A 121,896-nucleotide genomic window follows, 5' to 3' on the forward strand; every position below is an offset into this window, starting at 1 on the left:
GTCAGCAATCCACTGATAGTGGTTGGTAGCTTTTTCTTTGTTAAAAAAACAAAAATCAAGTGTGTTTTCATAATTTTCCATGAAAACATAATTTCAATGCAATTCCTTCACCTGCAATGTAATTTCAATTTCATTAACCCTGATTGGAAATAAAATTCCTACTTTGGTCCTTTACTGAAATTCTCCCTAAAAATACCCAATGGAACATACTCTCTCACAAATCGAGAGGGGAAAATTATAAAACACCCATTAAAGGAACTGTTAGAGCATCATCCATCTATAGAAATCAGTCCCCAGAAAAATAATCCTTCTAAATTGAGGAAAGAAAAGTCAAAACAACTGAAGAAGATGGAAAAGGAAAAGAATAATAATAAAAAAGATACATGGCTTGCTGGAATGGCATGAATGCTGATGATAGCATCACCTGCTGCTCCTCTACCTCCTCTTGGAAAGATCAAAGTAAATAACAAATCCTGCAATGCCTCTAAACCACTAGCACATCAAAACTGTAAGGATCAAATTTGATGCATGACCTCTGATTTCAGTAAGTGAATGCGCTTGCAGGGTAGTGAGGGGACACTAATCGCTGGTAACAGCATCTCAACCAGAGTTGTATCATAGGAAGTAATCAGGTGTTCTCCTGGTCACATCTGGCTCTCCCCTCCTGGGCGCCGGCTCAAACTGCATCAAAAATATTAATGAATTGAACATATGACGGCCTGCAGAATGCTATAAATGCTAAGCACCAGATAAAATGAACCGCTGGGCTACATCAATATATAAACCAACTGCAGCAGTTTCTGATATGATGATTGAGGGTGTTTGAAAGGGAAGCTCCACCTGAATGAATGTGTGTCCCTTGCAGTCATCGACTTCAAGAATGGATGCCATGTTCCCACAGCGGTAACAGTAATTAGGTGCACTAAATATGGTAACCACCTTTTGATCCTGCACAATGCACCATAACTCAGACGATACTACTCTTATGTGAAGATATCAACTGACTGAAAGTGAATGAGATCCAGTATTTACATGACCCCAGTTATATCCTTCCATAACCAGTTGGTGAGCTCTCGCAATAAGCTTCAAGTTATTGGTGTGGTTAAACTGCTCAGATATGTCCTATAAAAACAATAAAAATAACTGTCAATGAAAATGAATGATGCTAGGTGAACTGCAAAACTAGAGTGACAATGAACAGTAGACTATATTACCTGGCCAAAGGTATATCCGGCACCTCTAGGAGAGATACCCCAACCACAGCGATCATCCGGATCAGACCACAGAAGATCGCACATGGGTCCTTCGTGAGGAACTTCTTGTACTCGATCAAAATTACGAATGTTATCAAGGGTTTCAATTGACGGGGACAACCCACCGTGGAGACAAAATATTTCGGATTCAACCTGCAAAAAGAACAACATACTTTAACAGCATGAAATGATTAGTTAAAACGATGACATCATCAGAATTGATTCCTATGATCTCAATATTATATGACTCACTAGAAATTAAGAACGCGACAGAAAAACTGAATTATTTAATGCAAGCTTAAAGAGCAAAACAAGGCTTCAACATTGGGAGCATATTATGTACAAAAGAAGATAAGAAGGAGACACAGATTAACTCATGCAGCTCAAAATGAAGCCTACTAAATTGAATCAAACAAACATGCACAAACTCTGATCACAGCCAAGAACATATCCTCTGGTAATTCCATACATCATGTAATAATAATAGTATAAAAATTACTAACCAGTGCTGTCAAGGGGAAGTAGTCAAACAAATCTGTAAAGACCTTCCAAACATTGGCATTACCATACCTGGAGATCAAAGCGTGAAATTATTACCAATGTGGGTTTTGCATGTGAAAGGAAAATCAATATAACTTAAAGATGAGCAGATAGAGAACTCATATATCAAACATACCCTAGAACATGTCAAGAACAATTAAGAACCCAAATAGCAAATATTAAGAATTTCAAATCAACTTCCCACAAGCATAATTTTTGGTTTGTTGTGATTATCTGCTCCTTTATGATAGTGACATAAGATGCATATTTGTCAGCATTTTTATTAATAACATCTAGTTGGAGTCTGAAATTTTTTTGGCAAATTATATCGTTAAGCTGTGTCTAGGGTTATCTGAATATGCAAATACAAAGGAAAAAATGAAATTGGTTCCTCAAAAATAATACAATCAACAATATTGAACATGATTTCTGAGACAATATTAACAAAAATTTAAAAAGCATGTCTCAGTAACTTAAGGCTACTCAGTCCAGAAAATCCAAATAAACAGTCCACAAAACAGGATCTTGGACTATTCTTTCTTTCAATGTCTCACTCTTCTACGCAACATGCTTATCATTTAGACATAGCATCTACAAATCCACGTAAACCCAAAAAGAACTTGCGGTGGAATTGACAGGGGGAAAAAGAATAGAATAATGTGAACACTTGCACGACAGCAATTAATGCAAGAGCAGCCTATAGCTGAATAATTATAATGTCTCCATTCGATTTAACTTTCTTCCATCTTATATGCGCTCGTTAAACAATGAAAATTGAAAACGAAATACTGTTTTATCATATATGCTCGTACTACTCTACATAAGAGCACTATTAACAAGAGATACGTTCTTTCAATTTAGCACAAAGTTAAACACTTATAACTAAAAGAGCGTCTAAGACAGAACGACACATAAAAGATAATAAAAAGTTAACAAGAGGATTCAGGGGGGAAGAAATAAAAAGGATCAAGGGACAAGAAATACAACCAATGTAAAATTGATGAGTGCAATTATTTATATATAACAAAGGTCAAGTGCCAAACTATAATATCCTAAGAGTTAAAATTCTCTAGTACTCACTTTCGTAGGCACTCATCGTAAAACCCATAAACTTGAGTGATCTGTAGCAAAAAGAATAAGATTAGCCTATACATTCAAAGCTAACAAGGCATACAATTAAATAAACACTACCAGGGCAGAGAGTATATAATGAAGCATGTGTGTGTGTAAATCATTAATGATTAGACAAGTCACATGACAATACATAGAACACACCTGACGACTTTCATGATTTCCCCTCAGAATAGTAATGCGTTGAGGATAGCGCACTTTGAGTGCAACCAAAAGCTGCATAGTAAATAGTCAGTGACTCAGTGCAAAATATGTTCCCACTCAAAGAAACAACAAACTGAACTAAGCATCCTAGTACTATTAATATTGATTTGTAAAACAAAATTTACTCAAAATTTTGAAATCCACACACCACATCTCTATGCTATTATTGATTGCCCCAGGTGTAATTCTATGGCAATTCCTCATGCTGAAAATAGATTCTCTACACATATAGCATGGCCATACATACTATTTCTTTCTTTTTAGTTTAGCATAACCTCACATAATTAAATTATGCATTGGTGCTCAATAATTAAAATAACCCACAAACACACATAACAGGATATTATCTTCCATGAAGAAATGCAACCCTCTGCTCCACATATTTAGAGGCCAACAAACAACTTATAGTGAACTAACTAGTGTTCAACTCATCTAAGCCTTTAACGATTAATTATCAATAATTAATCCAAAAAATACATTTGAAGCGTAGCCACTAATAGTCTTGGACCTTCAAGGTATGTCCATAATATCCTTGTCCGGTCATCTCATAAGGATTCAGAATTCAAAAATACAAAAATGAATTATACAAATTCAGCTTGAACTAAAAAAATATGGTATAGCATAACAGCCCATACTTACTGTTACAGTTTCAACTGAATAATAGCCACGATCAACATAATCTCCCATGAACAAGTAATTTGTATCTGGACACTAATAAATAAAAAGCACAAAAAAAAAAGTGTAACCAGAAATGAGTACTCAGCCAACAAATTTTATATATCAATCAGTGCTACCATATTCAAAGCTCAACCAAGCAACAGATCTACAATGAACACACAGCACATAGTAGTCAAATTAAACATAAGATTAAATTATTAAATATATAAGGCTTTTAGCTGGCAGAATGCTTAACATGACAGACTAAGCAAATATATAGTAATAAGATTTGGGTACAATCTAAGCCTCTCTATGACCTAGAGCAGTTTTAAATGCAATCAGATCAAATGGTGTCTAGAGATATGAAGAAGACACAGAAATAAAGAGCAAAGCCCATTTAAAAAAAAAAAAAAAACTTACCAAATTATTTTCAAATTAACTCGTCACAATTCATTAACTCTGAAAAAAGAGCCCAAGTAAAAGTGAAAATCTTTTATTTTAAGCATATTCATGAAAATTTGAATTATCTCAAAGTTTTGCACAATAAAGGTAACGTATAGTATTAGCTTTCTATTCTCTCACACATAAACATTCCAAGTAAAAATTATTATTATAATGACATTATTCTATGGCTAGTTAGTAGATGGGTTACAATGCCATTTTAGCAGTTAAAATAAAGAAAGCTAGTTTTGTGAAACCAAGATTGAGATCAAATGCAGTTTTAACATACCTAAAACGAGGTGTATCTTAATTCTTGCCCCCCCCCCTAAAACTACAGTTTCCTCATCTGAAAACACATATAGTCTCCATAATTTCAGCAAAATTTATGTTGGAAAAAATTCACAATTCAGAATACAAACCTTGCCTCCAATGCGAAAAAGCTCAGCAAGATCATGGAATTGCCCATGAATATCACCGCAAATTGTAACAGGACTTTTTACAGGCTGCAATTATGGCCAAAAATAAACATTTAGCCCATCCTGGTGGCTACCATTCAAAATCATTATAACCTAAAGCCTACAGGATATGAGGATGAAGTTGGAAAGCATAAGTCAAGATAAAGAATCCCAAATAAAATGCCCAAAACAGCTGAGAAATAGGAAATGATCACCAATTGAGAGGATATAATAGGTTCTTAATGCAAACAATTCTTGTGGGAGATGACCCCAATGCATTAAATACATGTCATGATCAGCAATAACGCATGAAGCATGCTGTATTAATTAGAAAACTCGTTTAGTTATTTAATTCAATGCACACACACACCTGAACATTGCTCTCTACCATCAAAATCTCCTTTGCCTTGTCACACAAGACCCTCACCTGCAGAACAATGAGTTACACAAGTGAAATAAGAGCAATCATTGAAGAAATAAAATAACCAGTTTTCTATGAAACTCCAATCACAACTTTCAATGATTCTCGATCATATGATGCGGACAGCATTAACGTCTTAAGGATTCTTTGTTTATTACTAGGTGCTTCTCCAGGAACCAACAGGTTTGGACACCTCTCTGGCTTTTCAAGACCTTCCACGTTGATAGGGAAAAATATACTGCTGTCAATGACTGTCAGATTTAGCAGTACCACAAAGATGATTAAGCAACTAATCAGCAACCAATCACTATCGCCTCAGTTAAAGAGCATCATTTTGGATAAGTCCCAAGGTCTTCCAACTCCGTTGCCAGCAATCACAATAAATGGTCAATAAAGGTAATTAGTTTTTCCATAAACATAGATTAGGCAACAACGCATGCGTCAACATGTTTTAAACTAATCTGGCTGAGACTTAATTAAATGGCATCAAATCAAAAACGCGTTTTGAGGAACTTTTGTGCTCAATTCTAATTCTGATTGGATCTCATAGTGACATGCCTCCATCAACAAAATCAACACGCAAGCACGAACATATACACCTCTCATACATAAACGGTTGCTCTTTGCTTGGCAAAATCAATCCCACTCATAATCGTTATAAATTTCGCAAAATTGATGGAACATTTCAAAGAAGTGAAAGATGATCAGCCCACACGATCAAAACTAGAGTACTTTTTCTGATAGAAATCCATAGAGCCGTTAGGATTGAGTGGCACCCATGTTTCATACAAGACTACGAGATCTGATTTAGGAACTATAGGTAACCCAGAAACGATACAACGGGTACTGAATCCAGTAAAACGGTCGATGACCAAAAACCAACTCCAGCCAAACTTAGAGATCATGCCCATACAATTGAAGCGCGAAGAGCCATTGGCGGTCTCAAAAAAGTCCCAGAAACGGTCACATTTCCCGAGAATCAACGAGAATCCCTTCCCCTCTCTGAATAATCAAAAGAGGAAACATTTCGTAACTTGAATAGGATAATTCAAAAGGAAAACCAAAGTACCTCTTGCTCAGACAAGGGTTTGCACTGCATAAGCTGAGAAATCTGCTCATCGAGGTTTCCATGGGAATTCGAAGGGACCGAATCCATGCTTACCTTCTCCTCCTCCTCCTCCGATAACGAAACGGATCAATGCCCTCCCGAATTTTATCCAAACCCTAGATCTCACTAAGAAAACCCTTTCTTCTAGTTTCTTGTTCTTGCTTGAGAGCAGGAAAGAGAGAGCCAAGGGTGGTGGGGGAACCAAAGCTTCGAGAGCCTCACTGGGGCTTGTATTCGTTCGTTCGTTCGTTCTTTCACCACTCCTTTCCGGGACAAACCTGAATATAACATCAAAAGTGGGGCATCGGAATTCAGGATAATAGTATAAGTCAACTGCCAATCGCGGGACTGGAGCGTGGCATTCAGTCGCGTTCAGTTTCAATTCATTGGTTGGGAGGTGCCTTAGATTAGACACAGCACAGCCTAGTCATTGTTGCCAGGAAAAAGCTTGAGGTCATTTTGTTATTCTTCTTAAATTAAATTTAATGTCTCGATTCTCAGTTTCTTAATTTATTTTTTTAAGGGTTGATTAATTGATTTTATTTTTAAAAGAATTGTTTTAAAATCTACCTTGCAAACTAGAATGGAGACGGCAGCGTTGCATGAGATGCACTTTCTGGAGGTGCTGACTTTTGGACGATCCAACTTATATTAAATTGTTATTAGATTAGATTAGATAAAATCATATTAGATTGCATCTTTTAAATTTTTAAAGTTTAAAGAGAGGTAAGCTCCTTTAACTTCACATACAACATGCTTTCTGGAGGTGCTGATATGAAATATGCTACTTGCTAAAATGTACTTTCCAAGTGGCTTGATTTCATTTCAGAGATGAAAATGTTGTTTATAAGTAGCAATAAATAATTTAGTAAATACGATAAAATAATTACATTATGAGCCTTTATATAGCACAACATTTGGAACAGGTTATATTATGGGTTAATTTCTAAATTGTTTCATAACAAACACTAATTATCCTAAAGTATTTATTAGAGGCTAGAGCAATATCACAAGTGCAAAAATTGTTGTAATCCTTATCTTTGACTAGCAAATTTTGATGCTAACAATTAATTATATATGAACTTTTGGGTTAAAAAGCATTTTTAAGCTTAAAATATTTAGAAGAAATAACTAACACCATGAAGTTAAAAAAATATTGAACTAGTGATATATATATATATATATATATATGTTTTTTTGGCCCGAAACATATGACATCTTATTTAAGGTGTCACGTGACTTATTAACTAAGTATTTGAAAACAAATAAAATTATAAACTTAAATTAACAATCAACTAGCAATTTTGTCACAAGTTATATATTTTAATTTAATTTAATCTAATTTTAACTTGTTAATCAGGAACTTATAAATTAAGAAAATCCCAAAGCCTGTGTTAATGTCTTAATGATCAGTGTTAATGTCTTAATGATCAGTGTCAAGACATATCGCACGTATTCTGGCTAAAAGGGAGAAGGGATAGGTGTAGTTGACTTGCCGACTCAAATCTGTTGGTTAACAAAGAAAAATATTTGACAGCCCCCGCGGTCAACTAATCATGTTGTCATGTATAATATATTTATACTAGCAAACTATAAAACTAATAAACTTTTTTTTTAACTAACAAATTCTTATATAACCTATGACAAGGGTGATAATTTTTTCTTTTATAAATATCTAGTTTGCAAGTCATGCAACATCTTAAACACAATGCCATATGCCTCGATGAAAAATGAAAGCAGATTTTTAAACTTTATGTTACTAACTGCTTCTCCCTAATTCTTGTGCAAAAAATAATCTTGGAGGAGACTTGTAATTATACAAAGGTGCATGGTGGTTTTGGTTTTAAAGAGCTAAATAATAAAGGACAAAGTATTTTTGATTTCACTCTTGCCCCTGATTTCAAGATTATTAACACTTGTTTTAAGAAGAGGGATGAATATCTCATTGCTTACAAAAATGGGATATAGATTGATTTTTTTTTTTTCATAACAAATATGGATAGAAGACTATGTAGCAATTGTAAGGTGATTATTAGGTTGGCATAATAACACAACATAGGATCCTTATCCTTAATGTGCATATTAAGAGTGAAAATCAAAAGCGCCCACAAGTGTTAAATTCGAGAATTAGGTGGTATTAGTTAAAGGGTGAAAAGCAAGAAATTTTCAAGAAGCATCTTTTAGACAAAGGAATTTAGGTATCTCAAAAAAGTGTTAGCATCTTGTAAGAGGATATGGTTAAGAAAGTAAGAAATGTTGTAAAAAAAATTTAAGGAGAATCAAAAGATTTTGGCTAGAGGGATAAGAAGTCTTGGTAGTAGGATTAGAACATATAAGAGAAAATCAAATGTAAAAAAAATTATTTTAAAGCCATATATTTGTGCAATAATATTGAAAATTGGAAAAGATATGAGATGGCCACAAAGAAGACTAAGAAAGCTGTGAGTAAAACACGTTTTAAAGCATGTGAAGCATTTTACAAGAGTCTTAAAACAAAGGATAGTGAACAAAAAATTTATAAGATTGCAAAGAGAAGAGAAAGAAAATTAAGAGCTCTACAACAAGTAAATAGAGGACAAAAATGAGTCACCATTGTTGTTATGATTCCTTCTCTTCGTCGATCTATATCTAGTATCTAGGGAGGAAGGATCACAGATGCGATTGCTTTATGCAATGGATTTTTTTTTTTTGGTTAATGGCTGGAAGTATTTTAAAAAGAGCATCGGATACCCTTGCTTTTTAGTTTGAACAATTTTACCCTTAAAAAAGGGGCAATTTTGCCCTGCTGTTAGTGACACCATTTGTTGACCATCTCTCTAACTTTTTTTGGGCTAGGTGGTAGCCACCTAGCATTTTTAAAAAATAAAAAAAAACAAAATGATTCTGTTCGCTTCATTTCGTCTTCCATTAAATTTGATATGGGTATGGATTTGCTTCGCCAATTTCAAATTCCTACACTTTCTCAATATAAAAATGCATAGTTTCTCAGAAATGTTCATTACCATGCTCTCTTTAAAGATAGTAACCACCTCCTTTCTCATCATCCATACACCTTATGGCTAGCCTCTATAGCAGTGTCAATTTCTAGTCTCTCAAGACCTAAATTATTCATTGAATCATCATAGCTTACTCAACTTGTATTGAGCCAAATGGGAGGTAACACTTCTTTAAAAAAAATGAAATGCGAGTCACTAACACAAACTTTTTATTGAACGATGAGAAAACCTTCCTTAGGCAATGTAAACTTGCAACAATAAGTTAAAAGTTTGAATTTTGTTAGTTTGCTTGGAGTAACAAGCAAAGGAACAACGATGAGATAGCCCATAAAGTAACTTAAAAATAAAGAAAGAACAGAAATAGATGCATGAAGAAAATAGCTAAGATTAAGTTTAATGAAAGACAAAATAAAGGTTCAATGATGATGACGGCTAGATGAGAGGGTAGCAAAAAAAAGGGAACTTAGATCTGAATTGCCATTCTTGTTGCCATACCATTGTTCCATGGAATCCCCCATGCCACAAAGTATAGATCGCTACTCTAAAATTGCTGACAAGTGCAAGGCCTTAGTGGAGGCTAGGTTTTGTAGCTCTCAAGGCAAGCAATAGTGGGATCAGGCCAAGTTTCATGACCTTAACACTACCCTGCAACAATGACTCGGGTAGGTTAAAATGTGATAATATCCATGGCCTTTTTTCTTCTTCTTTGGCTTCATCTACACCCTTCTTCATTTTAAAGTTTAGAAGAAAAAAATTCCACCTTTCAAAACTTATTTACCACATAGCATTACAGCTATTTAGTCTTTAGGCAATTTTAGAAAATTGTTAGTTAACATCGATCAACCGTTGGAAAAGGATGGCATTGCCCTATTTTTAATATTTTAAGGAAAACATTGCTCTTATTAAAAGATAAGGATACTTACTGCTCCTTTCATAAAACTTTTGAGGCATTTTTTCCCCTTAATCCTTTTTTAATTTCTTAAAAAATGCTAGGTGGTTGAAATATCCTCTCCACTAACAACCATTAACAAATCCACGTCTATGGTAATTCAATAGTTACGTCATAATAGATTACCAAGTTGTGTTTTAAGAAAAGTAGGGATCCCAAGTTTTCACCAGTTAAAATAAGTCAAGACCAACATTAACTCTCTAATCAAAGTAAAAATAAGTTAGGAAAGCATAGGATACTGCAGAGAAGTGAAAGAGATTGAAAATAGATGAAAATCAACTTATTTGCTGAAATATAAGGCAATGCGCCAGGCTCTGCACCATGCGCTACAGCTCAGGCTTCAATAGCATTGGACAAACGAGGCTAGCATTTTTGTGGGTTAGGTTAGGCCAACTCGCTAGATAAAATGGGCTAAAAAACCCAACCCAATTCATTTTTTAACTAGCTAGCCAACCCGTGGGCTAAAAATTTATCAAAATTTTTTTAACAATTTAAAATTTATATAATATATTTATTTATTTTACATTTTAAATCAAATTAGCAACTAAAGAACTTGTGCATAAATAAAATAAATATAAAATTCAATCAAGCAAATTCATTTTGTTAGGTTTTTACTATCAATCATCTTCTCGCTTAAATGTGTTATCTTTCTCAATGAAAAAGAAAATTTGAATATAAACCCATATTATTTTTTTCAATGAATTTATATTTATAATTTCAATTAATAGATCTTATGAGATTAATAAATAATATATATTCAAAATATTTTTATAAAAACTAATAAATTATTGATTTACAAACTACAACAAAAATTTTATTTGCAAATTGTAAAAAGGATTTACACTATATTTCAAATGCAAAGAACATATTTGGAAGTCATATATTATATATTTGAGAAATATTATTATTATTATTATAGATTTATAAAAAAATATAATATGGTTAAAAAAGAAAAAATTATTTTTTAAAAAAATATGCTAACCCGTTTTAGCTCACTAGTTTTGTGGGTTAGACTAACTTAGCTCATTTTAAAAAACAGGCTAATTTATTTAATCCAAACTATTAAATTTTGCGAGTTAAGCGGGCTAGCTCGTGGGCTCAACCTGTTTGCCCAGCTCTAGGCACCAATATGCCATGATGTATTGTACATTTTTTATAGCAGAATTGGGCAACTTCTAATGTAACACCCTAATTTTACTAACTAAAAACTTAACCAAATATCATGATAATAAAAAAAATTTAAACTAATAAACAAAATAATTACCATGGTATAAAGATTTAAAGTCAATTATCAAATTTAACACCCTACTATGGTAGGAAAAAAATCTACCATGATAGATAGAAAACAACTTAAAATAAATAAATATTTCATTCAACAAAAGTCTAAACTTATTAAAGCCTGAAGACATGCATGTCACATCTTATCATAAATACTCAAATATCTATTTCAATAAATGTCTTGACACTTAAAATTTTATATTTAAAATATTTATCCCAAATAGATCCATTAAGAAACTTTTATGTTATACCCCAACTAACAATACCCTTTTCAGTCATTAATAAATAATAAATAATAAATAATTCCAAAACTCAACCTAAATGATAAATGAGTTCTATACTAGCAAATGATTATTTAACAAACTAAAATGGGGCTTAAAGCTTACTCAATCTAAGCCCCAAGCTCCCAAATGCTTCTCCTTTGCTCCGCTAAGCTTACATAAAATGTTGAAGAGAGGGGTGAACACTAATGTCTTAATAATCCAAAGTTTAACTATACATGCACAACCCACAACCACATAATTATATAACCAATATACAAGTGAGCTCATGAGAATCATTCAGTTATAACATAAGAATTTCATATGATATAACTCATAACAAGTCAAAATGCAATACCAATAATCCCCCTTATTACTCCGTCCATCCTTATTCCGCTGACTGAAACCATAGGCTTAAATACAGTCTGACCCACATGTTAGACTGACTAAGCTTCTCCGGTGCTTGAGAATATACTCGACCAAAGGTACAGAGCTCAAGCCCAGACTATGGCTCCCTTCCTTAAATAACCAAATCAGGAGATGTCACTGTCCCACGTTCCTCCTTTACAAACCTAGCTAAGTAAATATTGAAGAACAGGGCCCTGAAAAGAAAATGCCAACCACTATAAGTATAGTGGAGGCAAACCACATGGTCATTAAATCATATATACATCCACATCTTCTCCTGATCAACCCATCCCCAATGCATATATGCCACACATGTACAACATGTACATCACATACAATATATATTATTCAATCAACTCAAATTACAAGCATGCTTAAAAGAAATAAACTACACTTAAATAACATATAATTTCCATCAATTAAAATTATTGATCTGCATTCATAAGCATGTTTGAAAAGAATAAAAAAGGGAACACTAACAATTATATATAGCTAATATATGAGCATGCTTAACAAGATTCAAGTAACATCAAAATTTCCAATAAATAAATTTATAGTTATATGTGTTTGTTCACACAGAGTTTGCACACATATGAAAAAAAACTCTGAGTTACTATTTTTCTTGAGCTTATAAGTAGTCACATAATAATTGAAAGTATGATTATAGAAAGTTTCAAATAATCCTTAAATTATTTGATTATAGAACTTTGCCTCCCTCACACTCGCGCCCATATCTTATGTCTCTCATACTCTCATTGTCGTCGCTGGGAGAGGAATAATTTTTGAATGTGTGTTTTTTGGTGTGTCTAGGGTAGGTGATGCGTGTGTGTGTAATGTGTGTTTTTTGGTGTGTCTAGGGTAGGTGATGTGTGTGTGTGTGTGTGTGGGTGGGGGAACAATAGGTGTAGGCCATTTTTCTCATCACCTAGTTTGTTCCATTGACATATATTATCTCATATTGTAATTAATTAATTAATATATATTGTTAATCACCTGCATATTCTCTTTTTCTTATACACACACATATATCATTTTTATTCTCATTATTTTTTCTTTAAAATTAAACCCTCATAATTTATTCTATTTTAGCTAAATCTTCTTTTCTCAAATAATTATTATAAATTTTAATTACTATGAAATAATATCATTTATAGATGTCATAATCAATTAATTTTCTTTCTTAAATTATTTTATTTTTTTAACTTTAAATCTTCAATAAATGTTTAATAATCTCATGTGCCTCAAAATTCCTTCATATATCTCAAATTGTCTATAATTAATTTAGAGATAAAAATTTAGGATATTACATCCTTCCCTCCCTAACTTTTTTAAGGTAGTAGAGGTTGGCGGTTTAAATTTAAGGGGGTTTGAAAAGACCTCTGTGAAGGTGGGGTGAGGAATAACCCCAGTAGCATCTTAGAAAAAGCTGGCTTTCACTATTGAGAGGTGGATTAGCCCAGTCCAAAAAGACCCCCAGTGGGATAGGGTGAGGACTGTTACATTCAATGTGCCCCAAATCTCCATTCGATGTCTAAATGATATGATCTACATGTCTACAGAAAGCTCTTCTTATAAATTAGCTAATGGCATGAGTTTCACTTTCAAAACATATCACACCAAGAAGTTGGATATCCAAACTTATTTTTATCACTTTTCATAACTTTTCACAATAAAAGAGTGTTCAAAATTCAAAACAAGTGCCAGAAGTCATTCCTAACACCTAGACCATACTTATTAGACCTAAGACTACTAGTATAGCACATCACATCACATGTATACAATTATCAATATAGTATAAAATCACTCCTCAGCCTCTTTAATATCAAAAACAGAAGGGGAAAATTCATTACATTGCATTTAAAACCAAACATATCATCTTTAAAACAATATTTTTACACTTGCACTAGTAATTTGGTCTTATCAATATAATAAAATCATCATATATAACTACTCAATATCTAAAATATAATTCAGACATTTCAAACAACTTATGGTGCAAGTATGAACAAAATGCACACTAGAATTGACAATAATATTCTATTACATAAAATAAACATATACTATAGGTATACAATAGGAATATACTAATTCCTAAACCTCCTGAACTTTCTCCCTCTTAGCATTAAAGCTAGAGCCTGTAAAATGTTAAAGAAGTGAGATAAGTCTAGTCACTCAATAACAAAAGTAAAACCTACCCTATGCAGTTATATATCAATTGTAATAACCACAAAAGTATGGAAATAAATTTTATAAAACATGTACTATACTTAGTTCACATGCATCATGACATATACTTTCGTAATCAATTCATTTCCATTTTATCATTTCGTACATAGTCATAAGATACTCAGACATGTGACCATGACCCTCAATGTTGACCTGTCTTGCCTTAACCTAATAGTATGTCACACATCATATGATCACATATGCAATGATCAACCAATTTTATACTCTCCTTATTTCATCTGATTGAAATTGTGCACTATAATATTGAATAAGGTTTTATCTGTATGACTAAACTATTCAAGCTCACCAATTATGAGGTGTGACTCGGCCAAAGATCACATGACTCACTCTTAAAGCATGGCTTCCCCCACTCTTAAATTTCTAAGGTGTTGTATACCCTAAGCTAATCTCCTTGATAAACTGATGGAGATAACTAGGTTCTAATCCATCGACAAACTATGGGACAAGGCTATGCCCCTATTGTAACATCTTGAAAATTTAACCTTTAACAATTACGTAATTAAGCGTCATCAACAAGATTTACATGGTGTGTGGTCAGAAGAGACTAGAAAGTATTTTTAGTTAGAATTTTAGGTATAATTTAGGTATAAAGTAAAATTGGATCACTTGGGGATCAAAAAGTAGAGAAAAATAAGTAGAAAAACCTTTGTGCCACATGTTGTGGTGCATGCACAGTGCACCGCAGCGCACAGGGCCAAAAGGCGAGAGACTTTCTTCTTTATACCATATGACATGATGCATGGGGAAAAGCACCACGACACATGATACAAATTATGTAGAAATAAGTCATAAACTAATGCAAAAAAATAGAAGTTAAAGAAAGGAAAAATGAAGAAAATCATCCTTGCTCTGCTAAGGCACGATCTAGGAGAGGATTTGAGAAGGTTTGAAGCTTTAAATCATCTAAAATAAGATTCCTAAACCCTTTTCTCCCTTTCTCTTCCACTTTCTCAAACATTTAAGTTAAGGCTTGAATGAGGATGATAATTTTCAGTCCATATAAGTTATGGGTCTAAATCCATTGACTCAAATGGAGTTAATGGGAGTTATTTAGAGTATTTAAACCTAGTATTGATGATTTTAGTGGTTATTAGATGGTGAGTTCCATAAATGTCCAAAAATGGACATTAATTCTATAGTTATAATGGTTGTTAAGGTATTAATGATAATGTGGTATTCAATGAAGCTATATAATACTAAAGATAGTTAATAAACCTAATATAGAAGTGAGCATTGGGTAATATAGAAGTATAAAATGAGAGTTGATATATGTGTGTTTGAAAATGTTGATGAGTTAAAGAATTTATAATTGTAGATTGAGCTCTTGGTCACCAATTTGGCTTGAAAATTCAAGCTTAGAAGCAATACTTTTGAGAGGTAAACCTTTGAATTCTCAAAGGTTTAAGGTAACTGGAAGAACTCTACTTTGAATAGTTAGATGTTAATTGTATTATGGTATTAAATATGTGTTCTACATGTGAATTGTGATTAGAAAATGTGTGTATTATGTAATGAAAAGTTATGTTTATATACCTGCTTCAAGATGAATTGTCGATGTTATAAGGGTGATTTTTGAAATGAATGGCAATTGAAATAATATATGAAATTGAATAGTTGATAATGAATATGATATAGAGAAATGGTTGAATTTGAAAATAGTAGATTATGTGATAAATGTGAAAAGGAGTATTGATGCTCATTTAGACAGCGCACGATCGTAAGCCCAATGTGTTGTTTTTGATTAGGACTAAATGAGATTGTGAAAAATAAATTAGCATCGTGCATGGCACAATTAATGGGCGAGAGTTCGTCTAGGGATTAGGAGTAGAGAAAATCCATATGGTATATAGGCTGCCCTTCGATAGGGGTAAGCATTCGGTCGGCTCGGTTGATTTAGTTCCAATTTCTCTAAAACTGATTGACCGAATTATATAAAAAATTTGGATCTAATCAAATCACAATACATAATCAAACTGAATTATAATGGTTTGATTCAATCGATCTATTCAGTTCATGGGCTTTGATTTAGGTTTATGAAGTCTAATTGTTCATATATTCTTCTATCCAATTTTTTCCCTTGATATTAAAGATCCAACAAAAAAATAACAATCTTATACCATAATTCACGAGAAAATTAATAAGATTCAGTACTATTGCACTAAAAACTAAATTATAGAAATAAAAAATTAGAACATCACATTAAACAAAAAAAATACTACTACTGTAAGTAGTAGAAAGATGTTTTTACTCATCTAAATGAGTATTTATTTGCATTTTTAAAAATATGAAAAGAAAAATATGGATAATTTAATTGGTTCAGTTTGTTTGGTTTTAAAATTTTCAGACTGAATCGAATCGATCAACTGAAATTTTTCTTAAAAGAAAATCGAATAGGCTGAATCAAATAAACAAAATTCAATTCAGTTTGATTTTTGGTTTTGATTCAATTTTGCTCACCCCTACCCTTTAGTGCACGGAGTTATAGCCTTGTCTCACAGTTTGTCAAGAGACTATAACCTAGCTTTCTCCACTAGTTTATCGAGGAGAATAGCTTAAGATATACAACACCCTAAAGATTTGAGAGTGGGGGAAGCCGTAATTTGAGAGTGAGTCATGTAATCTTTGGCCAGGTCATACCTAACAATTGATAAGCTTGGGTAGTTTAATCACACAAATGAAGCTCCATTCAGTGTTATAGCCTACGATTTCAATCGAAGGAAGTAAGAAAGATATAAGGTTGGTTGATTATTGCCTATTTAAATTTATGACATGTCACATGATTGTGATGCGACAAGTCATGTGGATATCGAGTCATGGTCACATATCATTGTTTGTGGCACAGAAATAATCATTCCTTGTTTTCCTTCTCTTTTCGATTTTTAGGTGGTCTGACTTCACACTAGACCCATAATTAAGGCTAAAATACAATCAAATATGATCATTAGACCTTCCTAATTACACACCATTTTAATTAACTCAATTATCATAACTAAGCTCAGTTAATTCAGAGATTAAAATTCGGGATGTTACAATGGATGTCACCTGAAAAAATTAACAAATGATTTTAGTAATGGTCAACACTGCTAGCAAGGCTCCTTTTTTAAAAGTTTTGAGGCAAAATTACTCCAACTAAAAGGTAAGGATATTTAGTATTCTTTTTAGAAAACTTTCGAAGTATTTTTTACCTCTTAACCCTAAATATTACATTGACAGCATACAAAAAGAAGATTATCAAGTGAAAAGAGAATAGAAAATAGGGACAATCACTATCAAATCTCACCTAACAAATTCAATTACACTAAAGTCCCATGAAATGTCTAAATAACTATCAAATCCCAAATGCTTGTGCAATTATAAAAATACCTTTACATTAATTATTTTCAATATATATATATATATATATATAATATTAATCACCATCATTAGAGCTTTGGCCACTAGTGCTAGATTTCTGGCCAGCCTCCATTAGAGACCTTACAACCAGCCTCTACCAGTCAGTGGAGCGGTGGTGAGATTTTTGAAGGAAAGGGTGGTCTTAGGAAGATTAGAACCCAAGACCACATGGATCCTAAAAAACATATGAACCAATAGACCATTAAAGCTTTTGATATATGTGTGTATGCACGCACACGTTGATTACTAAATGTGTACATTCTCTATTGACAAGTCACCCAGTATGATTAACAAGTACCTCATATATCATTGATACTAAATTATATTTTACCAACTTTGTCTCCCCAAGTATATATATATATATATATATAAATATAATTTTTTGCTCACACATACATATATCAAATGGGTTCAATAGCTTGATGGTTTATATGTGTTTTGGTATCCATGTGGTCTTAGTTTCTTATCTTCCCAATAATTCCTTTCCTAAAAAACTTCCCACCATTACAGTGCCGATAAAAGTCGGCTGAAGATCTAGTGACTATGATGAATGAATTATATATTATTTGAAAATAAAAAAAATTAATCATTTGATATTTGTAATTTTGACCTAATTATAACTCAGTTCCTGAACCTTTGACTCATTGTAATTTAGTTTTTATAGTTTTAACACGATTGTAATTTAATCATTGAACTTTGTCTTTTGCAATTTAATCCTTATAGTTTCAACCACTTAAATAGTGGTCTCTATATTTTAAAAATATAATTATAAATATTAAATTTTTTTTAATATCTATAAAGATTAAAAGGGTTTAGTAATTTAAAATATTAGTAATAAATTTTAAAATAATTTTAATCTTCATAATTTTATTTTTAAGATATAATGACCAATATTTAAATGATTAAAAATACAATGACTAAGTTGCAAGAGTCAAAGTTTAAGAACTAAGTTACAACTGAGTTAAAACTTCATAAATTGAGTTATATCGAATCAAAGACTGAATTAGAATTGAGTCAAAATTACAATGATCAAATGATTAATTTTCCTTAAAATAATTAATTTAGGGTTATTTTTATAATTGCACAAGCATACATGATTTTGTAGTTATTTCAGCATTTGATGTGACTTTGGTGTAATTGAATTTGTTGGGTGAGAAATGATAGTGATTTTCTAAATAAAGTAATACCAACGAGCGTGGACCATAGTAAAAATTGTTATGGTTGCTTTGACACAAACTCTCAAGTTTGAGTCAATGTAAATACAAAAAAAAAACATTTTTAATAGAAAGCTCTTAGTTGGAGCTGTAATGTTTAAACATGTCATAATTAGATAATCATATCAAAAAATAACAAATCCTTTTTGACATCATAATTTGGATTCAGGCAATGAAGTACATGTGTTAGACCATGAAGAGTTTCGATGCACTACTCTTTCACTTTACCTTGACTTGGAATTAAAGAGATATTGATTCCCATGATGGCAATATTAGAATAAATAAATCACAACACACACCCAAAAGTGAAAAAAAATCAATAATAAGAAATAAAAATTATATAATTGAAAGGAAAAGAAGTTTGCATCAAAAATTAACAAAAGGCCACATGTGATGGAAAATTAAAAAATACACAGAAATTACATAAATAGATCAATATAAAAACATGAAAAGCTCCCACAAAAATCATCCACAAGCATTCCCATGATATTGAGCATATGAGACAAGAAATTCATAATACTAAAAAGCAAAGAAGTTGCGATGTTAAGCAACAAAATGCAAGATCTTGAGTTCATAAAATTGATAGTAAATGCATAATGATAGTAAACAAAGCTTGCACAATGTTCAAATGCAAGATTCCATATTTTCTTAAATTCAAAAAAAGACCTCCACTTTATGTATTGCAATGGAGAGACATAGATGTTTCAAAAATATATATAATAATAGAGATTTTTGTGACATTGAAAATGGAAACTTAAAAAAGACATCATCTTTATTAAAAGGGTAAAAGAGTAATATACCCCCTAAATTATTGATCAAATGGCCTCATAAATCCTAAACTTATATATTGTGCAATTTCTTCCCTTAACTTTTAAATTTGTAGTAGTTCACCCTCTAATGTTAAATATAAGAAAACGATTGTTAGGTTTTAAGTAGTGGGGCCCACTTACGTACTAGCATGGCATTTGTAGATGATAATTCTTGCCTCTTCTCTTTCCTTCCTTTCTCATTACTAGCATGGCATTCCTCTCTCTCCCTCTCCCTCTCGTCAATTCTCACTTCTCCTTTGCCTAACCTTTATGTCTCCCTTACTTCTCCTTCCTTACATATCCTTTTTCATCTCATCTTCTTTCCTTTAACCATGGACTCTGTAACATCCTGAAAATCCTAACCTCAATTAATCAAGCTAAAATAAGACAAAGTGAGTTAAGAAGGGTAAAGAAGCAAATTAATGTGGTGTGTGGTAAAAGAGAGCTCACAAGCCCATTAAGTTGTGATTGTAGCCTTAGGATGGGGTTTGAAGTGAAAATAGGCTACTTAGGCCATAAATAACGAATAAAATATGAGCAGTGAGCCCCTATACCACATGATGTAGCACAAAGACCAAATTTGTGATTGTAACTCTATGCCACCTATCATGGTGCATGGCCAAAAATTTAAACTTATCATACGCGAAACAAAAACAGCGATAGAAGGAAAATAGAGAAAGTTGAGTGTGAGGAATGAAGAGCTTGAAGTTTGCTCTACTATGGTTTACATCCTTGAAGGATTTGGGATGTTTTGGAGCTTGTTGTCAACTAGGGTAACCTTCCTAAGTCTCCTTTTCCCCTTCTCCCCTTCTCCTTATTTTCTCTAGAATTTGAGTTAAGGTTTACTTTAGGAAGATGATTTTCAATTTATAGAGATTATGTGTTCGAACCCATTGGCTTAAATGGAGTTAATGAGAGTTGTTTAGATTATTTAAACCTAATATTTAAGATTTTACCAATGTTAACTTGGTAGAGACCATTAATGGTAAAAAATGGGTCCTTAATAAGGTTGTTGGAGGAGTTTAAATGTCATTAATAGTAGTTTGAGAGCTTAATAGTGCTAGTGTAGGCTAAAGGAAGTTAGTAAACCTTATAGATATGCATATATGTGAGAAATTGAAAGTTTGAGAATTTTGGAAGCATTGAGTTAGATGTTGAAATTTATCCTAGTGAAGATATTAATAATTGTTGATCTGGTTAGATTATAGACTGATCATTCTTCGCATCATTCGAGTTAAGTAAATATTTGAAAGTATTTGTATTGAAGAGTAAAACCTTTGATTTCTTAAATGTTTGAGATAATCGGGGAGAAATTTTTTTCTACTTTTGTATGTTAATTAGTTATATAGTCTTATAAATTATTTTATAATGTGACAAAATTGTTCAATGTTAGTGTGGTATGTGATATGGGGTGATTTATTATGGTGTAATGAATAACTTATGGCCACGACAAACTAGTAAAAATGTGAAATGATGTGTGTGTGTGTGTGTGTGTTATAAATAATGGGAGAAATATTAAACTGAGGAGTTCCATGATAATATGATCATGTGTAATTATATGACAATGGGGGTTTCTGTAATAATTTACAATATGAAGTTTAATGATATACTGTGATATGAAAATGTGATGATTATAAAATGATGTGAAATATTACAAAGATAATGTTAAGCATGCCTATATTGTGAATACTTATGCATGCTATGAAATATTGCACTTGTGCATCAGATGATCATGTAAGGTGGCAATTTACCTAAAAAGAGGAGTATCAAGTTAAAAATCCATATGGTATGGTCGCCATTCGGAGCTTGATAGCTTGCCTTGATATATTTATATGATTTGTCTTACTTATTTAATAAAGGACTGTCTTATAATTTATCTAAGGATTTGAACTTAATTTAGTTTTTACTTGTTTGATTAGAAAGCTAGCTTAGAAAGAATGATACCCTACAATGTAAGATATGAGGAAAACTATGAATTACAAATGAGTTAAATAACCTTGGTCGAGTAGCTTCTTAAGTGTAAAAAGATAGGGCAGTCTCATCTTATGAATGAGCCCATTGTATAGTAGCCAATGACTTCATGTTAGAGGCATGAGGAGGATATAAGGGAGGTAGAGATCATGCATAATGTTTAAAAGGGCACATGGTTATCTTTATTATGACTCATATGATAAAATTATGTGAATCCATATGATTAGTAATGTGGAATGTAAAATGAATCCTAGTAAAGTATAAGTTGATAGGTATGTGAAAATGACATGCTACTTGCATTTTAATTAATTGACATGTATTATTATAGGTTAGATATACCTTAGTTACTTAGTAGTTGCACCTACATCTTTCTTTTCAATATTATAAGTGCTAGTTCATCAAGAAAAGATGAGGGAAATAGCCTGAGACTTAGGATTCTTATCCTAAATTTGTAGGCCTCATCCATTTTGAGAATTCATGTGTAAAATTTAGTATGATATTGCCAGCTAGAAGAATACATGTTTTGATTTACATGTACTATTTGATAATTGAACTAAGATAGGTTGATTGTTTGTTAAATGTGATATCCAGAAATGACAAATTTAGCACTTAGATTATAAATTAGGCATCCGAGTTGTGTTTTGATTGTAGAAGGAGTGAATTTAAAAATGGGTATCTAACTTTAGATTAAGAAATGATTTGCATGTAAAACTAGTGCCATTAGTTAGAGCTTAGAGCAAGTTTTCAATAGACTTTTAAATCACTTTAATCAAACATTGGATGGAGAATTGAGGCACGTCGAAAGTTCACCTTTGTCATTCTATGTAATGCACTATAGTGCATGGCATAGAGAGGGAATGCTGCAGTGCATGTTGGTATGTCATGACATACTCCTCTGTTCTTGATATCATATTATTTACCTAATTAAAATGTAATGCTTTTGTATACAAATTGGAATCTTATGCTTATGTACTTGTTTAAACTTTAATTTTGATTTATAAATGAGTTATTTGATTTACTTGAAATTTACAAAACTTGAGATCCTTCTTCTTATAAAGATTACAATTTCATTTTGAAGTATTATTATATGGTTTAACCATGGTTGCCCTCATTATCCTAATGATAATGGTTAAGCATTGGCAAAGTAAGGGTAACCTTACAGACTCTACATTCCTCTCTCCTCCCTTCTCCCACCCCCAACCCATCATCGATCAAATCATCCTTGCTTTTTGCCACCCTTTCCTCCTCTTCTACCACTCCTACTCCTCTTTTTTCATTCTTGATACCACTACTAATGTCTATACTATTATCCTTCCCTCTTGTTCCTGGCCTGACCATACTTCCCCTTAAAAGCACGTCTTTGTTCTCATTTGAGTCTTGGCCTCCCCCTCAATCACTTATGCCACCATCGCCTGACCATCCATTTCCTTCTTGACATCCCTACCTTGTTCATTGCCTTTTTTACTACTACCATGTACTAAAGGTTTCACCATATTTTCTTCAATGAAAGGTAAGAGCCTTGTGTGGAGGTGAAGGATGGCACCATATGCCTAATTTTTCTAGAGGAAATAGGGATAGAGAATAGGAAAATCTAGAGAGAACCAACGTGAGAGAGAGAGAGATAGGAGGGAGGAATGTACATGCATGAACAATATAGTGTAATAGTGATGAGAGAGAAATAAAAGAGAAGAGGATTGCATATCAGCATGTAAGTGGGCCCTATCACCTATAAAGTAACTACCGTTCTCTTATATTTAATGTTAGGGAGTCAATTGCTACAAATTTAAAAAGTTGAGAGAAGAAATTGTACAATATACGAGTTTAAAGTCTATGATACTATTCAACCAAAAATTTAAGCGGTATATTGCTATTAAGAAGCTTTTCTCATGCTAAAAAACTCATTCAAAAACAATTTTTTGCAATTTTTTAGACAAAATTAACTTTCACATGCCTTTAGTCAAAAACTAAACTTTAACCAAAATTCTTGTTTTTCATAGTTATATAGTATTTAAGGTTTGGCTAAAAAATTATATAATACTCCCTCTATTTCTAATTATAAAATACTCCTTTCGTCCTAAAAAGTTATATACTTTTGAGTATGGTTTGCAAAATTGAATCGAACCGGCTAATCAAATTGGCAAATCGGCCATACACCTGGTACGGTTTGATGATTTTTTTGTGCCTTGTTTAACTCAAGTAACCTGGGATTAACCTGCCCAACCCCACAAGTTAGGCAAGTTGGGCGGGTTATCTTTTTTATTTTTTGAAGATAATAAAATATATAGAAAAAACTAGTAGCCCTCATAGGTATCAGCTAGCAAGCCTTCCTTCCATTACCTTAGAGCTCAGACCTTCACTTCTTTATTCTTTCTCACATCTAGACTCTTGCCCTCAGCATTACCTCAATGTTCTCAGTGTTGCTTCTGCTTCATGCCTTCACCTTCATGAATTTATCACAAATAATCTAGCGCCACTCACTCTCTCTCACTCCATAGGTTGCTTACTTCCTTTTCTCACTTCAATACTCATAATGATGGTTTTTCAGGGCTCCATAGGCTGCTCTCTTTTTGAGCAATTTTAAATTTATTTTTATTCAAAACATGCCATAGCTTTGAACCTAAGCCTAAGGGCTCTTGTTACAATTTTTCTTAGGAGTGAAAGTGCAATTTTGCCCTCGTGTGATTTGAAAACACAGATCATGTATAACACGATGTCTATAGATGCACAACGTGATATTTATGAATTATCAACACAATATCCATGTATGTCCAGTTGATCTATAGGTTATTTAAAATAAAGTCATGTAGAGCATGTACAATACAATGTCTATAGATGCACAACACGATATTCGTGAATTATAAACATAATGTCTACACATGGACATTTAGTTGAGAATGCATGAAAATCGTGCTGTGCATCTATAGAAATATTGTTGTATATTGTCTGCGTTACTTGTGCATCTTCTTAAACTTACTGATCAATTAGACAGACATGGATATTGTGTTAAAAATTTATGAACATTGTGTTGTGCATGATGTGAGTTTTCAAATCACATAAGGGCAAACTTGTACTTTTGCTCTCAAGAATAAATGCATCAAGGGCCTTTGGACCTGCAGCACAATAGTAGGTTATATTAGGCTTGTAATGTAATTTTTTGCTCTTTTGAGGCCTATAATATGATTCCTCCTTTTTTCACTAATGCATGCCACTCTATATTTCTCTTGGGACAGGTTTTTTTATTGAACTTTTCGATGTTAATATTAGCACTGTTTAATCTAATAGCAGTTAAAAGTTTTTCAAGAAAATATCTAGCCATCCTTTTCCTCATCTTTGCCAATTCGATGATTAAAATTAAAATATTTTTTAATTTTCAGTCATGCCTTTTCTTATCTTTTGGTTTTTTTGGATTTTTTTATTTATTTTATTAATATTTTTAATTGTGTTTTATTAAATTATTTTATTTTATTATAATCGGTTTGACTCCGATTTGACCTCAAGTTCAACTCTAGTTGAACCTTTAACCCCTGATCCATGATCTCGATTGATTCAGTGATCGGTCTGATTTTTAATACCTTGCTTTTGAGAGATTTAGCATCCCAAAATATAACCCGTTGACAAAAATAATGTATTGATACTTTTTTAATATTACCCTCCTTATATACTCTTTCCTTAACATTATTTCACAAATAAAGTATTAAATGAGTGGTATTTTTAAAAGTTTAAATCTTTGTTTTGAAAAAATAAGGATATAAAATATATTTAATAAACTTTATTGATATACTCCCTTTGTTTCTATTTGTAGAAGAAAAAAAATTATATTACACAACTTAAGAAAATTGATTAACTATATATGTTAATTATGTCTGCAAAATAAAAAATTGGATTATAAAGCCTTTTATTAATTGTGTTACTCAAGCCTTTATTAATTGTTTCTTATAAGAATGAATGATAAAATCATGAGGGATAATTTAACAAGTTTGCAATAAATGCTTATTAGAAGATGTGATTTTGTTTTGATAAAAAAAAGTTAAAAGTAATAGTTTTTTTTATAAATAAAAATGAAGGTAGTATATAATTTTGTCTAAAAGTATTTTATTAATTGAGATAATGGGAGTAGTGTTTTAGGAGTTTTTGTTTTTGAATGTTGGAAAAAAAAAGAGTTTTTGAATGTGAATTAAAAATATGAAAAGTGAAAAAAAATCTCAATTACTCATATTTAATGTTACATTATATTTTAAATTGAATTACCTTCAATAAAAATATATGTATATAATTAAAAAAAATGAAAAGTAGACCGGCAGTATTGAGTTTAGATAACCGGTTCTGATGCAATTTGAAAAACTTGATGATGTGTCATATTCCGAACGCTCAGATCCACGCAACGGACGGAAATCAAAGCCGCTGAGGAACCGCAGAAGCACGCCGCGTCCATAATCTGGATCCCAAGGGGAGAGGAGGGGAAAGCGGAAGATATTTTTTTATCCCCCTTACGCGCGGTCTGTCGGCGAACCAAATTAGGGTTTCTTGATCTTCTACCATCCTTACTTTGTTTTGTCATCAATTTTTGGGTTTTAATCTCTACAATATATTTCAGGTGAATCTATCTCATATCCCTCATTTCTCGTTCTGCTGTGTTTCTTCCTTCGCGTATTGGTATCGCGCTCGGGAAGTGTTGGGTTTTCCCATTTGTCATTAAACAATTTACTCTCGTGAGTCGTGATCAGGATGTTTCCCCTTTCATTTATTTGAGGGTGGCTCATGTTATTTGGTAGAGTCAATTTAAGGGGAATGAAGCACGCTGGTTAGTTGTTTATCTAGGGTGGGTGACAAATGGGGTTTGATTTCATGTGCTGATTACGTTCTTCTCGTTCGTAATTTGGACATTGCCACTATCTTGCATTTTCTTATTTTTCTTCGGTGTTAATTTTATTTTATTTTATCTAAATAAACGAGATCGAGTTGTCCAGAGGATTGGAACAGTTCTCTCTGACCGCTAATAGGACTTCATTCAATTGCAGGGTTGAGTCTAACGATTTTTTTGTGCGATTGGAAGAAGTTTTCTGCTCTAACTGAGGGTTGCTTGCTGCTTAAAGTTAAAAATCTCATCCCTTATTTGAAAAAAGGAGGGATTTCCTGAGGAAAATTTGTTGAATTCTAGAATCTGAAACACATACAGTGATTGACTATGCGAACTTCATGGGCAGATTTGGCTGCGAGCTCTGCAGCTGAAAGTGCAGGTCCTGGCTCTTCTGCCAGCAATGTCGGAACTGGTAACACTTCAGCTCCTTCACGTCCAGTCTATGTCCCTCCACATCTTCGGAACCGCCCACCCTCTGCAGAAGCCCCTGTTCCAGCACATAGTGGCCGCACGCCTGGTTCTGGTTCTGGTACGGGTACTGGTAATGTTGGATCACGCTTCGCTATGCCCAGAAATGAGAATCGGTTTGGGTATGGTGGCAGCAGCCGTGCTGGATGGGGAAACAGGGTCAGTGGTTGGGATCGTGGCAGGGAGAGGGAGGCCAATCCCTTTGGTGATGAGGATAATGCGGAGGAGGCATTTGATGAGCAGGAGAATACAGGAATCAATTTTGATGCATATGAAGACATTCCTGTGGAGACCAGTGGTGCGAATGTGCCACCACCAGTGAATACATTTGCAGAGATTGACTTGGGTGAAGCACTTAATCAGAATATAAGAAGGTGCAAATATGTGAAGCCAACGCCTGTTCAAAGATATGCCATACCAATATCCCTTGCTGGACGAGATTTGATGGCTTGTGCCCAGACCGGTTCTGGAAAGACTGCTGCTTTCTGTTTTCCTATCATCAGTGGAATTATGAGGGGCCAACCTGTGCAGAGGCCTCCTCGTGGGGTGCGTACAGTGTATCCACTTGCTCTTGTTCTCTCGCCTACTAGGGAGCTATCAATGCAAGTGAGTCCATCACATTAACCATTCATTGTGCCATACTTTTAATTTGTAGTTTTGATGTGGGATATAATTTATTGGAAATGTCGTGCTTTGGATTCAGATACATGAAGAAGCCAGGAAGTTTTCTTACCAAACTGGGGTTAGGGTGGTTGTTGCTTATGGCGGTGCACCAATAAACCAGCAGGTTTGTGGTATATATACACGTGTGTGTGTGTCTGGCTACAAACTTGATTCTATTTATAGGTTGAAAATAATGTTTGTCATTATGCACTGTAGATGGTTAATCTTTCTTGAAAAGTAAAATACTCATGATTGACCCTGCAAAATTTAATAATCTAAATGATAATTTATTTGCTCCACTTTCCCAATCATGATAACTTACGAGAAGCATTCTAGTTTGTAGAAACCTTGTTCCATTCAATCTAGCATTATTGGATTTTCATGGGCTTGTTTGGACAGTCATAGAATAACATAGAGGGAGCTCCCCCTAAGGTTAAGGCTTTTGTTTAGAGTGACAGTACAGTCGAAACTGCTGTTTCAGGCATTAAAAAAAAACATCAAACTCATCAATGCATGTAACCTGAATTGCAGCTTGATGCCTGGTCATTGCAGCTTTTTAATAATTTCATCCTTGCTATTAAGTGACAATTGATACGATAAGCATACCATAAAAAAGGAAGTTTATAAGTTCTAGACTGTACCTCCTATGAACATTTTACTATAACCTTGTTTGGAGCTACCGTTATGGGGGAACTTGGAGGACTGGAACTGTTGGTACGTTCATCGTTTCTTTTGTGCAATCTTCTTACATTCTTTGCTTGGGAAATGAATGTATAGGCAAATAACTGGTTATGGTTTTTTTGGTTCCTTATCATAGTGGACTTGCATGCTGGTTTATGCTTTTAAGGGTGTACTGCACCTTGCTTAATGGATCTGAACACTTGCATTTGATCTTGCAGCGATGGCTTTTGAGCATTGCTTATTTCATACATTAGAATTGATAATTTGATTTGATATTCAAGATTTAAAAGGGTATTTGACGTTTTTCAAGGTGTAATACTCTGACAGCATAGTTTATAGTAGTGGTTAGTGGCTCAACGTGTAGCTTTATGCATGCTACATTCACATGTTTTATAGAATGTATATGGAGGACGATGAACTATTATTAATATATGTGAAAAATTAAGCTCACATATGAGGCAAGTCTTATAACAACTCAATAATGCTGTAAACCACAACATCAAGGGCTTCAATCTTCAGTTTGTGAATTTCAGCGAAGTTTTAAGACTTCAAACATCATCCTAAGAGATACGGCATGAATGTAAAGAAAATCATGATGAGAGTAAAACAATGCTGTGTTTGTTGGTTCTGACATAGCTTCAGTGAGGACTGCAATATAGAAATTAAATCAGGTGCAATGTAGGAACTGTATCAGGTGCTTAAATTAAGCATTCACAATGACAGAATGCTGCGTAAAACTAGCAAAGAGTGAAGATCCCCTGGGAAAGAAAAAAAAGCAGATTGTAATAAAAAGGGTCTTTCTTGAAAGGGTTTGAGTGTCAACCTTCTCACAATAAAAAGGACCAACAGTAAAGAAAGCAAGAAACAAGAAAATGGGAAGGGGCCCCTAAACAATGGATGAGGAGTGGGTAGTTTGCTCTTAGGCCCATCGAATATTTGTCTCTATTGCTATTTGCTTGTGTACAATGTACGCTATGTTCTTCTGAAGTCACAAGTTTGGTTCTCGAATGATCCATCAAAAACTTGCTTTTGATTGCCATTAAAGACTTAGATTTGGTGTGTTTGCCAACAAAAGTTAAATTTTCTGCAGCTGCGAGATCTTGAGAGAGGAGTTGACATTCTTGTGGCAACTCCTGGAAGATTGGTGGATTTGCTGGAGAGGGCTAGAGTTTCACTGCAGATGATAAGATATTTAGCCTTAGATGAAGCAGATCGGATGCTGGATATGGGTTTTGAGCCTCAAATAAGGAAGATTGTGGAGCAGATGGACATGCCTCCACCTGGTGCCAGACAGACTATGTTGTTCAGTGCCACATTTCCAAAAGAGATACAGGTCTGACTTCATCTTTAAATATCCTGCAAAAGTTGAATTGTATAAAACATGATGTGTTGTAGATTAAACTTGTGTTTCTTAATTTTTCTTGCTCATATGCTTTATTGGGGCTGCTGGACTTTTCTTTGCATCTTTATTTGCTCCTATCTTGAGGAATGAGTACAGACTCTTTACTTAATGATGTTTGGTGGAATCTCAAGAACATACGCTTGTATACATCAGGGAGAATTGCAATTGCCCTAAGATGCATTTACTTATTAAATTATGAGGGACATACTGCGCTCAGGAGGCTTTGGATCCTAAATCACACTCTCAACCTTCTCTAAATAGGAGTAACTGCATTTAGAACCAAATATTATTGGCAAATTTTCCTGATATGAATTAAGAATAAGATGATGAGTGTGCTGATATGTATAAATAATGCAGATGAATATTAATATTTCAAATATATCACTGCCATATTGAATTGATGTTATTTCTTATCTTCTTGTTTTTTTTGGCCAAAAATTGATGTTATTTCTTATCATTTCTGGCTGATGTGCAGAGATTGGCCTCAGATTTCCTTTCAAATTATGTTTTTCTGGCCGTTGGAAGAGTGGGTTCAAGTACAGATTTGATTGTCCAAAGAGTTGAATTTGTTCAAGAATCTGACAAGAGAAGTCACCTCATGGACCTTCTTCATGCTCAGAGGGCAAATGGTGTGCAAGGAAAGGTAGTATCAAACTCAATATGTTTTTCGCTTGCATAAAATTCGGCATGCATGTTTATTGAAAATCTTTGGGTAATGAGCATCCCTCAGCACACCCCATCCAAAGAGAGTTTAAACTGATAAGCTTGGACGGTTATTGGTTTGTGCCTTCTATCAATGCATATGTTATGTTGTCTTAAATATTTAGGTGTTTCTTCTCTTGCTTTATTTCGAGTTATCCCTTTTCTCTAACTCTTGTGCATATTCCTCTCTTTTGGACAGTTGATTCTAGTTTATTCGTCATCTTAGACTATGTAATGCATGGTTCTGATTTTTGCAGCAAGCTTTGACATTAGTTTTTGTGGAGACAAAGAAGGGAGCTGATTCTTTGGAACATTGGCTGTGCATTAATGGTTTTCCAGCTACCACTATTCACGGAGATAGGACACAACAGGTTGCTATGTTATGTTGTGAAGTTAGTTGCCGTAGTTATTATTTCTTTACTTTTATTGGATAACCAAGACAGTGTTACGTAATAATTCATGAAAGTAAGCATAAGTTTTAAGAGATTGTGTTTGGTTTATTCTGGAACAAGAGTGGGTTTAAATTTATTATTTGTTCTTTTTTTTGGGGGGGGGGTTGTTTGGATTATAATGTGAAGTTTTCAAGCCCAGACCTGATGTACTCCTCTCTCGCCCCTCAACCATGGCTCTCCTGCTTTACATTCAGTTAAATTGGTGCATGATGAGGATCAACTGGAATTATTTTTATACCTTAACACCAAAGTAAATCCGGAGAAAAAGTTGAGCATGTTGGTCAGTTATATCGATGTAACATTTACTACTACCTTTGCCTCCATTTCCTTCCAAACAAACAAGGAGAAAATTAATCCATTCCATACCCTCTCCTTTCATTCCATGTGCTCTTCTCCTAAATCACAGAATCGTCTTTTTATGCCAGCATTTATATCAGGAGTTCAAATTTAGATATAATTTGACCAATATCTTTCATTTTTTTTCATATTTCTCATTATTGCTTGGCTTAATATATTCATTCTTGCACATTTTTGTTGGTTCATTTGAAGCTGAATCTGGTGCTCATAATTCTGTAATTGGATTAAATGTAAATTTGAATCTAATACTTATAACCCAGCAACTGTTTGGTTTATGGTTTCCTACGGTGATTTTTAGTCATTGGTACTATAGGGTACTGCTTATAAATTATCCTTTCTTATTTGATGGTCTATTATCTGTCATTTGCTCCTTCTTCTGTTACTGGTGTTAGCTATTCATTGAATTTGTTGCTTGTGCGTGCCTGTTTGTATCTATGCGTTATTCATTGGCATACATGCAGGAGAGAGAAATGGCATTAAGGTCATTTAAAAGTGGCAACACCCCTATATTGGTTGCCACTGATGTGGCTGCACGTGGTCTTGATATTCCTCATGTTGCCCATGTGGTGAACTTCGATCTACCAAATGATATTGATGATTATGTACACCGAATTGGAAGGACGGGAAGAGCGGGAAAGAAAGGTCTTGCCACTGCATTCTTCAATGAAAACAACGCATCCCTTGCAAGGGCTTTAGCAGATCTGATGCAAGAAGCAAATCAAGAAGTGCCTGCTTGGCTCTCACGGTATGCTGCTCGATCATCTTTTGGTGGAAGGAGCCGTCGATCAGGTGGAGGTCGTTTTGGTGGCCGTGACTTCCGAAGAGAGAGCTTCAACAGCAGAGGTGGTTCCGATTATTACAGTGCAGGAAATAGCAGTGGCGGGTATGGGGCTTCTGGTGGGTATGCTGGAGGATATGGTCCTGGTGTCACGAGTGCGTGGGATTGACTTCAGCTTCAAATAGCAGCTTCATACTTAGGTAGTAGGTGCTGAAATACACCCATAGGATGGTCCCCCTTTTCCCCCTTTTTTCCTTTTTTAAAAGTCTTATTATTTTTTGCTGTCAATTTGCCCTGCCTAGTGTTTGGAGTCACATTTTGTACTGTTTGCATTGCTAATCATGGAGGGGACGGGGGAATGTGGTATTTTACCACTCTGATAGAGGTATATAATTTTAGGCAATGGGATATCGCTAGCGTATGAGTCATTTTTCTTGACCGCTTTATTTAGTCTTCGACGTTATCTGTTCATCCCTCAGTCTTTCTTCCTTTTTCTAATTTGGCCTCAAGCCGGGATGTATGTTGCCAATGCCATATCAAAATCCACCACTCTTGACACAGAGGTTTGTAACTTTTAATGGCGAAGAATAAATCCAAAATTTTTCTGTCAAAAACAGTTCTCATTCTCAAGAGGAGATCAAGCTTATTTGCTTTCATACTGATGGGAAGGAAACCAAATAATGGTACTCGAAGGTGTTGAAAATCCCTTTTATGTTATTGGCATGGTGCTATCTCAGTATTTGAATGCATGTTTCTTGAATCCGATCTGGACTCCGACAGAGGGAGAGAAAAAATGAACATTTGTTGATTACTGAAAGGTTGGTTTTCTATTTTTATTCCTTTCAAAGATGCGAAAGGCTACATTGAAACCCCTGATGTTTATGACTGGTTGGAACAAGAGCTAGATGTGTTAGGATTAAGCTGAGAATTTTTCATTGCTTAAAGCAAAGCGTAGCGAAGCTTGGGCTAATCTAAATCAACTGTGCTTTTGATGTTAATGTTATTTTCACGTTTGCTATGGTAATTTGTTTGTCAGAATAATGTGCCATTAATGGTGGTCTGCAGGCTACCATCAGTCATTGTGCGTTTGGATTTTATGGTCACCATCAGATATCTCCTTTATACTGTGATCTGTAAGCATTAAATTTGAGAAGGGAGAATTACAGAAAGGATTACTTAAAAACCTTATTCACCAATAAGCATTAATAACTTTCATTTAAAAAACAAGTACATCTCTTATTTTAATAGCAATTCATTCTGTATGGATCATTATTTGAGACTGAGTTTTTTAACTAATCCTTAAATATAATTCTTCTATTTAATTTAAGAAATGCTTCTGCTAATGATGTTAAGCAAGGTATCGATATTTTGTCCCTTCTGCCAAAAAAAAAAATAATAATAATACTGACTTTCTAATACTCTTGAGAGTTTTGCAGTTTTTTGGTATTTTAATTTTTAAGAACATTCTATAAATTTATGTAACTTTTGATCAGTTCCAAACTACTTCAACATCAGATTATGTTTGTCAATCATGATGGGTGATTATTTTTGCTCTAAATAAACCTAGCCTCTCTGAAGCATGACTTAACTAGATTGAATTACTTGCCCAATCTTAGCGAAGAATTTTGCTAGTCAGCTGAATACTAGTTTTGCGCTCCATTATTTTTTATGCTGTAAAACACAAATTAAGGTAATTTTTTTTTCTTTTTACCAATTATGAGTTGTAATTCCAAGAGTACAAAGTAAGAATAGAATAAAGCTTTTATTCTTGACAACTAAGACAATGTATAAAAATTAAAGAGTTCTATTAATATTATATACATATAAAAACTTTTAATTTATATATGTCAGTATTTATTTGATTGGTTTATTATTATTCAAATTAATAATTAACAATGCTCCTTAAACTATTATTACCAATACGCTTTTTTGGTAAAATCTTGTTACTATTCTATTTGATATTTGATTCTTTCTAGTATTTTTGGCAGTTGAAGAGAAGCAAATTGTGGTGGGAAAACGCAGGGAGGCAATTAATACTAGAGAATTGAAAATTTTCAGTCCACACTAAAACTAGAAGTTGTAAAGAACATGTCATTAAGTGAACAGTACTTTTTGTATATATTAAATTTGTTTTATGAAAACCCCAAAGAAAATCAGAAGTTGGTGAAGCTTTCAGGTCCAGCTGGAGAGAAGAACGGTTCAAGTAGAGGCTGGGAGGAGAGGTGCCTTCACGACTTTGTACCAATTCAACATTCGTCACTGGCAAAAAGTCCCATTTGTCTTTTAGCTTTCGCTCGCAGTTTCAGTTGTAAAAATACAAGCTTTTCGTTTCTCTTTGTCGGATCAGATTCAAAGAATTGAGGGTTAGGCTCTTGATCCGAACCCAGCATGCGTAATTTGCCTTGATATTCATTCGAGGCGACTCTATCATTTCACCCCCCAAACTCTGCTTTCGAGATGAACCAACTAGTTGAACACTCAGCAAATGCTCACAGGGCCCCCCGAGTTCAAGCTCCACTGGTCAGCATATTTGGCTCTAACATAATTTTATTTTCAATTGCATTTAAGTTTAGTTTTTTCCCAATTCGTGATATTTGAGATAAATCCTGATGAGTTATTGTTCAAATTTCTTAGTTTCAGCAGTTTATCTATATTGGGCATTGTCAATTAGCCAAGGATGTGCTTCACGTTTCTTCTTGCGTTTGCAATGGAAGCAAAGAATTTATTTGTTTTTACCGTCTCTTTTTCTTTTGAAGGCTCTGGTTTCTGACGACGTCTCTCTTGCACGCTTATCATTCATTTTAGTTGGCTTCCTCAGATTCCTGTGTAAATAAATCTGATATAATAAAGTACGAAGATGTATTCAACTGGAATTTTACATACAGGGAATGCCAACCACCGCATTTCAATATTGTGATAATTTGGTAATAAGCTCGTATGGTAGAAGGAGCATGGTAGTGATATTTCCCACTTCTTTCTTATTCTGGTCATAAGCTCATTGAAGCCATTATATCAATCTGTGTTTTCTGTAATGAATTTGCCGAGATAATGAGCACTTTCGTGATATTTTGTTTAGGATTTTGGTGAATTACTCATTTTCCTTTGATGCATATCTCTCCCTTAACACATTCTGAAACAAAGATATCGTTGTAAGGGTCCCTAGTTGTAGTGTTTATCCTTGGAATTTCTTATCTGAGTGCATATCTTTCAAGCTTGTGCTCCTGCTTTTTGTTTCGATCTTTCATTTCATTTTTTTTTAATCAAATATCAGGCCTACTATTTCTTTCTTCCTCTACCATATAGAGAAGGGATTTTGTTTGATTTACCTATTGCGTTTCTTTTTTACTTTGTCCGTGATTATCCATTAAATGCTACCAAGGATACCTATATGCATAAGTGCACAAAATTACCCACACACTCCACATACATCTTTCCTATGTTGTCTGTTCCAGCAAATTCTTCTACTCAACCATATCAATGCCAGCAGGTCCTGCTTAGTAAGTTTTGTATGCCTTTATGTTGTGAGCTATTTTCTTCTTTTTTCTTTTGTTTACACATGATCAGGCATCAATTCTTACATAAATTTCTGTTTAACCAACCTCTGCCTTTTTATAAAATCTCTGAATTTTATTATTGTTCTTGTTTTGTCTCCTCATTCTAACCTTTGTGATGTAACTAAAAATTTTTCTTTCTACATATCTTGACTAACCACTACCGTGGTCATCCTGGAATTTCAGTATAGCATTATACAAAAGAAAAAAAGAAATAGTAACGCAAGACTATCTTCAAAAACTAGTTCATAATTGTAAATATCAAATACTTATTTATGCAAATAAATCTGTGGGAGGGAAAAAATTCAGCGTCGTTTGTCTGGTTGGCTAGTCAAACATTGGCTAGTTCATAGATCCTTCCAACAAACCCTAACAATTCCTTCGCCTTCCCTATTTGAGATAGGAATTTTATTTTCTGATGCCTTTTGTTTTATAAATTGAGGAAAGGGTGGTGTTTCCATTAAGCCTTTTTGACTATCCCCATATATATGTTGGAATGAGGGTGTAAACATCGGATGAAGGCAATAACCCAACCTTCTGAGATCCTTAAGAAGTTCCTGTTTTTTGTGTTGCTTTCACTTAGGTATACTACTCAAGGGGTGTACATATATGCAACTTTCTCTTAATATTGTTTCTTCTGCTGTACAGCTTGAGCCAGAGCATTTCATTCGGATAGAAAAGGCTGTAATAGATTAGGAAATAGCAGTGGTGACTACAATGCATTCCAAGCTTCCTGAATCTCATCAAGGGCTTCCTTCCTGCAGTTTTTCCTGACTGATTCATTGATTTTATTAAGCTGAACCATTTTGCCTCCTTGCACCTCCTTCCTAACGTATTTCTGGCTTTTTCAGACAAAACATATCCACATCAATTGATCTATTGCTGCATTCACAGGGATATGTTTCACTTTTCACCCTGACGTGTCATTGAGTATTATCCACTCGATGCTAATGCTTTAAAAAAAAAAAAAAAACTAATTGTGTCTGAGGCTATTTGAACTATTTGTCTGAAGCCATGTTATGAACTAAACTTTTGGGTTTACTTAGTAATTTGAGTTGTTGCTGAAATGTCTGGTGCAAGTACCAATTCTACCTTTATTTTGTTACTTATAACTCCTCTAACAATGACTCTTGTCTTTTTGGAATGCTTTGGACTTGGGGTAATATCATTGCTAACTTGTGTTGCTAACATGATGCATATGATAGATCTTGGTTGCTTTTCGTCATTCTCAAAGTCCTAATGTCAGCAATGAAATTGTCATGTCTGCAAATGATGTAATGCTAATATTTAAATATAGACATTCTAGAAGAATAACAATCAAATTTGTGCTTGAAATAATTGAATTTTGCTTTTCAACAGGCCTTGGTTATTTTGGGACTTTGTAGGAACTATTGTTTTGGTATCAGAAGTTAGAAAGGAGATACTTTATGCTTGTGTACTTCAGCAGTTTGCTAATAGTCATAGACATCGATAGAATCTAAGATAGCACATAAAATTGTTGTAGATTCTTATTTGCCTTTTGTTTTCCATTATCTCTTTCGTGGAATATTTTGATGCTTTTAGAATCCTGACATGGAAAGCTTCGCAGGTTGACTCTGTTTCTTGCTACTGCAAAGTCGATTCAGGCCTGAAAACAGTTGCTGGGGCACGTAAATTTGTTCCTGGGTCAAAGATCTGTATCCAGCCTGACATAAATCCCAATGCGCACAAGAACAAAAATTCACGCCGAGAAAGGACACGAGTTCAGCCTCCTCTGCTACCTGGCCTTCCAGATGATCTTGCCATTGCTTGTTTGATTCGAGTGCCTCGGATTGAGCATAGGAAACTGCGGTTGGTTTGCAAGAGATGGTACCGCCTTCTTTCTGGAAACTACTTTTATTCGCAAAGGAAAAGTCTTGGAATGGCAGAAGAGTGGGTTTATGTCATCAAAAGAGACCGTGATGGGAGAATCTCATTGCATGCTTTCGATCCTATCTACCAACTCTGGCAGCCTCTTCCACCTGTTCCGGGGGAGTACTCTGAAGCATTGGGATTTGGCTGTGCTGTTATAAGTGGCTGCCACCTGTACTTATTTGGTGGAAAAGATCGAGAAAAGGGGTCGATGAGACGTGTCATTTTCTACAGTGCTCGTACAAATAAATGGCACAGGGCACCAGATATGCTCCGGAAACGTCATCTTTTTGGTTTTTGTGTAATAAATAACTGTCTTTATGTGGCTGGTGGGGAATGTGAAGGAATTCAAAGAACCCTTAGGTCTGCTGAAGTTTATGATCCCAACCGGAACAGGTGGAACTTCGTCTCAGAGATGAGCACACCCATGGTGCCCTTTATTGGTGTTTTCCATAATGGAACCTGGTTTCTGAAGGGACTTGGGTCCCGTCGCAATGTAATATGTGAAGCCTATTCACCTGAAACTGACACCTGGACCCCTGTTAGCAACGGGATGGTTAATGGTTGGCGTAATCCTAGCATCTCGCTGAATGGACAACTCTATGCACTTGATTGCCAAGACGGGTGTAAGCTTACTGTTTATGATGGAGCGACAGATTCATGGAAAAGGTTTATAGATAGCAAGCTTCATTTAGGTAGCTCCCGGGCTTTTGATGCCGCTGCTCTTGTTCCCCTGAATGGAAAGCTATGCATTATCCGGAACAACATGAGCATCAGTCTGGTGGATGTTTCCTGTCCAAACAAGCATGTGGAAAACAATCCCCACCTCTGGGAAAATATTGCTGGAAAAGGTCATCTCAGGACCCTGGTTCGAAATTTATGGTCAACAATCGCAGGACGCGGTAATTTGAAGAGTCACATTGTTCACTGTCAGGTGCTTCAAGTCTGAGAAGTAAAGCAAAGCTTTGGCGATGCAGTCAGGGAAGCTGTTGGTTTCCTCAGAAGAAATCAAGCACAGGAGGGTTATTATACTTATCCCTTTTCTTGTGGGGGAAATGTAGGATAAGTGATCCATTTTCTTGTAAAGATGAGTTTAATTGATGATTTTGGGGATAGAATGAGATCATTCCTTTGCATTCATGAATAGGAAGAAGAAGCGGAATCGGATGTTGTAAATGTTATTCACAGTTATGAAGGCTTATCTTTTCCTTCCATTACAGTGCTAGGTTTACTTTAGTATTACTAGATATGAATATCAGAATATGATATGCTTTGCGACTGTTGTACATGCTTTATCAGAAGCCAAACCTATACCTAACAATTATATAACTCTCTGACTCAGTTAACTGGGAGAAGAGAACTAGTCATTTTATCTCTTAGCACAAAAAGTTGCCGTATTACAGACTCTGAATGAAACCTCAGGACAGAGACATTCCAGTAAAATTTCATTAACGATGGATGTTGACAAATTTAATCAAGCGCTTGGATTGATCGTATTTTGGAGACGTTGGAATGACGCTTCTTTCTCAAGTTTGAGCTGCTTGCGGAAGTTCCTGATGAATGCATTATGCATCGGCCATTGAGTTGATGTCTTCAGTCTCATCCTCCAACGCTGCTCTCCTGCTCACAGAATGTCTCCTCCAGTTGCTGCTCTACTTGTTCTTGCTCATCTTGTCACAGCCATTGCCAGAAGATTCACTCGGAACATCCATGGTGGGATTCTCAAAACAACAATGGATTGTTGACAAGGAAGAGAGATACTTTGTTCAAGAATGGCTTGCTGAATTCAGATAGATAGACAAGACAACTGTTTATACCAGACATTTTGAGCATGAGAAGCATGTGTTGGGCGTGGCCGAAAGCTTGAGGAAAGAATGAACAAAATGTTCGCTTTCATTTACCCAAAAAAAAGGTTGCTTCCGATGAAAAGCTTGAGTATTTATTAATGGTCAGCTTGCTGTTTTCCGAGGGCATTCTTTGAAAAGAACGATGTTGCAACTAAAATATATTACAGCAGCCACGTTTGAGTGGTGGTAGATGTGAAGACTTGTTCATATTGCAATTAAATAAACAAAGAATCTTTTAGATTTACAGAATAGTTTCAGAATTGATCGACCTGATTCCACGTGAGGACAAACTGCACATGACATCCACTTAAATATGGTCAGGAATTATTTATAATGTCGACGATAAAAAGAATCTCATCATCTCTCCCAAAAAAAAAAAAAAAGGCGTCCTCAAAGAAGCACAGAAAATGGTCCACTCCCAACTATTCTGATTTCATTACATTATCACCTTCCTTTTGTTTGAGATTCCGATCGACCATGGCAACTCCAAAGCAAACGTGAGGCATTTCTCCAAGTTTGTTTTCTAGTGCTTTAATTATTTTGTGCTATTTGCAAGATATATATTATATTACTTCCTCCGTCTGTAAAACACTTTTAAAAAAATTTCTCAATTTCAAAATATAAAATATTTTGAGTAGATTAAGATTTTATTAAATGCATCAATTTCAATATTGCCCTTTCTCTCTTTATAATTAATTTTGATCCTTTCTCTTCTGAATATATTAAATGATGAGTATTTGTGAAAGTTTGTATTTTAGTTTTGAAAAAATAAGGTTATTAAATGTATTTAATGAGATTTATTGATATGTAAAATTTTGTCTAAAAGTGTCTTGTAATTTGAAATGAAGGGAATATAATATAATATGATATGATACTTCTCTAGTCCTATTTATAAAACATTTCCAATGTATTTCATCATAACCAAAGAAAACTTTAAAACTTATTCACTATGTCTAAAAATTTAATAATTTATCATCTTTATTCTTATTAAATATACATACTTTAACAATACATTTTCTCTTTCTAACATTCAATAGAGATCAAATGAGAAAATATACAATGAAAATTTAATTAGGTGATTTACAAATAGAATTAAAAAAAAATTCTTCTCTTTATCTTGTAAATAAGATCAAAGAGAGTAAAAGCTAAGCCCCTTGGAAATGGGGAAGTGGATTAAATTGTTGCAATATCTTCTCGAATATGGCCTAGTCTAAAATTATTGGTTTGTGTGATGAATCTCCCGGATTAATTTCCTGTACTCAAACTGTTTTTTCTTACTTTACTCGGGTCTCGTAGAAGTTTGGATGATATTTGTTAGAATTTTAAGTAGTAAATATTGTAATCTAAAACATGGCCCACAAAATTAATTAATTAAATTAAATGTTGATATATGTGAAGTAGAAGCAATTGGTTAGAGGGTGGGGTGGGAAGCAGGGCAAGAAATGGGGGGGAAGCGTAATTAAGTAGTTGATTGGGCCTTGAGATGAAGCATCAATTATCATATTAATTCCAACCACATACGGTGATGATCCACGCGTTCATTCCGTAGCATATCGTTTAACGTAATTTGCATTCCCTTTTGGTCCTAAGCCACGTCTTCCTTCCCCAACCCGCCCCCCCACCCGAAAAAAAAAAAAAAAAACAGTGGAGTACACAGCAATCTTCAATTTTTTGGTACAACATTTAACGTATTTGCTGTGGTTTGGTTTCACTTTCCAAGGTTCGCATATAGTTGGCAACATTATTTTGTTCTGAAATATAACTACTGGAAGTTTGATGTGTTTTCTATTTATATTTTCCTTTGTGTTTATCAGTTTAAATTAAAAAAATACAAGTGTTGACTTTTCATATTTTCACAACATATTTTCACAAGCTATTATTGACAATGTTCTACAAGTCGAACACCATTTTGGGAGAGAGAGCAAGACTTGATGAGAGAGAGAGAGAGAGAGAGAGAGAGAGAGAGAGGGAAGTGAGATTAAAACATCAACAAATGTGACACCACACAACATTGATTCATAGTGGGATCTGAGTGCGGAGTTGTAATTACGCTCTAAGGATTTACTTTACAATTTGTGTTTCTGTTTCGGACACAAACAAACCATAAAAGCATCAATTCCATTTCATGCACCAAGGTGTCCTCCGCTGCAACTGTAAGCTCTCTAAAGGCACCACACAAGCGTCCCACTTTATTCATGTCCTGCAACACATGCAACTCCCTTCATATTCCACCTGTCCTTCATCATAACAATTCAAGCCCATCAGTTACTCATCTCATCCATATTCAACAATAATTATTCCTCCCAAATAAATTTAATTATTTATTTTCGAATAATAACAGATATTTTGCACAATCCTTTGTCTATCTTCGAATAATAACAGATATTTTGCACAAAATCTTTTGTCTTACTTTACTTGTGACTAAAGCAGTCAGGTAATTTATAAGGATATGACTTTGGTTCCAAATCAAAATTGTAGGTTATATTCACAATGATCAATGAAGAAACGTGTAATTCAGAATACAGAATTCGTTATCACAGAATGAAATTAGCGAAATAGCAGTTTAATTCATCCATATCATTCATTGCTGATTAGAGGTTCACAACAGTTAACTAGCGGATGCAGAACGGAGCAAATAATTCTGATTTCCTTCCAGGAATTTTCCCAAGCACCAGATCGTTTACTTTTCTATGTGAAAAAATATGAAAAATAAAAAATAGCGACTACCTCACATGGCTTCAGGGTGAATTGCTTTCCCTCTGCATGCCTGACGCTTGCACGAAGGTATATCATCGAACTGTTTAGCAGGAAGCTCCTCCGACAACGGCCCGACGTAGAATTCAACAGTATCTGATTTCTCATTGGCTTTGATTCCGGTCACAGGCAGCCATATGAACAGCTTCTTCGCCTGTATTCCAGACACGTCGGACACCGATCCGTAAGTAAGCTTACCAGTAATCACCTTATCGTAATAAACCAAACGATCGAACTGCACGTAACAAGGCTTTTGGAGTTCTACGCGGAAGGAGCCGTCGTCGGAGAGAGCGTAGGATTTAACGTTGTTGGGAAGAAGACCCTTGGGGAGGCCGTATTTGGTGAGCAAATCGTGGACGCTGGGATCAGATCGCAGAGGAAGGCTCCGGAAAGGTAGGGGGAGATAAGCTTCGGAAAGCGCTACCAGAAGAAGTGAGCAGAAGAAGAAAATGGGTGAGATGCGAATTCGAGGAGCCATGGACGACACTATCGAGAGCTTCAGAGGTTACACGTTAGGGATATGAGATTGAATTCAAGAGGACTCTTCCCTTGAAACGCCCTTCTTCACATAATAAATAAATAACGATGGAAAAGCCTACATGGGACAATTTGCAATGTTGGAAGATGCATCATGCCATGGATAATGAATTAACCAAACCAAGGTACGTAACTTCCGGTATATTTATCATTTATCATTATCATTATTTTACTTCAATCTTTCAATTAAAAATGTAGTTTTCTCAATGAACCTCAGGAGCCATCAATGTTTTTTTTTTTTTTGGTCAAACCAATCAATGTAGTTTAATGTATTGTACATCATAGTGATAGATAGAGTTTAAAGGAATTTTAGAATTTATTTACTAAATAAATTTAGAATAAAATAATATGATGATAATGAATTGATTAAATTGCGCAGAAGAAAAGTCAAGCTAAATATTAAAGTTGACCGGAAATAAGAGGTCGGGGATTGGATCATATTAAAACCCTTAAAAAGACCTTTTTTTCCCCGGGGGGGGGGGGGGCCGGGGGGTGGTTGCATCATATTAGCAATAATTTTGCTTTTGATAAGATCTTAACGCATTTAATTTAATATTCTTGGGAGTGAAATTAAAATTTTCAGGACACACATTATGATTTTTATATAATATCACAACATTTTTCAAGGTACCTGCAGTTTAAATAGTCGCTTTCTATTCTACTTTCCGCCCTTGTATGAATCATTTCTATTTCAATTTTTCATATGAACCGACAGCTCACCTGTCCCCGTTGTTACCCTTCGGCTAAATAGTCAAACATTGAAGGTTGATTCCGTAGAATGAGCTTTTCTTTGATATTTGTTAGTTTGGATTTATTTTAAATCACTACGTAAAGACGACTGACTTGAAAAGGGGAAAAAATCCCTTGGAACCTCTATGCAAACATTAGAAGGGGCTTCCTCTAGATCATTAAGGCTTCCCTCAACTAACTAACCTGTAAGTATTTTGCCAACGCTTCAATGAGCTAAATATAGCGTATGCGACATGAAAGAGTAACATAAACATATTATTTATAACTTGAGAATAATATAGTTTTTTAAGTTTCATATATAAGATGATATTGATGATTGTCACACAAAAACACCAGGCAAGCATAACGAACACGCATCGACATTCTATAAATTCTAACAAGACCTGCAACGGAACAGCATGTCTGTTTGTAAAAAGGAGGCCAGCAAAGCACTAAGTTCGGATATTATGGGTGTATAAAGTCTCAAAATTGCAGTTCCTAAGTGCGAAGACGGTCAATTCTTGAAATCTGATAGCAGCATGTCGTCACTGATCATATGCAGTTATGCACAGCAGTAACATAACAAGGCACCTCAATTTTCCCAGTTCGTCCGATCCACCATCAACTTGGCATGCCTGAGACTAATAACGCAAATTCAGCTCTCAAACGAGCACAACAAAAGCCAATATGACATGCCCCCATTTGGATGTGACTGAGCTTACCGAATCAGTCTTCAAACTTTATTTTCTTAGGACCAGGCTGGACGGTGCCCACCTGCAGGAACAAATACACCAAATAACCAATAAATAAATAAAAATTAAGACGAGGCTCAGTGACCAGCCCCCTTCAGAAGACTTCACTTGATGTTATTTCAAAAGCACCAGCAACAGCAGAATTATAGGCACGCAAAAGCAAGCTTACAATCTCAGGGCATTCATAATCAATCCCAGCAGCCTCTATCCTCTTTCGTCGTTTTTCGTTACGCTTCATGATCTTTTCAACCAACTTTTGTTGCTCTTCCAATGTTCTTTCCTGAACAAAACAGCAAAATAGCCAAAGGACTTCTTTTAAAACTGCAGATCAGACTAACGAAATTTCCAAGGGAACATTTTTCCTTGTGTTGCGTTTAGGTGTAAAAGGTTTGGATTTGCATTTGGATTTAAGCCAAATCCATCATTTGGATCCATAAAAAACGCATGGATTTGGATTTGATCCAAAGTCAAATCCATATTTCATTATAATTCCTCTGTGTAATTTTAAGTCTCTCCAGCACACTAGTTATTTGAAATGCTAGCTATTCTAAGTTTCTAACCCTCTTATCTCTTTTCATTTTCATTTCTCACTTCCCTTATTCATTGTCTTCAAATTTAAAATTTTTTATATCATCTAAACAAAGAATTTTAAATGCATGGATTTTAAATTTGAGATTTTAAATTTAAAATTCAAATCCGAATCCACTGATTCAAACACTACCTTAATTTATTCTAGCCGTACCTTGCCAAGCCGCATCCTTTCAATTTTAGAAGAGTCCAATGGCTTGAACCGATAATTGAAGCCCCTCCATCTGTAAAAGGTGAGTCTATGGCTTAAAAAGACAATCATATAAACTTATTCACATTCAGTAGAAGAAAACAATTTTACATTAATAATAAAATAATGAAGTTATATTAATTCTGTAGACGGGGACAAAACACTTCTTTCAAGGTGCATAGAGAAGAAATGAAGGGTCTGTGGAGGTACGCTCTTTACAAAATCCATAATTTGACAGTCAACCTCAGAGTTCTATTCATCATTCAACATTAAGGATTAATAAGTATTGAAGATAACATTTTGCATAAACGTTCGGTATGAAGAGTCAAAATAAGGAATTTATATTTCTATAAAATAACTAATCACCCACAATTTTGGGTGAACATCCTCTGGAGGTATCAGATGAACCTGCAGAACATGTTCCTGTAGCAGATAATTGTGCATGGTCTCAGCTACAATTTTTGCCACCTATAACCAAAGTGTTGAATTGTTAGTTTTGATGGATTAGCCATAGCACAACCATGGCAAGATGAAAGAAAAAGTACCTCGGGAGACTCAAATTGTATGAAGCCAAAATGTTTAGATTTTCCTGTCTGCAAAACATCAAGAAAGGAAATTGTAAATATCAATCAGTTATCACTTATCACTGAAAATTAGTCAAGGGCAGACATGCATAAATTAAAGTAATATGCACTCTAGTGTGTCTTTGGTTCTGGTTGCTAATGAATACCCATGCAGAAGCAACCTTTTAAATCACGTACTCACAGGCTCATGAACCAAGCTCTTACATGACAATCTTCAAAAAATGTCAACAGAAAATATATGGGTGATAGGTCAGAGTACCACTGATGCACTTGATGATATAGAAACAAAAATCTTGGATTTTTTTGCTACCAAGCTATTCTTAACTCACAATACCAATGTATCAGTAGCACTAAAATGCCAAATAGCTAATAATAATTCATGGGCAAGGTGAGCCCACTACCAATTATATCATTACAAGTTTACATCAGGATACAAAATTAAGTAAGCTCAGTAGAAAAGTACGAATACGTCTAATACTATGTGAAAGGAACATATGATACTTTCTAAAAGTTCACTGATGGCTCAGATATGTAGAGGATTGTACTTCTTTGTCTACAACTCTTTCTAGAACCATGGTGGTAGGCCAAAAGATTACCTCAGTACCTCCCTCATCTCATAAGGAAACATATATAATCCAACACATCCATGAGATGAATTTAATAGCTCACTGAATTGCATAGTCATACACAATGAAATAATTTTACCAGACACTGTCCATGGCAGGCACATACGTACAGTCCAAAGAAATCATTATTGTTGGTCTCTTCTAATCAACTGATGGAGCAGACAGACCCAGAGTGTTGTCATTGACTATCTGAATTTATATATGCTGTGTATTATGACAGTCACAACAAAAGATATAGGTGCTTTTGATCTCATCTTGATATTATACTTAATCCTCTTTAAAACGAAGACAACACTACCAAAGATCTTGTTATCCCTTCCTTGAGGCACCTCAAGGCAAGAAGCTCTTCTTTGTTTAGGGGACAAAGAGTCCCAACCTAGACAATGGTATCAATATATGTATTTTACACTGACTTTATCCTAAGCAAGGGGCTAGGCATATTAAGAAAACGTTGGAAAATTTTGCATTCTCAAGCATTCGCCAATTTTAACAGCTATAACAGATGGAAACATCCAGAACTAACTTATGAATCTATCATTACCTCATCAGAAACCCCCAATTGAAAAAAACAGAAAAAAAAGATCAACATAAACAAAGCATGTAGCAAAAGCATTTGACATAGCATAATTTAGAAAACATATATGCACGCAGAATAGACTGGCATGTAACAAGTTCATAAGACTAACCTTTTTATTTCTTGCAATTCTCAACCTCCTGATGGTACCAAATTGTCCAAAAAAGCCTACAGCAGGCCATCATTAATGCAAGACCCAGCTAAAATTTCTTTAATCTGCAGAAAGACAAAATCGAGCTGTACCTTCCATCTCCTTCTCATAGAATCCATGTGGTATCCGACCTACATATAACACACTGGCTGTGTTCTCTAGCAACTTATGTTCAGGAAGTTTGCGTGCAGGACCACCTTCCAAGGGCTTCAATAATTGAGAGGAAATGCATGTTACAACTCACCAATGAAAATCGAAGGATATCAGCCATTAGAAATTTGGAATTGACATACCAAGAAGTCGCCCTCTGTTTTCTTGCTTGGAACAGATACCGCAGCTTTGGCCTTTTTCAGACTCTTCTTCATTGCTTTCTTAGCCTTGACCCCCATCTCACTAAGAGAATCGAAAAGGGAGAAGTCCGCATAGTCATACACGCCGTAACCATATCATTCAAGCTTAAAAAATAGTAAAAGTACCGAAACAACAAAAACTTAACCACCCATTCAAAGAAGAGAGAACTTCAATTATAAAATTCCACCAATTTGCCAAATCAACAACATATATTATGAGAAAAGATTTTACATGCAAAGCGTGGTTCTCAATCACTTCGCAAACAAAATCACATAGAGCCAAAGAAGCGCCTACAATAATAACCCAATAATGATGATAACCGCATTCAATTTATTTCGATGATGGCTGATACCTCCTGCAGGGTTTAAATACTTCAATACTTGAAGTTTACTTAAAGAGAGGCAGGAATCAGAAGAACCACCAGCTAAGCAATGGACAGAGTGGAAGGTCGAGAGGCGCTTTGTTGCTTACCTCTTTGTCTTCGACGACGGCGACAGTGGAGGCTACGTCTTCGACCTTCGACGGTGGAGGCTGGAGAGGAGCGTTGCCGTCTGATGGCTGACGGTGTGGATGCGAGTGGGCTACGCCTTCGAATTCGTGCCTCGAGTGAAAGGGCAAACAAATTAGGTTACGTAAAAAGCTCCTAAACGGCACGATGCTTCTCCCAAATATTTTTGTTTTTCTTTTTGGAGATCATCAATCTGGGTTTTCTATGATACCCGTGACCCAAAATCCAGATTGGCCCGCACTTCCAACAGGGACGGGTCACGGACTAGAAAATTTTGCTTGGGTTAGGGGTTATTTGATTAAAAAGAGTATTATAATTATAATAATAAATATTTATTAATTAAAATAACACAATAAAAAAAATTATAAAATAAATTTAGAAATTAAAAATAAATTAAATAATAATTTAATTAAAAATTTGATAATTTTAAGATGAATATAATTACTTTAATAATAAAAAGCATAATTATAATTATGAAAAACTTACTCCCTTCATTTAAAAATATAAGGCATTTTTTGACGAGTTGAATGTTTAAAAATATAAGGCATTTTTAATTTTTTGAAGTGTAATTATTATCTTTTTTTAAAAGTGTCCATATTGATGATTATTTTATATTTATTATAGAGTGTTTAATATGGATGAATATGAAAAAATATGATTAGTTTAAAAATAGATAATTACTTTATTGAGAGGTGAGATTCGATTAAAAATACCTTATATTTTTTAATGGAGGGAGCATCTCCCATGAAAATATTAAATTAATTTAATATTAAATTCATATCTATTGTTAAGGTTTATATTTGAACGATTCATATTGATTAAATTTTTTTAAGAAATTAAAAGAGAAAAAAAAAAAAGAAGAGACTTACAATTTAGCAGTGTAGGTAATTCAAGCAAATCAAGCTTATTCAGGTTTAGTTTATTTGGATTAAACTTAAAATGTCCTAACATATAAAAAAAAACTATATAATCAAACCCAACCTCAATTCCTTAAGCTGTTGGGTTTGTTCAGACTAGCTCAAATATCTGAATTATTAAATATTATTTTTGTTGTTCATGTAATTTCAATTTTTATTTTAAATTAATATTTCCAATTTTTATCTTATTTTTTATTATTTTATAAATAATAAAAACAAGAATTCGAGAATTCAGACTAAGTACCTTATGTACAATTTAGAGTGGACAAATGGTATAGCTTTATCCATATACACGAGTTTGCACGATTCGTGAGGGGAAGCCACTCCCTTTTCCCAGAACATCATTTGTCCGACTTTCAGCCCTGGCCGTCTTTACCCATAATTCTTCTATTAGGCTTTTATTTGGTTGAGCTAGGCCGATTTGAGCAGGCTGACGAATTTATGAAGTTGGATGGTGAGATTTGAGAATGATCGCTGTATCTGGGCAACCACAAGCAGTGGGAATGCTCACTAGCTTCTGCAGATGAGCAACTTTTGGGAGACAGATTAATAATGAAAGTGCATTTTTTAAACGGCCACGACCACAACAGACATTTTTTTTGTTTCAAGCTTATACAATTATTAATATGAATAATATAGCAACTTTTCGTTTTCTGACCGTATTATTAATTGTTAATGTTGCTTCCACTATCAATTGTACGAGCTCGCAATCTTCATTATTTTTTTGCACAGGCTCGCGTCTGTTTTCGTTTACCAACATCCCGTGTAATTTTCTCACCCCTGTCAAATCATCCATTTTTACTTTTCCCACCGAAAATCATACATTCAAATCGCGAAAGCCGGACGACTTTTACACATCTTCTTGGCTTCTCCGGTTTATTCGCCATGCAACGCCCGAAAATATTCGGATCGCGAGTCTAAAATCACATTGATTTCACATTTAAAATTGGAACAAAGCCACCACCTACCACTCGTTTACTTAGATGCGTCATTAAAAGCTACCCTAAAGGTCTGAGACCTGACAGGGGTTCCGCGAATGAATTCATCCGTTGCAAAATTTATAGAGCTCGAGTTTCGAAAACAGGAAAGAAACAGACCACGCATGAGCTGGCAGCTGGCTCCGTCCATTCAAGTTAACTAAACGCTAGATCGTGGTAAATGTTTTCTTTCGCCGTTCGATAATACAAGTACAACTCTGAAATGTATTAAAAAAAAGAAGAAGAACAAAAAGGCAAAATGAAAAGAAAGAGATGATAAAAAGAAAGGCTAGCAATTAGCATAGCATCCCAATCCGGTCGAGTTCTCAAACAAGGAAGGTTAAAACAAGGGGTGTGATCACACCAACCACTTGAGCCACCAACCATGATCTCTTTTCCCACGCAGCCACAGTAGAGACACCACCGTTCTTCTCATCAGCACTCGTGCTGGGGCTCGATCCCTTCCCTGAATTATAATGCGCAGCAGATTTCAGATGAGCACCCAAGAATCCCACAAACCCAGAAAACATATTAGCTCGTGAATTAATTACCACTTACCGGTAGGCGCGGCCGGGGTGGAAGCGGAAGTGGAACTGGAACTGTTAGTCTTGGCGGCGGCTTTATCAAAGCCCTCGAACACCTTAGCGTCGGAAGAATTAGGAGCCAGATGAAGAAGATCTGAAACAAGAACAACGGGGTGAGAATCATATTCAAATCTGAAAATGAAAGGCAGGGATTGGACGGTGAAGGAGGAGGTTACCGATGCAGTGAGAGATGTTGGCGGGGACGTGACAGGCGGAGGGAAGGCTGGCGGCGAGAGAGGCGTTAATGGTGAGGCCGAGGTCGGGTTCGTTGCGGTCTTTGATGAGAAGGCATAGGCATTTCTTGCTATTGTCCATGACCTGTTTGAGGCCGGTGCAGCAATCGATGGAGGGAGTTTTGGCCTGGCCGCCGACGTAGGAGAGACAGGGAGCGAGGCCGGTGAGTTGGGGGGCACAGTCCTGCTTGTCCTTGGCCAAATCGGAGGAAGCGAAATTAGGAATGAGGAGGAGGAGGAGGAGGAGGAAGCAGGAAGGGAGTGGAAGACGATGGACGAGACCCATGTGGAAGCGCAGGAGAGGATCCAATAAAGTACAGCGACTTGTGTGAATGTGAAGGAGTGAGTTTTTAGGCTTTTATGCTTTGCTTCGAGTGACATTTTACTTGAGCCCGCATTCATTACCCTGCTGCCCCCATGTAGTCCCCTCCCCACTACACCTTTCCGTCCAACTTCTGATGCCCATGAGTATCATTTACACAAATAATCTCACATGACTTTTCACTAATAATCCTTGTTATTACAGATTTTATATTCTAATATAAAATTAGCATCATTTTTTGTATGTTGCACGGAGTCACAATCACTCTTTATAACTCCTAAATAATATAACTTGTTGGAAAATTTAGATATACAGATATACTATATTACTTCTATAAATTTATAGGGTTGGACAGTGTTTATAATTTGTAAATTGTGTGAGTTGTTATAAATGTTATAGTATATAAAATAATATTTTTAAAAAACCAACAATGGAAAAATAAATACATCCAATGAAAACATTAAATCATCTTAACATGCGTGCCTGAAAAAACAGTCTCAAACTCTTTGTGAACTAGTATTTATTACTCCTGGCCTTGTACGGGAAGTATTAAATAATGAGATGTCAATATTATTTCATGAACATAATCCATCTAAATGTGTTTTAATTAATTTTGTTACATTTTCATACAATTTTGAAATATAATTAACTAATCATGTCAATTATTTGTTAAAAGTAACATGCAAATCCAATACATCAAGAATAAATCATGTGTGAAGACAAGTTACGACTGATACAATTCAACATTGCATAATAATTAGCCATAACTTTTATTAATCGTGATTGCAAGTGAAATAATAATTGAAAATTATCCTTGTTGCATTCAAAATTTGGTCATCTACTCTTAAAAAGATTGATGTACAATTCTATGAATTGACGCTTTTTTGGTCTTGCTTTTAACCGTTTTAAGTTATGCCTTATATATATATATATATATATATATATTGCTGTTGAAATATCATATATTGGTTTTTAAATAATAATATTGTCATCTTTCTAACATTTAAAACTAAAAATGCTACATGAATAAAAATAAAATTATACTAGCAAAAAGAAAGTTGTGGAGAAAGATTTCAAAAAAAAAAAAAAAGGGTATGCAAAACCTAAGAGCAGCCGCACCGCATTAAATGGTGTAGCTTTGAAATATCAAATATATTTTTCACAACAAAAAAAAAACGTAATCTGCAAATTGAGCGGATGGGGTTATATTTATAATTATATATACATACTCTCTTTATTTAAAAATATGAAATATTTTTTAAAGAGTTGTATAAATTTTTAATCTTTTGAGTTTTAATTATTACTTTTTTTCAAACGTGCTCCTATTGATAATGACTTTATATTTATTATAGAGTATTTAATAAGAATAAATATAAAAAGATAAAGTTAGTTTAAAAATAAATAACTATTTTATTGAATGTGAAAGTTAATTAAAAATATCTTATATTTTTAAATGAATGAAGTGTTGATTAAATATTTTTTTAAAAGAGTATTGATAGAAGTACAGCTCCATTGGGGGATTCGGATTTAGATTCAGGCTGAATTCAGCGTTTAATGAAAACACAACAGGAGCTGGTTTGAACGCGCGCGCTTATAAAGTAAAGTATCGTGAAATTGCAAATTTTAAACATTACCACAAGCTATGGTTGATGGAGCGTGGGTAGCAAAGTGAGCAACGTCTTTCGCTGTCATTTCTGCTGGCATGAACTCTGTTTCACTAAATGAATCGGTAGCACCACTGCTACAGTACTACTATTAAGTTTCCATTACAAGCTATGATTTGAATTTTAACAGCTGCATTAATCTTTATTTCTGTTTGAAACTTAAAAACATTAATACAGCTGTTAAATTTCATATCATACCCCATGAAATTGTTTTATACTCCCTCATCCTTATATGTGAGAAGTTTTTTAAAATCTTTTTTTATTCTTAAATATAAAATGTTAGCATTTTTTTTAATGAATGAATTATTATACCCTTACTAAATATAAAAGAAAAAAATAAATGCTCTCATTAATTTACTTTAAAAATAAAAATTTATTTTTATTTATAATAATTGAGGATAAAATTAAAATATTATTGTGTCTTTTATTTGATAATAACTTCTATTGATTTTCATAATTTAATTAAAAATATTTTATATATAAAAACAGATGGAGTATATCTTTTGGCCAGAATTCAATGGGATGTGGATAGAGGTCCCAAATCTTGAAAGTGGTACTTTCTTGTTTCTCTTATTACCCTCTCTTGCTTAACCAACCACGAGTTCTGCATGCTTAGCTTGAATTTATTTTCATTTTCTCAATATAACAAAGTTTGAATTATGTTTAAAATATAATTGTCTATTATAAAAGTGAATACACTTTTTGGTGGGATTAATATCAACTTTCCTTAAAATCATAAATCTCATTTATTTTTAAATTATAAAAGATAATACTTATATTTATATTAATTCTGATGCACGTTGCTATGCTTAATTTTTAAAATGTAAAGAAAATATAGCCGCCTGACTTTTACAGTTTTATTTTTTAAAAAAGAAAACCCTTATTACGTTCGAGAACAGCAGAAAATACATGTTCCTTTTAACTAATTAATTTATACTTCCTCGTCTGACAACCCGTTATAAATTCATTAGAACATATAATTATTTCTTCCCCCTTGCCAAAGAATTGTATCGTGAAAAAATAACAATAAACTTCAATTATATAAATAATAATATAATCTTTTAAAATATCATAATTTCACTGAATCTTTTAGGAACTTCTGCATCAATCAATTTTAAATTTAAAAAATTATTTTATCTTTATTGATAAACTGTATTTTTTTTAAATGCTTACAATTTTTTGAATGAAAATTATTATTTCTTAAACAAAAGTTATAATTGAGGTTTGTTATTTTAATTACTTGTTTTTCAATAACAGAAATCATACTTAACAAGTTGTGATTTTTAATTCAACTTTTATGATTATAAGAATTATTATTTCTTAAGTTAAAGTTGTAATTGAGGTTTGTCATTTTGAAAACTTATTTTTTAATAATAAAAATTATACTTAAAAAATTATAATTTTTTATTCAACTCTTATAATTCACATAAAAAAATTATTATTTTTTAAATAAAAGTTATAATTAGAATTTATTATTTTTAGTAAAGATGAATTTAATTTAAAATTTAATGATATAAATTTTTTTAAGAATTTTAATAAAATTATAATATTTTAATAATTATTTTTTTATTTATATAATTTAAGGAGATATTTTTATCATTTTTCCTTGTATCATTCTTTCTCACTAGTGCCACTTGCTCGTGATTATGCTGGATCTGCCCGTGAGTCCTCAAGTGGGATCCACCCTGACCCTCTATTCCCACCACCCCCCCGCCCTCTTTTTTTTGTTTTGGCCGCAAGTATGTTTAAAAGAATTGAAAGTCACCGCGTGGTTTACCGCCCCACTTCTAAAGTATAAAGGTATTTTTTTATTTAAGTTTGCTAGAATATTTAAAAAGCTAAATACAAAAAAATGTATTTAGAATATACTATCTTGGACAACGACATCACCTTTTTATATACTTAACAAATTATTAATAACTTGAAACTTCAATCTAAAGTAGATTCATTGAGCAAACATGAAGTTAAATAGAACTCACCAAATACAGGGTGGATTAAACTAGATGTAGATGGTTCTGCCAATCTTAATAGTATAGCTGCTTATAAAGGCCTTATCAAAAATGATAAAGGTAATTAGATTAAAAAAAATTTCAAAAATCTTGACTTCCAACTTAACATTGTAACTGAATTTATAGGGATATTGAAATGACTAACCTTTATTGAAATGTTAAGTTCATCAAAGTTAACGTCTATTTGAATTTTATGGACACTTTATCTCTCATCAATTGTAACCCTTCTTACAGTCACCCTCTCTCAGTTATTATTACAAACATTAGGAATCTCACTGTGCATGATCGAAAGATCACTTTTGATCATGTTTATAGAGAAGTTAGTATATGTGCAAATCTGTTGGCCCACAAGGCTTTTGAAGAGCATTTTACTATTATCTTATTTGACAAATAGTTTACTAATTGTAAAAGCCTTATGGTTTTTGACTTAACCCAATATTGATCTCTTACATTGTTTTTATCATGGCCTTATATTAAAAAAAAAATTATAAACGTACAATTTTGAGGCAATATCACCAATATATTGTATACAATCACAGTCGCAATGCATTACAAAGCTTCCATAAGTTTACCGCTTTTGTGTTTTGCAAATTTTTGGCTTAATTAATTATATTCTATACGAAATTACGAAGGTCTTATATGCAAAATGCATCCGCAGAAGTACACTCGTGTGCTTATAATCACTTTGACCATATAAATCTAAATCTTATCTAGATTATTTGGGTTTTATTATTTTTCATTCGATGTTATTATTTTTTACCATTTATAAAATATACTACAAGATAATGTCAATTAAATTTATAACTAACAACTTGTAAAAAAAAAATAATATCCCGACTTGTAGATTATAAAATAAAATACAGAAGTATGTTTCATTCAAATTTCATCTAGATCATCTCGGATAAGATGTGCATGACATACTTATCAAACAAAATGTGCACGCATTCCAAATAAATCAATATACATTATATAAATTCGATGTGCGAGTTTGTTATAATAAATGTTATGTTTTATACTCCTTCTGTCTCAAATTATAAAATATTTTTAAAAAAAATTTAACATTTTAAAATATAATACAATTTGATAAAAATAAAGTTTTATTAATTATATTTTTTTAATATTACTCTTTTTATATATTTTTTTATTATTTTTTTAGCAATGGAGTATTAAATGAATGGCATTTTTAAAAGTTTTATATTTTTATCTTAAAAAATTAAAGTTGTAAAATGTATTTAATAAATTTTATTGATATGTAAAATTTTATTTAAAAATGTATTATAATTTAGGATGGTGGGAGTATTAGTATCAATATTGACTAAATTAACAACGTTGGCAAAACAATAAATATTAATTACTCTATCTGATTTTAAATATAGTAAGAGTTAGTTAACTAACCTACCTAGATTAAAAATAAAATAAAATTGAGCGGGTTAGTTGTTTAAATAATACATGCTAATTTTTCTAAAATTATCTCTCAATTCAATCATTTATAACAAAATCTAGCTATATAGATAATAGTTTAAAAAATAATAAATATATGATATAAAGGAAATTAAAGTGTCACATTTAAAATCAAAATAAACCTAATTTTTACATTTAAATCTAACGATAGAAAATATAAAAAAACTAAAAGAAATTATATTGTTGATATGTCACGTCATTTCATGAATGGTAAAAACTTATAATAGAAGGAAGACGCGTATCAGGTAATGATCAATATAGATTGCCTAAATTTTTAATCTAAACGGTAAAGATTTATTAGGTTTATTTTATATTTTACTTTATATTTATTAAAATAAAAAATTAAAATTTTAATAAATTTACTTTATCATGAACAATGTTGATTTGATCTTTTAACAAAAAATTAAGTCCAAGTACATTTTTGTGTAGTCAATTTATAAATTTTTTTTAAAAAGTATCATTAGATTGGAGCATCCAAATCAAATTTGCATTGTTTAAATTGATAATAAAATAGATTTATTAAAAATTTATATTTTTTATAATAAATATAAAATAAAAATAAAAAATAAAATCTATAAATTTGGACCTCATCAAAACTAAGCTTGAAGATAGGAAGAATGCTCACGCAACTTCCTTTTCGTCTTATAGAATTATGTATCATTAGGTTGCATTTGGACAGGTAAATTTAGGTTAAAAATTTAAATTTAAAATCTCATATTTAAAATCTTACATTTAAAATTTTGTAGATTATAAATTCATTGTTTGAATGGTAGAAAAAATTTTAAATTATAATATTAAAATTCTTTGTTTAGATCTTAAATAAAATTCTAAATTTTATATTTTATATTTGAATTTAAAAGCAAGTCGAACAACGTTAGCAAGTTGGTCTAGTCAAAGCCGGAGGTTTGGATGGCTGGCTTCTAATGGGAATAGATAGCGACGACGATTGGGATCAAACGACTGACTTCTATTAGGATCAGATTGTCAGCATTGACTAGGGCTTGGCTACTGACGCCAACCAAGACAAGACCATTAATGCACTAAAGTGCAGGTGATGATCGGTGCCAGACTATTGACTTCTATTAAGGCTGGACCTCTGACAACGATCGAGATAAAATTGTAAGTGCATCAAAGTGTAGGTGACAACCAGGATTGAACGGTAGACTTCCAAAGAGATTGGACTGTGTAGTGCTGCCTTGGTCTATGCCAGTGGCCCTGTCCTAATTGGTGCTAATTGTTCGGTCTCAATTGTCACCTATACTCTTGTCTCAATCAACACTGTCAATCGAATCCCAGCAAAATTCAATAATTTGGTCCCATTCATTACTTGTATTCTGATCTTAGTCATCACCGGCAATTCAGTCTTAATGAAGTTAGTTGTATGGTCTTGGTTGGCACTGGCAGTTCAATTTCAATGGAAGCACATGGTTCAATCCCAACTGGTGTTTGCCATCTAGTCTCAATTAGGGTGGCAACGGTCTGGTCTTGGTCGCCCTAAGAAATCTAGTCCTGCTTGGTGCCCATCAAATTACAAGCAAATTGAGGTAGGATTTGAAATAATAGAGGCTTAGAAAATATTTCAAATTACATAAAGATTGATGTAGAACTTAGATTTGAATTTGGGTCAAATTTAAATTCATACACTTTTAATTACCCAAATAATGAATTTAGTTCAAACCCAGATCCTTATATGTCCAAACATAGCATTATGAATTGGATCAAAATGCATTCGTGCTCATGTGTAACTGCAATTTCATTTTGATGTCTTTTTTTATCATGTATGCAAGTTATTTATTCCTGTTAACATCCAAACTTATGAGTTTGTTAATGAGGTAATGATGACACCACTCTTAAGTTGCAATAATCATGCTTTGAAATAGCAGTTAACTATGTAAGGTGCTCATTAAACCAGTCATTAACACGATCCCAATTTTTTCCATGGTTTGCTTCAATTTTCCTATTAAGTCTTGTAAGTAACTAAATAATCTCATCTCTAAATTTTAGGAGGAAGGGACTCGGAGCAGCAATAAACCTTATTGGGTTGCATGGGACAAAATGACAAAAAATAAGAATGATGGAAAAACAGGGTTCAAAAGGCACTTTGGGCTAGAATCCTTAAGGGATTTCATTTCTTGACTCTAATTTTCTCATAGCATCAAAAGGCTCTAAAGCCTGATGATGCTAATCCAACATTGTTGATGGTAGATTGTTTCTTGAAAAGGACTTATGTTAACAAATAGGGAATGGCAGGGATGTGAGAATATGGAAAGAAAAGTAGATTATCACTTTAAAGATCCATAAATTGCCCCCTTGTAATGATCTTGATGTTATTGACAATAGCTTGGTGGCAAATCTGATTGAAAACAGATAGTGGAACTTAGCTTACTTAACAAATCTAGTTAGGGAAAAGTTTGCCTAAGTAATTAAGAAGATTCCATTGTCCAGTCGTGAGATACTTGATAAGGTCATATGGTTGCCTGCTTGAAATGGTGTTTATATTGTAAAAAAGGGCTACTTAAAGGCCAAAAGATGTGGTAAGCTGGAAATTATGAAGGCTAGCACCTCGACCCCAACTCCAAGTGATCTATGAAAGAATATATGGAGGATCAAAACATTACCCAAGATTCAACAATTCATTTAGAGAAGCTTGTCAAATGTTGTTGCAACTTTGGAAGGTTTATTTAAGAGCAAAAAGTGGCATACAGAGCTTTGTCCAATTTGTGAAGTTGCACCAGAATCCCTTAAGCACTTGTTCTTCCTCTATTTATGGACAAGGTATGTTTGGTTTGGGAGTGATTTCTCTTCCAAAGTTGATCTTTGTAAAATCATTAGTTTCAAAAATCAATGGCCACTAATTACTCGGCCTGATAGTCCTTTCACAGCTTATGATATTTCTCACTATTGTTGGATTTTGTGGTTGATATGAAAGAGTAAAAATGATTGTGTGTTTAATCATGAAGTTAATGATGACTTTGATATTGGTGAATATTATTTTTAAACTTTTTAATGATTGAAGGGTTGTAATTGTAATGATAGATATTTGAAATGTCGTACTTTATTATTGTTAGAATTTTTAGTAATTGGATTTGGTTGAATGTTTTTATAATCAATGCCTTTTTATTTAAATTATATTATTTTAATCATGATCGGTTTGTCATCGATTTAACTTCTGATTTAACCCTAATTGAACTACTAACCCATGACCTAATGTCATGATCAGTTCAATGATTGGTTCGGTTTTTTGTATTTTGCTTTAAATTATAAAAATTTCAACAACAGAACATGGTTTTTAGTTGCAATAAATTACCTTTTTTTATTAGCTTGGAATTCATAACGAAGTTTAGTAAATTTCTAACTAAAGGTATATTTCCAACTATCTTTTTTAATTTTCCAAGTGATAATAAAAAAATCACAAGTGATTAACTAGCAATTTACAACTGATTCTCATAAATTTTCAACTAACATTATAAATAATTTTAAATGTATTTAGTGAATTTTTTAAGTGATTTGCTTTTATATTGATTTACAATTTACAACTAACTATTGTAAATTTCCAACCAACTTTACAAATAATTCTAACTGTATTTATTTAATTTTTCAAGTGGTTTATCTGCATAGTGACAACAAAAAATTGAGATTTACAACTAGCTTTTATAAATTTTTAACTAATGTTATAAATAATTCCAAATGCATGTAGTAGATTTTTCAATCGACTATTTGAATTTTTCTAATTGCAAGTAAAGACCATTGTCTTTTATTAAAATTTCAATAGTTTATAGTTTATAATTGTTATTAATGTTCTTTTAAGGTCTCTAATTGTTATTTTTCCTATTTTTTATGTGATCATATGTAACATCTAACATTAACAAATCATTTCATGTTAAAATATTACCAACAAGAATTGAATTTAGTAGAAGTTGCTAGTCACTTATAACCTGACGAATTAAGATTTGTATTCTCTGAGAGGTGCCAATATTTAATGCACAATCATGTTTGGAATATGATTGCCTCTAATAAGAGGAAACATGTGATCAATAAAAAAAAATCTAAATAAAAATTGCCAACTAAGCTCAACGTGAGTAGTAAGGACTCTTGTTACTTAAGCACTTTATTGAAGGTTTGAATATTGGTCCATGTGTATGTATTAACTGATGCAATTGATGAAGATGTTGCACATAGAATAGAAGCTGGGTAGTGAAGATACCTAATAAACTTAAATGTGAGTTTTATTGAATTATCATAAGATCGGCCATGTTAGATAGTAGTGAATGATAAATTTTAAAGGAACAAGAAGAGCATTAAGTTGAAGTAGCATGTATAAGAATGGTAAGATGGATGTGCAAATATGCATGAAAATATAAAATATGAAAAAAGCATATATGAGAAAAAGTGAGTGCGGCACATATTATGAAAAAAATAGTAGACAATCATTTGAGATAATTGGGACATATTAGGAAAAGCACCGATGAGGAGAGTGAAATGGATAGTTTTAAGCTTGGTAAAGAAAGATATAAGAGGACATTTATGGAAATTGTTGAACAATATCTTTTAATTAATAATATTCCTAAAAATTTGATTGATGATATTGTATAATGATATCATGTAATCCATATAATTAATTTCACTAATAAGATAAAGCTTGCTCTTGTTTGTTGGTACTGTGTATGTGCCAACTTAGGAAACAGCGTGCATAAGGTTTTTTTTTTTAATAAAAAAATCATATGTGAGGACCGAATGTTGAACAAAATAATGCCGCCTTTGATTTGTAAGGAAAGTCATTATACAATACGCGGTTTAAATTAGGCACAATAAAACACGTCACTTCTAAACTCTGGTACAGTTTATGATGGGCTTGGCCCATCATACGAAATGTAGCATGGCTGGGCAGGAAAATATAAGGGTCATGGAAGCCCATAGTTGATTGCATCATCATCATCATTTCAAACCGCTTGTCACCTATTCGAGCTGATTTTAGGCGAGGACAAGCGGGACCAGGAATCTCTCCACTTTTCCCTCCACTTTCCCATCCCCACCATTCAAATTTTTTTATTAAATAATTTTTTTAAATGATAAAATTAATGAATGGTGAGGATGGGGAAAGTGGAGGGAAATGAAGAAAAAGGAAGTGGAAAGACCCCACTTCCGGACAAGCGAGCCCTGCGTCCAGTTGTCACTTGCCAGGTCTAAAATATGGAAGAGGCAGCCACCTTAAAACCAATCATCAAATTACTACTAAATGAAATGGAAGTCGTGATCCTTGAGATGGATCTAAGGACATATGTCCAGGTAGCGAATCTCCTTTGATAGAAATCCCCCTCCTAATCCACAAATCAATTCCACCGACCTTTCAACTCTTCTATAATCACACTATACTCACCACTTTCAATGACACGTGGTATTCATATCTGCAAAATTCCGGGCTCATAAAATTACATGCAATCCTTTTCGTAATGCACTATCCCAAAAAATCAAAAGAATAAATTTCATTTGCTCAAATACTTAGTGACATAAAATAAAAACATTTATCAATTTTTAAAATTATTCAGGAGCTCCAATAATAAAAAAGTTGCAATTTGACAGGGGTCCGCTTGTCGCTCATCATATTACGAAAAAAGATTAATAAATGATACTCCTAACCTTGATTATGTATAGGTACGTAACTTCTATTTTAAAGCATAAAGAACATGGAATGGAACCAAATCAAATTCATGCAGTATTGGGTTAAAGGTTGAGTGACAGGACGACAGAGATGCAGAATATGAGCATCATCTTTTGCACTCAAAAGGGCCAACTGCAGAACCAACGTACATGACATATCGGAGACACAGAACGTTGGGAACCACTCTTATGTTTTGATCTGGTGCTTTTTTTATTATTATTTTTTGTTCCCCGTAAAAAAATTGGCAGGACAAGGAAAAAGAAAAGCGGCGAGTTATCCCCCATTCCTATTTTTTCATTTTACGAGAGACTCCCATTAATATTAATATACCATAACAGAAAAGAGAAAAGTGAAGCAGAAGCCTGAAGGCAAAAGAGGCTTCCAAGGCAGGCAGGCTCCACATCCATCTTCACCCCTAATATTTTGTTCTGATCATATTCTGAGACGCCTCTCTCTCTCTCTCTCTCTCTCTCTCTCTCTCTCTCTTCCCCCTCCCCCACTACCAACTAAGCAAAATCACAGCCCCACTCGCTGCTATAACTCTAATGGCAGTTCCAGATGTGGCTCCACCACCCGCGCTTCTCCTGCTGCTCTCCATTACCGCTTCGCTCTGCACGGCTGTCGTCAGAGGCCAAGTCATGGGCGTCGGAGGAGCCAGCTGGTGTGTTGCCAGAAGCGACGCTAGCAGCCAGGCCCTCCAAACAGCCCTCGACTACGCGTGCGGCTCCGGTGCCGACTGCCATCCCATACAGTCCGACGGCCTCTGTTTCCTGCCAAACACCATCCAAGCTCACGCCTCCTACGCCTTCAACAGCTACTATCAGCGCAAGACCCGTGCTCCCGGCTCTTGCGACTTCGCCGGCACTGCCACTATTGCCCAAACTGACCCCAGTACTGTTTCTTTCTTTCTTTCTTTCCACCCATTCATGCTTTCCTTTTCTCTTTCGCTCATTCCTAGATCTTTTTGTGTCCGTAGGCTATGGATCTTGCGTGTATCCGACTTCGTCCAGGTATGCTCTCTTCTGTTTCTCCGTGGATTTACGTATACCATAGACTCTGTTAGTGAACTCCACTGTGGTGGCTCATGGACACTTCTTTCTTTCTTTCTTTCTTTCTTCTTCTTCTTCTTCTTCTTTTTGAAAAAAAAAACCAAACACTTTCGGGTCTTTCTTGATATACAAGCATATGGATTCTCCGCTGTTGTGCTGTCTTTCTTTGTTCTCTTTCTTTCTCTTTTCTTCACTTTCCGGATCCAATGGCCTCGTCTTGCAATTTGAAATGACCCAAGTCAAATGAGAGACAGCCACAGAAGCTGGGCTCTGTTTTCTTGGCTAAGGGACAGTGACGAGAGGGATCGATTTTATTTAGGTGTGAAGAGTTGGCGAAGGAGCTAACGTGAGTCTGTGACACGCGGCTTCGTGCATGGATGAAGGGTCCTTGGTCCCAAACTTCCTGTTTTTTTTTTTTTTTCGCCCCGGTAAATAAAAGTCCTAACCCCGATTTTGAACACGATAGATGTCGTTTTGCATTTTCTTGAATCGAAACCCGCGTCGGGGTCGTCTGGTAGAGTGTATCCTTTTAAAAGTCTCTGGGAAACCTAACGGCTCAAATTCATTATTAGATTGTACCTTGGGATATTATTACAACGCATGAGGCTGCTATGCTTTCCAGAGGTAAAGTAATATTGCCAGTATAAGATGCGATGATGTGTTGATTGAAGCTCTCACGTTCACGTCAACTTGTCATGTTTTTTATTAAATTTGGGAATGGAAATTGGAATATATGAATATGAGTGACGTCCTTTGCTTCTCTCCCTGCCCCAATATAATAGGCCATGGCCCATACTCTTCACACTCTTAACTATTTATCAAGGGGGCATCCTTTCACGGGAACTATGAAATGAAAATACGAAGTTACCATGGCTTGCCAGTTGGCGTGGAATGGTTATGACAATTTGCAGTAAATTTTTTGTACATATTATTGAACATTGATCAGCCAAAGGATTTAACAATTCATGGAAACCTGAAGAGTCTTGATGTCTTGTTTCCCACTTTTGTGTGGCGCGTGAGTGTCAACACCCACTCTTTTAATAGATTTCAGTTTGGAAGGTGATATCCCGGCAAGATTTAGATTGTAAGACACCTTCAGAAGAAAAGAGAGAAGGGGGGGGGGGTGGGGGTGCTTTTGACTTTGAGGCTGCTCATGGCGAGGACAAATAAAATTGAAGAAGATTTGAACATGATGGGCGGCTCCGCTCTGCCAGTTTAACTGAATGAGAATAGTTTAGTGAATATTTGCTGGAAAAAAAGATGCTTGTCATCGGGACGAATCTTTACTAGTAGCAGTATACTCTGTGAGCCTTTTGACCGAGCATCAAAGAAGATTGTTGATGAAGACGTGGCCGTAGTGACGGGGCACGATGTTTTGAGTGGTGCATCCGTGGGAATAAATTGCAGCTGCGAATAAAGCTGTATAATTTGTTCACAAGTGTCCATGGTTTGCCGTCCAAAGTAAAACATTTAACTGCAAGTTGGTCTGATGAAATTGGCTTTTGCACTGAGCCATCCAGGAGCATTCTTTTCCTTTGTAGTTTAAGTGCCATTTCTAAACTATCTGACGCTGATATATTATGATGTGTAGCACTGCTGGAGGGACGAATATACCAATCACAACACCGCCGTTGATCAACCCAAATGTGCCAACTCCGACCACAACATCACCCTTCTTCGGCGGGGGCGCAGCTGGTGGCGGAATCAATCCGGGGATGACCTCTCCTGTGCCTGACAATTCCAGAGCAACCTTGGCAACGGCCAACGCCAGTTTAGTTTTATCTTCTCTTTTCTTGTTACTTACTTACCTTTTGATTCTAGCGTAGTAGGGTTCTGGGTTTAGGGTTTAGAGAAGCCTCTTCCTGTTCATAACCACACATCTCTACGCCACACATCTCTTCCTGTTCATTTTCCATTTTTAAGGTTATGAATAAGGCTGGCTGTTCAGGGAAAATGAGCATAGCTAGGGTTGCAGCTAGGCCTTTACTAGAAATTCTAGATTGATAGACACCTCTCCCCCACAAAAAACACCAAAAAAAAAAAATCAATTCAATTAGTTTTTTTAAAGGTTGTCTTACGGACATTGTATTTCATAGACACTTCAATATTATTAGTATATTATTCAGTATTTTTTTTTCTTTTAACGCGTGCTTCCATTCGATGAGCACTCGAAATTGTTATTAATTATAGAACCGAAGACGAAAATGTAAATGTAATGAAAATATTCTAATCTAACGACTGAGGGACAAGACTGTACATAAAACTTAAAATCCACTCTTGTTGAAATAATGAACAACACATTTAAAACAGAAAGTGGGACTCACGCGAGTTTAGACCTCAACCCTTATTTTTACCTCTAACATATACCATACCAATGAGACAATAATTGCATTTTCTGTTAAATTATCTTTAGAAAAAAGTCGGCTTATTATTAAGCTTATTCATGGATCTGGTTTCCAAGTCAGCTGACATGCAAAAAATATACCTCTGGTTCCTCTGTTCTTCAACTTGACTCCTTGCGGTGTATTAGTTAAATTTTTGAGCTGACTCCTCAAGGATCCTAGAAAACCAAAGGAATAAATCATCAAGGTGAAAAATTCTGTTCAGATTATGATGCTTAAATTCATCATTTTATTGGGAAGCTGAAGCTGCATGCTGTCCTTAAAATTTGTTGTTTCAAATAACTCTCAAAGCAGAGCAAAATGTAATTTCCAAACAAATCCACTAGGCTCCCAACCCCTTCTTTCCACCAATTTTTTATTTTTTTTTAATACGCTCAAGAAATAAGCTAAAAAATAAAGAGGATGATAGAGAGGTTTCATAATTTGCAACTCAATCTCTTAATTTTGCAATTCTGTTATAATGAACTTGAAACTTGTGCTTCAAATTTTAATAGAAAAAATAAATATTTTTATTTTTCAACTATGTTAAAATTTGAAAAACAAGTTGTAAATTCATCGTAACGTAATTGTAAAATTAAGAGATTAACGTAATATGATAATTAGGACTTAACTTGAATTAATTGATCCTTTTGGAATTTTTTTTATTCTCCCAAAAAAATATGATGTGTCCCTAACACTACAGAACAGGTATAGGTAAAATTGTTGCTGAAATTCATAATCCTTTTTTTTTTATTTTCCTATTTTATGCCAAATAAAACATTTATTTTTTGGAGTCTGAATGCAAAGGGTTATTTGTCAACGAGCAAAATGAAACACATGAGTCCCTTCAGGGACATTCAATAAAATTGGAATGATACATAGAAGATTAGCATGGCCCCTGCGCAAGGATGACACACACAAATTGAGAAATGGTCCAATTTTTTTTTTTTTAAAAATGAAACACATGAATGTTTTATGTACCTGTGGTTTCACTAGACATTTTTCAGGCTGCCTGACAATGTATATCTGATCTCCAGCAGCGTTATAGAAGTCCTGATTACGGTGCCATGTCCACAATGCATAAGTTTCATTTTTCACCTGCGTGTATAACTTAACCCATTACTCGTAGTTCTATGGAAACAATGCATCAAATGTGTGACTCAACGTAAGATAAAGAGTAAGACCTCAAGAATTCCATGGCCAAAGCTACTCTCTCTGAATGCACTATAATCAGGCTGCTGGTCCCAGCAGAATTTACCAGCTGCTGGACCAGATGTGAAATTGAAGGCACAGAAGCCACCCATGAAGTCATCTGGTGTAGTTGTTGGTTCCGGACAGTTACCAGGTTCATCAGCATGTGTGATTGCCATCTTTTCCCAGTTACCACCATCACCAACTGTGATATAAACAGGACCACAGGGATCCAATGTATAGTTATAGACTCGGTTTGATCTTTCATAGGCATGTACCTGTTCAATGTTCCCATATGAAATTTGTTTGCTCATATAACTTCCTCTCAAAGTAAGTACTTACGGGACCTTTTGGAAAATCACAAAAGTCCTAACGAATCCAAGCAATGAATGTTGCTTAGTTCGTGTAGGTGCATGGAAAACAAATACACTTACATGTCCATTGAAAACCACATCAACACCATATCTATACAATAAATCTTCCATCTCAACCCTCATACATTCTGCTTCTCTATAATGTGACTTGTAGGTGCTGTACCAAGGTGGATGCCATGCAGCTACCAACCATGGGGTTACTTCTCTATCAACAGAAGCCAGATCTCTCTCCAACCACCTGTACTGGTCTGCTGTCAAAAGAAAAAAAAAAAAAAGGAGAAGACAATGATGAAACAATTGCAGCAAGATGTTATATGATATGATATACAGAAAGATAAATGGAGAAAGTACGAGCCAAGAGTTAACCAGATTTATTATATGATATGTAGGCACCAAGCATTATAAAATGTATTCCTCCAGCATTGAAAGAATAGTATAATGTGGATGATGATCCGCTCTCTTCAGATGGGAATGCAAATCGAGAACTATAAGAGACAAATGTCTGGTTTTCAGCTTGTAGTTCTATCTCATGATTCCCTTCTATTACCATTATTGGAACAGAAGAAATCAGAGGCTCCATGTACCTGCTACCAGTAACTGACATTAATTAGATCCTTGTCGATACATTTGAACACGTAAAACCTTAGCTGCTTATTATTGCTCAGATGTCTCCAAATTCACATTTAGGTTCATATAATGAGTATTAACATGTAACAAAACAAGTATTTTATTCTTCTGAAAAGTCCATTGATGCAACAAATCCAGTAAAGTACAAGTTTACCTTCCCCAATAATCCCAACGAGGCTGATATGTTTCGTGGATAGGAGTATCAGAAAATGTGCAAGAGTAGCAATCTGACCCAGTTCCATTAGTAAGATACAAATTAGCATAACTAACATCTCCAACCAATAGAATAAGTTCAGGATGGTTTATGGCCATGTGATTCACAGTAGATATGGTATTATATGTAAGACCAACGTCTCCAACAATTGCTATTCTGCTAGGGTAGCTCTTGGGGCCAGAAACTGGCATAGTCCTGAAATAGTGAACACCACTCATTGCTGCCAGGTTTGGATCTCCGCATTGATACTGATATAACGTGTTGGGTTTTAACCCTGCCAGCAAACACAACGCACTTCTGAAATTAGCTACATATTCAGGTACTGCTAAATCAATTTTGATTCATGAATAAGGTTTAAGCCCTTGGGAATGAGTGGCAAAAATGGAGGAGGGTAAGTTCTTTCCTTTTTCAAGACAACTATGTTTAGTTGGACAAAGTTTACAAAATCATATTAGAATTTAGATGAAAGAGAGGAAGAGGGGAAAAACACCTTTTAAGAGAAAGAGAAATCAGTAACAAAAAGAAGACCTGTGAGACGAACATGATGTATAATTCCAGAAGTGTAGTTCTGAAGTCCTTCAAAAGGATAGAGTTGGCTGTAAACGAGGGAATAGCCCGCGGCTTCCTCAGCGATCGGCTTTCCGAACTCTCCAAACTGAACTATGCTAGCAACCGTATTAGGATCCAATGGTTCTATATTGTACCCAATCTGGAACTCTCCTGCAAATACAATCCAATCAAATATTTCATATAGAACGCATAATTCGTACAATGTGCTTGAATTTACACACGGAACCGTTTGAGTTTAAGGCAGAAAGAATGCCCACGATCTTATGCTGAATACATTCAAATATGAGCGATATTAATTTTGGGAGTTAAAGGAGAGACTTTTTTAGCTGACAGGATTTAAAGAGATAGACTTTGGTAAGTCATTCAATTCAAGCCTCTAAAATTGGACACTTGCGGGCATCTACAGTGCCACAACTAACGTCTTTATATTCATGTGATACCATTTTTCTGAAGCTATCATTTGAAAATGGACCCCACTTAATGAGAGGACAAAAATGGAACCAAATGCCAAGTAAATGGAAGAAGAGGCGCACCAGTGATCCAAGAAACCCAGACAGAATCATAGTTGGAAGAGAGGGAAACGGAGATTTGTTCGGGATGAAATCCTTGGACTTTTCTTTGAAGCAGAGTATCCGAATTTGGAAGGTCCACAGCTTGTCCTCGGAAGCTCTGGTCAAGAGGAACGGTCACAGGCTTGAAGGGTCCTTCCAGAGTGGTAGGTATTTCAGCTTCAACAATCACCGAGCTCAGAGAAATCAACAGAGACAGAGCAGTTAAGAACTCTAAATTCAAGGCCATGATAGATGAAAGAGTCCCGGAAAGAATAAAAGATAGTGACTCGCGTTCAGCCTTCAGGGCTGACGAGTTTATTTATATATTGATATATAGCGAGAGAGCGAGCTAGTGTAGAAGGACGAAGGGAGAGTCGAAGAATTCATACGAGGGAAAATGATATTTGAGGAGAACGGCGGGGCGGTGTGACGAGCGCGTGGCTGGGAAATAAAAATAATAGAAAATCGAGTAAACCTCTTTTTTTAAATCCCTGTTCCGCTTTCATGATATGGATTTTTAGAGTATTTCTGTTTTATTGTGCATTTGAATTTGAATGAATTTGATGTATGTATGAATGTAGAACATAAAAATATCAATGAGCCTCACTTTTGATTCATTTTTTGAAATCTTGTGAAACGCAAACCCCGTTTTCCTTGACTTTTTTTTTAATGCATATCAGAGTTCCAATTCTGCACTAATAAAGCATGGAGATTGGAGAGTGGCTTTTATTTTGGTTACAAGTCTTTGGGATGGTAGAAATAAGATCAAAGTTGCCTATGTCATTGGTGTCCTGTGCCTTTTCATTTCTACTCTGTCACTGGTAGGAGTGGCCATGGCCGTGGGTGCCTCGCTCTCTGGTAGTGGTTTGCTCCCTCCTTCTCGCTCACTCTCTTCCCTCTTCTTTCTTCTCACTTCAGTGTGAGTTTGATTCATCCAACATGAGGCGACTCTGTCCAGGGATTTTTCAAATTAGTAACTCTATCGCTGTGCCTTTTAAACTTGTGTTAACCTCCATGCTTGTTGCAATTTCCAAGCATATCTTCTTCGAAATTTGTATTGCTTCTTCTGTAATCTACACATTGAATACAATTTTTTTTTTTTTCCATACAAACATGGAATACAATTTTAAAACATAGCATTTTAATGTCATTAGAAATAAAGACATTAAACATGTAAAGCTAAGCATATAAATTTTCTCCTATTAAATACTTATTTTTGTAAAAAAATCTAAAATCTAAACCAAGCATGGTAATGGTGAAAACAACACCCCCACGGTATCAACAAAAGTTCAATGATAAATTCTTAAAAAAAAAAAAATTAAATGTACTATGTCATTTGTGATTTATGAATTTGACGCTCAAATAATATTAAATATAAATTAATTTTTATATTAATAATTGTGAAAAGAAAAAAGGTAAGAAATTAAATATGAATTTCATTATAAAAATAAAATTAATTAAAATAATATTATATAATATTTTATTTATATAATTTGGAACATTCTAATTGAATAGATAATAAATATCACGATACACTTAATTTATTTAAGAATTTTTAAATATTCATTTACACATTTCTACTCTTTCCTTTTATGCGTTTTGAATTTAGGCAAAAGCCTTTTTCGGTCAAAAGATAATGATCGCAATTATTAAGTGCTCTTTATTATTGTGTGTTTTTATTGCACTTTATTGCTCTAATAATTTGAGAATTGAACGAAGTTAACGACAATTTTAATGTTGGTGATTATTAATTTTAAACTTTCTATGAATGGTGGATTGTAAGGATGAATATTTTAAATATTAATAAAATTTATTATTGTCAGAATTGTTTGATGTTATGTGAGATATTGAATTTTGAATATAGATTGTTTAAATTTATTATTTTAATTCTGATCCATAGAACTCTGATTTTACCTTGTTTAATTTTAGCTAGACCACCTATACTAAATCTAAGCACTTTTTCTGATAGCAATTTAAGGGCCATTTGAGTAAATGATTTTTTGCAACGTACATTTGTATTTATGAGATGGGGGGGTGTTATTTAAAAATTTTATGATTCAGCAAATTGATATTTTGAAACCACGCTAAAAAAGTTATCAAAAGTGAATTTGGAAACACATATTATTGGAACTTTTTAAATTAGCTTTCTATTAAATTTTTGAATTTACCATACTATTTTTTTTTTCCTTGCATTTGATTAGTTTGAGGTCTATTTTTTGACTTTTTAACATGTTAATACTCTCTTATGGTGTTTGTTGCATGCTCTATATTTTTATATATTTTATTGAGTTCCGTTCACTTACTTAATAATTTTTATTATATTTTAATAAAATTTGCAATTCAATTAAAAATTAAATTATATATTATAGATTGACAGTCAATCATATTAATTTTTAATATTAATATATTTTGAATTATTTATTATACAATTTTTTAATATATTAAACTATATATTTTTATTTTTTATATTAAATTTTATATCATTTAAAATTTTTATTGCATTTTTTAAACATTTATAATGTATTACACTTAAATTACAATTTATTATACATTTATTAAACTAATTTTTTAAAAAACATGTTAAAAGTAAATTTCATTTACAACGATTATTTTATTAAACTGACTTCTGTCAAATCATTTGGTAGTCAAGTTTTCGCATTTCATTTCGTTCTGGCTTTAATATCTACAACTGTGACACAGCGTTCCTGGCCGTTCTCAGAGGCGCCTCTCCGATTCTTTTCCTCCATTTCTCTCTACCTTCCATCTCAATCATTCATATATTTTTTTTAAATTTATTTAATAAAATAATATGAATGGTTGAGATGGGGAAGTGGAAGGAAATGGAGAGACGCTTGAGTGACTCGGGAGATTCTGAAGACTTCGTTGCCGTCCTAGATACCGGGGTGTTAGTGTGCTACATGTATGTCTCTTGATTTTCTGTGGATGAGAGATATTGCGGGACACCGAGACTTCGAATCCCCCTTGAAAGGATTGAAAATTTGCTTTTGTGGTCGTGATTCGTGAAAAAGTTCCGGACCGTGTTTGCATTGCATGTTAACTCAACAATCCATGCGTCCTACATCCCTTTCTATTCACAGGTTCCTTTTATGTTCCAAGTTCAACACTTTTCCATGCCAATCTGGGCGTCAAATTAATGCGAAACTCAACAAAAAGAACCTTAAGGTAACGAACGCTAAACGATTTATTGACGTCATGTGTTTGGTTATCTATGGGATTCTCACGGTTTAAGTTCCTCTCTTTCCCTTGATTTTTAGTTCACCTGTGGAAATGTGAGGAGATTGAGTTTGGCAGCTGTCAGTAACACAGCTCTTTCTTATCCTTACGACGAACTTCCTGGGCAACAAAATGAAGGGGAAATAAAGGATATTGATTTCTTGCTTCTAATGGAAGATCGTGGAATTCGTGCTAATTGTCAAACCTATTTATGGTTGTTACAAGGGTGTCTCAACTCTGAGTCTCCTATGGATTCTTGGAAGCTTCATGGGAAGATTTTAAAATTGGGTTTTTATGCAGAACCGAGCTTGTGTGATCGACTTATGAACGTGTACATTGCTTTTGATGATTTAAATGGCGCAGTCAAGGTTTTTGATGATATGCCGGCAAGAGCTGTGTCATGTTGGAACAAATTGATTGGAGAATTTGTCACCAGGAAGTTAAGCAGTCTGGTTCCCGGTCTTTTTCGGTCAATGATCGATGAAATGGTTAAACCTGATGAGAAAACGTTTGCAGGGGTTTTGAGGGCATGTGGTGGTAATGATGTTCCTCTCAAGTATGTGGAGCTACTACATGCTAGGACTATAACTCATGGTTTTGAAACAAGCACTCTGATATGTAATCCTTTGATTGAAATTTATTTCAAAAATGGCTTAGTGAATTCTGCCAAGAAAGTCTTTGATGATTTACAAATAAGGGATAGCGTCTCTTGGTTGGCTATGATATCTGGTTTATCTCAAAACAGGTTTGAAGAAGAAGCCATTCTTCTATACAGCCAGATGCATGGTTCAGGAATCTTCCCAACTCCTTATACATTTTCAAGTGTACTAAGTGCTTGTACCAAAATAGAATTATTCAAGTTTGGAGAACAGGTCCATGGTCTTGCTGTCAAGATGGGGTTTTCTTCTGAAATGTATGTGTGCAATGCTCTTGTTTCATTGTATTCTCGTAAGGGAAATTTGATATCTGCAGAACAGATTTTTGAAGACATGTTTCACAGGGATGGGGTTTCATATAACTCACTCATCTCAGGTCTAGCTCAGCGAGGATATGGTGACAGAGCTCTAGACTTGTTTAAAAAGATGCATCTTGATTGCCTAAAACCAGACTGTGTAACAGTTGCCAGTCTTTTGAGTGCATGTGCATCAGTTGGGGATCTTCTCAAAGGGAGACAGCTTCATTCATATGCAATTAAAGCAGGAATGTCTTCAGACATAATCTTGGAGGGTTCGTTACTTGATCTTTATGTAAAATGCTCGGATATAGAAACTGCCCATGATTTTTTCTTGACAACAGAAACTGAAAATGTGGTGCTGTGGAACATGATGCTCGTGGCTTATGGCCAACTTGAAAATCTAGACGAGTCATTTGAAATATTTAGACAACTACTAATAAGAGGCATTGGACCTAATCAATTTACTTATCCAAGTATTTTAAGAACATGCACTTCTTTGGGGGCTCTTGATCTGGGAGAACAAATTCATACTCAAGCACTAAAAACTGGCTTTCAGTTTAATGTGTATGTCTCCAGTGTGCTTATTGATATGTATGCCAAACATGGGAAACTGGATACTGCTCTCAAAATCCTGCGAAGACTTAAAGAAGAAGATTTTGTTTCCTGGACAGCCATGATTGCAGGGTATGCACAAAATAATATGTTCACTAGCGCTCTTAAGCTCTTCAAAGAAATGCAAGATCGAGGGATCCAATCTGATAATATAGGATTTGCTAGCGCAATCAGCGCATGTGCAGGCATTCAAGCACTTGATCTAGGACGGCAGATTCATGCTCAATCATGCATCTCTGGTTACTCAGACGATCTTTCAGTTGGTAATGCACTTGTTAGTCTTTATGCCAGGAATGGGAAAGTACAAGAAGCATACTTAGCTTTCAAAAAGATTTTTGATAAAAATAATGTATCATGGAACACGTTGATATCGGGCTTCACTCAAAGTGAACATTTTGAGGAAGCACTAAGTCTATTTGCTCAAATGCATAAAGCTGAGCTAGAAATCAATTTATTCACATTTGGCTCTGCAATTAGTGCTGCTGCCAATATTGCAAATATTAAAGTAGGGATGCAGATTCATGCTATGATTAAGAAAACTGGCTATGATTCAGAAATTGAGGTTTCTAATGCTTTGATCTCATTATATGCAAAATGCGGTAACATCAATGATGCTAAAAGGCAATTCGTTGGAATACCTGAAAAGAATGAGGTTTCTTGGAATTCCATGATTACAGGATGCTCTCAACACGGTCTTGGATTTGAAGCACTTAGCCTTTTTGAGGATATGAAACAGCTTGGTGTCATGCCAAATCATGTAACCTTTGTCGGAGTATTGTCAGCTTGCAGCCATGTGGGCTTGGTAGATGAGGGAATTAGATACTTCAAATCAATGATTGAAGCACACAGCTTGGTGCCTAAACCTGAACATTATGCTTGTGTTGTGGATCTTCTTGGTCGGGCTCGTCTTTTAAGTCGTGCAAAAAGATTTATAGAGGAGATGCCAATTCAACCAGATGCAATGATTTGGAGGACCCTTTTAAGTTTTTGCACTATTCATAAGAATATTGATATTGGAGAGTTTGCAGCACGTCATCTTCTGGAACTGGCACCTGAAGATTCAGCAACCTATGTTCTGTTATCAAATATGTATGCAATAACTGGGAAATGGGGTTGCAGGGACCGGACAAGGCAAATGATGAAAGATAGGGGTGTTAAGAAAGAGGCTGGTCGTAGCTGGATAGAAGTCAATAACGCAGTTCATGCATTTTTTGCTGGCGATCAGCTTCACCCACTTGTAGACAAGATTTATGCTCATCTCGGGGATCTTAATGAGCGGGCAGCTGACAATGGTTATGAGCCACGGAGAAATAGCCTTTTGAGTGATGCAGAGCGAGAGCAGAAAGACCCAACTCAACTTATTCACAGTGAGAAACTAGCAATTGCTTTTGGATTGCTTAGCTTGTCTGGCTCCGGTCCTGTACGTGTTTTTAAAAATCTTCGTGTTTGTGGTGATTGCCACAACTGGATTAAGCATGTTTCCAAGATATCAGATCGGGTGATCATAGTTAGAGATGCATATCGCTTTCATCATTTTGAAGGTGGAGAGTGTTCATGTCAAGATTACTGGTAAGCTTGTGGGAGGTTGACAAAGGTGAATTGATCAAGACTTTGGTGGACCACAATTTATGTGAATGTGTTGGTCGTCCTCGGTCATCTATGCCTATGGTAGGAACTTTATCCTGAAATAAATGGAGAGATGTTTAAGAATTTGGCTTGTTTCTTATAAATGTGATAATTTTTAGGGAGAATAACAACCAGGTGCTACATAAGAAAATTAATTACTGTAAGGTCTATTGATGCAGTTTAGTTCAGTTGTCAATGGACCTTAATTAATATTCTTGTGTGGGACTTCAATGTAATTTTCCCTAATTGTTATAGTTTGAATATTTTATTTTTTCTGTCTTGCTTCCTTATTTATTTACTTCAGCAAAATCAAATTCTTGTGCGCTTTACACAGTTGCGTCAGATTTGAGAATTTTATCTTTATGTTGACCACTTTTTAATTTATCTCATGATTCTTTATTCTTCTCTGTCAGGTCAACTGTATGACAACCAACACATTCAATGGCCTGCCTTTGCATGAGTTTTTTGGGTCCTTATTAGGTTCCCAAGCCATCGGCGACTGTTGATGACATTTGGTTTACCTTGAGAGCTTCAGTCGGCAATGGTTGGGCTAGCCACATGGCAAATTTTTAGCCATAATCATGTTTGGGTGATTTTATTAATGATTGGAGAAAGAGTAAAAATATATAGGTGGCATATTAAGTGGGAAAGGAGCAATGTTGTGTTAAAAGATGAGATGAGTGAAGAGTTACTTTTTCATTACAAATCAATTGTTGAGAGACTTATACCCAAACCATTGATATGAAAATCAAGACATTTTTTTCAACCAATATCATGATGATGTTTGCATTAATCTTGACTATGGATTTGTGATCTAAGGATGAGTATTCCCTCCTCTCACATTTCACGTAGGATCACTCCCATCACAGATATCTTAATGACCAGGCAGTTGAAAATGGCTGAAAATCTGCTTCTTATACACCTTGGCACCCAAAGTTCGCCACTGTTTGCTCTTCAAGATCTTATGCAAGAGACAAGACAGGCAGCGGCTTTCGAAACATACACATTCTGTGCTTGCAGGGTGTTTCGAGTTCAACCATTGATATGGCACAAATATTGTTTCTCTATAAGTGCTTTATGTAGTGTTAGCTTTTAGGTGAAATGATTTCTGAAATGATTTATGTGAAGCTCTTTTTCAGGTCTAGCAGTGTTAGCTTTGCATGATTGGCAGACATCTTCAAGAGGGACTTTGGTTGCTTCATGTGGTTGTGATCCAAGAAGGGCTTAAACTTCAACCTATGATGCTTCATTTCAGCAGCACCACCCATGATAACTTGGTCGTGGAGGCCTACTTTAAGCCAATTTATGATCGTGGAGCTAGTGCTTCAACAGTTATAACACCAGAGATTCAATCTCTAATATTGCAAGATTTACCATTGGGGATCTATAATCAGTTTGAAACTTCACAGAATCACAGTGGTATTTTTGTTGAAGGCGCTGATTTATTTTTTAATATTGCAGCATATTTTCTGTTATTTACGATATTAATATGTTTATCCTTGGATAATATTAAGTATTATTTTTTTGGTTATGTTAAAAACATATTGGTATTTCAAAAGGAATAATTATTTTTATTAATAATATTAAACACTGTTTAAGGCTATTAAAACTGAAAATTGATTTCTTTCACTGTCTTCAAATGTAACGTTTAGAAACCATCAAAATGAATTAGTGAAATGAGTCATATTGTTTATAAAACTAGTAATTAAATAATTCTTTGAGGCTGTCCAAATGTTGTGTGATTTTGTTTATGAATACTACGGAGTGTTGTGAGTCCAGTGTTAGGCTCTTGAGTTTTTGAGTTAATTTTTTTCCTCCACCTCTAAACTATATTGTACTGTTTGAGTATTATTCTACTAATCTTTGTTGTTATATATCCCTGTTTATCTTGTAGGAAAAGTCTATTTAATCTTAAAGAGATACCACGTGATCAACTCGATGTGACAAAATAACTTTTAAAAATAGTGTTCTTGACATGATTTAAACTTAAAATCTATTCGCTAGTTTCAACATATTTTTTGTTTAATATCTTTCATATTTTAGAGACTAAATCTAAGATTCTAGAAAATATTAGCAGCATGATATTTAAGATTCTATATACTCAGATTTAAATATAGAAAATAAATGAGATAGCGGCAATTATGCCTTTGTATTTTACAATTTTAAATTTGTTTTAAGGTAATCTTCTAATTGAGCCATGTATCATGGTTATAATGTGATAAAGTTGTATAAAAATGTGTTTTTTTTATTAAAAGAAGTTTAGATAAATTATATGACAAGAGTTCATCAAGATCAATGCATGCTTTTAAATTCAAAGTGTTTATAAGTATTCATAAATATAAATTACCTATTAATATTATTAATAATGGAATTTAAACATGTGACCTTGTGGGTTGAAGTATTTTTTTTTTTAATCAGTTTTTGTATCTCAATACAATAAAATATATTTTTCATATCGATTTTGCAGTTCGTGATAATGTTTTTCTCTATCAATAAATTTAAAGAAAGATTAAAGGTACTTGTAATGTTGCATGACTTGGAAAATATCATCACTTATATAACTGCGCGTCAAATTTACAATCATGACATCCAACTTCATATTAACGATCAATAGCAAGTTGAAGAGAAACAAAGCATCATAAATATGCAAATGCTTTCCTACCATAAACAACGCGTCCAATTATTCTTATAGAGGTAGACAAAAGGGAAGTTAATCAGTTCAAAACATGTGATAAGATACTATTTTTAATCTGCAATACTTCAAATGTCACCAGAAATCTCCACATGAGCAAGTACCATTCCTAAAATGATGAAATCTCTTCAAGTCTCTTAATACAATTTCTCTTTGACTCATTTTGCTAGCACATTTCATTATAAAATGGCAATCGCCACATATTCTCAAGTTCTTCACAATCCTAATAGTCGCCCCAGGAGCAGTACTGATGAGACCAAAAGCAAGAGCCAATTTCTCACTATGCCTTCCTAAAGATTCCTCCTTCTCTTCCTCCTCAATATTATGGAGCACCCAATCAGTTTCAGGCACGTAACCTTCTTTCCGAGCTCCTGACATTATTTCCTCTAATTTCACATATATATCTTTAGCTTGCTTATGATCTTGATCCCCAGCAACAAAACTGTGCACTTGCCCATCTACCTCGATATAACTACATCCAGGATCCTTTTCCACTCCACTTCTTTGCATCAAAATTCTTACTCTCTCTACATCATCCCATCGCCCAACCGTGGCATAAACATTTGACAAAAAGACATAGCTGCCAGGGTGCTTTGATTCAAGCTGCAAGAGCTTGTCTGAGACCAATTCTGCCATTTTTATATTTTTGTGAGCCCTACAAGCACAGAATAACGCTCCCCATATGACAAAATCAGGGGCCACTGGCATGCTTTGGACGAACTCCATTGCTTCATCGAGTCTACCTGCTCTTCCTAAGAGATCTATCACTAACGCATAATGTTTCATTGTTGGCTCAATGGCATACTCGTATCTCATACTGTTGAAGAAGCGTAATCCTGCATGAACTTGCCCAGTGTGTGAGCATGCGGTTAGGATGGCAAGGAAGACGACAGAGTCTGGTCTCAGCCCTGCATAGGTGGCAACATTCAGGCAAACAAAATGAATTAAAATAACAAACAAAAAATTGAGATACTGGTCGGGATTGGAATAGGAAGTGGAAACTTGGGTTCGGCACCTGTAGATTTCATCTGTTCAAAGCCCCGCAGAACTTGCCCATGGTGGCCATGGATTGCCCGTCCCCATAGCATAATACTCCAAGTTAGAAGGTCCTTTTGTTTCATGTTACTAAAAACCTCACTTGCAGCCTCGATCTTCCCACATTTGGCATACATATCCACTAGAGCATTTCCAATTGATTTAGTGATGAAGAAACCAGAATTTGAGATATAATTGTGAATTTGTATTCCAGCCTCAAGTGCACCAATTTTTGCACAAGCTGAAAGAGCAGAAACAATAGTGAGATCATTCGGACTTACGCCTTCTTCAAGCATTCTAGAGAAAAATGACAATGCCTCTCTATGTTCTCCGTTTTGAGAAAAACCTTTTATCATTGTGGTCCAAGAGACCACATTCTTCTCCTTCATTTGATTAAATAGCTCTCTTGCTGCATTCATATCACCATTTCTTGCAAACCCATTTATTAAAGTATTCCAAGACCCAACATTTTTTTCAGGCATGCCTTCAAAAAGTTCTCCAGCCTTGTCCAAATCTCCCATTTTACAACACCCATTAATAGAAACATTCCACAACAGTATGCTCCTACGCTTTATAGTCTGAGGCGTTTCATCAAACAGTTTTAATACAGAACCCAACTTCTCTACTTTAACGTACATATCCACCAAGGAAACTCGAACAAATGAATCAAATTCCAGGCCAAATTTCAGAATCGCACCATGAAGACAATCACCGAGCTTGGCCAAGAGCAAAGCCGCGGCTGATTTTAGTATGAATGGAAATGTTAACTGGTCGGGCCTAACATTCAACCTCAACATGAGACCAAAGAAATAAATTGCACCTTCAAACTCGTCATTTTCACAAAGCCCACGAATCAAAGCATTGCAAACAAACAAGTTTTTATCCTGATACTGCTCAAAGATCGCAAATGCATAATTAATGGATTTGAGGAGAGAACAGGAAGATATGAACTGGGTTGTAACTCGACTGCTTGAGAAGAGGTTGGAAATGAGTATTTGAGCATGAATTTCTCGGAGTTGCCGGCTAGTTCTTGAGGCATGAATAAGAGAAATTATACAGGTTTCGGATCGGTAAGAAAAAGATTTACTATGGAAGAAGATACTAGTGATTGTCTTGGGGCGAAACCATGACTTTGAGAGAGCTAGAAGTGCTTTCATTACGGATCCAGCATGAAAGCACGTAGCAAAGCATGGAGAATCAAATGAATAAGACGTACCATCGTCTCATGGACTTCGCTTACTACCAAGACCTCTCTGTAACTGAAACTCGTGAGCTTTTCTGGTTCTCTCCACAGTCCACAACTCTCCTATTTCTGTATTCGCCTCCAAGGCAGCAAGGCTCCACTGCAACTGCAACGACGTCGTATGGATCTGCAATATCTGGCCTGTAACTTTGTAGTTATACACTTACACTAAATTGCATGTGCCCTGTAGCAAAAGAAAATTCTGCAACAAATCTGCTATTTTATTCTGAAATTTACATAACGTTTTGATTACACGTTTAATTTAATAAAAAAATCGAACCAAAAAATTTAAACTAGAATAAAATCAACAGTTTGAAAATATAAATAAATTTTTTGGCCATCTACTATAGTTTAAATAAAACTAAGCAATTTGAACAATTCATCCAAAATTTATGCCTAATTTGAAACGAAGGGAGAGTTTTAAATGGAAGTAGGGGTGGAAGTGCAAATAAAGATAAAAGTGAAATTTAAAAATATATTTAGTATCTAAGTAGAATTAGAATAAAAATTTCACTTAATATTGTATTTATGTTTTGAAAAGATTAAAATATCCATGAAACATAAACAAGGAAATCGACTCACCAGCTTTCAGAACCGCCCTCCACTCGGCTAGATCCCTGAACCATCGTCCCACGACCCCTACCATCGCCGGAGATTGTCCAAAAATCAGATTTAAATGGATATAGCAATAGATGCAGAAATCAAGAGCACAAATCAAAGTCAGAAATCAATTTCAACATTTTCCTAACCACCACAATCGAATGTGAGAGAAAGCAAAATTGAAAAACAAAAGCTCAAAAAAGAAAAATGAACGAAGCCAAGGATTGCAGGAGATGATAGTGATGATAAGAGAGATAGAGAGAGAAATAAGCAACAATAGTACCAACGACAGTAAACACAGGGGTACGTCGCTGACGTTGCCAGGGAAGAATCATTGTTGGTGTCGCTCAACGCTGCCAGTGGGCAATCTCTGGAAGGGACGAGAATCGTTGTGGTCCCTCGACGCTGCTAGTGGTGAATCGTCGCCGCCGCTGGTGGAGAGTTGCCGTCGCTGTCACTGGTGGAGGAACGTCGTTGCATGTGGGGGTTGCGGATTTGGATCCTCTCAGCAGCCGTTCCTTAGCGGCAGAAAATCCTGGCCCTAGGATTTATATCTACTATCTCATATCTTGTCACATTATCTCATGTTAAAATAATTTAATTTTAAAAATAATTATTTCACAAATTTATCTACCACTTTAGATATATTTTTTATACTAATGAGTCAAAACTTGTTTTGAAAAATTACTTTGCAAAATTTGTTAAACAAGTATTCTTTCAATCCTCTTTATAAATTATTTTTATTAATATTATAAATATTAATGCAAGAAAAGTACAAAGAATAAAATTATGTAGAATTGCAAATATACCTTGTATAACAAATTCAAAAAATAATATCATGTTACTTTTTTTTCTCATTAAGAATAATTTTAAAAATATTTTTAAATATTATCTAAAATGTCGTACCATAACTTATAAATGAGATTAAATAAACTTTTTAGAATATACCTTATAAATGAGATTGGAGGGAGGATTTATTAAATAAGTCAGGCTAAAGTTTGAATAAGCTAGACAATAGATCCCTACAAATAGTTTGAATAATCTTAAAAGCTTGTAAGGACCTATGGTTTAGGTTATTCAGGTCAAAATTTGAATAGGCTAAACAATAAATCCTTACAAATAATTTGAATTTGAATAATTTTTAAAGCATGTAAGGAGTTACAATCTAGGTTATTCAAATTTTGACTTGACTTATTTAACAAAAATCTGTTTAAAAAAAACATGTAGAGTAATTTTTCAGGACAAATTTTTGAAAATAAAAAATTATTTTGACTTGTTAGTATAAAAATATATATCTAAAGTGATAAAATAAATTATAAAATAATTATTATTATAATTAAATTATTTTAATATGAGATGATACAGTAAGATATGAAACATTCAATATAAATTAGGGCCAAAATTTCTTGCCGTTGAGGTAACGGCTTCTGAGAGGATCCAAATCCGGGGATGGTGAGGTGCAATGAGCAGTTTGCAGATATCATGACAAGGCAAGGGCAAAGGGTCCAACAGAAACATGGAACCACTTCCATTATTCTCTGGAGAATTGGTTTTAACAAACACAAAAATACTTACTCCAATTCCATGATACCAAACGCACCATTAGACTTGCCAATTTTCAGCTTAACAGGCTGAAGGCGGAGGCATCATCTTAAGCATAAGTACATATGTGGTAAAAGCATAAGTAATTAAATGACCATAATGTTAGAGACCCTGTGTAAAATATGGTAAATGCATGTTTGAATTATAATTTGCAAAACTAAAATTTTTATAATTTAGAATTTAGAAACAGGAGTTTCGGTAAAAACTAATCCAAATTACTTGTAATTTAATCTAAATTATAGTTTTAAACGTGATTAAGTGAAAAAAGTAATCCAAACACAAAAATTTTTATAAAATATAACTAAAATGAAAAGCAGATAAAACCAAAACGATACAAAAAATGGAAAAGAAAATAATAAAAAAATTTCTTATTCATTTAGGCACATATATTTTGAACATAATTTTTATTTATAGATTTTCAACAATTCAAGTCCTATTTTAATATTACAAACATGTAAAGAGACATGTAATAATGCATTATATGGCCTTTAAAGATTATAGATTATAAATTATGTTAAAAAAAAAGATTATAAATTATTACTAACAAAAAACTCAATTTATGTCCTTCATTATGACATTAAGGATAAAGAAAACTTGAGAGCTATAAGTTACAAACAACTATAACATAATATTTATAATAAAAATAAATAATCCCAATCATTTTTGTCCCACAAATCTTCATTTGAATCAGCCTAACACTAGTACAAACACGCTAATTATTAATTAATCATTCACTAACCAAGTTTTCAAAAACAGCCATATTTTTTTTTTAAATACAAAATGATTGGACGCAGTTCAAGCCAGAAAATCCGAAAATCGTAATCAAAATATGGCTTTGTAATATGTACGCGTATACATCCAAATTTCTCTCGAAATTTCTATAGGTACAAAAGGAAGGATCAGTTTCAGTACATGCCTGAAAATCAAATATAAAACCTCAAGCACTTCAATGAACAGAAGGCAGAATTTTTTTTTATCATGAAAACATCAAAAGCTACAACAGTTTCAAGCCTCCAGTAACACATTACAATTGTAACTAAAGAACTCCAAAAAAGGGATTTTTGATTGCAGAGTCCAGTTCAGAGCCAGCAGAATTCAGGACTGCCTTGTCAACCTTGTCCCTAGTCAAAAACAGGAACTCTCCCCCTTCGATTTTCTCAAACCCACAAATTTCCAGGAAATCAATTCCCCCTTTCAAGGCACCAACTCTTTCCTGTTCAAGTCAAGGAACCAACATTACATGGCAAATTATAGCAAGAACGTGCACATCCATGCCGCAAGCAAATATTTTGACTATTCTATTACGCATGCTGCATGCATACATGCCTTTACTGAATATTGATATGATCTCACAACAGTTTTTATTTTCTCTTTTAACGATTTAGATGCGCGCAAGTCCTGGACCGTATATGAATGTACCACCCTGCTTGTACACTATACAAGAGAAAGATCGCACGCGGTTCGAACTTAATAGAGTGAACCTTGGTCCCATCCCACCCACCACATCATGAATTGAAGCTTACATTTTAAAATTTTTCAAGTACTTTGGCCAAAATAATAATAATAATAATAATAATAATAATAATAATAATCCATGCACATATAACTCCAGCTAGCCCTAGATAATGATTGGAAGATTTTCAGGTACGGCTCCAAGCTGATCTATTTTAGTGAGCTTTTCTGTTCATCTAGTTAGTACTTAAATTAATCAACAAATTTCCTCACGCAAGATTGAAGTTACTCACCTGAAAAGTTTGGTTACTGAGTCTTATTCTCCTATATTTTTCCTCATCAGGACTTTTGGCAACATTCCCCACATAAGTTAGTAGAGTCTGGAATGCTCTCTTTACTCTTGCATCATCATCCTGCTTCAGAAATAAATAATGTTTGATAAATGTGTCGTGGTATTTGATTAGACGGTGCCATGAAACAAAAATAGCAGAACCAGACTTGAAAATCATCTCTTGGTAAAAGGAAAAAAAGACTTGAAAATCATCAATATAAAATACAAACAATATAAGGAGTGTAGGGAGTTGCCCCTATCACAAGATGGAAATCATGCGATTCATCTTGAACACTCTACACACGAGGCCCACTTTAATTATTACACAGCTGACAAATGGTGAAAGTGAAAAATGCAGTAGGTAACATGTAATAAAATGACAACACATCATCATAAGTCATGATACATTCAATAAATAATCTTATTTTACCACAAGTTGGAATGGACACGACATCATTCTAGGGCCGCATAATATAACAAGCATAGAATCATATTATGTAATAAATATATAAATAGGAAGTAGTTAGTTAAAGGAGTTAACAGGCAGTTAGGATAGTTAGTTGATTAATGTCCATAAAAGGGAATAAAGGGTCATTGTAATCAGCGTGTTTGGGACTAATGGAATAGTATTAAGTTTCTTTTCTCCCGTTCCCTCTCCTCCTCTCTATTTCTCTTTGTATCTCTCAGTCTCTCTCTTTTATCTTTTCATTATTCTACAACAAAGCACTTAAAAGAAAAAGAAAAAGGTTATACATGTTGCGTGAAGCTGAAAAAAAAAAAAAGGTTTCAACAAACAGTGGACCATCGTTGAGCCATTCACACACACACACACACACACAAACAAACAAAACTGCGTCTGTATATTCTAAGTGAAAAACTCATGGGATTATTTTAGCTTTTGACCTTCAACATGGTTGAATAAGTTTGCTAGAAATACTAGGTGGGCACATTTCTTTATTAGCTATCTCACATTAACTGCAGCAATATTATTGCTGTAACAATACCAGAATATTGGCCATGACAATCCAGCAGCACAATTCTTAAAAAACCTTGGTCCATAAGGATTTGTTGATATGAGTTATGGACATGGAATTACAATAAGTATATAGAGAGAAATAACGTTGGTTTAGGAAGGCACAGCTTGTTGGAGATGTCAAGCTCTACATGTAGATGTAGTTTGCATTTTGCACGGTAAAATGTATTATCAATCACTGAAAGACATATCAATGACAATGTACCTTGTGGCTCTGCTTGAGAGACCGCAAGCACTCTCTCATTTGCTCAGCTTTTGTAGCAGGCCGAACTGGCAATGAACTCTGAGTATAGAAATTTCAAGTTTTCAAATCAATACATCATTTATGATAAAATAAAAAAATTGTCATATCTACTAGATAAGCTCATACTTTTTTCTCCTCCACGACATTAGCGGGTTGGGGAGCTGATGGTTCTTCAGGAGGTAATCCAAGTCTTCGCCTTCTTTCAGCCTGTCACAATATAGTAACGAAATGATTTTACATAAAAGTCTCCCAATTACAAATTTTTAATTTTCCAATTACCACGCCAGTTTTGCAAAGAAAAAGTCTAAATGTACAACTCAAGTCTTCCAATAACAATGTTGAAAGTACCATTAATGTGACTCAAAAAGTTACATATATGCTATAATTTTCTAATTTTATGTCACACACAGGTCCATGACTTGAGGAGTGACAAAAGATGACATATTACACAAGTGAAACAAAATTAGATTAGAAAGCTTTCTAAAACAAAAGTGATACGATAAATAATAAAAGAACAGGAAAATCTGAAAACCTTGTCTTCTTCCAATTTCTGCCTGATTTTCTCTCTAGCCCTTCTCTCTTCCTCTTTCTCAGCTTTACGCAGAGCCAGCAACCTGAAAAAAGCAACTAATTTACAAAAGCTAGACAAAAGGGAGCAAAAATGCAAGACATTGAGATTGTAGATATTCAAGAGAAGCCAGACCGTTTTCTTTCATTCTCCTCTTCAATTCTTTTTGCTTCCAGTAACTCCTTGCCTATACGAATTCTCTCCTAAATAAAGAATAAAGAATAGGGAAATAAAGGTGGGAAAACTGTAGAAAATATTCACCAAGAATTGTAGTAATCTGACGTTATATACAAGTCCAACAACCACAACATATAGCAGAAATTGAGGCACAAACATTCTCCAAGACAAATGAAGAAATGTTCGTTGCTGAAATATGATTTGCAGAACAATGCACTCATTAGTCATTAATGATGATATAGTCATAATAAACTCAAGGAGTTTGATAGAGATATTAATAAAACCAATCATCTGTCCACAGCTTAAGCTTGAGTCTAACTGACTCTTGACATGATATCATATGAGCCTTCATAAAGGAGTGCGTGGTACACCCCATTCTTAATCAAATTGAAATTTCAGACCAAGTTACAATGTTGACATGTGCTTTGTGCATGTTTAGAGCCAAAATCTATTTTGCTTGACAAGGCATGTTGGAGATATTAAAAGACTCTAAGAGCAAAGATTGCTGCTCAGGAATCACACTAATTAGGAGTCTCCTAAGAGCATCTGAAGGCAGTTTCTAGTTGATTTAATTTATTTTACAGAATTCAGCAGGTTTTTGTCAATTTATCCTTCTATCTCTAAAAGCTTGACTGCCTGCCTTCTGCCAACCAGGTAGCCTTTCAAGGATTAACTCCTCTTTCAGCTCAGTTAAATTAAATTGATACCTTAGTTTCACAATTTTTCCTTTTATTATTTTAAGATTCTTAGAGGATGCACTGGAAAACTGATAGGGCTGCTAAGTGGCTAAGACCTATAGGAGCAGATTTCAAAGAAAGTGATAGAAGAGGGCAAAACAAAAACTACTGGGTCAAAAGATTACACCATGGGTCCGGGTCAAAAGATTACACCATGGGTCCTGGTCAAAAGGGAAAAGAAGTGACATAGGAGAAGGGAGTAGGGGCAGCTAAGGGTAGGGGCAGTGATTTGGTAACTTTTTGGGTTTTAAGTTCTCCAATTCAGCTGAGAGAAGGAGTAGAATCATTTTGGAAAGTGAAGTGAGCTTGGGAGAGTACTAGTCTCTCGAAAGTCTAGCATATTGGGGTGGAGGAAGATCTTCTTGCTTCATCATTTTCTCCTTATGTTTTAGCGCGTGTTAGTAAGTGGTTTATGTTCTAGATTATTGTTCTGTGGAGTGTATTTTGTATTGATTCTTGTACTCTATAACTTTATTATTCTGGGTGTATGAGGGAGTTGGGGTTAGCTTGAATCCTTATCTTCTTTGTCATCTTTCTTTTTTATTACCCAATAATAGTATTTTCAGTCATTTTTACTGTATTTGCTTGGTCTTTTTGCTTGTTTTAAGCTTATTAGTATAGAGGGTTTTATCAAAAACCCATCAATTATTCAAGAGGTAAGTGTTGCAAATAAAGTGGCAATGTCAAATGATAAAAGATGGTTATCACTATCATAATCTTTAGAAGTTGTCTTCTCTATGAAGATTATCTCTTATTCAGAGTCATCCATCTCAGTTTAAATAATAAGAATGGTGATGCACATTGCCACTTTGTGCACAAGCACACCAAAAAGAAAGCCCTCCCATTAACCGTACATGTTTTGTCCATGAATTTCAACAGCCTCCATATTTCGGTCAAAAACAAATACTTAAGTTGTCAAATTGATGAGTTTTAACTTTTATAAGACTGACGTACTTTTGAGCAGGTTTGGTCTCTCTCTCTTAGGTTGCATGAACCTTCTTCATGACTGACCTTGGCCACCGGAAAATCCCTCTGGACAAGCCTTCTCAAGAAGAAAACGATGGACGGTCCAAGAAGAAAAAAGTAGAGGAAGTACCGCAAGCCATTATGGATGATCTTATGGAGGAGAAAGCATCTGAAAATAGTGATAAGAAGAACAAGAACAAAGAAGCTGAAGCAAATAAGGAGTGCAACACCAAACCAATAGTCTCGTACAGAGAATCGTTAATGAATTTCAACGGAGTGGCTCATGGTGGTTATCCTATGGAAGAAGCCGAACTATTTAATGATGATCAGGATATGAACTGGAAATTACTAGAACCATCAAAGGAAGTAAAGAAACTCATGGAGATCTATCCAATAATTCCGATTTCTCAAGAGGAATTTAATGAGTGGTGCAAACTATGGAATTATGCTCTTGTCCTGACAGTACTGGGAAAGAAGTTTAACATGTACAGACTGAAAAAATGGCCTAGCGAGCTATGGGGATTCTCTAGCTTCGAACTAATTGATTTACCAAACAACTATTTTTCAGTTAGGTTCCAAGAAACGGAGAACTGGAAGCATCAATACAGGAAAGTCTTATATGAAGGACCTTGGGTTGTTAAGCAAAATTGTGTGCTGGTTCAAAGATGGTTACCATATTTTAATCCTTACAAAAATCCTTTAGGTTAGAATTCTAGATATTCCCATTCACAGTTATAATAGTCATTTCATAGCAAGACTTGGAGATAGAATCGAGAGAACCTTAAAAGTTGACCTCAACACGCTAGTTAACTTTCAAGCAAAGGATGCCAAGATTGAACAAGGGAGATTCGCAAGAATTTGCGTTGAGTTAGATCTCCAAAAGAAATTAGTTCCTCGTGTGATCACTGCCGAAAAGGCGTTTAATGTAGAGTATGAGGAATTGGGCCTTATTTGCTTTGCTTATGGGAGATTTGGACATCGAAAGGAGGCATGTTCCTAGAAATATAGTTCAAGTGCTCAGCAAAATGGGTGCTCACCTGAGAAATCAACACTGATAGTCACCACGCCAATGAAAACTCCGGTGAATGTGAATATGGAAGAAGGAAAAAGTAAGATCTTTAGGACATGGATGATTAAGCCAGGTTCCTCAGCTCCTCGTTTTCGAAGAAAATGGACAGAGTTCAAAGTCAAATGAGGCAGATGAGTTTCAATCAAAAAGCAACTAGAAAAGAAGTCCAATTTGTTCAGAAATCACGTTTTGCTGCAATAGAAAATCTGGAAGATGATGATCATCTTACACAAGAAAGGAGTCTTTATCAACATATAGAACCCGTACACTTTGACATGAGAGTAAAAGAGCATGTTCGATTTGACAGAGGAGCTTTGGGGACTAATAAAGTGGAGACGTCAGGCAGCCGAAAAGCTAGTTTTGAGAAGCTAGACGGTAGTAAAAGTAGAGATACATATAAACTGAAAGGGAAGGAAAATTATCAGCCTAATTCAATTGGGCCGAAAGCTGAGGTTGGACCCTAAAAGCTGGCAAAAGATGCATATTCTAAAACTAGGCCTGTATTGGGCCAAGGTGCAAAGGACAAGCCAAAAAATAAAGGGAGTAGATGTCATATTGTTGTTAGTGGAAACTTGGACCAACTAGACCGGGGCAAATATAAGGGAGCAGAATTAAATCCAGAGGAGGCTGAGGCGGACCACATGAATTGGGTTGGCCATTCTAAATCTAGTGCAATAGCAGCTGGATGCCTGAATCACTCAGTTTCTTCACAAATCCTACTCCCAAAATCACTTGATCCAAACAAGGCAGAATTCAATGAATCAAATGACCTTACTGAGAAAAATGGCTCAATGGTGGCTGAGATGCAGGAAGAGGAAATGGAGCATTGCCCCTCTGCAATGGTAGATCAATAAGTCCTCTCCGATTCTAATTCTTAGTGATTTAATGATCATAGCATCATGGAACTACAAGGGAGCCGATGGCCATGCCTTCCCTATCATCGTTAAGAATATTGTCAATAGATGTAAAATAAATGTTTTGTGCTTATTAGAGCCCTGTGTTAGTGGCAGCTGTGCAAATAATATTGTTCGGAAATTCGGGTTCAGCCATTGGATCCGTGTTAAGGCTAATAGGTTTGCCGAAGGGATATGCGTTTTGTGGAATGTGTAACATAAAAGTGGATTATGTGACTTCTAATTCTCAACTCCTTCATTGCAAATTCTATGATCTTCAGACTAATAGAGAATTTTTTGTCTCAGTCATTTATAGGGAGACTAGAGCAAGGAATAGAACTATCTTGTGGGAATTCTTAAAATGCTTGGCTAGTAATATGGATATCCCTTGGCTGGTTCTTGGTGATTTTAACTCTTATCTGGATCCAAGTGATAAAGAAGGAGGTGCCCCATCAATCATGAAAACTATACAACATTTTGTTGACTGTATCATGAGCACTGGACTACTTAATCCTCCCTTTAAAGGAAACCATTTTACTTGGGAATGGCATGATGTTCGTGAAAGACTAGATTGGGTATTCCATAATATCTACTGGGAAACTCTCTTCCCAATAACTAAAGTCTTCCATGATTTGAAATTTAGTTCAAATCATAGTCATCTTGGTCAACTCAAATGTTAACACTCCCATGCATGTACAACCATGTCGTTTTTCCTACCTAGCTGCATGGTCACTAGAGGACTCCTTTAAAGAGGTAGTTCAAGATTCTTAAGAGAATGTGGATTGGTTGAGTGGTGTCCCTCTTTTCCAACAAGCTATAGAGGCATGGAATAAGAACCAAATAGGGAATTTTGCTCTTAGGAAGAGGGAAATAATCAGCCGGATTGAAGGGATTGAGAAGAGAAATAGTTTAGAAGTCCGATCAGGTCTCTAACAACTTGAAATTCAGCTTTGGCGGGATTATCACAAAGTTGCAACTCAAGAAGAATTATGTTGGTTCCAGAAGTCTAAAAGTAAGTGGCTCCAGTTTGGGGACAGAGACACTAAATTTTTCATGCATCCACAATCTCTAAACACAAGCATCAAAAAATTTTAGCTCTTAAAGATTCAGATGGGAATTGGGTACAAGATCAAACAACTTTGAAAAATATGGTCTATCAATATTTCAAGGATCTCTACACTAGAGACTCGAGACTGACTAATAATGTTGACTGGCTAGCGGCTTTCCCAAGTATGTCACAAGTAGAGTTGGATTGGATTCAAAGAATGGTTGATTTCATTGAAGTTAAGAATACTGCATTTTCTATTGGGGCTTTTAAGGTACCGGGGCAGGATGGCTTACAAGCCCATTTCTTCCAAACCCAATGGAATTTTATAGGCCATAAAATCTTTGCTCTGGTTCAGGAATTCTTCTCAAAGCCGAAAGTGGTTAAGGAAGTGAATCAGACTAATATTGTTCTTATACCAAAGGTTGAGCATCCCACGTTTTTAAAAGAGTTTCGACCCATCTCTCTTTGCAACATGAGTTTCAAAATCATTACGAAACTTCTAGCCAATCAGTTGAAGGTTGTGATGAATGGTCTGGTAGCCCAAGAACAATGTAGCTTTATTTCAAGCAGAACCAGCTGTGATAATATCATTATTGCACAGGAAGTTATCCATTCGATGAGATTAAGCAAACAAAAGAAGGGGTTTGTGGCAATCAAGGTTGACATGGAGAAAGCTTATGATTGTCTGGATTGGAGTTTCATCCAGGATACACTGGTACAAATCGGTTTGGGTCAACTTCTTAATCTAATCATGGCATGCATTACTACAGCTTCTATAAGGGTGTTGTGAAATGGAGAGGATGGCCTAGAATTTCATCCTTCTAGAGGTATTCGACAGGGTGACCTACTTAGTCCATATATTTTTGTATTATGCATGGAATGACTTGGACAGCTTATTAAAGAAGAATGTGATGCGTTCAAATGGAAGCCATTTGGATTCAACTCACAAGGCCCATCCATGTCTCACCTTTGCTTTGTTGATGATCTGGCACTCTTTGCGGAGGCTTCCACACAACAAATGGGGGTAGTCAAGAGAATCATGTAGAAGTTTTGTGCTGTCTCAAGTCATAAAATTAACATGGATAAATCAAAAATGTTTTGCTCGAGAAACATTCACATTAATCGAAGACTCGAGCTTAGTCAAACTTTAGGCATTAAAGTTACAGCTAACTTGGGGAAGTATCTAGGGATCTCTCTTATACATTCACGGGTCACAAACTCGATTTTCAGCTCAATTATCCAAAAGACAAGACAGCGCCTTTCACCTTGGAAGAGCAAGTTGTTGAACATAACTGGTTGAACTGTTCTCATTAAGGCGGTCCTTTCAGCGCTTTATAGTTATCACATGCAATCAACTTTACTACCTAAGGGGACTATTAAGGAGTTGGAAAAGCTTAGTAGAAGTTTTTTATGGAGTCAAGACGAAAAAATCAAGAAGATGCATCTTGTTGCTTAGGAGCAAGTCACAAAGTCTAAGAAAGAGGGTGGTCTTGGAATTAAAAATTTAAGGCAACATAATGTGGCATTCATAATGAAACTTTACCAGGGTATGACAACAAGGCCTGAAGCTCTATGGGTTAAATGTTTGAAAGCAAAGTATAAGTGTGGAGAATCTCCTATCCCTGAGGTTAGAAAATTTAGAAATGCTTCTCTTACATGGCAGTCCATTTCTGATGTTTAGGATTCCTTTAAAGATAGCATTGACAAAAAGGTTAATAATGGCCAATTAATGAAGTTCTGGTGGGATTGCTAGAGTCCTCTAGACAAGCCACTCATTGAGTATGTTATACAGCCTGGTTTAATAAATCCTCAAGATAGCGTTCGAGATCATGTTCTACCTAGTAGTCAATGGAATGTATAAAGATGGAGGGCAACTTTACCACATTAGGTGATCTCCCTCCTATTAAAGACCCAACCACCTGTCTCAAATGAAGATGATGTCATACGCTGGCGCTACTCAGTGAATGGACAGTTTACAGTTAAGAGTGCCTATGACTCCCTCTTTAGACATGGAGATGGGAGGGAGCCCTTGATATGGTGTAGACCATAGGAGTGGCAAGTCCTAGAGAAAGTCAAGTTCTTCATGTGGCAAGTTTCCCATGAGAGACTGATGACAAATTTGCTCAGAGCTAAAAGAAGGTTGACAAACACCAACTCTTGTCCCTTTGAGTGTAATTGTAAGGAATCCATTTTACATATTTTGAGAGATTGTTAGAGAGCCAAGGAGGTATGGGGAAAAATTTTGAATACTGATGCTTTGTCTAGTTTCTTTGATGGTAATTTACAGGTATGACTACAGTGGAACTCCACTCACCTCCCAGCTAAGGATGAGTTTAAAACGTGGACTTGGACGAGAGTGTTTGCAATTGTTTGCTGGATTCTTTGGACGTCATGCTGCAAATTTATGTTTGAAGAATCCACCTTCAACACGATGGATATCATCCATAGGTGTAAATTTCTTCTCATGGAGTTGGTTGCTAACAATGAACTCAAGCATCAAATCCTTCAATGTACCCATCCTTCAGAGCAATCCTGGATAGCACCTGAACCAGATTGTATTCGTGTTGATGTTGATGGTTCAGTCCAACATAACTACCGTGCAGCTTGTGAAGGAGTTTTAAGAAACCATAGGGGAGACTAGATAATGGGTTTTCAACAAGACTTGAATTTATGCTCCCCAATTGAAGCTAAATTGAGGGCAATTAAAGTGGGTTTGCTGATTTCCAAGCAACTTAATTTGCCAAAGGTCATGATCTTTTCTGATTCTCTGCATGCTATCAATTTACTTAGTCGAGATACTTCGTCAGAACATCCATTGAAGCCACTATTATTAGAGATTCGTGATACGCTTTATGAAGGCTGGGATGTTTCTTTACGTTATGCTAGCAAGGAACATAATGTGTGCAGATTTTATGGCCAAGGGAGCTTATCAAGATAGCTCCGATTTGTTTTTGATCCCGAATGTCCCTACTGGTTGTTTGGAAAGGTTTCTTGAAGATTAGAGGATTACTTAGTAGTAGAATGTCTTACTGATGTTGCAACGATCTCTAGTCTATAATTTCTAGTTTTTTTCATCAAGCCTTGGCTTGCCTATGTAATTCAAAAAAAAAAAATTACTTGACAATTAATCTTCTAAGAAAAGTGTTGTAGAGATTATGCATTAACCACACAGAATTGGAAAGAGAAGAGAACCAATAATTCTATTCTCGTAAAGACATGGTTAGTAAAAACTCAAAACTTCGATCGGGAAAAGGAAAAAAAAAGAAAAAAGAAAAAGAACTCAACTAGAGTCTAGATTTCAAGCCTTTCACACAAAAATTAAGATATGAAAATTCCTTGGCCTGCGAGAGAATAATTTTTTACCTTTTGACAGTGAAAAAATTGCATTCAAGTACATAAAAAGATTAGGGAATCCATGAATGACAGACATGATAACTCATTATCACTTATATAGATAGAACAGAAACAATTCTAATGAAAATTTATCAAATCAGTGAAGTATCATGCATCAACTGTTCCCACATCCATAAAAATCTTACAAAGTGAACATTTAAAATGCCCAGATTTATTAATAATGAAAGCCAGCAAACAATAAGAGAAAAAAGAAAGATGAAACAGCACACTACCTTTTCTCTTTCTCTTTCCACCCTCTTCTCCTCCTCTTCTTTCTTCTTGCGAGCCCTCTCCCTTAAGATAATCACAAAAGTAAATGTTTAGAAAGATGAAAGACTAAAGATAAACCAAGAAAAACACCCTGGCTTTAAAATTACTAGATGAAAATCACAGTTCCTTGAAGAATGATACAGGCCAGATTTCCAAGCTATTGCATGTATATGCATCAACAATGATATTTTATTCTGCTCCCAAGATGGATAAATGCATATATGCAAGCATTTATTAGTACATAAAGAACTTGGCAGATTATAATCAATAAATTTTACAGCTCATCCAGCTCAAGCTTTCATACAAATAGATTAGCGACAATAAATAGATATTCCATAGAAAGGTTACTAGCTAGCAACAACAGGCCTCGATAATAAAACATAATAAAAACCTAAAGAACATGTTTGGGAATTGAGAGAAGAAAGGAAGGGAAGGAACCAAAAGAAAAGGGGAGAAAGAAGGGAAGGAAACTAATGGTTAATAGATGATCTCCACTTCAACTTTTTGAATTTTTAAAACAAATAACATACCAAAAAACGTTTAAAAAAACTGGTTATGAAGTATTTTTACACTTTATCTACCATTAAAATAAGTAATTACAATAATTTGGTTTCTCATACGTAACTTTAAAAAATAATAAATAAAATTTCTTAATGGTTGGTTCTACTCTAATGTTATCCAAATTTGAGGAGCATAATCATACATGAGGCAGGAATTTGAAGTATCTTGTAAGGTTAGTTGAAAATCCTCCAGTACCCTCTTGCCCCGATAACCAGCTCATGAAAAGGGGAAGTTACAATGAAACTTTCCTCTCCCTTCCCTTTCCCAAAAACAAAACATATTTATGCTATTTAACAGCTAACTCGACATGGCCCTCCAAACAAGTTAAAGGTCATCTTTTTTTTCTAACGGCCAGGGCTCCATGAAAAGTACTAATCATTTCCTCAAAAAAAAAAGGAGATTTCATAGATCTAAGGCATTATAATCTGATGGAACCCTCTATTCTAATAAGCTTTAAACAAGCATAAACCAGAAACTACACCACAAATGGGACTGAAAATTACTAATACCGAATAGCAAAGTTGGATTACAGCGAAATAAGGAACTGAAAATTACAACGTACTGAAACAGAAACAGCACAGAATATACTCCACCAAACAACAATCATAAAATATAAGTCACTCACTTACATACACACACTAGCAGAAGATAAAATGATGAAGAAAGATGACTTCCTCCACCCCCAACCTGACATTCGAGAGGCCAGAGCTCTCCTTACCACTCTCAATATTCAAAAATAATCTCCCCCTCTCTCTAGGCAAAGAGGAAGATTTAAAGACCTAAAAAATGACTCTAGCACAGCCCTTACCCCTAGAAGACCCTTAACCATCACTAGGACTCTAGCACATCACTAGGCCATCAATTACTTTCTTTTTTCCCCTCATAACCAGGATCCAAAGGGCAAACATCTGAACCAACAATAATGTTATCTTTTAACCTCTTGCCTTCCTTGATTTTCTCTTATAGGTCTTAGTAAAATCATGAGCTCTATCATTACCCTCCCCTTGAAGTTTCACCTTGTCCTCAAGGTGAGAAGCATAAACAGCAGTTGGTATGAACATCTGTTGGTATGAAAACAAGTTTGCCCACACCAGAAAATCTTCCAACTGAACTGCTTCAATAATCTTGACATCCTTCTTCAATCCCTTGTAATAATCTTCAACTTTCATGCCAGAGAACCGAGCATCATAACGCATATTGGATGAAAAAACAGATTTAAACTGTTTTCCAGCAACAACAGAACCAGGAGACAGAATACTTGGGTTAGTAGACATTTCACCTCTATTTTCTTCATTTACTTCTCTTGCTCCTGAGAAAAGTCTGAGCTTCTTGTCATGCTTAGTATAAGCCGTTCTGATTTTCTTAGCAGAACAAAAACCAAAACTTTTTTCCCCTATTTCAGTGAAGTCTAGTACTGTGGTCTCTTGGGAATTTTCATCTCCTCTCATTGAGAATGAAGAAGTGTTGCTGGGGAACTCAGCCCCATCTCTTGTGGGTTTTATATTGTAGACAAGAAAATTACTGATCAACAACTCCCCCTTGATCTTGAGTTTGGTTTGTTTTGCTTCCCCAAATCCATCCTCCACACCTGCAGCCTGAACCTGCACATTTATCAACATGCCCAAAATCTTCAGTTCCAGTTTCACATTTTTCTCGGTACTGGTCTGAAGCTGCATTTTGCTCTGTATCTCCACTGAATTGTTGCTGTGTGCAGAAATGTATCTGTGAGTGTTGACCGTTGATCTAAAAAATTTAAACACAGCATCCAATGAGCTAAGACAAAATTTTCCAAACAACAAAGTGACATCCCCAAACATTTTGATGTCACACGTGATCAATTCTGGGATGATAACTGAAGCCCTCAGATGATATTGAGGAGATAAAAGTACAACCCCACATACATCGTCGTCCAATGGGTGACTGGGTTTCTGCTTTAAGAGAAGAGATGCAAGCAAAAATTCGACTGATTTTTCAAATGATATACTCAAAGAACCAATAGCTATAGACTCCGAGTTGCAACACATGAACCTCTTAATGGAGAAGAATGTTAAGGTGACAAGAATTCCAAAAGTTGTTTTCAAACCATCCCAGTAATAGGTAATAAAAATTCTGGCAATAATTGCTGACAAGAATATTATGAAGAATGGTGTAGCTTGGAACCCACTGGACAACTGAAGTAGGATGACAGCCTCAAATTGTATACTGTAGTCATACCTGACATTGGTATCATCCCTTATGCCCAACTTTGCGCCAGCCTTTTGGGTCAGACGAGCAGCATATTCATTCTTCTTGATAGTTATGTGAATTTGTGAAGCTGCCACATACAGTATGTTAACTTCTGTAATAGTTGGAGCCAGGAACAGTAGCCTTTGGTGCCAGCCAACACAAAGAGCATCTGGAATGGTGTCGCTTCCTACTGTTTTTGTATGTTTGTGGGAGAATTTTTGCTCTTCTTTGGCCTGTTGAGCGTTTAGAATGTGAGCCACAGCAAGCGTCTGGCGCAAAAATATAATATAAAGTGAAAACCCCTTCTCTGATGCAGAACGCAGCGTTGCAACCCTAGCTTCTCGAAGGATTAGGTTTCTCTTCTCCCCTTTAAGGCCCAAGTCCATTAGTTGCTTCTTAAATGAGGAATTGAATGTTGTATGCGGCTGGTTCATTCTCCTTTCATAAATTAAAAAGCTTTTAGGCCCAAAAGAATTACCATCATTTAGTATTGGGCTTCTACAATAAGTAATTAACCTAACCCTATCCAGCCTCCACTTTCCCTTCTTTTTGCCGTCAGCCTCTTCTGCCTTCAACCTGTCTCTTCGTTGCTCATATTCTCTCCAGCGTTTTGCAGTCTTCTCAATATTATAATTTTGCTTCTTCTCCTTAGTCGCTTCTGCCCCATTAACATTTATATGCTGGACTTTGATTTTGGGACTGCTTGGTGCTAATTTGACAGCTTGCAAGGATTGAGAAGGTTTGGGTTTCATCTCTTTTGGGTTGATACCAGAATCTGCTTCAAACTTTCCTTCTCTTAAAAACGGTGACACTTTTAACTGTTGTTCAAAAGGCTCTTTCTCTCTCCCTTCTTCAACCTCCGGTATCTTTTTTATAACTCCCTCTGTTTCTTGCTCAACTGGTTTCTTCTCTTCTTTCTCACTTACAACATCTTCATTTCCCATGTTCACCTCTGATTTCTTCTCCATTTCAGCACGCATCTCCATTCTGTCTAAAATCTTTGTGCACTTCTCTAATTTCTTCTGCATTTCCTCTGTTTTTTTTCCCCACATTCTTCAACAATTCTGACATCATAACTGCTGTAACTACGAGTTCTTCTAGTAAGTTTGCCATGCCTTTTTTCCACCCTCTTTCTCTCCCTCGGATCAACCGCTCTGATACCAAATGATGGAACCCTCTATTCTAATAAGCTTTAAACAAGCATAAACCAGAAACTACACCACAAATGGGACTGAAAATTACTAATACCGAATAGCAAAGTTGGATTACAGCGAAATAAGGAACTGAAAATTACAACGTACTGAAACAGAAACAGCACAGAATATACTCCACCAAACAACAATCATAAAATATAAGTCACTCACTTACATACACACACTAGCAGAAGATAAAATGATGAAGAAAGATGACTTCCTCCACCCCCAACCTGACATTCGAGAGGCCAGAGCTCTCCTTACCACTCTCAACAACAAAACAACAACAACAACAAGCCTTTATCCCACTAGGTGGGGTCGGCTACATGGATTGCAAGACGCCATTGTGCTCTATCATTTATTAAGCTTTTAGAAATATTATTAATTAAGAGATCACGTTCAACAACTTCCAAGAGTGTTCTCTTAGGCCTTCCTCTACCTCTCTTAATCGGACTCAAAGTTATATGTTCCACTCTTCTCACTGGTGCCTCCCTTGGTCTTCTTTGTACATGCCCAAACCATCTCCTTACCACTCTCAATACAACAACAACAACAACAAGCCTTTATCCCACTAGGTGGGGTCGGCTACATGGATTGCAAGACGCCATTGTGTTCTATCATTTATTAAGCTTTTAGAAATATTATTAATTAAGAGATCACGTTCAACAACTTCCAAGAGTGTTCTCTTAGGCCTTCCTCTACCTCTCTTAATCGGACTCAAAGTTATATGTTCCACTCTTCTCACTGGTGCCTCCCTTGGTCTTCTTTGTACATGCCCAAACCATCTCAACCGATTTTCTACCATTTTTTCCTCAATAGGTGCCACCCTCACTTTTTCACGTATGTGCTCATTTTGAATTTTATCTTTACGTGTATGTCCGCACATCCATCGTAACATTCTCATCTCTGCTACTCCAACTTTATGCTCTTGCTGTCCCGTTAGAACCCAGCATTCACTACTATATAACATTGCCGGTCTGATAGCAGTACGATAAAACTTTCCTTTAAGTTTATTAGGCACCTTACGGTCACAAATAACTCCTTTAGCTTTTCTCCAATTAAACCACCCAGCTTGAATTCTATGTGAAATATCTCCACTGATTTCGCCATCATTTTGAATAATGGCTCCCAAATATCTAAACTTTTCCACTTGAGGTATGATTTGATCTCCCAATTTCACTTCCAAATTATTTTCGAATAGTCCTTTACCAAATTTACAATATAAATATTCCGTCTTACTTCTACTCAGACGAAAACCTTTCGACTCCAATGTCCTCCTCCATAACTCAAGTTTGCAATTAACCTCTTCTCTTGTCTCTGCTATAAGAACTATATCATCCGCGAAGAGCATACATTTCGGGATTTCCTCTTGAATATGTTCCGTCAAAACATTTAAAATCAAGTTGAACAAATAAGGACTCAGAGATGATCCCTGATGTAGTCCAATCTTTATAGGAAAATCCTTTGTTTGACCACTAGGCGTTCTTATACTAGTTTTTACCCCCTCATACATATCTTGTATGGCTTTAATATAAGCAATCCGTACTCCCTTTTTTTCCAACGTTTTCCAAAGCACTTCTCTTGGTATACGGTCATAAGCTTTTTCCAAATCAATAAAAACCATGTGTAGATCTTTATCTTTACAACGATACTTTTCCATTAATCCCCTTAGTAGATAAATTGCCTCTGTAGTTGATCTACCTGGCATAAAACCAAATTGATTCTCAGAAATACTTGTCTCCAATCTCAACCTGTGCTCAATTACTTTCTCCCACAATTTCATTGTGTGGCTCATGAGTTTAATCCCTCTATAGTTAGTACAATTCTGAATATCTCCTTTATTTTTATAAATAGGAATTAATGTACTTCTCCTCCACTCATCAGGCATTTTCTTGGACCGTAAAATCACATTAAATAACTTAGTTAACCATCTCACCCCTTCTTCACCTAAACATTTCCACGCTTCGATAGATATACAATCAGGTCCGTTAGCTCTACCATTTGCCATTTTCTTAAGAGCTTCTTTTACCTCCTTATCACGTATTTTTCGATAGAATGACAAATTTTGTTCTCCTTCACCAGTTACTAAATCCTCCAAGTTACTAGATGAATCCTCTCCATCATTGAAAAGTTTAGAAAAATAAGTCTCCCATCTATTTTTAATTTCATCATCTATAACTAAAATTCTTCCCTCTTCATCCTTAATACACCTTACCTGTTCTAGATCTCTTGATTTTCTTTCCCTACTCTTGGCAATCTTATAAATATTTTGCTCTCCTTCCTTCGTCTCAAGGTTCTTATAAAATTCTTCAAAAGCTTTGGAACGAGCTTCACCCACAGCTCTCTTAGTTTCCTTCTTAGCCATACGGTACCTCTCCCAATTTTCCTCATTGTTACACAAATGTATGGCTTTAAAACAGTTCTTCTTATACTTGATTTTGTCCTGTACACTATTATTCCACCACCAAGACTCCTTATCTCTCGGACCAGAACCTTTCGATTCTCCCAAAACTACTTTTGCAACCTCCCGTATCTTTTTAGCCATATCCTCCCATATGATGTTAGCACTTCCCTGAGAATCCCAAATTCCTTTATCCAAAAGATTTCGCTTGAAAATATCTTGCTTCTCACCTTTTAATTGCCACCACCTAATCTTTGGTGTTACTACTTGTCGATGTTTTTGGATTTTACTCATAATACACACATCAAGGACTAGGACCCTATGTTGTGTCGTTACAGCATCTCCAGGGATCACCTTACAATTTTTACAAAGTTTTCTATCTGTGTTCCTAACCAAAAGAAAATCAATCTGCGACCTTGAGGCTCCACTTTTGTAAGTGATGAGATGCTCATCTCTCTTCTTGAAACAAGTGTTGGCAATCTTAAAATCATACGCCAATGAGAAATCAAGAAGAGTTTGCCCTTCATTGTTTAGCTCTCCAAAACCAAAACCACCATGCACCCTCGCATACTGACCAGCTTCCCTCCCGACATGCCCATTAAAGTCTCCTCCAATAAAAATCTTTTCACTCTGTGGTATGTGTCGAATCAACCCCTCCAGATCCTCCCAAAATAATTCCTTAAGACTGGCTTCTGTCCCGACTTGCGGCGCATAAGCGCTAACAATATTAACAGTCTCACGTCCAATTATCATTTTTAAAGAAATAATTCTGTCTCCAATTCTGCTAACTTCTACAACGTTCTTCTTCCACTCCTTATCTATAATGATGCCTACTCCATTGCGTGCACTTACTTTTCCTGTATACCAAAGTTTGAAACCTTGAATATCCTTAGCTCCTTCTCCACGCCATTTTGTTTCTTGCACGCAAAGGATATTGATTTTCCTTTGAATCATAACCCCTACAACCTCTACAGATTTACAATTTAATGTCCCAACATTCCAAGTACCAAATCTAATTTTGCTCTTATGGACTAACTTCTTTAGCCGCGTGCGTCCAGAATGACGCGGTAGCCCTTGCTCATTTAACACTACATCCGGGCGCCGATGCAGCGGCTCTAACTCACTTATCACTGTACTCGAGCCATGCAGCGCGTTACTTACGGGCAACGACCTAGCATTAACATTATAACGTCTATTGTCCATGTTCATGATAGATTCAACAAATTTTTACATTGGCTGTTGATGGCCTAACACAACCCTCCTCATCCTTACCACTCTCAATATTCAAAAATAATCTCCCCCTCTCTCTAGGCAAAGAGGAAGATTTAAAGACCTAAAAAATGACTCTAGCACAGCCCTTACCCCTAGAAGACCCTTAACCATCACTAGGACTCTAGCACATCACTAGGCCATCAATTACTTTCTTTTTTCCCCTCATAACCAGGATCCGAAGGGCAAACATCTGAACCAACAATAATGTTATCTTTTAACCTCTTGCCTTCCTTGATTTTCTCTTATAGGTCTTAGTAAAATCATGAGCTCTATCATAATCCCAAGACTAACTAACATTTCCCAATCTACCCAGCAAATAAAGTGCAATGGTGATATGTAAATAGGACAATCATGGGATAATTAGAATTAATAGGCTACTGTTAGTTACCGTTAGTCAATTAGTTCTATTAAGTCCAATGTGAGCCTATATAAGGGATATCTGCATACTTGACTCTCATATGTGAAGTAATAGTCAGAGTACCATTCAGAACCCTCTTCCTCTCCTTTCCTCTCAATTTCTCTCGTCTCTCCTTTATTCTTCTCTATTCTCCTCTGCCCTACACAACAGTGGTATCAAAGTCGGCGGTGCTCGGCTTGTATGCCAAAAACCAGACTACAAAGACAGCAACATACCATGGCAAACAACAATGACAATTGACTTCATGCCTTGGAAGATGCCTTCTCCAAGTTGGCTAAGCCCCCTAGTGATGTGCAAGCCCTCACCAATTAGGTTGCCCAAATTGTACATGATCGTAATGACACTTCCCACAAGGGTCGTACAAGCAACAATCATCACAGAGGACATCTATGACTGGAAACCTATGAGTATCAAGCTCGTACATGTTTTACAAAGATAGAGTTTCCTAGATTTCAAAGAAGTGATATCTTGGGATAAATCTTGAAGTGCGAATTTTATTTCCAAACTAATAACACACTGGAGGATTGGAAGGTTCGCATGGCCAGTTTGCATCTTGATGAAAAGGCTTGGTAGTGGCATCAAGCCCTTAGTTCTTCAGACGAAGGCGGTAGGTGGACGTGGGAAGAATACGTAGAAGAACTAAAGTATAGATTCGAACCCACCTATGAAACTCTGATGGGAGATCGCTTCATCAAACAGGTTCACTAGAAGAATTTGATGGTGAGTTCAATGCCATTGCTTGCAAGATCAGATTTTTTAGAAGATTATCTTGTGCAGACTTACACAGTAGGCCTTGATGAAGATTTAGCAGCACAAGTTCGAATGTTTAAGCCAAGGTCATTATCCAAGGCAAGAACTATTGCAAGGACTCACCAAGTGAATTATCAGAAGGCTTAGTTGAATACGCGTGGCGCTGATTCTAGACAGCGATCTCTCCAGTGGGCTCGGAACGCAGACACATAGACTCATAGGAGTGTATTTGATACTTATCCAAGTGAATAGAGAGGGTCGACTGGGTGGTAAAGTGCGAAACATCCATTTGGCAACACTGGGTCTTATTTTAATAAGGGTAAAATGGTCCAATCCTCAAATTCTCTTTCTTTCGCAACCAAGACATTCTTTTGCCTCTGTTTCTCCTCATGAAGGTACTGGGTCTTCAAGAAATGACTCTAGCAATTCACGAATGCTAACTCCAGATGAAGTAAAGGAATTAAGAGCTAAGCATTTGTGTTTCTATTGCGACAACCCTTTTCCAAGGACCATATATGTCCTCAAACACAAAAGATGAAATTGCAACTCATTGAATTGGAAGATGAGGGACTCAAAGAAGCTAAAGAAGACACGGGTCAAGAGTTTGAAGTTCTAGAAAAATCAGAATATATACCAGAAAATTCAGAATATTTGCAAATTTCACTTCATGCAATTTAGGGGAGCGTGGAACCCTCAACCATGAGAATTCAAGGTTATGTTGGAAGGCGATAGACACAAATACTCATTGATAGTGGGGCTTCTCATGCCTACATTGATTATGTTTTGGCCAAGAAGTTAGGTTGGAAGGCCAAGTCTCACCCTATGGCAGAAGTCAAAGTGGCAGAGGGTGGAAAACTAAAGGTCTGTGGTGTTTTGAAGGCAGTAAAGTGGAGAATGCAAGGTGAGGAATTTGAGGGAGATTTCCAGATAATGGAAGTTAACACATATGACATGGTTTTAGGGTTATCTTGGCTCAAAACTATCTATCAGGCACATTGGGATTATGATAAATTGTCCACGACTTTTTGGTATAATGGGAAAATGTATAAATTGCAGCCTCAATAATCAACAAGTTGTAAAATTCTTGATTTTAAGAAGATTGAAAATGATTTAGAAGCTAGAGGGCAGGTGTTTATGCTGCAATTATTGGAAAATTGTGAGGAAGGGCTGCATTACTTTCGATTACAGGGGGAGGATGGTTTTGCAAAAGCTGGTCAAGGGCTGTTGACTGAGCTTTCAGATGTATTTAAGAAGCCTAAATCTCTTCCTCCCTTGAGAGAGGGCCACAACCATCCTATTATTTTACAAGAAGGTTCTAATCCAGTCAATTTAAGGACTTACTAGTACCCAGTAGCTCAAAAGAATGCTATTGAAAACATGGTGAAGGAGCTGCTGCAATCACAAGTCATTCAAAAAAGTAGTTCGCCATTTGCTTCACCAATTGAGTTGGTGAAAATGGAAGACGGGTCATGGCACATGTACATCAATTATAGAGAACTTAACAAGAGGACAATTAATAATAAATAACCTATTCCTCTTGAAGAAGAGCTTTTGGGTGAACTAAAGGATGCTAACTGGCTTACTAAGCTCGATCTATGGGCTGGTTACCATCAGATCCGAATGGAGGCTGCAGACATCTATAAAACAGCTTTTGATACTCATTCAGGCCATTACGAGTGGTTAGTGATGCCTTTCGGGCTCACTAATGCGCCATCAACTTTTCAGGGTGCCATAAATAGCATATTCAAAGAGTATTTAAGGAAATTTGTTTTAGTTTTCTTTGATGACATTTTGATTTATAGTCCCTGTTTAAAATCTCACACCCGACACTTGCGTTTGGTTCTAGAAATTCTGAGAAAAAATTGTTTTTTTGTGAAGGAAAGCAAGTATACCTTTGCTGCAACACAAGTGGAGTACTTGGGACATATTATCAGTGGAGTAGTAGTCTCAACTGAGCTAAAGAAAATTAAGGCAGTCACAGAATGGCCGGAGCCAACTACTATATGGTTCATTAACTAGACCCCTAACTGAACTACTAAAAAAGAACAATTTCCATTGCTGCTGTTACATTCAAAAAGTTGAAAGAAACGTTAGTGGCAGCCCCTGTCCTTGCTCTTCCAGATTTCTCTCAAGTGTTCGTGGTTGAAACTGATGCTTGTAATTCTGGCATTGGTGCTGTCCTAATGGAACAAGGTCAACCTATTGCCTTTTTCAGCAAGGCTTTAGTTCCTGGACACCTGAATCTCTCTCTCTACGAGAAGGAGTTACTGGGGGGATGCAAGCTGTGGAGCATTGGCATCAGTATCTTGAAGGAAGACTTTATTATTAAAACTGATAAGCAAAGTCTCAAATATTTGCTAGATCAGAAGTTGAGAACAGCATTTCAAATGTATTGGGTGACCAAGATTATGGGGTATGATTATGAAATACATTACAAAAAGGGCAATGACAATAATGTAGCTAATGCTCTTTCAAGGATGCCTAAAAGTGAGGTATTTCAAGTGTCTCTTCATACCTGTTCAGATTTCCTTTTTCTGGAAATTCATAAGAGTTGGGATGATGATGTGGATTTAAGAGCTTTAAAGGCTCATTTGCAACAGCATGGAGGTGCAGAAGGTAAATATCCTTGGGATGGTAAGTATTTGAGGAAGAATGGCAGATTAGTGGTAGGAAATATTTCTAATGTAAGGCTGAACTCGTGGCTATCGATCCCAGCGTTTGCAAGCTATTACGATCTGGCTCTAATACCACTGTCAGGATAGAAAGAGATGAAGAGAGAAGAAGAAAGATAGGTAGACGGGAGGGAGAGAACAGAGGAAAGTTTCTTAGGAGACTTTCTGAATAGTGCATTTCATTACTGAAGATCAACAACCATCACGTGTCTGGATGTAGGGTATTTATAGGGCCAGACCATTAAAACTAAATAATAGAGTAACAGTACCGAAATAACATTTATACCCCTGTCCCAACTAATTCTTATATTCCCTAATATTTACATATCAAATGGTTTCATGCTAGCCCACAAGGTGGAAATTCAGGGGTGCAAGCTACCTATCAAATAGTTAAAAAGTTGTTTTGGTGGCAGAAATTATTTGAAGATGTCAAAGAATTTGTGAAGCATTGTGATACATGTGTAAGATGTAAATCTGAATCAGTGGCTTATACAACTCTGCTACAGCCTCTACCCATTCCAAGTAAAGTTTCAGAGAGTGTGACTATGGATTATATAGAAAGATTGCCCAAGTCAAATGGGAAAGACAATATTTGGGTGATTATTGATCGTTTTAGTAAATATGCACACTTTTTGCCTTTGTCTCATCCTTTTACAGCATCTACCTTGGCACAACATTTTCTGGATCATGTACAAGTTGCATGGAGCCCCAGTCAAGATTATTAGTGATAAAGACCCCCTCTTTATCAGTAATTTTTGGAGGGAATTTTTAAAGGTTTTGGGGGTTAAACAGAAGCTTACTTCTTCTTATCACCCACAAACGGATGGGTAATCAGAAGTATTCAACCACTGTTTGGAAAATTATTTGAGGTATATGTGCTGGGAAAAACCTAAGGAGTAGCACAGGTGGCTTTATTTGACAGAGTGGTGGTATAACACATCCTATCACACTTCTAGAAAAACTACTCCTTATGAATTGCTGTATGGACAGGCTCCTCCTAGGCATATTCCCTATTTACCTAGAGATGTGGCTGTAGAAGCTGTTGACAGAACTTTTTCAGTAAGAGAAGAGGCTTTAGCAATGACAAAAAACCACCTCAATAAGGCTGAGAACAGAATGAAGCAAAAAGCTAATTTGCACAGAAGTGATAGAGAGTTTGAGGTGGGATAGTGGGCGTTTCTCAAATTGCAACCTTATCGTCAAATTTCTGCAGCTTCAAGGAGCTTTCAGAAATCAGCTCCAACATATTCTGGGCCTTATAGAATCTGAAAGAGGATAGTTCCAGTGGCATATAAGTTGGAATTACCTCCAAAGTCAAGGATTCACTCCACCTTTCATGTCTCTTGGCTTAAATTATGTCCCGATCCTTCAGTAAAGCAGCAGCATCCCCCCTTGATTGACCAGAATCTCCTTCAGATCCGATTCTGGAAAAATTATCGAATGAGTGAAGGGGTAGGAGAAAAGGCAGGATCATTACAGAAGTAGTTGTGCAGTGGAAGGGCCTTCCGGATGAAGAAGCAAGCTGGATTTCTTTGTTACAGTTGCAAAAACAACACCCTACTTTTGTTATTTCTAACCCTTGAGGTCAATGGTTCTTGAGGGGAGGTATTGATATGCAAATAAGACAATCATGGGAAAACCAGAATTAATAGGCTACTGTTAGTTACCGTTAGTCAGTCAGTTCTATTAAGTCCTATGTGAGCCTATATAAGGGATATCTGTATACTTGACTCTTGCATGTGAAGTAATAGTCAGAGTACCATTCAGAACTCTCTTCCTCTCAATTTTTCTCGTCTCTCCTTTATTGTCCTCTGTCCTACACAACAAATGGCACCTAGGTCATAGTGTTGTAACTAATAAAGGGCAACCAACCAAAGTTTTTTATTCATTTCCTGAGGTAATAGCAAGCGAATTGACAAGATATTTAATTTCATACCTAAGTTCCTGTTGTTTAGCTTTCAGTTGTTCTGGTGTGAGAGAAGGTTTAGGAGCCTCAACTTTGGTGTTTGCAGGTACCTGTGCAAACCCACAGATCAGAAGCAACGAATGCAACTTAAATGCACAAAATAGACATAGAAAAGAATTTGTATATAAACACAAACATGAGCTAGTCTTAAACTTAATACTGTACATATTAACGTTTAGGGAAAACGTGCCCACAAGCATAACAGGTGACGTAAATTTTTTTAAAAATAAATCGTACCAAGGGCATCTGATCTATGTCAGCGTCATTCTCATGCTCTACTACCCAATTCACAGCTGCCTCAAGGCTAGCATTACCTGCCGAAGAGAAGGGTCAACCTCTAATATCTAGAGATTTAATAATATCAACATCCAGACCATAGAAGGACTCTAAAAATCCACTGAATATTACACATACGCTAAATCCTCTGTGACTGCATGGAATATAAATAGGATAGCTATGATTTACATCTAATCTTATTTCTAAGGCTGAATTGTTAGGTAATGAATGAAATTATTCTCTACTTTCAATAACATTCATCACAAGTCCCTATCATCCTGGATCTATGAGTGACTTTTAGACTGGCTAGTATAAATTTTATAAATGTCCTATGAAGTATGGTTCCTTCGAGAGAAAAATGAAGTGAAATATGGTTGATTTCAGGAAGATACGACAAGCTGCCTCCAAAATGTTGTCCATTCATGGATGGGCCCTATATTGATCATCAAAATACGTCTCATTCAGACCAATCAAAAGAAGAATTTTCCAACCAAAATAAAATAATGAAATCAAGTAGGTCAGATCAGAGCAAATATATACTATCTTCATCACCATAATGAATAACGTAAATCTATAGTTTAAAGAAAATGATTGAATGCCAGCTCACCAGAATAATGCAGTGAACGTATTGCACGTGCAGTTGAAAAACCCATTAATTCAAGTTCCTCAAGCAGCTTTTTGTCAACCTCAGGAACAACCATTTCTATAATTTACAATGAAAAGCATGCGAGAGGAAGAAAAAGAATAAACATCAATATCCGGTAAGAAAAAACTAATATCAGAATTTATTTCATTCCAATGGCATACAGAGGAAGATTAAAATGCTACAAACCACAGAGTGCATTTAGAATCAATCCTGATGAGAAAAGTCACACGAAAGAAGCAAAAGTAAATAATGCAAACCATCTTTGTTCAGATTTTGTAATTCCTTTTGTCAGATAATCTTCATTTAACTTGTTCCACCAACAAGTTATGAATAGATATTTTATGAAAATAACTTGTTCCCAACAGGACTCCAGTAGAAATAGAAAATCATATACATGACAGGATTCAGCAATTTACAGCCAAACTCAGTTCAGGGTTGAGAAACAAACCACTAGGCTGTGGAGCAGTACCATCATTTTGGTCAGTAGTTGCATTGACATCCTCGTTAGACATTGCATCTACCTTTGGAACCTCCAAACTTATTGGTTTCGCTACTTCAGATGTCTTATCAACAAATTCACCGTGCCCAGTTCTTTTTGTATGCAAATCACTCTCCTACATTACAAGAGGAATGGGGGGAGAGAATAAAACAAGTCATGCCCATTCCGATAGATGATAACATGCATTAGAAGCAGCGCTAACATACTCCTTCAAAGTCAGTTTTATGAAGATATCAAAGTCATTACGGCCAGGAATCAAGTTTTTTTCTCTTCAGACTGACTTAAAAAAATGAAACCAAAGAAAAAGGTAATCCATCTGCTCTCTGCAGGTTTGGCCAGTACATTGTATATTTTCTCTCATTGTTTGGGCCCTTTCAGTCACCAATCACCAGATAGATATTCAGATAATTTTGCAATGATTTAAAACTGCAGCAGCGAAAGTTAGACTTTTCAATTCCAAAACCCAAGTAACCAAGGTTTCCCTCGCTATTCTCATCAAAGATATAAAGAATTGCCATTACGTAATAATTTTCATGCGACAACATTTTGGCATCAGTGCTTAATGTGAAGCGGGATTTCGTATTTGCTGGGGGCGCTAAATAATTTTCGAAGTGCGAGACCAAGTTTTCCAAAATCCGAAATGCAAATTTAAGACACAATTGGAATTGCATGTCTTCCCATAACCAGAATCCGATCTCTAGCCACAAAAAAGAAAGGATCTTTTAAAATCAATACAGTTTTGGATCGGCATGGCTTGCCACAAGTGGTGCAAACAAGGTTGAGAACAGCTTCAGTCGATTCAGAGAAGTTGGAGTGGGAGGTGAGCTCTGCGTGCTCCTGAGCTTCTTGTACGGACCTCAATAGCGCTCCACAGTCGCCGCACTGGAGAGACACGCCAGCCATTGATGCGAAGCTCGAAAGCCACGGCAATTCTAGAGCCTCTTCGATTCAGGATTCCTATGCAGGTTAGTCACCTGGTTCAGAATCTTATTTTCAATTTCAATGACCACTTCTTCCAGTAATCTCAGGTCGAAAATAACCCCCCGGCAAACAGACAACAATTTATTGATAAACAAAAAAATAATAATAATTGTTAATTGCACTCTCCCAACTAAAGCGCATTACCTGCTGTTATTCCTAATCCATTTCGTGTAAATACGTATCATCTCATAAAAATAATAATTTTATAAATGATAAACAATAATCATTCTTTTTAAAAAAAAAAAGAAAATTTAACTTTTTTTGCCAGAAAATGAAAAAATTTAACTAGACCTGACATTATGGTTAAATAATTATGTTTTTTCACCTCTACATAACCCCATTTGATCAACAGATGGCAATTACTTCGATAAAATGAAGGGAATGTTTTTACAATAATTGTTGTTATTTTTCTAATTTTTTGCTAAATTTTTTTGTTTATAAATTCAAATATCTTGTTTCTTCTCATAATTAGCAGCGGGATGTCTCCACTTGCTTAACCCTAGGGCACCCAAATTGCCCTCTTCATGTCATTATTGTCAACTTGTCATCCTCCCCTCCTTCAAGTTCATTAATCATGTCATCTTTTCTACCTTCATGCAAGGGTGGTTCTCTTTATGGTGCCTTCAGGTTTTTCATGAGTTAGAGCCCGTGCTTTATCTCCAGCTTTGTTTTTCATGGTGCCTTCTTCATGAAGAATGACCTTCTTTGCGCTGAGAAATGCTTATGCACTGGTTATGCACTGATGTGATTGTATTTCTGAATATGCCAGATATTAACTCTTCCTAAATTTTGAACATGCCTGAGAAATACTGTTTCGAACTCTGGTCATGGACTTAAAGGCGATACTAAAGATCGATAGAATTGAATTAATTTTCTATATGTAGTCTCTAACTATGTGATCCCTTGTGCCTTCCATCTATTAACTTCCCCAGTAGCTCCTTAATGTTTCATCCAAATGGGCAAAATCCAACGCCAACATGAAAAAGTTCCAATAACCACGGCATTATTAAGTAGCCGCAAACCCATCCGTCCCGTAACTATAAAATAAATGCTTTCATCATGTAAATTATCAGGAAAATAAACTGACAACTGCTACATTATTTTTCATTGCAAGAGAATATGAACAAAAGCACAAAACCAAGCAACAATCAAGGTAGACAAATCCTCTGAAGCTAGTAGGAGATTTTATTTGACGAACAGGGAAGATGTCGATAATCAGTTGGGCTTGACGTATGTATTATCCTCTCTGAACTTTGCAATTTGGCTTCGTATCATAGCCTCGACATGGGGTTGAACAAAAATGTGGGTATTATCCAAGATATGGATAATGAACTTCTCAGACGCAGGCAGTGAAGCATTCATATTGATAATATACTGTGCCATAGGTATGTCACTGCACAAGAAATTATCACCAATCATTAAAGCAGACAAGAAGGAATCAAGAACAATGAGAAAATTCACTGTAGCACTGTACAAACATGTCAACCATGAACTTCTGAGGCAGTTGTAACCAAAAGAAAATAAAAAAGGGTTGGGGGGGGGGGAGCAGTGTTGTGTTGTCAAAGGAAGCTGATGCAGTGAGAGGGGATCTCATCTCCAGGATTTCAGCAAAATGGCCCAGTTTTCGCCATTTAAACTCACTTTCAGCCAATGGGCATGTAAATTTTAGATTATTCTCATCAATGTATCAGAACCTATTAAACAAAAGAGAAACACTCTGAACCATTCCATTATGGCTGGCATTGATGCCATATGTGAGGGCATTTAAAAAACTTATTGAAGCAAGAAGCAAAGAAGTATGGTTTCAGGAGCTTGTGATTGGACAGAAAGCATCAACCAAGGGTTTGACATGAGAAATGTGTTTTTTGGCCTCATTTTTTAAGCCAAGCACTCCATTGCTCTTTTTTCCGAACTCAACATTTTATTTATGGGAGAGTTTCAATGGCCTATGTAAATCAATTTAAGTTATATGCTTCATTTCCATTCAAGTCATATCACTGTATTGATTTTTACTCATACAGTGATGTGGCCAACCTGCCTTGGGGCACAGAAGTGATGTTGTTTGGGGCTTGCTGCCTCATGACAACGGTACTTCTAAGATCATACAATTAAAATAGATCAGCTACTTTCGCACCTGTAATAATCATCGCTTTAATGTGAAAGTCAATGAGTAGCGATGCCTTTTGTTTGCATCCTAAATTGCACATTATCAAAAAGTTCTGGTGAGAAGTTCTTAATCACACGAGAAGATACCAACTACTTCTCCACAAAAGATTAGATAAAGAAGACAGCCCTTTCGTGGTAGAGACTTAAGTTGGAGTAAAACCAAAGCTTGCAGTTTATTTAATGCTTTAAGAACCAAAACCAACTATCCTATAAAACACAACATGAAATTGGAATTCCAAAATGAACAATAGTGTGTGGTTAGGAAGGAAGAGTTACCAGGAAATAAAAACTCCTTTAGTGGCATTAACCATCGTAAACTACCTGTAAGCTGTAGCAAAGAGAGAGAGCAGTATTCGTCAAATAATAGTCCCCGTTCATCAAACATTCAATCCTCTGAACCAAACAAGAAATCAATAACACAAAATATTTAATTGTGGCTTAAGCATCATAAGGTTTAATGTTTATAAAACTAGAAATAATCCAACGGTTGATCACTATGAAACTACTGATCTGATTATAAACCATAGAACAAAGAACAAATTCCATACGAAATATAGAAATATACACCAAGTCACCACCGGTGCGTTACAACCAGGTCTGACTTACTGCTGTTTAGAACATAATCTACCAACAACAGCATTCTAAATTTGTTTCTTTTTACTGAGAGAAGAACCCCACCCCCAAAAAAAAACAAAAACAAAAACAAAAATAAAAAGGAGAGCTCTAGTTCATTCAGAAATTAATTAAAAATATGTCCTTAGCGAAGAAACTTATTGCCGATTAATCCTCAAGTTCACCTGAAAATATTTTATTGTAAAATACAGAAAAATATAAGGTTGGTTTATCTATCAACAAACGCTCCAAAGGAAGTGTTAAAACCCAAAAATGATATGAATTATGAAATAGCATATAGTTCGGGGCATGGTATATGACCAACCCAACTTTTTTCTTAATTTATTTTGTGAAAAAATTACTTATTTTTTAAAAATATATTTTATCAACTTTTATGATATTTCTTTAAATTTTTAAAAATAATTAAAATTTAAAATAATATAAATGAAAAATAAACCTTTAAAAATACGGGATACATATAATAATTTTTTAAAATAATTAAATAATAAATTATTTTTGTAAATTAGAAATAAAAAATATCAAAAATTTTAAAAATAACTGTATAATAATCGCTTTTTATTATTACAATTATTCATTAAATAATGACCACTCCTTCCATTTAAAAATGTAAAGCATTTTTTGAAGAATTAAATGTTAAAAAATGTAAAGTATTTTTAATCTTTTGATATGTAATTATTTTTTTTTAAAAAAAATACTTCTATTAATAATGACTTTATATTTATTATAAAATATTTAATAAAGATAAATAAAATAATATAAGACTAATTTAAAAATAAATAATTATTTTATTAAAATAAGTTTCAATTAAAAATAACTTACATTTTTTAATGAAGGAGTATTTTTTATAATATATTAATAAAATAATTTTTTATTATTTAAAAATCTCTTATTTTTCAATCTAAATCAAACGACCCATGAATACAGAACTGCGCAAGGATGCATTCCACCACCTGCGTCCATTGTGCCAGCGTACTCTTTTCTGGATGATACTAACAAACCACCCTTCCTTTCTTTCTATGTGGAAAACGAACAAACTAGTTCCTTGTGGCCACAATCATTCATCAATTCAAAAACCAGTTTCTCATTGGCACATAGGCACATGCCAGCTTGAAAACATAAGCAGACGAACAAAGGGCTAAGATGAAGCAGACAAAAGAATTGAAGAGAAGAAAAAATACGAATCAGAATGCGACGAGAAGAAAGCGATCTTACCGGCAGCGGAGAGGAAGAGATGGCGTGAAGTTCGCAAGAGGAGAAAGCTGGTTTGATTTGATCGGGTCTATTTGGCGGATGATCTGATCGGGTTTTAGTGTGGACAAATTTGTCAAGATAACTTTTAACTGGGACAAAAGGAGAAAAATGAAATGTTCTGGAAATTTTTTTGATGAAAAAGAAATTTCGATGTCTTACTTTCTTTGAACTTCTTGCTTTCAAATTGACAAATTTGCCCCAACCAAAACCCTACCAAAAATATTCGAGTCTTATTTCTTTTTTATTTGCTTTATTTTTTAAAAAAACCTATCAAGCTCAAGTTACTTTACTAGTTTCTTCTCTTCCAGAAGAGGGATTACTCTTTTGAGTCCGCCGCTCCGGCATCGCTGCCGCCGTCCCCCTCACCAATAAAAGCTTAATTTTTTTCTTGTTTTGAGTTTTAGCTTTCTCTGACTGCCGGCAGAAACCAACCTCTGAGTTTTGGCTTTGAATTGTTTGGTAATCAATAATAGCTAAATAATTTCTACTTTTGAATTTGTTCTTTGTTTTCTCCTTTCTCGCTTATTCGTTTTCAGATGCTTCTCAGTTTGGTAATAGAGTAATTTGAATATAGATTGAGCGATGGGTGTAGAGGGTGTGGAAGGTTACAGGCCTCCCCCAGAATTTGAAGAAGATACAAATGACCCACTTATCGATCTTGACTTGACGGACTCCAAGGAGTTTTGGCTCATGCAGTTGCCTTTCGGTAAAGTAAGATTCTTCATCCCTCTTCCGTATAACATCCTTTTGTTTATGTTATTTCCCAATAACTTGCTGGGGTAGGGAAAAAATCAAAGAAACAAAAGATTACAACTATCATCAACTAATCAATCATCATCAGCTAGAAATATAAAAGCAAGAAGCTGCATTATTAACAAGTCCCGAATAATATAGCTCCTCTCACAAAAATACCATTCTTTTTTCTTTTGGTGGAAAAATGAATTCTGTCCTTAAAAATTGCTGTACAAAGAAGGAATCCGGTTTACAAAAAACTAGCCAGTTCACCAAAAATTTACAAAATCAAAGGGCTAGCTAATTGTCTTGGGGCTGTGTGAAACTCCTTAGCCTTAACCGTGCGATTGGCCGGGTGATGGCTTCATTAACCAGCCTAATGGCGGCTCATTTTATCTAGGAACGAAAATACCATTCTTAATCTAACCAATAGCATCGTCTCATTTTCTTGGGTATCTCACATATGTTGCTTCAACTTTTTTTTTTTTTTGGATCTTCCTCATTTCATCTAATAACAGACAATAGATAGGATTGGCCACAAGAAACTTTATCACCCTTATCTATTTGAATGTGGAAAAAGTTGCATTTCATGAATATGATTGGCCACTGGCAACGTAATGGAACCTAAACCAAGTCGAAGATTTATTAGACTTTTGCTATTTATAATTTTTAACTCGCTCTATTTCTCTTTTGTTGTTGATTAGTGAAAGATTTTTATTTTCAATTTTGTTAGAGGGCATTTACATTCCTTCCCTTTTGTTTTTGTTTTTTTTTTTTTGATAAGCCACAAACAACATTCTTTCCGGATATTATTAAATAGAGAAGTGTTTCTTGGCTTTTTTTGTTTTGGGGGGGGGGGGGGGCGGGGAAGAGGGAACGGAAAATTTGAAGAAGGGAGCGAAAATAACAATGAGCACTCGTTAAATTGCCAGTTGACAGTTGACAGTCTCAGTCCTATCCGATCCAAGAGCTCCTTTATTGTTGTGTGCAAATATCGATAAAGTGTCATCCAAAGATGAGCGAATAGCTGAAGTTAGTTAAAAAAAAAAAAATGAAGTTGATAGAATAGGTGTATACCTACTGTTATACCTGCAAGCTAAGTCCTTAGTCCCTTTGTGCTTATTGGCTGTAAGAAGTTTTGCATGATTTGCATCCTCTTCATAGAGTCTCTGTATCATCAATCAAGTGAATGTAGCTTCTATCATCTGCCCTAACATCTCTTTTTAGCCAACCAATTTACTGCAGAACAGAATTTTTACGTTCTAATGCCATTTAATTCCATCAATACGTAATTGCACTGCAAATTAATGATTACATTTAGTTTCTTACTTTTTCCTTTATCTCATGTAAACCAGGATTTATTAACAGACATCGAAGGGCAGGAATTGTCACTCAAGCTTCATGGTGATGGCCAACTGTCAAGCTTTGAGGGTTCATCTGGTAAGTTTATTGCCGATACTGACTCTAATTAATACCCACTTTTCTTCCTCACGACTGCTTTATTTATCTCTAGAATAGCAAATTGCATAAATCCATATTTGCGACTGTGATTGATTGCTTGGTTAGTGATGTGTTCTTTTATATTTTGTTGTTTGGCAGGGAAAGTATATGATTTTATCAGCTTTGATACTCAAGAGGCTGATGAAATAGTTTTTGTTTCCTCTGCTGCGGAAGAGCCAAAAATTGGTATGAAACTGAGTGTTTTTATTTCATTTATTCTCTCTTTCGCCATTATTTTATATGTCTAAAGACTATAGATACTTCACAGGAAAAAAATATTGAGAATTGAGGGATAATATCTAAAGTGAGGTTAAGCTGATGTCAGCTAAGTGGTACCACTGTAGAATTCTTTGACAGGTGTGATATGAAACAATACTGTTCTAATCTCCAAGAGGCAACCAGTTAATTCTACTGTTGTGGTGCTGGTATTTACAATAACTAAAGTTGGCCTCTTGCATTTGCACGGGTCCCAAGATGAGCTGGATTATTTTTATTTGTGAATAGTATGGCTCTCGACGCTTTTGTCATATTTGGAAACATCCTACATCGATTAATACCATTTTATTGTCATTCTATTATGTGAAGAATATTTGGATAGATGCTCCCTAATTATGTTTTGGATCATCCCTATTTTGAGAAGCCTGTGGATTGACATTTTGTTTTTATTTTATTCTCTCTATGTTAGTAAGAAGTTTGTGGATGAGTTTAATATGTACGGAAGCTCTACTTTTAAAAAAAAAAAAATCAATTCAGGATCTGTGAAATTGAATAGAATCTGTTGATTGTTATTTTCTTCTGTTACCGGTAAAACACTGGATTCTGAATCTCGTGTTTATACTGATAGTTAATGTTTATGTTTTGTTTTATGTTCCACCCTTTCATTTGACAAGAACTTAAACACTATAAGAATAAATAATTACATTTGTCGGCAGCTGGAAAGATATCCCGGCGGGTTTCTGTTGTCCATTACCCTGATCCTGAAGAACTTGGAAAGGTCAATTTAAACAACCCTAGACGAAATTCTTCTGGAACCATGATGACAGCGTCTTCCCAATATTTTCCTATGCAAAGTTCACGGAGTGGACGTGCAGCCTCAACTCAAGGTAGCAGACCTAGAAGCTCTGTATCTGAAGTTGGTGAGCCATCAAATACTCCAAAAAGAAGACGTACAGCTGAATCTGAGGACCGTGCACCTGAGATCTCTCGTGGTCATAGCTCTGGTATTTCCTCAGCATCTTCTGATCAGCCCCCCGCAGGAAAGTCAAAGAGAAGATCTGAACATACGGAATAGGGATTTCTTTACTCCTCACAGCTGGCTCTATTTTAGTGTTATAGATTCCTGGTTTTGATTCTTGAACAATTAAAGTCACCTATTGCCCTATTCCATCCTGGCTTTCACAGCCATTTTTCTAATATTTCACGAAAACATGTAGTAGCTCTTTACATACTTCTGCAACTCGATGATGATTAATGGAAGTCATTCATTCGCTGTCTCTGGTTCTTTATTTTTGTTTCTCTCCATTTCAATTCTGCCGAAAGTTAATATGAACTTGGATTTCCCCCTACTTGATGATGATGCTTAATGCCTTCGGTATTGCTTGCCTCGCGCTATGTCAAGACCTTTTCTACTTCCCATTTTAGCATTCCCTGATCAGGCAGTTGATTGAAATGTTTGGCTAGAATAGAATGTACGTATCGAGGGGTCTTGTCTTCTATTTTGATGTATCGAGGGGTCTTTTCTTGTTTCGATATAACTCCACAACCATGATTTCATGTGGAGCTTTGTCGTACCGTTCGGCCCAGCTGCCCATAGGGAGGGGGTCTCTCTCTTCCCTCCACTACTCAAACCTTCACCATTCATTATCATTTTATTAAATAATGTTTTTAAATTATAGAATGAATGTAACGGTAAAGATTGGTGGAGGAAAAAAGAAATAAATAAATGGAGAGACTCTTCTCCCCTGCCGATTACTGCGTTTTGTTCTCCTTTTCCTCTGTTGTTCTGAATTTTGTTCGCTTTGGAAGTTCTTTTTTTTTTTTTTGAACAATACCGGAATACCAGGAAATAATCGGAAGGTACGAGAACCTAAAGAACAAAATACAAGCTTCACTCTTTCATCATCTCCCACTTTTATGACTTCAAAATGGATTGTGATCAAAGAGACAAAACAAGAATTCCATAGAATGAGCAAATCTAGCTAAGGAGTCAGCTTGAAAGTTCAACTCCCGATAGACATGATTAAAAGTAATTCCACCATCCCTAAGGAGAAAAGCTCTCGCTTCTTCAACCGTTTGGGAAGTTCTATCATCCACAATAATGTCATTCTTCTCTGGAAATAAAAATATTCTTTTATTGAACAAAAATGTCATGTTAATATTTAAAAAGGAAATATTATGTTACATCATACATCGGAGTTCAGATATACTAACTGCAGGACGACTGGACCAGGATGGCAGGGGTTTATCCAAAAAAAAAAAAAAAAACCTTTTGGTTTAATGAGTATTTCCCTTTTGGGGCATTCTAAGATATTTTTCTCAACTATGTGGTGTTTACCATAACCACATGTCACTGCTGTCAACAAGTCAACACGCATATTATTTGTCATTCTCTATTGGTCTAGAAATTGCATTTCTTTGTAAGTAAGAAGACAGCCACGATTTCCTTTGACTTGCTTGTATTTTTTCTTGAATTCATATTCTTTTAATTGTATGAACTGTTTGATGCATAATTCCGCTCGTCGCTACTCCCAGGTCATGGAAGGCCACTATCGAGTCTATCACGTCCAAAGAACCATCTTTCCCAGCTCACATAATAATTATATTCTTCACCCAACTGGCTGTGACTGTGAACCTTGCACCTTCCTCCTGCTTTCTCCTAGCTTTTCCATGCACCCACGTTCCTTAGCTTTGGCTCCCATAAACACAACGTCTCCGATGTTAGGCATATAACTGTAGCCTCAAGTTTTTAGACTGATCATCAAATTGATTAACCAAGACCCTCCAGATCGAAGTTATGACGATGAGTGCTATTGCTAAATCATTAGCTTCGTTGCTGCTTATTACATGCAGTTTGAGTTTGCTGTTCATATCTGTCTCTGCTGATTCTTTCTACCAGAACTTTTACGTGACATGGGGTGGTCAACGTCCTCGAGTTCTTCAAGATGGAGACCTTCTTACCCTTTCGCTCGACAGCGTCTCCGGCTCAGGCTTTCAGTCCATTAACGAGTACCTTTTTGCCGAAATCGATATGCAGATCAAGCTGGTGCCTGGAAATTCTGCTGGCACCGTCACTTCATTCTACGTAATCATTATTTTTTTAGCGTCATTTCTGACTAGTCTTAAATATCAATATTTAAACTGAGTTCTTTTTTTTTCCCCCTCGATTGTTCTCGATGAAGTTGTCATCCCAAGGGCAATTCCATGACGAGATAGACTTTGAATTCTTGGGGAACCTAAGTGGCGATCCATACACACTTCACACCAATGTCTTCTGCCAAGGAAAAGGAAACAGAGAGCAACAGTTCTACCTTTGGTTTGATCCCACTGCAGATTTTCACAACTACACCATCCTCTGGAATCCTCAACTCATCCTGTAAGTTACCTTTTCTGGTTAATTGCGGTTTGACAAGGTTTTTAGTGAGATACATACATAATTTGTGGAATTACATTGCATAGGTTTTTGGTGGATGGAATCCCAATTAGGGAGTTCAAGATCTTGGAGTCAAATGGGATCCCATACCCAAAAGGCCAAGCAATGAGGGTGTACTCTAGTCTGTGGAATGCTGATGATTGGGCAACAAGAGGGGGACTTGTGAAAACAGACTGGAGCCAAGCACCCTTCACGGCTTCCTACAAGGGATTCAGAGCCAGTGGGTGTGTTTGGCTCTCTGGGAATTCTAATTGCAGCGACGTCAACAGTACTTGGCTCTGGCAGCAACAGCTTGATTATGCAGGTCAGGGCCAAATGCAATGGGTTCGGAGTAATTACATGACTTACAATTATTGCACTGACTTTGAACGTTTCCCTCAAGGCTTCCCTCCAGAATGCTATCTCTCCCTTGACAACTAGATCTTTAAGAAAACAACCGTTATTCCATCTGAATTGCTTGTGTCCCTGCTTTGGTTCTTGTTCTTAAATTCTTTGTCACTTGCTTTCTCGTCCTGGTACGAATAATGTCCTGTATTTTTAATGATTCTATTTCGCAGTTTTTTCATTTCTCCTTTCGGGGCCTTTAATTATTCTTTCATCTTGAGTTGAACCAATCCTGTATGTTCAAACAAAAATTCAAACATCAAAAAAAAAAAAAAGAGAGACCATTGGGATGTTTTGGATAGGATACGGCGTTGTCCAATCAACATTCCACCTTTTATCTGACTCCAATTCTGCCATGTACAGTGTACTGCATGATACTTTTTGTATCTTGAATGCGGGAATGAAATGAAATTAATTTTTTAGCGAAAAAATATACCCCCTCCGCCAAAAAAAAATACGAGACATTTCTTATTTTTTAAATATAATTATTATTTTTTTAAAATATTTTTATTGAAGATAATTTTATATTTATCGTAGGTATTTAATAAGAATAAATATAAAAAGATAAAGTTAATTTAAAAATAAATAATTATTTCTCCGGTCCAGCATATAAGTTACTTCTTAAAAACATAATTTGATTCACTTTATAAGTCATTTGTTGATGGAATTGTTTTGTTTCAAATTGAAATTTTCAAATTACCCTTAAAAATAAGGGAGAGAAAGATAAAAAAATAATATTATATGATTAATTTTTTTTTACTTTTTACCTAAGAGTTCTGTTTGAAATTTCACTTACTTTTATTCCTTATATTTTTATTATATTGGTTTTAATGAAATTGGTAGAAATAATTTATAAATAGAACCGGAGAAAGTACTTTATTAAGGAATAAAATTTAATTAAAAATATTTTATATTTTTAAATAGAAACAATAATGATGAAGTTATTTAGGCAGGTAAATTTCACATAAAAAGTCACTCACAATAGTTTTCTTTCAGTTTACCATATAAAATAATAGCAACTACTTCAATTAAAATTTTAATATTTTAAAAAACTACATATTTTTAATTATATCCTCAATAAATGTTACATATAAGTGTTTTAATAATAATAACTAAATTTTTAATTAATTTTTTTAAATAATAATTAATTTAAAAATTATACATTTCTTAATTATATCTTTATTAAATGTTATACATAAGATTTGTAAGGGTAAAAGCAAAATTGGCCCTGAAATTATAAACTTAAAAGCATATAAGATTCTAAACTCATTTTTTGTATAATATTGCTCTTTAACTTTTTGAAATGATATAATTTGACTCCTATCATTAATAAACATTAAATTTTATCATTAGTTGATCAAAATATGATAGAAAATAATCTCAAAAATTACAGAAACAGACCTAAAAATTACACTAAATGACCAAAAGA

General features: G+C 35.1%; 15 protein-coding genes and 1 non-coding gene across 37 annotated transcripts; 7 read left to right on the plus strand and 9 right to left on the minus strand.

Annotated features, from left to right (window-relative positions):
- Nucleotides 1-106: 106 nt before the first annotated feature.
- Nucleotides 107-6,481, minus strand: LOC129308722 (serine/threonine-protein phosphatase PP2A catalytic subunit-like). Its single transcript, XM_054950053.1, has 11 exons — nucleotides 6,172-6,481; nucleotides 5,052-5,108; nucleotides 4,646-4,729; nucleotides 3,768-3,839; nucleotides 3,069-3,140; nucleotides 2,874-2,914; nucleotides 1,757-1,823; nucleotides 1,215-1,406; nucleotides 1,033-1,122; nucleotides 841-948; nucleotides 107-681 (listed from the first exon to the last, which is right to left on the minus strand). Exons 1-11 carry the CDS (start codon nucleotides 6,256-6,258, stop codon nucleotides 616-618), a joined length of 936 nt encoding a protein of 311 aa, XP_054806028.1. The 5' UTR covers nucleotides 6,259-6,481; the 3' UTR covers nucleotides 107-615.
- Nucleotides 6,482-26,174: 19,693 nt separating this feature from the next.
- Nucleotides 26,175-32,710, plus strand: LOC129308756 (DEAD-box ATP-dependent RNA helicase 37-like). Of its 3 annotated transcripts, none has more exons than XM_054950100.1 (7): nucleotides 26,175-26,329; nucleotides 26,754-27,667; nucleotides 27,765-27,848; nucleotides 29,496-29,738; nucleotides 30,283-30,450; nucleotides 30,767-30,880; nucleotides 31,780-32,710. In XM_054950100.1, the coding sequence occupies exons 2-7, from the start codon at nucleotides 26,921-26,923 to the stop codon at nucleotides 32,263-32,265; spliced, it is 1,842 nt and encodes a 613-aa protein (XP_054806075.1). In that variant the 5' UTR covers nucleotides 26,175-26,329; nucleotides 26,754-26,920; the 3' UTR covers nucleotides 32,266-32,710. The 3 variants fall into 3 exon arrangements, with proteins under 3 accessions (XP_054806075.1, XP_054806077.1, XP_054806076.1); XM_054950102.1 differs by lacking the exon at nucleotides 26,175-26,329 and adding an exon at nucleotides 26,405-26,536; XM_054950101.1 differs by lacking the exon at nucleotides 26,175-26,329 and adding an exon at nucleotides 26,415-26,554.
- A 1,534-nt stretch (nucleotides 32,711-34,244) lies between these two features.
- LOC129309151 (F-box/kelch-repeat protein At1g55270) lies at nucleotides 34,245-38,819 on the plus strand. Its single transcript, XM_054950550.1, has 2 exons — nucleotides 34,245-34,616; nucleotides 37,236-38,819. Exons 1-2 carry the CDS (start codon nucleotides 34,554-34,556, stop codon nucleotides 38,484-38,486), a joined length of 1,314 nt encoding a protein of 437 aa, XP_054806525.1. The 5' UTR covers nucleotides 34,245-34,553; the 3' UTR covers nucleotides 38,487-38,819.
- Nucleotides 38,820-41,370: 2,551 nt separating this feature from the next.
- On the minus strand, nucleotides 41,371-42,765 carry LOC129308806 (uncharacterized). 2 transcript variants are annotated; one of them, XM_054950196.1, is made up of 2 exons: nucleotides 42,112-42,765; nucleotides 41,371-41,621 (listed from the first exon to the last, which is right to left on the minus strand). In XM_054950196.1, the coding sequence occupies exon 1, from the start codon at nucleotides 42,614-42,616 to the stop codon at nucleotides 42,113-42,115; it is 504 nt and encodes a 167-aa protein (XP_054806171.1). In that variant the 5' UTR covers nucleotides 42,617-42,765; the 3' UTR covers nucleotides 41,371-41,621; nucleotide 42,112. The 2 variants fall into 2 exon arrangements, with proteins under 2 accessions (XP_054806171.1, XP_054806170.1); XM_054950195.1 differs by having other exon boundaries at nucleotides 41,371-41,616; nucleotides 42,112-42,761.
- An 894-nt stretch (nucleotides 42,766-43,659) lies between these two features.
- On the minus strand, nucleotides 43,660-47,884 carry LOC129308804 (uncharacterized RNA-binding protein C1827.05c). Of its 6 annotated transcripts, none has more exons than XM_054950192.1 (11): nucleotides 47,692-47,884; nucleotides 47,515-47,575; nucleotides 47,163-47,262; nucleotides 46,962-47,076; nucleotides 46,831-46,886; nucleotides 45,480-45,527; nucleotides 45,305-45,402; nucleotides 44,899-44,968; nucleotides 44,326-44,436; nucleotides 44,127-44,178; nucleotides 43,660-44,045 (listed from the first exon to the last, which is right to left on the minus strand). In XM_054950192.1, exons 3-10 carry the CDS (start codon nucleotides 47,256-47,258, stop codon nucleotides 44,131-44,133), a joined length of 642 nt encoding a protein of 213 aa, XP_054806167.1. In that variant the 5' UTR covers nucleotides 47,259-47,262; nucleotides 47,515-47,575; nucleotides 47,692-47,884; the 3' UTR covers nucleotides 43,660-44,045; nucleotides 44,127-44,130. The 6 variants fall into 6 exon arrangements, with proteins under 6 accessions (XP_054806167.1, XP_054806166.1, XP_054806168.1 ...); XM_054950191.1 differs by having other exon boundaries at nucleotides 47,452-47,575; XM_054950193.1 differs by having other exon boundaries at nucleotides 47,163-47,324; nucleotides 47,452-47,575.
- A 1,888-nt stretch (nucleotides 47,885-49,772) lies between these two features.
- On the minus strand, nucleotides 49,773-50,786 carry LOC129309795 (non-specific lipid transfer protein GPI-anchored 13-like). Its single transcript, XM_054951513.1, has 3 exons — nucleotides 50,383-50,786; nucleotides 50,181-50,300; nucleotides 49,773-50,088 (listed from the first exon to the last, which is right to left on the minus strand). The coding sequence occupies exons 1-3, from the start codon at nucleotides 50,723-50,725 to the stop codon at nucleotides 49,949-49,951; spliced, it is 603 nt and encodes a 200-aa protein (XP_054807488.1). The 5' UTR covers nucleotides 50,726-50,786; the 3' UTR covers nucleotides 49,773-49,948.
- An 11,127-nt stretch (nucleotides 50,787-61,913) lies between these two features.
- On the plus strand, nucleotides 61,914-64,741 carry LOC129309281 (PLASMODESMATA CALLOSE-BINDING PROTEIN 3-like). The gene is made up of 3 exons (XM_054950787.1): nucleotides 61,914-62,445; nucleotides 62,531-62,564; nucleotides 64,195-64,741. Exons 1-3 carry the CDS (start codon nucleotides 62,100-62,102, stop codon nucleotides 64,427-64,429), a joined length of 615 nt encoding a protein of 204 aa, XP_054806762.1. The 5' UTR covers nucleotides 61,914-62,099; the 3' UTR covers nucleotides 64,430-64,741.
- Nucleotides 64,742-64,815: 74 nt separating this feature from the next.
- Nucleotides 64,816-69,034, minus strand: LOC129309280 (purple acid phosphatase 15-like). 3 transcript variants are annotated; one of them, XM_054950786.1, is made up of 8 exons: nucleotides 68,494-69,034; nucleotides 67,919-68,110; nucleotides 67,331-67,664; nucleotides 66,916-67,136; nucleotides 66,610-66,797; nucleotides 66,169-66,453; nucleotides 65,966-66,082; nucleotides 64,816-65,163 (listed from the first exon to the last, which is right to left on the minus strand). In XM_054950786.1, exons 1-8 carry the CDS (start codon nucleotides 68,756-68,758, stop codon nucleotides 65,155-65,157), a joined length of 1,611 nt encoding a protein of 536 aa, XP_054806761.1. In that variant the 5' UTR covers nucleotides 68,759-69,034; the 3' UTR covers nucleotides 64,816-65,154. The 3 variants fall into 3 exon arrangements, with proteins under 3 accessions (XP_054806761.1, XP_054806759.1, XP_054806760.1); XM_054950784.1 differs by having other exon boundaries at nucleotides 66,610-66,800; XM_054950785.1 differs by having other exon boundaries at nucleotides 64,817-65,163; nucleotides 66,610-66,800; nucleotides 66,916-67,133; nucleotides 68,494-69,032.
- LOC129310190 (U6 spliceosomal RNA) lies at nucleotides 65,826-65,928 on the plus strand. The gene has a single exon (XR_008593032.1). It is a non-coding gene; the product is annotated as a U6 spliceosomal RNA (small nuclear RNA).
- A 2,159-nt stretch (nucleotides 69,035-71,193) lies between the features above and the next one.
- LOC129309229 (pentatricopeptide repeat-containing protein At4g13650) lies at nucleotides 71,194-76,371 on the plus strand. 2 transcript variants are annotated; one of them, XM_054950686.1, is made up of 4 exons: nucleotides 71,194-71,694; nucleotides 71,787-73,575; nucleotides 73,990-74,980; nucleotides 75,352-76,371. In XM_054950686.1, the coding sequence occupies exons 1-3, from the start codon at nucleotides 71,563-71,565 to the stop codon at nucleotides 74,883-74,885; spliced, it is 2,817 nt and encodes a 938-aa protein (XP_054806661.1). In that variant the 5' UTR covers nucleotides 71,194-71,562; the 3' UTR covers nucleotides 74,886-74,980; nucleotides 75,352-76,371. The 2 variants fall into 2 exon arrangements, with proteins under 2 accessions (XP_054806661.1, XP_054806660.1); XM_054950685.1 differs by having other exon boundaries at nucleotides 71,195-71,694; nucleotides 71,787-74,980.
- A 1,277-nt stretch (nucleotides 76,372-77,648) lies between these two features.
- On the minus strand, nucleotides 77,649-81,043 carry LOC129309925 (pentatricopeptide repeat-containing protein At1g04840). 9 transcript variants are annotated; one of them, XM_054951695.1, is made up of 4 exons: nucleotides 80,825-81,043; nucleotides 80,491-80,547; nucleotides 78,646-80,035; nucleotides 77,649-78,538 (listed from the first exon to the last, which is right to left on the minus strand). In XM_054951695.1, exons 3-4 carry the CDS (start codon nucleotides 79,820-79,822, stop codon nucleotides 77,706-77,708), a joined length of 2,010 nt encoding a protein of 669 aa, XP_054807670.1. In that variant the 5' UTR covers nucleotides 79,823-80,035; nucleotides 80,491-80,547; nucleotides 80,825-81,043; the 3' UTR covers nucleotides 77,649-77,705. The 9 variants fall into 9 exon arrangements, with proteins under 9 accessions (XP_054807670.1, XP_054807669.1, XP_054807665.1 ...); XM_054951694.1 differs by having other exon boundaries at nucleotides 78,646-80,044; XM_054951690.1 differs by having other exon boundaries at nucleotides 78,646-80,049.
- Nucleotides 81,044-82,915: 1,872 nt separating this feature from the next.
- On the minus strand, nucleotides 82,916-110,208 carry LOC129309135 (uncharacterized). Of its 2 annotated transcripts, none has more exons than XM_054950533.1 (12): nucleotides 109,907-110,208; nucleotides 109,121-109,286; nucleotides 108,634-108,729; nucleotides 107,988-108,064; nucleotides 107,721-107,800; nucleotides 94,255-94,315; nucleotides 85,874-85,941; nucleotides 85,703-85,784; nucleotides 85,297-85,377; nucleotides 85,132-85,209; nucleotides 83,856-83,978; nucleotides 82,916-83,323 (listed from the first exon to the last, which is right to left on the minus strand). In XM_054950533.1, exons 1-12 carry the CDS (start codon nucleotides 110,072-110,074, stop codon nucleotides 83,147-83,149), a joined length of 1,257 nt encoding a protein of 418 aa, XP_054806508.1. In that variant the 5' UTR covers nucleotides 110,075-110,208; the 3' UTR covers nucleotides 82,916-83,146. The 2 variants fall into 2 exon arrangements, with proteins under 2 accessions (XP_054806508.1, XP_054806509.1); XM_054950534.1 differs by having other exon boundaries at nucleotides 83,856-83,975; nucleotides 109,907-110,207.
- On the minus strand, nucleotides 94,905-98,130 carry LOC129309134 (uncharacterized). 2 transcript variants are annotated; one of them, XM_054950532.1, is made up of 2 exons: nucleotides 97,067-98,130; nucleotides 94,905-96,556 (listed from the first exon to the last, which is right to left on the minus strand). In XM_054950532.1, exons 1-2 carry the CDS (start codon nucleotides 98,128-98,130, stop codon nucleotides 95,785-95,787), a joined length of 1,836 nt encoding a protein of 611 aa, XP_054806507.1. In that variant the 3' UTR covers nucleotides 94,905-95,784. The 2 variants fall into 2 exon arrangements, with proteins under 2 accessions (XP_054806507.1, XP_054806506.1); XM_054950531.1 differs by having other exon boundaries at nucleotides 94,907-96,595.
- A 900-nt stretch (nucleotides 110,209-111,108) lies between the features above and the next one.
- On the minus strand, nucleotides 111,109-114,303 carry LOC129308566 (general transcription and DNA repair factor IIH subunit TFB5-like). The gene is made up of 3 exons (XM_054949762.1): nucleotides 114,164-114,303; nucleotides 112,595-112,646; nucleotides 111,109-111,545 (listed from the first exon to the last, which is right to left on the minus strand). The coding sequence occupies exons 2-3, from the start codon at nucleotides 112,627-112,629 to the stop codon at nucleotides 111,368-111,370; spliced, it is 213 nt and encodes a 70-aa protein (XP_054805737.1). The 5' UTR covers nucleotides 112,630-112,646; nucleotides 114,164-114,303; the 3' UTR covers nucleotides 111,109-111,367.
- A 215-nt stretch (nucleotides 114,304-114,518) lies between these two features.
- On the plus strand, nucleotides 114,519-117,927 carry LOC129308565 (mediator-associated protein 2). The gene is made up of 5 exons (XM_054949761.1): nucleotides 114,519-114,661; nucleotides 114,777-114,913; nucleotides 116,290-116,374; nucleotides 116,534-116,620; nucleotides 117,367-117,927. Exons 2-5 carry the CDS (start codon nucleotides 114,785-114,787, stop codon nucleotides 117,723-117,725), a joined length of 660 nt encoding a protein of 219 aa, XP_054805736.1. The 5' UTR covers nucleotides 114,519-114,661; nucleotides 114,777-114,784; the 3' UTR covers nucleotides 117,726-117,927.
- A 1,115-nt stretch (nucleotides 117,928-119,042) lies between these two features.
- Nucleotides 119,043-120,886, plus strand: LOC129308564 (probable xyloglucan endotransglucosylase/hydrolase protein 23). The gene is made up of 3 exons (XM_054949760.1): nucleotides 119,043-119,735; nucleotides 119,833-120,026; nucleotides 120,110-120,886. The coding sequence occupies exons 1-3, from the start codon at nucleotides 119,448-119,450 to the stop codon at nucleotides 120,501-120,503; spliced, it is 876 nt and encodes a 291-aa protein (XP_054805735.1). The 5' UTR covers nucleotides 119,043-119,447; the 3' UTR covers nucleotides 120,504-120,886.
- Nucleotides 120,887-121,896: the final 1,010 nt, after the last annotated feature.

This window comes from Prosopis cineraria, unplaced genomic scaffold (assembly GCF_029017545.1).
Source record: "Prosopis cineraria cultivar Desert tree isolate PC_DT_omini unplaced genomic scaffold, ASM2901754v1 PC4, whole genome shotgun sequence".
In the NCBI taxonomy this organism is placed as follows: Eukaryota; Viridiplantae; Streptophyta; class Magnoliopsida; order Fabales; family Fabaceae; genus Prosopis; species Prosopis cineraria.

Bases quoted from the DNA above. Each gene is read 5' to 3' on its own strand.
- LOC129309795 (XM_054951513.1), bottom strand. From the start codon at position 50,725: ATGGGTCTCGTCCATCGTCTTCCACTCCCTTCCTGCTTCCTCCTCCTC. The intron at 50,301-50,382 runs GTAACCTCCTCC...TTCTTGTTTCAG, and splicing joins CAACATCTCTCACTGCATCG to ATCTTCTTCATCTGGCTCCT. The intron at 50,089-50,180 runs GTAAGTGGTAAT...ATTATAATTCAG, and splicing joins CACCCCGGCCGCGCCTACCG to GGAAGGGATCGAGCCCCAGC.
- LOC129309281 (XM_054950787.1), top strand. From the start codon at position 62,100: ATGGCAGTTCCAGATGTGGCTCCACCACCCGCGCTTCTCCTGCTGCTC. The intron at 62,446-62,530 runs GTACTGTTTCTT...TTGTGTCCGTAG, and splicing joins TATTGCCCAAACTGACCCCA to GCTATGGATCTTGCGTGTAT. The intron at 62,565-64,194 runs GTATGCTCTCTT...TATGATGTGTAG, and splicing joins GTGTATCCGACTTCGTCCAG to CACTGCTGGAGGGACGAATA.
- LOC129309134 (XM_054950531.1), bottom strand. From the start codon at position 98,130: ATGTGGGGAAAAAAAACAGAGGAAATGCAGAAGAAATTAGAGAAGTGC. The intron at 96,596-97,066 runs GTATGACTACAG...TAAATTTTTTAG, and splicing joins AGGGATGATACCAATGTCAG to ATCAACGGTCAACACTCACA.
- LOC129309280 (XM_054950784.1), bottom strand. From the start codon at position 68,758: ATGGCCTTGAATTTAGAGTTCTTAACTGCTCTGTCTCTGTTGATTTCT. The intron at 68,111-68,493 runs GTGCGCCTCTTC...TTGTATTTGCAG, and splicing joins CTGGGTTTCTTGGATCACTG to GAGAGTTCCAGATTGGGTAC. The intron at 66,801-66,915 runs GTTAACTCTTGG...TTCTTTTGACAG, and splicing joins CATATCATATAATAAATCTG to CAGACCAGTACAGGTGGTTG.
- LOC129309229 (XM_054950685.1), top strand. From the start codon at position 71,563: ATGTTAACTCAACAATCCATGCGTCCTACATCCCTTTCTATTCACAGG. The intron at 71,695-71,786 runs GTAACGAACGCT...CTTGATTTTTAG, and splicing joins TCAACAAAAAGAACCTTAAG to TTCACCTGTGGAAATGTGAG.
- LOC129308806 (XM_054950196.1), bottom strand. From the start codon at position 42,616: ATGGCTCCTCGAATTCGCATCTCACCCATTTTCTTCTTCTGCTCACTT.
- LOC129308722 (XM_054950053.1), bottom strand. From the start codon at position 6,258: ATGGATTCGGTCCCTTCGAATTCCCATGGAAACCTCGATGAGCAGATT. The intron at 5,109-6,171 runs GTACTTTGGTTT...ATTGTTCTGCAG, and splicing joins AACCCTTGTCTGAGCAAGAG to GTGAGGGTCTTGTGTGACAA. The intron at 3,840-4,645 runs GTTTGTATTCTG...TTTATTTATTAG, and splicing joins TTTTTCGCATTGGAGGCAAG to TGTCCAGATACAAATTACTT.
- LOC129308756 (XM_054950100.1), top strand. From the start codon at position 26,921: ATGCGAACTTCATGGGCAGATTTGGCTGCGAGCTCTGCAGCTGAAAGT. The intron at 27,668-27,764 runs GTGAGTCCATCA...CTTTGGATTCAG, and splicing joins CTAGGGAGCTATCAATGCAA to ATACATGAAGAAGCCAGGAA. The intron at 30,881-31,779 runs GTTGCTATGTTA...GCATACATGCAG, and splicing joins ACGGAGATAGGACACAACAG to GAGAGAGAAATGGCATTAAG.
- LOC129308804 (XM_054950194.1), bottom strand. From the start codon at position 47,258: ATGGGGGTCAAGGCTAAGAAAGCAATGAAGAAGAGTCTGAAAAAGGCC. The intron at 44,437-44,898 runs GTACGGCTAGAA...TGTTTTGTTCAG, and splicing joins AAAGGATGCGGCTTGGCAAG to GAAAGAACATTGGAAGAGCA. The intron at 44,179-44,325 runs GTAAGCTTGCTT...TTGTTCCTGCAG, and splicing joins ATTATGAATGCCCTGAGATT to GTGGGCACCGTCCAGCCTGG.
- LOC129309151 (XM_054950550.1), top strand. From the start codon at position 34,554: ATGAACCAACTAGTTGAACACTCAGCAAATGCTCACAGGGCCCCCCGA. The intron at 34,617-37,235 runs GTCAGCATATTT...AAAGCTTCGCAG, and splicing joins CCCGAGTTCAAGCTCCACTG to GTTGACTCTGTTTCTTGCTA.
- LOC129308565 (XM_054949761.1), top strand. From the start codon at position 114,785: ATGGGTGTAGAGGGTGTGGAAGGTTACAGGCCTCCCCCAGAATTTGAA. The intron at 114,914-116,289 runs GTAAGATTCTTC...CATGTAAACCAG, and splicing joins TGCAGTTGCCTTTCGGTAAA to GATTTATTAACAGACATCGA. The intron at 116,621-117,366 runs GTATGAAACTGA...ATTTGTCGGCAG, and splicing joins TGCGGAAGAGCCAAAAATTG to CTGGAAAGATATCCCGGCGG.
- LOC129308566 (XM_054949762.1), bottom strand. From the start codon at position 112,629: ATGGTTAATGCCACTAAAGGAGTTTTTATTTCCTG. The intron at 111,546-112,594 runs GTAACTCTTCCT...TTTCTTGTGCAG, and splicing joins AAAGGAGTTTTTATTTCCTG to TGACATACCTATGGCACAGT.
- LOC129309925 (XM_054951695.1), bottom strand. From the start codon at position 79,822: ATGAAAGCACTTCTAGCTCTCTCAAAGTCATGGTTTCGCCCCAAGACA. The intron at 78,539-78,645 runs GTGCCGAACCCA...CCACCTATGCAG, and splicing joins TGAACAGATGAAATCTACAG to GGCTGAGACCAGACTCTGTC.
- LOC129309135 (XM_054950533.1), bottom strand. From the start codon at position 110,074: ATGGCTGGCGTGTCTCTCCAGTGCGGCGACTGTGGAGCGCTATTGAGG. The intron at 85,378-85,702 runs GTTTTCAGATTT...ATATTGTGACAG, and splicing joins AGAAATTGGAAGAAGACAAG to GCTGAAAGAAGGCGAAGACT. The intron at 85,210-85,296 runs GTATGAGCTTAT...TTCTATACTCAG, and splicing joins ATGTCGTGGAGGAGAAAAAA to AGTTCATTGCCAGTTCGGCC.
- LOC129308564 (XM_054949760.1), top strand. From the start codon at position 119,448: ATGACGATGAGTGCTATTGCTAAATCATTAGCTTCGTTGCTGCTTATT. The intron at 119,736-119,832 runs GTAATCATTATT...TTCTCGATGAAG, and splicing joins GCACCGTCACTTCATTCTAC to TTGTCATCCCAAGGGCAATT. The intron at 120,027-120,109 runs GTAAGTTACCTT...TACATTGCATAG, and splicing joins TGGAATCCTCAACTCATCCT to GTTTTTGGTGGATGGAATCC.